The sequence below is a fragment of the Nelumbo lutea genome, chromosome 3 (assembly GCF_056320005.1).
Source record: "Nelumbo lutea isolate HS-2025 chromosome 3, American lotus-T2T, whole genome shotgun sequence".
In the NCBI taxonomy this organism is placed as follows: Eukaryota; Viridiplantae; Streptophyta; class Magnoliopsida; order Proteales; family Nelumbonaceae; genus Nelumbo; species Nelumbo lutea.
The window spans coordinates 102,890,061-103,014,987 of NC_142686.1; the positions used below are offsets into that span (position 1 = coordinate 102,890,061).

At 38.7% G+C, this 124,927-nt stretch overlaps 2 protein-coding genes and 1 pseudogene across 6 annotated transcripts; 1 reads left to right on the top strand and 2 right to left on the bottom strand.

Moving 5' to 3' along the window:
• Positions 1 to 6,077: 6,077 nt before the first annotated feature.
• LOC148867268 (argininosuccinate synthase, chloroplastic-like) lies at positions 6,078 to 8,398 on the bottom strand (annotated as a pseudogene).
• Positions 8,399 to 11,906: 3,508 nt separating this feature from the next.
• On the bottom strand, positions 11,907 to 17,243 carry RPH1 (resistance to phytophthora 1). The gene is made up of 4 exons (XM_088978753.1): positions 16,841 to 17,243; positions 13,562 to 13,772; positions 12,468 to 12,637; positions 11,907 to 12,386 (listed from the first exon to the last, which is right to left on the bottom strand). Exons 1-4 carry the CDS (start codon positions 17,096 to 17,098, stop codon positions 12,360 to 12,362), a joined length of 666 nt encoding a protein of 221 aa, XP_088834879.1. The 5' UTR covers positions 17,099 to 17,243; the 3' UTR covers positions 11,907 to 12,359.
• Positions 17,244 to 25,761: 8,518 nt separating this feature from the next.
• LOC148867270 (piezo-type mechanosensitive ion channel component) lies at positions 25,762 to 121,686 on the top strand. 5 transcript variants are annotated; one of them, XM_088977999.1, is made up of 21 exons: positions 25,762 to 26,435; positions 40,565 to 40,645; positions 40,782 to 40,941; positions 41,115 to 41,272; positions 41,867 to 42,023; positions 42,159 to 42,345; positions 52,539 to 52,654; positions 63,060 to 63,144; positions 64,182 to 64,397; positions 64,491 to 64,668; positions 66,447 to 66,575; positions 66,755 to 66,928; positions 67,114 to 67,350; positions 78,246 to 79,793; positions 81,677 to 84,186; positions 84,656 to 85,051; positions 98,121 to 98,279; positions 118,288 to 118,791; positions 118,951 to 119,092; positions 119,215 to 119,359; positions 121,047 to 121,686. In XM_088977999.1, the coding sequence occupies exons 1-21, from the start codon at positions 26,387 to 26,389 to the stop codon at positions 121,180 to 121,182; spliced, it is 7,467 nt and encodes a 2,488-aa protein (XP_088834125.1). In that variant the 5' UTR covers positions 25,762 to 26,386; the 3' UTR covers positions 121,183 to 121,686. The 5 variants fall into 5 exon arrangements, with proteins under 5 accessions (XP_088834125.1, XP_088834128.1, XP_088834127.1 ...); XM_088978002.1 differs by lacking the exons at positions 25,762 to 26,435; positions 40,565 to 40,645; positions 40,782 to 40,941; ... (1 more) ...; positions 41,867 to 42,023; positions 52,539 to 52,654 and having other exon boundaries at positions 42,226 to 42,345; positions 64,182 to 64,226; positions 64,346 to 64,397; XM_088978001.1 differs by lacking the exons at positions 25,762 to 26,435; positions 40,565 to 40,645; positions 40,782 to 40,941; ... (1 more) ...; positions 41,867 to 42,023; positions 42,159 to 42,345 and having other exon boundaries at positions 52,537 to 52,654; positions 64,182 to 64,226; positions 64,346 to 64,397.
• Positions 121,687 to 124,927: the final 3,241 nt, after the last annotated feature.

Consider the following 124,927-nt stretch of genomic DNA (forward strand, 5'->3'; position numbering starts at 1 on the left):
CCCAATATGGAATTGGAACCGCTTTGGGCCTTTGGCCATCAGTTTTCGGGTTAGTGGTTTGACTATCCGATTTGAATGGACAACTCGTTATGGTAAAAAATTGTTGTCCAAGTCAATGATTTTTTGCCAAGGAACAAAGTAAAGCTGAAACAAAAGCCGTTGCCTAAACCTTGGGCCGAATAGTCTAACAGGCTAGATTAACAACGGTTTGAAAGCACTGCTAAAACTTATGTGATAGCATGCAACTTATATAATATTTAAAATTTCAATTTTACCTTTTTTGGTAAAAAATGCCATTCGATGTTGATCCCTTGCGTTTATGACATGGTATCCCTTTGCAAAGGTGTTGTGGCAGAGAAACTTCCCGAGCTTAGACCTATTCATGGGTTGGTAGCCCGACTGGCTAGCTAGGCTTGACCTGTTATTTTTCGGGCTTTGACAAAATTTCAGGCCCATGGGCTCGGGCTTTAAATACTAGGCCTGGTCATTTTTCGGGTCAGGCTCGAGCTTTCTCAAATAAGCCTGACCCGATATTATTACATATAATAAAAAAACATTTATGTTATATATATATATATATATATATATATATATATATATATATATATATATATATACATGTGTGTGTGTGTTTCTTAAATTATTATTAAATATTAATTTACTATTAGGAAATATAAATTAGTTTATTAATTTATTCAATTATTATTAAATTAATATAATATTAGTTTATAACAGTACATTGAAAATAGGACATATTGCGTACAGATTAGGCTCGGGCTTGAGCTTCGGGCTTTATATAAGAGTCGAGCTCGGGCTCAAGATCTAGGCCCGATGGTCAGGTCAGGCTCGGGCTCGGGCATGCACATTTTCTGTTGATAAAGAGGCAAAGCCCAACCCATGAACAGGTTTACCCGAGCTCTTATTTTCTGAATAGGAAATTATCTAACGATAACATGCTAGTCTTCGCCAAGGAGTCCCACTTTTTTCTTTTCCAATCTCAGTGTTTCTTTTAAAACAAACATCCCTTTTTCGATAACCAAATGGATCGTAAGTGTTTGGTCGGTGTCCTAGTTGGCCGAAGGTGCTATGTGGATGTTTCCATGGCCAAAGTCCTTGGACCATGTCAACATGCATCTACACTCCCACCTCGTCCAAGACCTCGCAAAGAACCGAAGTCACATGGAGACAAGGAGACTTATCCCTGTCGAGGAGGGCGAAGCCTACCGAAAACCTCGGTGAACAATCTCATCACATTAACCCCGTGAAGCCCCTATCCAGCTACAACATGAATACTTGTCTTTAAAGGCATCCCCCCTTGAGGTAAAGGACTTTTTGTTCTCAACTCACTATTGCATCCATAGCATTCACTACATTTCTAACCAATATGTTCTCCTAAGCTCGTCCTAATTGACTACCCATCTCTCTTACTGACTCGAGCATCGGAGTGCCTTCCTAAAAAAAATCTCCTCGAGCCTCTGATATCTCTCTATGCTTCCATACCCTGATGCACATATTCATCCTTCCCCCTTGGCTTCATCCAATTGGTAGGATCTTATCTACTTCATGTTTGACTCAGCACACCTCGAATTGGACAACATCATATTGGCATCGTCTGTGAGATACACACAAAAAGACTATTCCCTATTCTCTTTTTTCATGCACCAAAAGCAACCATACCTAGAAACATATCCGACCGCTCAGGCGCTCAATCCCCATCCTAGGGGACTCACTCATGCCGCATCTCACCACCCCTTGGATCTTAGCCACCTGCCCAAGTTGACCCTAAACAATTCAATGCCTTACAACAAAAGGTAGACTGCCCCATCACGGTGACGAAGGCACTTGGGCAATCAACGCGAGCCCTAAGGGTGCCTATTACTGTTGATCCTCGTCCCGAAGACCCCAAAGGGCAAAAAAACAAACCTAGTTGAACATGCACATTACCTGCCTTTGACAACGAGCAAACCCTTCTTGTCAGGAGTCGGTTGTGTAATCATCTAACTCATTTTGAAAGGCCACCAAGGCCTTGTATTCGGAGACACCCTCTTCCTTTTCCCGAGCCACCCTTGCCTCGGCCTTCTCCACCACCATCACCTGCTTTGACAACGAGCAAACCCTTCTTGTCAGGAGTTTGTTGCGTGATCATCTAATTCATTTTGAAAGGCCACAAAGGCCTTGTACTCAGAGGTACCCTCCTCCTTTGCCTGAGCCACCCTTGCCTCGGCCTCCTCCACAGCTTTCTTTAGTTGTTCATGCACCTCATTGAAATTGTGGACATGACTCCTCAGCTCCAGATGTCATCTTCCCTCTCTATCGCCACCTTCTTCACCTCGGACAACTCGACCTTTAGTAGGGTGTTCTTAACCCTCTCGCCTCAAATAAATGGCAAAGGCAACACATATGGTTAACTAGACCAACAATTGAACACACCGCCTGCAAAAAGGCACAACAACTAAACAAAGACATAAGAAGTCATAAAGGAGAAGAGCGAAGAGAGACTTATCACCACAATCTAGTGCAAGGCCGATCTCTCCAAGAAGCTACTGGTATGCTTGTTGTCCTCCCTCTTAATCTCCGACAACATAATGCCACGGGCTAGCTGCTCAGCCACACCCTCCTTCTCTAGGGTGTTAGTAAGCCGATTTGTCTAAAGCGACACATACGCACCAGTCTCATCTTCCCCTCCCCCAACCAAACCTACTCTGGAACATCTCCCCATGGGGTGGAGGATTGACGGCCATGTTGTAAGGGGGCCTCCTTTGAGTCCACCACCACGACCTCCTCGAATGACCTTAGCCTTTTTTACTATTGAGGTGTGATCTTTGCAAAGTGTTGTTGAGGCCCTTGCCGCCTGATCCTTCCTCGCAGCCACAACCTGCATGCACCTCGCTCAGTCATCGCCACCATCCATGTAGGACTCTACACAAGGCAAAATCATTAGTAAAAAAAAAAAAGAAAGAAAATAGAAAAAGGAAGAAGGCCAAAATCTAATCACAAGACAAACAGATCGGATTGGGACCGATTTGCAGAAGGACGCATTAACCCGGCATGGATTAACATGTTGGGTGAAGCATACACCTTAATGTGCACCCTCACTATCCTCCTAATGGTTGCTACCTCCTCCCTTGACTTTTCAGCCTCAGTAGGGGCCTTTTCCTTTATCCTCGGACAACTAACTTGGAAGGGAATGGCTAGACATCCTGATGTCTCACAAAAAAGCCCTCATTCCAAAGGAGAGGGCTCCAACGAGCACCTTGGTGTTTAGTATATGCAGATAGGTAATAGTAACCCAGTTGGTGCTTCTTCATGTGGAGAAAATACCTAAACATTGACAGGGTGATTTGTATGTCTTGGATTGTGCAATAATAGAGGAACCTGACCAAATACCTAAAATATTTCAGCATTAGTTGGACCGGCTAGATATGATATCACTTCAACATGGTCACAACACCATGGTCCAAAGGAAACCTAGGGCAAGTGATTAGGCTGTGCTCATACATACAAATCTCACTAGGATGGGCTGAGGTGGCCCTCTCACCTATCCTGGGGCACCTTAGCTCAAATTCTTGGGAAATGTTATATGCCTCCCAGATGCAAACCATGTCCTCAGAAGACAAACAGAGTGGAGGCAAAGCAGTCCCCAAATCTCCTCGTGATAACACGTTCTTCCTCCAATCCACCTTGGCTTTGACCTCTCCAGCCCCCTCAACGCCAACCTCCTCATGGACCTCAATCACTCTAACCTCGACCACATTATTCCCACTGAGGAGGGCGAAGCTTTCAAAAAACCTCGACGGGCGACCTCATCACAATAACCCCCAGAAGCCCCTATCTAACTACAACACGGACACTCGTTTATTTAAATGCATCTCCCCCTTGAGGTAAAAGATTTTTGGTTCTTAACTCACAATTGCATCCATAGCATTCACCACGATTCAGACCAATCTGTTCTTCTCAACTCATCCTAACCAACTACCCATCTCTTTGTTGACTTGAGCGTCAAAGTGCCTTATCGGAGAAAATCTCCTTGGGCCTCTGATATCTCTCTATGCTTGTAGACCCCAATACACATCTTCATCCTTCCATCTCGGCCTTGTCCAGTTGGCAGGATCTTATCTGATACGTGTTCGGCTCAACATACTTCAGATCGAACAACATTAGTAAGAATCTAAAGAATGAATCTCTCAACCTTTCTTAGACCTTTTGTACCACACCAATGATGGCTTACCCATCTAGTATCAATAACAACATTATTGCTACTAACATCAAATTTTACAAAAGCCATCATAGCTCCTTCCATCAGCCTCTCATCAACAAAAGTCCCTTGCCTTATGGAGAATCCCACCCGATCAAAACTCCTTGAATTTCGATCAGATTGGGATAGTTTTTTATTGTGAGCAAATCCAAATTGTTTAAGTGCAATCTCTTTATGATAGGAGAACCACTATTCAAACATGCACCATTTATAAAAATCTTGTGATATGAGTAGTAGGAAGATCACTGTGATCACTAATGCTAGTTTGATAGCAATTTCAAACACATATTTGATGATGACTTTCACATCTCATAGTATACAATCATAGATTGAAATATTTTCAAATAATTTATCTTATTTCTTTTTCATTTGAGTATAATAAACCAAAACTAACCACCAGTCAAAAGTCGTCAAGTGGTAACATGCTAGGGCAAAAGTGGTTAATTGACCCCACATCACCTTAGAAGGCCAAACCAACTTGACCAAGCTCTTCTAAGCCTAACTGACAGACTAAACCGACCTAGCCGAGCTCACCTAAGCCTAGATGACCTAGCCAAGCCAAACTAATCACCAAAGTTCAACAACAATTAGTAACCAGTTAACTTGGCTAAGCCAAACTAACTTGATCTTGCCAATGAAGCAACATGTGGACAATCATCAAGGCATCATTGCCATTCTATTCAAAGTAGACGCATTGCCTACCACATGCACATAACATGTCAACCTAGGGTGTGACAAGTGGACTGAGCTCTAATCACGTGTGAGTTATGTACTCATTTTTGAATGAAACTCCTCTCTATATAAATAGGTGAGCCCCTCATTTGTTTCAGGACACTACACTGGATACTGCACACAAGACACACACTAAATACCTTGGCACACTTAATATCATCTCATCTCACCTCACATCGTATCAAACTGAGCTTTCTTCATTTCGACACTACTAATTTAACCATCAGAGTTCATGCCTCTGGGATATCACCCTAGGGCCATGACGTTCCTCTATGATTATAGGTCACCCTCCAATAGTCGAGATCTCCCTAGATGAGGTGACACCCTCTCATTTAAGGTGGCGTTTCGAGGATGAGGTGACAATATAGCTATACGAGACACTATCTTTAGAAACTTTTCAATTTCACCCTTGTTGCAAATTTTGACAACAACAATAAGAAATGCATGAAATTCTTTGTTGTTATCTAAACTTCAAAGCTTCCTCCTAGCATATAATGCATGTCGCTCAAAGAAATCAACTATAGAGAAAGTCGCCATAGTGTCACCTTCATCTCTATGGTCATTTTGATTTAAGATGAATAGAAATAAGATAGTTGCATATAAAGCTATGGAGTATGCCTAATTTGAAATGATTATGGGATTGGGAACCAATTCATTTGCTTGGTTTGCTATGAACCTAATAGGCAAGCTTCTGCAACAAGGGAAGCTTAAGAACATTGTTGGGATACCCACGTTAAAGGAAACCTATGAACAACTCGTTCCTCCATAACCTGTTTGGAAAACAAAGAACTATCTTTACTATCTACCAACTGCTAATAAAAAAATCAACTTTGGATATCGTATGATTGACACAGCGAAGCCTGTGCAAATTGGAAATTAGGAGCTATTGATGACTTGAAATTTGTTTTCCGCTTTAAAAAAAAAGTTGGGTAAATTACAAAGACCCCTCTTACTATGGTCTCAGTGACAAAACCCCCTAAATTTTCTTTGTGATAAAAGACACCCTAAACTTTAGCTGTTAGACAAAACCCCCTCAAGAGATACCGAAAGCGTTAAATTATCAAAATACCTCACTAACCTTTCTTTATTATTATTTTTTTTGCCATTTTCTCTTAAAACATATATCCTCCCTGTACAAGCTATACATGCTTTTTCCAGCGAGTCACTATAACTGACCCTTTAAGAGTTTTAAGAGTCACATACCCGGTGGTGGTCCTTGTAATACTCTCCATGAATGCGTCCATTACCTGCTAGAGTGGACCAAACCATTTACTTGCATATAGTAGCTCACGGAGTGTTGTGAAAAGGATGGTCCCACTAGGAGTTTCATATAGCTCAATGCAAGTGAATCTTTAGTCTACATATCTATACGACCAATGCCATGCCTCCCACCAAAGTCATTGAGCTCTCAAAGAAGCACAGCAGGAGAAAACTCCAAACAGGGAGTCCTCAATCTACGTATTCAGGTTGATTGGGTGCATTTTCCGGATCAACAATCATAATGTAGAGGGTGTTGGGTTTCGTTTACATTTATGGGTGGCCATTTATTTGTGTTTTTTCACTTTAAACGTTTATTTATATTTTTTTACTTTAAACTTTCTTTACTTTAAATGTTTATTGTTTTTGTTGTTTGGTTGGACTTCACTTTAAATGTTTTTTTATTCTCCACCTTAGATTAATACCCATTAAATTGTGATACATCAGCATTTGGTTTCAATAAACGCTGGAGTGTTGGGGGAAACAAGAATTTGGCATTTCCCTAGATTCATCATGTACAAAAATCAAAGTGTTTCAGTTTTTTTATCGTTTATTTGATAAACGGTGAAACCAAACAGTTGTTTCATTTTGCTTCATTTGCAATAAATGCCAATGCTTATGTGGTGCTAGTGTAACGGCGTTTCTTTAATAAACTCCAACAAAACCAAACACATACGTACATATCATTTTTTGACTCATTTGAAGGGTATTCCCAAATGTCTCCCTCATAGCTGAGGTGTCACAGATTTCGGTCTTTGCTGTAAATAGATTTCTTTGCAACTGGGACGGGCACATTATGTTTCTTTGCATACTCAACTACATCTTCTTCTTGCTGTAATATTTCATTCTCTCCATGGAGCCACAACACTGAGTTTAGGATTTGAAGCAAAAAATAGTTAGTTTAAACAGGACTAATCATTTCCCTTCCCTGTGCATCCATATGAAACAGCATCTGCTCCAACCTCTTTTGCAACATTAACCATGCATGTTCTTAGCAATAACAGGTTGGGAAGTTTCAGGCAAGTACTTTCTTTCATAAATTGCTCTATCTCGCAAACAAGGAAATATGTAATCTCTCATAAATTCTTCTTTCAAATCCTTAACAACTAATTGACATGCTCCACTAGCTTTAGCCTTTGCTTCTAAACCCTCTAGTTCCTTGATGCCTTCACCAACATCTGCAGTGAAACAAATTAACAACTTCATGGCCATAATTCTCCCATAGCCATGTGACAATAACTAAGGTATCCGAACCACCACTATGGACCAAAACCACTTTATTCAATGGGATTATAGCTGATAAGGGCAATTTTGGGCCCTATATCAATAAAAATAATTTTTTAATATAATTATTAAAATAAGCTAATTTTTTTTTGAAAAATATTAAATAGGGGTAGAAATACTGTTCATCTCTTTCCTCCTTCAAACCACCAAATAAATCTCCCCAAATATTAATAAATATAGATCACATATTTTACTTTTTTGTTCACCCTTATAGTTGCTAGTTTGGTGCAAAACAAAAATGAAAAAGAAGAAGAAAAAGGGAGAGAGATCCATTTGGTCTGAGGTCACCGTGTCTGGTGATTCGGGCTCCTCTCCCGACATGCAGAGCTAGTAGATAGTATAAGTCTTTGGAGAGGAGCCCTTCATTGTGTCGAGAGGCATCTCCGTCTGCTTAACTGATTTTGCCTTAGAAAAGAAAAAGAAAGGGGAGTGCCCTGCTCTGAGTTTAGAAAAATTCAGATGCAGAGAAGGGAAAGAGAGAGAAAACGGAGGTGGGAAGATTTATTAGATGGTCTGGAGGTAGAAGGAGCATATTGTAAAAATTATGTTATAAAGTTTATTTTTATTGATATTAGGGCCCAAAAGTTGACCTGCTAGAATCCCTTATTCAATTTTCCACACAATCCACCCTTTGGAGATGTAGAAAGATTAGTTTCTTTTTTATTGAATAAAACCGCTTGAATGGCTCGTCCAGTAGAAGATTGAGAAAGATTTCCCCTTTAATGAACAATCAAACTCCCATGAAGTCCACTGGACCTTGCCCTTAACTCTTGAAGTTGAAATTGAGATGAGTTCCTTAGGCAACAAAGTTTGTCTTGAAACGAATTTGATCTCTTGGAGCCAAGGAATACAAGCTTGCTGGTAGGACATGACAACGCGGCCTGCAACTGAGCGCCATTTAACACTCAGATACCAACTGAAGTGCTCAGACCAATGTTAATAGCTACTCTCTAGTTGGGGGCACTACTGGTTGTCGGACTGGTTTCAGTTTGTCCAAAAGAAACTGGTAAGGTCACTGGAGAAGAAAACGTAAAATGAGAAGAACAAAAGAAATGATCACAAAGATCCGAAGCTCTGGTCTTGTTGCATTAGCACCGGAGTTGGGCCTGACTATGAATTCTATCATGGCACCGACAACCAGCTTGACTATGGACTTTTATCGTGAAAGATGAGATGTAATAGGGCCACTACACATTGAATGAGAAGAGAGGATAGTTTGGGTATTTATAAAACTTTAAACAGTCGGATAAGAATCTTTTTTTAAGTTAATTGATAGAAATCTGATGAAGGGAGATCTTTGTCTAACGGCTGAAGTTTAGGGGTAGTTTCTTCCTTGTGTAAGTTTTCTAAATCTCCTATGCATTTATTATCATATTCAAATGATAAAGAAAGAAGATATAGCTGAAAATATTTTAGTTAAGCTAGCTTTATTGATCTTCCTACACCCATGGAATCTTTCATAAGGGTGTCAACGGTATTTGAAAATCTAATTTCGAATTCGAGATTTGACATAATTGAATCGAATTCAAATAATTCGAATATCTAATTGGTCGAATTCGGATATCCTATTCATACCAAATAGTTAATCGGATTTGAATTTGAATATAATCTGATTCGATTAGATAAATATCTGAATTCAACCGATTATTTAATTCTTATATATAATATATAAATTTTTAAATGTTTTATATAATTTATATATATAATAATTAAATTATATAAATAGTTTATATATTTTATATAAATAAAATATGTATTAATTACCTAAAATAATTAATTAGTCGAATTCAAATTGAATTAAATATTTGAATATTTAATCAGATTCAAATTCGAATATTAATTTTCAATATCCATTGAATATCAAATCGAATTTGAATATCAAATTTTTTAATCACATTCGAATTCGGATATTGCCTAGCCCCATTCGAATTCGATCTGTTTACACCCGTAATCTTTCATCGAGACCCCACCCAACCTAATACAAATCCTATTGAAGTGCCACTAGTAGTTTCCACTCTTGAATGCAACCTACACCACAGGGTGAGTGTAATCCTTACCTGCTGCTTGAATTTGCGAAGCCCGAAGGAATTGCAGTGAAATTCAGCTAACCACCTGCCTAAACCAATTTAGTTCTATACCAACTGAGATCATCATTGGCTCATTTTGACACCGTTCACGGTGCACCTATTTTCTCAAATTTGCAATAGCTTGGTTTGAAGTTATAAACAGGGTTACGGGGTGTGGCGTCCGGGGGGGGTTGCCATTTATGGACTTGATTCAACTCTTTTGGCATTGAGCCACGGTAGGAAAGGTTGGGCAGGTGTCAAATGGAAACTTTGGACGATTAGAAATTGCAATGTTAAGGTGTTGCACAGGTGGATTGAACGAAGAACAAGCAAGACTGTTTTACTGTTATTAACATAGGGGCAAGGATTTAGTTGTTCTATCAACTGGGTTCCTAGAAGCAGAGAAGGAAGTGGTGGTGAATGGCGATGGTGGGCGTACAGGGTGATACGTTGGTAGGGTATATCGGCTTGTATTGGTATTGTTTTTATTATTTATTTATTTATTTTTAATATAATTCATAAGGACCAATTTAAGGCCAGTTTACCCCGGAACCATTCGCCGATCTGAAACACCCCCTGCAAGGGCATATTGGGAAGGCCCATATGGACGATACATATCGAAATTTTGAACCTTCTACATAGATGCTCAATATAGGTACTTCATTTTAAAGAATAATGAAGGACAAAATCAACATTTTGTCATTTCCTTCAATGTCTAATGGCCATGTCAATTGTCAGAAAACTTGAGGTATTTCAAGGGATTTTTCAAATAGTGGGGACTAAAACTTAATATAATTTAAATATTTTACCCTATAGGCAATCGTTTGGTAAAATACTTAAAAAAGTGCCCATAGCCATAGGTTTTGTGAGATGGACTAAGTAATACTGATACCCTCTAGTTTCAATAATCTATTCGGGACCCACAAGTTTTTTTTAACAATAAAACAAACAATCTTTCGTCAGCACGCCATTACATTCCCTTCACATGTGATAGCATGCGACTGTTTTATATTTTAAAACCCAATTTTGCCTTCTCCTCTTCACCATCTGTTTTATATGGTGACCATCAAGGAGATTTCTATGATCAGTTCATTTTTGACATTTTCTTTCTAATTTTCCCTGTTCTTTCCTCTTATTCTTTTTCTCCTTCTCATGCCATTTTCTTTACGAAAAAAATCTGTGGTTTAAATTCAACTGTCGGAGTAATATTTTGAAATTTTGAAAAATGGTTAAGGACGGTGAAGAACAATACCATTACAGTGGGCGACTGGGAAAGATGGGTAATTGTGGATTGATTCGGCAGCGGGCTTGGTCAGTTGTGATTGTACCCTGTTTTTGGTGAGGGGGCTTTGGGAGAGGGCCTGGGACTGGCTTCATTACACTGTAGGTTTCAAGAATTGATGGAGAAAGGGGCAGAGAGAGACTGATCTAAGCCACCATCATAAACCAAGAAAAAGGGAGGAAGATGCTTGAAAAGAAACAGGAACTCAGGCGAATTCTCCGTGCATGAAATATAAACCCAAATGGGTTAAGAGTCGATTAATGAAAAATATTAAACCGATTTAACCAAAAGCTAAAAATTAGGGTGTCAAACGGTATTCAAAAATTCTATTTCGAATTCGATATTCAATATAATCGAATCGAATTTGGATAATTTGAGTGTCTAATCAATCGAATTGGGATATCCTATTCATATCAAATAACAAACCGGATTTGAATTCGCATATGACCTTATTCGATTGGATAAATATCTGAATTCGACCGATTATTTAATTTTTATATATAATATATAAAATATTTAAATGTTTTATATAATTTATATATAATAATAATTAAATTATATATTAATACACTTTAAATAAATAAAATATTTATTTTATATATTTATTAATTAACTAAAACAATTAATTGGTCAAATTCAAATCAAATATTTAAATATTTAATCAAATTCAAATATTATTTATCAATATCCATCAGATATCAATTTTCTAATCAAATTCAAATTTAGATATTACCTAATTCGATTTGAATTCGATCCGTTTGCACCCCTACTAAAGATATCCCTTGCGCCGTTTAGGGGTGTATCAATACTTTTAACCTTGTCCCAGACCCGAGATACCCCCTTACTGCTACTATTACTGTTAAAAAGTTAGAAGAGAATAGTGAGATTTCAAAGCACAGAACTGAGATTCTGCCCAATGTGATTGTCAGACATGAGGTTCTCTAACTTGGTTGAAGGGCAGCTAGTTGATGAGATGTGTTTTGGTAATTATGGTTAAAAGTAACTTGTTATTGGTGCCTTACTACAAGTCTACAACCAATTCAACTCAACAAAATCTTATACCAACAATTTGGCATCGGCCATATGAATCCAGTTTTGTCATTCACTTGATCAAGAGCCATATCCTCTATTAAATTGACTCCTCAGAATTTGGCACCCCAGTACATGTTATCCAAAAAGTAATAATATATATAGCTCCGGCGTTCTGGCCAAACCCCCTCAGAATAAGATATGATACAAGATAATAGATATCCACCACTCTGAACAGTGTTTGTTTCTCTTGTCATGACTCCAAAACCATGTTCTTGCAGCTGATCAGGTCATCTGGTTTGATGATTACATGGGCGAAGGCGAATTTCCATGCCTTGTATTGTGATTTATATCCAACTGGAGATGCATCATGGATTTGGAAGTCGGTTTCAATTAACAAACAGGAGCAATTCATTTAACTCCTGAGATGAGCACAAAAGGATGCAACGAGCTCCTATTTTGTTTTTTGTAGCCACCCGAGCTGTAATGAAACGTTTCCAAACACAAACTAAGAACAGGAATAACTAAGCAAATCTATAAAGGACTAAAGAATGGAGTTTACCTTCCATGCATACATTCCAAAAAATGCTATAGTATCTGCAGACCAGACAACTGAAAAGGATTTCCAGAAGAATGGGATTAGAACATTGAGTAAGGGGATGAGAAGAAAGAGATAATTGAGAGCTTCTTTCTCATTCTTTGAGCAGTCTCGGGCCCGAAGGGAAGGGATTGCTGCAAAATCACATAGAATAAATCAGAAATGAGCACAAAAGAAACTTACCAGTCAAGAGCAGCTAAATATCTCTATTTATTTTGATCCACGTTTGATGTTGATGGTCACCTCATGAAGCTTAAAAGGGCATACCACTTAAGGGAAAAGAGGGCTGACTGTCATTCCATTAAGAATTGACCACCAAGAGGGGGTGACCGTGCATATGCATCTTTACATACTATATAGTTCTATACATGTCCCACTACTTTTCTACTATTCCATGAAAATGGACCACCAAAAGAGAGGGTGAATGTGTACATGTCCCCACGCATATCAAGAGATATGCCATTCATTCATGGAAACTGTAGCTGGTTAGAAACACCAAAAGACTGCCAGAACAGGAAAATGAAATGCTTTTAATGCTTCATCAGATTGAAGTACAGAAATCAGGTTCTATGTCTAATTACCTACCTTCTCATTGATAAATGGAAACCTCGTACCTCTACCAACCATCAAGAAAGTGACTAGTCAATACTGTAGAATAAACTACTCTTTAAGTTACGGTTCGTCATTTACAAAGAATGATCAGCAAAGAATAAACCCAACTGGTATTCTTATAAAAAGTTTTTGCTGGGACTTGATAGGATCTCAAGGTAGCAATGAAAAATAGGTTTGACAAGGAGGTCAATAGAAACTACAACAACAATATAACTTGATGTACCAATAAAATGCTTCGACCTATATGAACAATTTGGGTAATGCCCAATCAGGACAGATTTAAAAAGTGAAAAAGAAATAAATAAAATTTTTCTAATAATTAAATGGTCCTCCTGCAGAAAGCAATGTCTTGGAGCACTAGAAAGAGCCAACCAGGTAAGCATATATAAAATATTTATTTGATTTGTAAGTGATATAAAATTGAACCAAGCTGGAGCTTAACTTACTGAACATCCAGATAGACCACATGCCCATTAATCTCCATATGTCAGGTTCATTAGATGGGAATATGAGATTGAAGGAAAGGACCCCACCGAACAGCATTGATGCATAACCTTGAAGTTCAAAAACAGTGTATAAAGTCGTTCCAGGTACTGCAGGGTTCTTGGTGGCAGTGGAAGCCCTTGGTGCAAAGGTGGCAGCAGTCTTTTGAACAACCTGTTGGATGAAACGGTTTATATGTATACACATACCAAGAAGTTGGAAACAGAAAAGTCAATTACACAAATACTTCCACCAAAAGCAAATTTCAGAAATTAAGGAAAGTGTGTAAAGTTGGAATATCAAATTTAAATATCTTTGTGTTCGGAATGCCTCAATGAGTCTCACTTAAGAGAGAGACATGTGTACTGAAGCATTAATTTTACCAAATGTTTTGAGAATGCAAAGGGCCTATTTTTAAATTGCTGAACATGGAATTGCAAACACAAAATTATTAACTGCACTCCTAATTCTTGGGAGCACAGTTTATACATGATTCCACTTCTGCTATTCAGGCAGGAATGGGCACTCCATTATGCTGATTATGGGCATCATGTAAGAGCCAGGAAAAAATATTAATGAAAGGGAAAACAAGACCTTTTACTCAGGGCCTTGAGCGTCAACAGTTAACATAAATTTTGATTGAGTTTAAAATAAAAAGAAACCATGAAACATTAAATTCTTCTTAAAGTTCTGTCACAATAATATAAATTTTAGACAGCTTGGAAAGTGGATATTTAAAACATTAAAACGTTGAATCTTTCAAATTTGCTCAAAAGAAATCCTGAAATGCTTGAAATTTGGTTCAAAACTCCTCATGTTGCTTGTACATAGAATCAAATAGAAAATTGAAATTTGGGTCCAATTAAATTTCTATAGGATGCAATTTTGTTGGCAGATTTTCCATCCAATGTAAAGAAATATTTAATTTTCAATAAATAAATTGATTAACTAAAAAGGTAAAAGAGTTTTTCAACATTTACATATTGAAACTTAACCTATAAGGGAATTAAGCATGAAGAGAGTTGAAATGCATAAAGTTATCGACATTTTCAAAATGGATAAATATATTGATATGTGATCCTTACTTAGAGCTTGCTGGTATGCTTTAGGTTGTGTTTGGTACCATTGCTGTTTCCACCTAAAACGTTTTGGGTGATCAATACGAAATGGTGAGAGAGGTGTTGTCACATCACATGTGAGTTATTTCAACTAGAATGATTAGGCTTCAACTCCCTGAGCAAGAAACACCAATTTTATGTTTCTAGAAACAGCCTCTCTCACAAGCATTTTTAAGGTATGCCTATTTAAACCAATAAATAGCCTCAAATATAATTGTATGCCAATTTATATTGATCAACCCAAAACATTTCAGGTAGAAACAGCAATGGTACCAATCACAACCTTAATAGACATCAACATTATTACAGGAATACAAATATGCATGTTGCCATTGGGTTCCTAGTTGCATAGAAGACATTTGGCACACATTTGTGTACTATATATAAAGAACTTGTTCAGTTGCGCCTTGAATTTCTATATGCGGTCCGCTCCATGACCCACCCCAACCTTTGTGGAGAAGAACTGAAAGGGGAAATTTCATTGAGGTCTGTGTGGGTGGATTACTTGGGTTGTTCAGGGGCAGAGCCCCCCAGAGTACAGACCCAAACCACTATGTATTTAGGTCCAGTATATATATCATGTTTCTAGGTTTTTTCATATAGAACAGAGAGAAAGTTTTGGGGGTGTATTGGGCACTAGGGTTTGCATGAGGCTGAACAACCTTGTACTCCATTGTTTCTGATATAGTGGATTTCTGCTCCTCTTTCGCCCGTGGACACAGGCCAAATGCCAAACCACATTAAATCTTCTGTGTGCTCTTGAGTTGCTATGTTTTCTGATTCTCTATTTGTTAACTGTTTTTAGATCTTTGTTTTTGTCATCATAGAACTTGAAAGACCATAGATGGCTATGAGGTGCATTATGTAGTATTGCATAATAAGGCTATCTATTGAAGTTAACTGGAGCACTGTATTGTATAGAAAGGTCTGACCAGAATGTTCTCACATATTAGATTGATTACATTTGGGTAATTCATAGCCAATCATCGTATACTAGGATGTCCATGTGATGTGAACAGACCATTCATTTGGAAAGTGTGTAGGTTAGCATTAGTAGAATTCGATTTGAAGTGTAATTTTTCCTTTTTTTTCTCATTTTTCTACACAAAGTAGCTATGAACACTGAACGTGGTTATCAGTCAAGTAGGGGTGTCAATGGACCAGTTTTGGATTGGACCCCATCCAAACCAAAATCAATTTGGATGGATTGGATGGACCAACAAGACAGAATTGAACCAGTCCAGACTTAATGGTCCAAAATATTTATTGGATTGGATTGGACCTGGTCCATCCATAATGAATTTATATTGGATTGGGTTGGATTGAGCCAATATCTGGTCCATTAATAGAAGATAAGAATATAGGTGTCAATGGACCAGGCTTGGATTAGAACCAACCTAAGTTAAAACAAATTTGAACAGATTGGACGGTCCAGACATTGGATTGGACCGGTCCAAAAATATTCATCGGGTTGGACCAAATCCAGTCCAGTTGACACCCATACAGTCGAGTAGTCTGCAGAATGTCCTAAGCACAGAGTGTTAACAGGAGTTAGGAGTAGCACTTGGTGATACAGGCAGGCTGGTTCCTATGTCAAGGATGCTAAGCTCAAGTGTCGAATTAGTCTAAAAGCTTCCTTCTATCTTTTCTTGATATTCATAAACACTAAATCAGCGTATACTTGATCCTTGCAGAAACATGAACATACTAGCCCGGTGCCCGGACCATCATTTGGGAAACTTCTTTAGAAAAAGAAACACTGAAACAATTTAATTTGAAATGGCTTGACAAATTTAGAATTAAAGCATCTCATTCCTTTTTCAACTAGGACAATTAAGGAGAATTGGCAAGCCCAATAAATTGTTCAATTAGTGAAACAAGTAAAGCATTAACAAGGATTCTAGCAAAGAAATATCAGTAGAAGAAACCACTTGTTATTTCCACCATTCCATGCATGGGTATGGCACTGCCGTAACATTTTATTCTTTTCAGTTAGGAGAAGGCAGATCGATTTCAATGCTTTGAAGATTCACCCAAAATAAAGAAAACGATAAATATACTAGAGTAAATGATCATATGAACAGGGTATTCTAATGCATGACCAAATTCTAGAAATAAACTGACCTTTTTGATGTCTTTGTCGATTGCAGGAGCTGTAGATGATGGATTAGAATTCCTGCTTTCTTCTTTAGAGTCTGGACTTTCTAGCTCTCCTTCGCGTTCCTCGACCGTCGGTGTATCAACACCATCTGAACTGGCCCTGATTTTTATCGTCGTTCTGCGGAACCTCGTGTCGTAAGAATCGTTTCTGAGAATGGGAAAGGCCGTAGGGAATCTCGAAACGTGGGAGTAACAGGAGACATTTGAGATTAACGCCTGCATTTTCCTGTTTTTCTCTTTTGCCGTTACTCTCTTTATTTCGAAGCGTTGCTCATTCGAAGAGCGGAGAAGGCCAGAGATGAGAAATATAAGGTGTATGATTAGCCAGCGAAGTCGAATTTTGGTACAATATCATCCTCACAGCTCCACGCAGCCGTATATTGAGAATATCTTAAAATTCCTGATAATTACTCTGTACATGGTATCCGAATTTTAAAACGCAATAATCTAGTATTATTTACCGTCAGTTAGAATGTAAAAAGAAATAACTACTCATTTGTATTTTCGATCAATGTATTCCGCAATGACGAAAATGCCCCCTTATTATAACATCCTTGGGAACTACACTATTCACCCACTCGTGTCCTGAAGTTCCGAAGAAACAAGTTTCTCCCACCCATGAGGTGAAGCGGAATACAACGTCATAAAAATTTAAATCGACGAGCAATGATTAAAGTATCCACATTGATTATTGTATCCCACAATTTATATATGGATACGTTTTGAAAATGTATATATACAAATGAAAGATATGAAAAGATATGAATACATTACGAAAATTGATATAAATTTTATAAATATATCAATTGCACTAATTTTAAAGTCAAAATAACCATAAATAAGATATAAATACATAAAATATATATTTTTTAATAGTATATATAAAGGAATATATTATAATTAATATTATGGGATACATAGATATCATACAATTTTATTAATAATACATCAATCAGGAGTCTAAGGCTCATATTATATAGATCTTTACAAATTAATGCATGCATAAAAACAACTATTATGTTATATTCTATTTAATTCCAAGACACAAACAAATGCTATTATATTTTAATTACTATATCAATTATTTTCTATTTTAATATATTTACTTTTCAACATTAATAGAAAAACGTCAACCAAATACTAAATTTTGAAATGTTTGATAAACAATATTTTTTTTGTAAATAATAAATATGTTTTTATAAAATGTAAATCAAAATATCAATTGATAATTTATAAAATATATAATGTTAAATTAAAATATTTCATATCTATATATTAAAATTTTTAAAAGCATATAATATTGTAAATACATAATTTTTAATTACTAAAATGATTATTACATTATTAACACTTTTATTTCAATAATTTTTTTGAAATTATAAATCATTTTATATAAATTTAAATTAGTGTATTTAATAGATTCAATATAATATTATATGGTTGAATATTTTGTAAACAAAATTTTTATTTTTATAAATAATAAATATTTATTATTTAGTGTAAATCAAAATATCAATTAATAATAATAATATATTAAAATTATATAATATATGAATTTTAAGTACTAAAATAATTATTCTATTATTATATTTTTTTTGTATATATTTATTGAGTAAAAAATCAAAATTTTATCGCATCAGACGAAACATTTTTTAGGATAGAAGTTGTGTGCATATTTGTGTATTGCATGTATCGATATGTATTGGTCGATACAGTGCGATACACACCAATACGGTATGTAGCGGTACGCACGATTGGCACAATACAATGCTAGTTGCAGCATATCCCGTATCCGCTACCACCATACTGATATAATGCGCCCCATATCAATATTTTAATCCTTGTCAACAAGTCACACACCAGACAACATCGTATGAAGATCTTCTTCGTGTATTTTGGAAGAAATCGTCAGAACAAATCACAACTGTTGTTGGTACCCCTTGTTTTTAACTCAACTGTTGCCGGAGAAGATGGCCTCTTGTTGTCAGCACCGGAAGAGGCAACCAAGGTATGCTTTTTTTCTATTTTTCCCTATCATTTTCTATGCTTTTTTACTGCCATTATATTACATTGACTTCTGGTTGATTTTGAGAGAGAGAGAGAGAGAGGTGCTCTAATCATATTTTTTATCAGTTTTCAAATAAAATGATCAGAAACAATTGGGGAAGTGAGGGGGATAGAGAGAGTGGGGGAGGGAGAGAGAGAGAGAGAGGAGAACTGATCAGATCTCTCTCTAGTGTACTAAAAGCAACCATTAATATTTTGCACTTCCATATTGAAAGGTAATGTTCAATATATGCTGGTGGTAGTGGTATTGGCAGTGGGGCTATGTGCAACAATCTTGGGTGGGTTGACATTGATCCATACTCATCACCCTACGTTATCTTTGACAAGAGGAAATCCATCGAATACCTTAAAGATCAATCTTCGAAGATCAAAACTCTTCCACTCTTCCCCACACACGGGGAAAACATCGATGAATTCTGCACTGGAAAGGCAGACTCAGGAGGATACATCATAGACTGGCATAGAATCAACGACAAGAAAAATGATACCCCAACATCCCTTGAACTTAGGTTATGTTTGGTTTGAAAGAAAAAGTAGGGAAAGGAAAGGAAAGGTAAGGAAACCTTTACAAACCTTATATAGGTTTTGATATCTTTCCCTTCCTTTCCCTACCTTTTCCTTCAAACCAAACATAGTTAGTCTCAACTCCTGCATGACCACATCATCGGATTCTCCATGACCATGAATTTTCCTGCCAACACAACTTTGTTTAACTATTGGAGCTAATGAACATGGGAGGCTCTACTTCTTACTCCTTAGAGGATGTTCTTTTTTTCTGGATTTTGAGGGAGGGGGGTGCGGGGGGAAGTTGGTCAATGGGATTTTGATTCCCATTAAGCAAAAATCCCATGTTATTTTTTCAGATTTATGTGGGGATCAAGGAAAGTTTATTTTCCTAGGTATCACTTACATGGGTAAGTGATACCCATCTCCTAGGTGGGTAAATAACTTTCCCCCTGGGGGGAAAATTGCCAACACTTGAATTGGACAAAAATGTCATTTTTAATAATGGATTTTTATGGATAAAATGGTCATTGCCTTATTTACATGGGAAATAAAAGGGCATGGGTAAATGCACTTACCCGGGTAAGTCTTTCATGGGAAACAATTACCCGTGTAAGTACATTTACCTGGGTAAGTAACTTACCGAAAAGCGAACGGGGCCTTAGTCTAATGATTTGAATTGACTGTATCTATACCTAACCCAAATTAAAATCTTCAATTCAGTGTGGAGTGGAGTGGCAAGAAATTATTTCTCCATTCTTGTATTTCTCTTCTTTGATTCTTTCATATCTCGTGAGATTCGTGTTTTGGTGCATTCAGATTCAGCACTAGCTTTCAATGCATGTAATTCATACCCTCTGTTATCAAATTAGTCAAAACCTTACATCATAAGTTAAATATCGTCTAAAAAAATGATCAAACAGTAGAGCATTGCTCATGCACAATGTTAAAATGATTTCTTGCAAGCTACCAAATCAAAAGCACGTGACATGGATACTCTCTTGGGGTTTGGATGCATAATAGTTAGTACTCTCCTAAAGGAGAAATTCGGTTGACATGTTGGATGTATAAGCACAGTAAAAGTGGGATATTATTATCATAAATGAGAAAATGGTCCGAATATTATTATAAAGGTTTGCATTATAAAAATATTTAAAACGCACCTGATGTCACGTGATAATGAGTTAACGCCAAGTATTAGATTGTCACAAATTGAAAGTTCGAGTATTAGATTGTTGTGTTTTAAAGTTTGAATATTAGATTGGCACTAAGACTAAGGTACAGGGTACTTATCTAGAATTTTCTCTATGTTTTATTCATGGGGATATATTCCAAATGCATAGTTGTAAGGGGATGTGTGGAATGAGGATGGTTTGTGAGGACTAAATCCAAAATTTTAAAATCTATGAAAAGGATAATTACATAGACCCCCGTACTATGGGGTTTGTGACAAAGACCTCTGTACTTTTTTTTTCGATAAATACCTCCTTGTACTTTGATCATTAGACAAAGACCCCTCGTTAGCGTTGGAAAAGATTCTCATTTGACTGTTTAAAATTTTCTAAATATCTAAATTACCCTTTTCTAATTTATACCGCAAGTTTTTCGAAGACAAGAAACATATCACTGTACTTGATCGACTTTATTAGCTCCTCCTTACTGTGACACCCAAATCTTTCTCGTCTTAAGTCCTTTGTGACTGTTTTTTGATCACCGTGGGATCTCTGTTTCTGGCTCTGAGCAGTCTAGGTAAGTACAAACAATAGACGGAGTCAAACTTGAGGATTGTCACGTTACAAAGTAGGTCACACCATTTGTTGAAAACTCAGGTGGGGAGGATCGGATGTTATCGACCTCTTCTCATTGATGAGAAGAGGCTCGTGGTTTGCCTCGAGATATAGTGAGAGCTCTCACCGCTCTAGAGGATAACGAAGGAAACAAGGACTCAACAAATTCATTCACGTCGAAGAAGGAGGAGAGGATACAAATATACCAGGTTGTTACAACAACCTGCCAGGTGTCCGAATACTCTTTTGTCCTCCTGACATCCCACACGATTACAATTGATATTATTTAAAGAAAATTTTAAAATGAACTAATTCCTCTTGAGTTGTTGGTTTGTGGTGGCATAGGCTTGACGTGTGCTTCTACATGGATCAGTTGGGCTTGCCGCTAACAACCTCATACTGCTTAGTGGACCCCAAGAATGTGGGCTGGGTTGTAGCATCTTTTGGGATATATGTCACTCCAACACTCCCTCCCCCTTGTTCCAAGCCTTGTCCTCAAGGCGAGCACATGGGTATTTGTTCTTTAGTTCATCCCAATCTTCCCAAGTTGCATCAAAAGCAAGGGATCCCTCCCATCGGATTAGTATCTCAACTCCTACTCGATTCCCTTTCTTGATAACTCGTCTGTCCAATATGGCGATAGGGTAAGGTAGTAACATTCTGGCACCATCAAGAGGGGGTAATGAGGTCATGGATTGGCAATGGGCTCCCAGTTTTTTCTTAAGACATGAGAAATGAAAGGTGAGATGCAATTTGCAATCAGGCGGCAATTCTAGTCGATAGGCTACTGGGCCGACTCTTTTTAACACCTTGAAGGGCCCAAAAAAAATGAGCTGCCAACTTCTATGACTTTCTTAGGGCCAAACTACTTTGCTTGTAAGGTTGGAGACGAAGGTAGCAGTAGTCTCCTACTTCAAATTCCCTCTCACTCCTGTGTTTATCTGCCATTATTTTCATTTTGTTTCTTGCATGATTAAGATTCTCCTTGAGCAGAGAGAGGACTTTATCTCTTTCAGCAATTCTTCTTCTACTGACTGAGCCTTAGCTATTCTAGGAACATATGTCAGGGGGTTCGGAGGTGGTATGCCATAGACAACCTGGAATGGGGTCAGCTTGGTAGTTTAGTGGTAGGTGGTGTTATACCTCCATTCCACTAGAGCTAACCATTTGGCTCACTAATGAGGGTGAGTGCCAGCAAAACATCTCAGATAGCTCTCTAGTGTTTGGTTTAATACCTCATTTTGTCCATCCGATTGAGGGTGATAGGCCGAACTCAAACACAACTTTGTACTTTGTAGTTTAAATAACTCCCTAAAAAGTGCTGGTGAAGATGGGATCTCGGTCACTGACAATGTATGTTAGCATTCCGTGTAACCTGAACACCTCCTTGATGAATATCTTAACAATGTCTTGGGATGAGTGGGTGTTGTATGGCTATGAAATGTCCATATTTGGACAGTCTATCGACCACTACAAGTATGGAGGATTTCTTTTGTGAGGGGGGTAGCCCACCTATGAAGTCCATGCTAATGTCTGTCCAAATCCGTTCAGGCAAGGGAAGTGGTTGCAATAGCCCTGGAGTGTGCATATTTTCGGTTTTATTTCTTTGACACACCTTACATTGTTGGACCCATTTTTTAACTTCAGCTTTGTATCCCTTCTAGTAGCAGAACCGTGTGTTGATGTACCCAGAAAATCCTCTAGAAGGGGAATCATGGGCTTCCTCAAATACAGTTCTTCTGATAGCTAAATCTGGGCTTATCACTATTCTTCCCTTTCTCCACAAAAGCCCATTTCGGTATTCAAACTTCTTTGGACTGGACTTTCCTTTCTGTAATTCTGAGATGAGTTGCTTTAGATGACACTCGAAAGGGCATTTGTGTCTTTTTCAAATGCCACTAAACAGTTGGTTAACAGTAAGTTAAAGATAGGCACTGGATTGTCACGCTTTGAAAGTTCGGGTACTTAATTATCGCATTTTAAAGTTTGGGGGACCAAAGTGGCACTAGGCCCAAAGTATAGGGTACTAATCAGGAATTTCCCCCAAAAAAGGAAAAATGGAGAAATGTTAGTAGGGTATTTTGGTAATTTAACATTTTTTTCTGGCTTAACAGTCGAAAGGTCCTTGTTGTAATGTAAAAGTTTAGGGGTGCAAGGTGCTTGTTGCAAAAAAAGTACAGGGGATCTTTGCCATAGACTCATAATACAGGGAGGTTGTGTAATTTACCCAAAAAACCTGAATTCTTAAGCCAGCGACGGACATGCTTTGGAAGTGAAACCATTACAATGACCAATATAACTTTCAACTTAATGTTCTATACTCCTATTCCTAGAATATAACCGGGATAGTGAACCTAAAATGAGAACAAGCTGCATGATCACTTGATCAGGCTTGGGTTAACCCGAGCTAACATTTTACACTGTTTCGGGTTGGGTCTACAAACTAACAAAAGCCACATCTAAACGATACAGTTTGATACGTCACTAGGGTTGTATCTGACTATATTGAGGCTTGCATCCTTTTTTTTTTGTTTTTTTCCAACATTGTTCAGAGTGATCGGTTTAAGGGCTCGTCTATCCCCTAAATAAGGTTAGACCCTAAAACACCCCTATAGGGATGTATCGAAAAGCTCACGATACGATATGTATCAAAATTTTGAACCTTGGTTGCACCCTTTTGACCAATGCATTAAAAAACAAGCCATAGGTTGAACTCTTTTTTTGCCTTTGGATCGTGGGTTGCTGGTTCGACCATCCAGGTCAAACGGGGTATATGTATTATTTTACTTTAACATTTGTTATTTATAGAAATACTAAAACTGAGGCTTGATGCCAAAAAATGGTTTTTTTTTTCAAAAATAGCAGGTCAAGGCATTATTACACACAATCAAGCACAAAATTATGGCCTTCGGAAGTTTATATACACATGTAGACCCTATGATCAAGTTCAATGGATCAATAGTTCAACCACTCAGGTCAAATAGTTTTTAACCAAATCATTGGTTCTAGGAAAATTAGACCCAAAATTGTGACTAGTAATGAACAATGAGTTGACCTAGAAATGGAACCACTTTTTTGTTTAGGTGACAAGTTAGAGGTTCAACCATCTACATGAGATGGGTGACCCGTAATGTCATAATTAATAACAAATATAAAGAAAGAAAATATAAAAAATTACAAAAAATACTCAAATTTTGTAAAAACTTGGACATATCCCTAATATTATATTATTCATCATATTAAACAAAAATGAACATGATAAAGAATACTTATTTTTATTAATGATGGAAAAGGTCAAAATACCCAAAAAATTGAAAAAAAAAGAGAGTCAATATCGAACTCATGACATGTTGTTTGGGTTAAATGGTTTAGAATTTTAATTGGTTGGATCATTGTACACTTGTTCATGGTTCGGACAGCCCCATGGGTCGGGCCGAGCCTGAACCTAAATTGATAATATTTTATATAATAAAAAATATATTTTATATAACAAAAGAAATATTTTTATCTAATAAAAATATATAATATATTTTTTCTTTGTTAATTTTCTATTTTCTCAAGTTGTAGTGAAACTTTTTAGTATTTCTTGGGATTTGAGGTCATTTAATATTAATATAAAATATTAAGTATTCTTCAGGCCTGAATATGTTTTGTTGATCTAGAGTAGGGCTTCAATCAGATTAGACTCAACAAAGTTGGAATTCAATCCGATTATTGAAAATATACGTTCTAATCCAATTAGATTTGAAGACTTCGGATTTGAATCCAAACCCTATTGGACTTAGATCAAATTTAGATTTAATCCAACTTCGCTTTAATATTTAAAAAAACAAAAATAGTTAATTATTTTTCAACTTGTATATATAATAAATTAATATAAATATAATATACTGAACTACTATATATAAATTCATACATAATATAACATATAAAATATATATTTTTATAATTTTAAATATAATTATATAAAATTTATATATTAAAATCAATAAATATTATAATATAATTAGATTCAGATTTTAATAAGATCGAATGGAATCAAATTCATATCTGATCCGATTAGATGCATTTTGCAAATCCAAATACAATCCGATTACATAAATACATCATCATCTTAACCTGAGATAATTGGCTGGATGTCCGATTTTTGAGTATGATTCACAGGCCGGCCCGAACCCATCCTGGCCCGCTCATGAATTGTGAAAAAGATCAGCAATCCTGGCTTTGTGATGGATTAGCCAGTTCAATCATCCGGCAACCGCAGGTACCGGGTATTGCTCAGATCACCTCCACGCTGAATTTGTAGATTGACGTACTCTCCAGCGTTGGATGCTTCAACTTCAAGGGAAGGAATCTGAAGCATATTCTCCACAAAGCAAGGGATGTAAAAAAAAAAAGGATGTAAATGCAAGTAAACCAAAGTAGAAAATACAATACTAATCGAGGGCATACGTGTCAAAACATGAATAGTTTGCCAGCAAGCTTGGTATGGAAAGAATCTGCTTTAAGCCCTTAACAACTGCACCACATTACGCCCCAATAGTTTTAGCGTAAGATACCGTAGTAAGATACGGTTTTCCAAATCTCGAACTCCGAGTTCTTATTTTGTCAACATTTTTCTGTTTCGATGCTAAGTTCTAAGTTCTCTTATACGTTACCTCATTAATTTATACAAAACCCCAATTCTACTTCCCTATTTAGTACCCCATCATTCCCTCTAAATCCAGCTGTGGCCGTGCCTCGGAGTTCTTTATGCGTGCGTATGCAGAGCGCGAAAACCTCTCTTATTCTAGTTCGCGTTGTTTAGTTCAAATTGGTAGTTACGAAGAAAATTTGTGTTCTTTCGAAATGGGTTTTACTCTTGTAATTTAATTTAAAAACCCATCAACAAATTTCTGGTTATTCTTTTTTTTCTCTGGACACTGGAAAGGCATACAAGTCCTTATTGAGAAACAGAGCTTTTAGGGAGAAATTCCAGTCTTGAGTTCTTTTCTTTGCTCGTAGCTCCGAGGAAGGGATGTTTGTTTCCAAAATTGGGTTTCTGTTTCTTTGTTTCTTTAATCATACATGAACAGACCCAACACCGAATGCACTGTAATTCGTGACAATGTTGATGACAGTCAAGTGATTGTATTGGCAAGGCAAGCTCGTCATGGGGAATTTCCTTGGGGGTTTGGTTTTGCCTCTGCTTCTTTTAATAGGTATGACTATTTTGGCTTTATGTAAGGTTATGAGCTCTTCATGACTGCATGCTTGTTTGCTTATTCCTTAAGGTTTTGGTTGATCCATGACTACTGAATGAAAAATGTCAGTAAGATCATTTGAAATATATGATTATGGTCTGCACTAGATTATTTAGATTTCCAGTAGAACTCATATATTTAAAACCTAGTTGAAATGTATCATATTCATAGGAATTCGGTGTGAGCATTGCCTTTTCATTTGGGAACTAAATGTTGATATAAAAAATTAAATATATAGATGAGTATGAGTGTAACTATGACATGATATAAAGAAATAGGTGAGGCAGGAAAACAATTGTACCTAGTGTGAATTCTTTGGATAATCTACTTATAGACTAACGATATGCAATACAATGTGATACCACCCCTTCACCACCTACCCCTACTCCTTTATGTTGTAATTCCTAAGTGTCCTGTCTTCTTGATTGCTATGGATTCTTTGCAACTCATAGCTCCTTTTCTGCTATATTGTTTTGTACTGATATTCCAAAATCTTACTAATAGGCTTTAGCAGTCAAGCATTTGAAAGATGCCATGGACTTTGAGATTTAGGCTTTATTGGAGAATGATACTTGGGACCTTGTTCCCCCACCACAAGATGCTTCCATCATTGGTAGTTGTTGGGTATACTTTGTCAAGCTGAATTCTGATGGCAGTTCAAATAGATATAAAGTCTGACCTGTTGCTTAAGGGTATAAAGTATAAAGAGGAACATGGTAGAGGAGACATTTTCCCCGGTTTAAAAGATGACTATTGTAAGACTTATTCTTGCCATTACTGCTGCTAAGCAATGGACAATGTACAATGTACATGAAACCTCCTCTAGGGTATTGTTATGACCCTAAATTAGTTTGTAAACTCTTTATGAGCTTGGTTTGAGAGATTGAAGCTGAATTTCAACAGAGGTCATTAGATTATTCCTCTTCACTCTCAAGTGTCCTCAGGGCTTGACTCTTCTATTGGTGTATGTTGATACTCGATGATATCCTTGGATTAGTCATTTGAAGCAGCTTCTTAGCCAATCCTTCAAGATGAACAATCTTGGTCCAGTGAATTACTTCCTTAGCCTTGAAGTTACTTGGAGTCCTCAGGGATACTTTGTCATTAAGTAGAAATATGCTAGTGATTTGGCCCAGATGGCCAATCTTACTGACTCTTAAGCAAGTTGATACGCCCTTGGAGCTCAACTTGAAGCTTAGTAAGGATGATGGACAACTACTACATGATGCCACCTTATATTGTTAACTTGTTGGCAGCCTTATTCATCTCACTATGACTTGACCAGACATATCCTATTGTAGTACAAATAATTGGTCAACTTGTATCTGCTCCTCAACAGCCTCATTTTTTAGCAATTCTTTGGATCATCAGCTATGTCAGAGGTACCTTATCTCATGGACTTTTCTTTTCATCTTTCTCATCTACTCAGTTGACTGCCTATGCTGATGCTGAATGGGCAGGATGTTTGAACACCAGAGTATCCACTATTGTTTGGTGTGTTTCCTTGGTGATTCTTTCATTTCTTGGAAGTGCAAGAAGTAGTAAATGATTTCCAAGTCTTCTATTGAGGCCAAGGTTTAAAGTATCGGAAATGCATGCCCTATTTGGTCTCCGTTAAGGAGTGACTACATCAAGCTGAACTTTGATGGGAGTAGTGTAGGTAACCTCGGTCCTTATGGTATTGGAGGGGTGTTTAGAAATTGTGAAGGCAGAATTATTGGACTATTTTCAGGCCCAATTGGAGTAGGCAACTCCTTAAGGGATGAGGTTATGGCTGTCATGGAGGGACTACAAAAGGCAAAGGACATGAATGTAAGGAAGTTGATTTATAGAAGGTGATTCAAAGCTACTAGTGGAGTGCCTGCAAAAGGAAGAAAAGGGATTTTGGGTTTTTAATAATGAAAAGAAGACCGTTGCTTCCTGAAGTACGTTTGAAGTTGCTACGGAATTGGCATTGGTATGTTTGAGGGTACTTGTAGAGTCAAAACTGTGCAACAAGGAAATAGAAGGAGTTGGGAATTTTACAATATGTTCAAAATATGACACACTTTCAAGTAAAACTACATTACGAGAGATCTGAATGAATTGAGCCGAAGGATCATAACAAAGGAACCCCTTATGTTCAGAACTGTACCTCATAAAGGCACACAGAGCCGCTTGTGTAGTTAGCTTTGTGCGTTCATGTGGTGGAAGGTGAACAGAACAAGCACAACAAAAAACCTTGAGCATAGAGAGGTCTGGGGATTTGTGGAAGAGAGATTGGAAATGAGAAGAATTATTTAAGATAGACGAAGGAAGACGATTTATGAGATACACAGCAGTGCTGGCTGCCTCCACCCAAAACCAAGAGGGTACATGGGAGTCTTGTAGAAGTGTTCTAACTACACTGTTCAATCATTCTTTTTGCTACCCCATTTTGTTGTGGGGTTCCTGGACAGGATTTCTGGGATTTAATTCCATGTTGTTTTAAGTAAGTTTTGGAAATCCCTATCAAAATACTCTCCCCCTGAATCCGATCTTAGCACACATATCCGAGCATCAAATTGGGTAGTAACATAAGCATGAAAGTGTTTAAATATAGAGTAAACTTCAGATTTTTTTCGAAGAAAATAAAGCCAAGTGAAATGAGTGCAATCATCAATAAAGGTTACAAAATACGTATACCCTAGCCGTGAAGCAACAGGAGACGACCAAACATCACTATGTATTAAGTATAATGGGATTGTAGCATGCTCAGAGTGAGAAGGAAAAGGTAAAATATGACTCTTACATAAACCGCAAGTGATGCAATTTTTATTAACATTCTTAAAGGAAGTAGCAAAAACAGGTAAACTACCAGAAGCAAATAACTGATCAAGTTTCTTAGAAAACAGACGGCCAAGGTGTTTATGCCACAAATCCCAATCATATTACAATTAAAGGACTCAAAACTAGAGGTAGTAGAAATCAAACAGGAAGTAGAAACTGGTGCAACCTTATTCTTCTCAAACTCCAAAGCAAATAGTCGTCCCAGTCTACGCCACTTTCCCTTCACCTCCCTAGTTTTCTGGTCCTGTATCAAACAACCATCAGAAGTGAATGAGACAGTGTTACCTTCCTCTACAAGTTGGCCAACTAAAATCAAATTGGTGGTGAGCTTGGGTACAAATAAAGTTTTGGATAAATGAAATGGAGATGACTTAGAAGTAGATAAATACAAATCATTACATCCAAGTATATCTAATTTCTCACCATTAGCATTGACAATGTGTTTATTGTTGAGACACAAATAAAGGGAATACAAGTGTACAAGAAAAGGCCACACTAGCCTTTAAAGAATGTAACTAACAGTTAATCACTAGAACAAACTAAATAACAAACTAGACAAGTGGACTGGACAAGTGGAGAAGTTGGTATAATAGAATTGTAACAACAGTATATAAATAAGGAAAGGAAGTTAGGAGGGGATATTCGATTTGGGAATACAATCTCTTTCTCTCTCTCTCATTCAAGAGGCAGGCTCCCTTGAAAGAGTCCCCGAGTTAGGCAGTTCCTAACAAGTTGGTATCAGAGCCAAGATGCCAAGCACATGGTCATCCGCAATGGAGAACAGAATCGACAACAAGGAAGGAGAAATGCAAAGAATATCGGTTGACGTCAAAGAAATCAAAGAAAGCTTTGCATCCTTGCTTGAACGACTGGCACAGGCACCACCTGCGCCGAATCAGGGAGAGCGCGGTGACACCAGTCATCGAAGCGGATCAAGAATAGCAAGAATCGAGTTTCCCATCTTCGCAGGGGGAGATCCCACATCCTAGCTTCTGCGAACAGAAAGATACTTTGATTACTACGACACACAGGGACCTGACCGTGTTCCATTAGCTTCTGCACACCTGGAAGGTGAGGCGATCGTCTGGTACCAGTGGTACCGGCGACAACATCCAAGAGCCACATGGGCAGACTTCAGCGACGCCTTAACCATGCGATTTGGAGTCTCGGCTTTTGAGAACTTTGATGAAAGCCTCGCTAAGCTACGACAGACTGGCTCCGCCCAAGATTATCAGATGGCGTTCGAAAGATTAGCTGTGTGCGTGCAAGGCTGGCCAGAAAACGCGCTTGTCGGCAGTTTTATTGGTGGACTTGGGGAAGAATTGCGGCTGGAGGTAAAAGCCATGTAGCCCACCACCGTTCTTGAAGCAACAACATTAGCTCGACTACATGAAGACAAACTGAATCGGGCAAGAAGGATTAATCGACCTCTGGGAGTTGCGATCAGACTAGGTATACCGAACCCAGAACCAGGTATCTTGGGTAAACCGGAGCCCAGATCAGGAGTAGGAATCACACGGTAGGACGCCAACTCTGGTTGAGGCCCCGACTCAGCCAAGAGGTTAACCTGGGATGAGATGCAAGCCCGACGGGAAAAGGGCCTTTGTTATGCATGTGGAGACAAATTCGGGCCAAGCCATCGTTGTAAGATCCCTCAAGTTTTCTTCCTTCAACCTGAAACCGAATATGTCGAGCAATCAACAGACATTGAAGAGCCAATGGACAACCAAGAATGGGGGCAATGGACAAAGGAATACCCAGAAGTATCTCTGTAAGCCTTGATCGGTCTTGCTTCTTCTCAAACTATGAGAGTAACCGGACTGGTACAAGGGCGCCATGTGTCGGTTCTGATAGACAGTGGCAGCACCCTCAATTTCATTACCCAAACATTGGTCAGACAACTAGGGATTCTAGTCCAACAATGTACAGCCTTCCGGGTGCACATAGCTAATGGGAGCAACCTGGTGTGCGACAGTACGTGCACAAAATTAAAGATGAAGATACAAGGACATGAGTTCGAGGTAGATCTGCACCCCCTGGAAATCAGTGGAGCAGATGTAGTTCTCGGAGTCCAATGGTTAAGGCAACTAGGGCCAGTAATATGCGATTAGGCCCGTCTCACCATGGATTTTCAAGTGGGCAGCTCACGGGTGCATATTCAAGGGCAGTTGTCCAAGGGTCCAGGACCTATTAGTCTCGCCTCCCTAAGGAAACGGGCAGCAGACCCAACCCACATCGTTTTAATGCAGATAGACTCCCACGGGAATGGCCCCATTCTAGCCCAAGGAAGCAGATCCGAAGAAGGCCGCACACAACGACAATAGCTACTTCAAAAGTTCTCAGTGATCTTCCAAGAACCTAAGGAACTACCACCGAAACGTGCCCATGATCATTGCATTCCATTGCTGCCCGGAACTGCACCCACAAATGTAAGGCCCTATTGTTACCCCTATTTTCAGAAACTAGAGATTGAGAGGCAAGTGCAAGATATGCTTGACAGAAAAATTATACAGCCCAGCCAAAGCCCATTCTCCTCACCAGTATTACTTGTGAAAAAGAAGGATGGGACATGGCAGTTTTGTATAGACTATAGGGCTCTGAACAACATTACTATGAAGGATCGATTTCCCATACCGGTAATCGATGAACTACTAGATGAACTCGGCAGGGCCATCATATTCTCTAAAGTAGACCTGAGATCGGGATATCATCAAATTCGGGTCCATGAGGGAGACATCCACAAGATTGCCTTTCGTACACACGAAGGGCATTATGAGTTTCTGGTTATGTCGTTTGGGTTGACCAATGTGCCAGCTACGTTCCAAGCCCTTATGAATGACATATTTCGATCCCATTTGCACAAATTTATACTTGTTTTTTTTTTGATGATATACTTGTATATAGTGCTACATGGGACGAACCTAGTACATCTACAAATCACCTTGGAACTGCTAAGGACTCATAAACTCCTTGCAAAGGAGTCAAAATGCTCATTTGGACAGACACAAGTACACTATTTAGGGCATGTGGTCGAAAACGGCATTGTAGCAGTAGACCCGAAAAAGATCTCAAGCATGATAAATTGGCCCCGACCTCAAAATGTAAAGGAGTTACGAGGCTTCTTGGGTTTAACAGGGTACTACTGGTGATTCATTAGAGGGTATGGATTGATTGCTGCCCCCTTGACAAGTTTACTTAAGAAGAATGGGTTCTGCTGGACTAGGGAGGCCCAACAGGCCTTCGAGACACTCAAAACAACTCTCATCCCCATCGACGCTCGCACTTCCAGACTTCTCAAAGGACTTCATCATTGAATGTGATGCGTCAAGCCAAGGAGTTGGTGCAGTCCTCATGCAAGAAGAAAGGCCACTAGCGTTTTTCAGCAAAGCAATGACAACACAGAAATGAGCCAAATCAGTATACGAACATGAACTGATAGCAATTGTTTTCATAGTTCAGAGGTGGTGGCCCTACCTTCTAGGAAGGAGGTTCATCATACGAACTGACCACCAGAGCCTAAAATTTCAGTTGGAGCAGTTCGTACTCTTCCTGGAACAGCAACGATGGATAGCCAAATTACTTGGCTACAATTATGTCATTAAATACAAGGCAAGGCACACTAACAAGGTGGCGGATGCACTGTCACGCCAGCCACAACTATTTCCATTACTTCTCACGGGCCCAACATGTTCCATCATGGATCAGCTAAGGGAAGAAGCTAAAAGGCACCCACAACTGAGCAAGCTGCGTTGATAGGTCCAAGAGGACCCTACTAGCCACCCAGGGTACACAGTGGAGAATAACTTGCTGCTGTATAAACGCCGAATGGTGATACCACAAGATTCAACCCATATTCAGCAGCTTCTGGAAGTGTTCCACTCATCCCCAGCAGGAGGACACTCAGGGATCCTGCGCACTTACAAGAGACTAGCCACCCAATTCCACTAGAAAGGCATGCGAATTTCGGTCAAAAAATTCATAGCTGAATGCGTCATTTGCCAGAAAAATAAGACAGATACCCAGTCTCCAGCAAGACTGCTACAACCACTCCCAATTCCTACACAAGTGTGGGCAAATATATCCATGGACTTTATAACGGGGCTTCCCCTTTCCTATGGCAAGTTTGCCATTCTTGTAGTGGTTGATAGATTCACCAAATATTGCCATTTTCTCCCTTTGTCCCACCCCTTTACAGCTTCCATGGTGGTTGAGATTTTTACTAAGGAGGTGGCACGACTGCATGGTACCCCTAACTTTATTGTCTTAGACCGCGACCCTATTTTTTTGAGTCGTTTCTGGGCAAAACTTTTTCGACTATAGGGAGTGAAACTCTTAAAATCTACCAGCTACCACCCTCAAACAGATGGGTAGATTGAGGTGGTCAACCGAAGTTTGGAAACCTATTTAAGGTGCTATGCAGGGGATAGGCCACGTCAGTGGCTCAAGTGGCTTCATTGGGCAGAATGGTGGTACAATACCATGTATCAGAGTGCAACAGGAATGACTCCCTTCCGGGCTCTATATGGACGGGACCCACCTCCCCTACTCCCATATGAGAAAGGGTCTTCAGCAGTAGCAGCAGTAGAAGACCAACTCCTCCAGCGAGATAGGGTGTTACAAGATCTCAAATCCCACCTCCATCGAGCCCAACAGTGGATGGCAGACTCCTACAACAGAAGGCATAGGCCTGTCCAGCACCAGATTGGGGAGCAAGTCTTCCTTAAATTACAACCATACAAGCAAGTTTCAGTAGCAGGCCACCGATGGAACAAACTGAGCCCTAGGTACTTCGGCCCATTTTGGATTGTGGAACGCATTGGGTCGGTGGCATACAGGCTTGACCTCTCAGCAACATCAAAATTACACCTTGTATTCCATGTATCCTTATTGAAGAAATGGCCAAAAACAGGAGCAATGACAACAACCACCCTCCCATCATTCTCGGAAGATGGCCAAGTTCAAACTGAGCCCACTCAGATAACAAATTTCAGATGGATACGCAAAGAGAATCACATCGAACTAGAGGCATTGGTGGTATGGTCAGGTTTCCCAATTGAGGATGCAACTTGGGAACCTTACTTGGATTTACATAATAGATTCCCACATCTTGACCTTGAGGGCAAGGTCGCTTTCAAGGGAGGAGGGACTGTTGAGACACAAATAAAGGGAACACAAGTGTACAAGAAAAGGCCACGCACGCCAACCTTTAAAGAATGTAACTAACAACCAACCACTAGAACAAACTAAATAACAAACTAGACAAGTGGACTGGACAAGTGGAGAGGTTGGTATAACAGAATTGTAACAACAATATATAAATAAGGAAAGGAAGTTAGGAGGGGATATTCGATTTGGGAATACAATCTCTCTCTCTCTCTCTCTCATTTAGGAGGCAGGCTCCCTCGAAAGAGTCCTTGAGTTAGGCAGTTCCTAACATTTATTGGGAAGATGGGGTTTGGGACACTGACCAAGTGTGGCCCCTGTCATATGGTTAGAGTTTCCTGAGTCAATATACCAGAGATGATTTGGTGAGGGACAATAGGTTGGTGACTTACCAGGTAGATCAATAGCAGAGAAGGCTGAAGAGATGACCGGGGACATGAGCTATCGAATCCGTTCTTCAGACATGCCACCTGAAGTGTCATTTTGGCCAACCACATAAGTAATGGAGGATGCTGCATCTGATCCATCTACAACAGTTTGATAAGCCTTGTAGCTTCCTTTCTTCTGATTTGATCCATTGCTTTTCTGAGGCCGAGTAGGGCATTCAGTAATAATATGGCCGAACTGCTCATAGTAAGTGCATGTATCTGGAAAATATGGGGTGGAGTGGGGCAATTGGAAATCTAGGGATCCTCCTCCAAGTTGGGGTAACTCCCTTTGGAAAGTTATCATGAAGAATTTCTCTACTTTCTTGGAAGGAATTTCAGTCAAGATTGGCAAAGGGGATAGAACTAAATTTTGGAAGGACCCTTGGTGTATGGATGGCCCACTGGCTGATTCCTTTCCTCTCCTCTTTCAGTGTGCTTCTAATCAAGATTCCTCAGTGGCTGAGAGTTACTGTTTTTCAGGATATTCTTTTATTTGGACCCCCCCTCTTTAGGAGGAACTTATTTGACTGGGAGTTGGAAGAGGTTATGGAGCTGATGGATCTTCTTCAGAAGCAGAAGATAGACCTTTGCTTGGAAGATAGTTGGTGCTGGAAATGGAATCCTGATGTATTTTTCTGTCAAATCTCTAGCTTCCAAATTATGCAGCTCGGGCCCCACAGACTTCCTTGCTACTAAGATCTGGAATCCAACAAGTCCATCTAGATCCAATTTTCTGGTGTGGACAATGGCCCTTGACATTTGCCTTTCCAGATCAAATCTTGAGAGGTGTGGCATTCAAATCTTGGATCTTTCTTGTGGTCTTTGTGGTTCTCTCCTAGAATCTATAGATCATTTGTGTCTTCACTGCTTGGTCTCCTCTCAGGTGTGGGAGCACTTTCTGAAATCCATGTACATCAGCTGGGTTATGCCTAGGTCGGTCAAGGAGCTATTGTACTGCTGGAAAGTAAAAGGCCTAAATAAGAAAGGAAAATTAGTGTGGAGGACCATTCCTGCAGCAGTTTTGTGGTCCATTTGGACTGAAAGGAACAAAAACATTTTCTGTAATAGAGTTAAAAGTCCTGAAGAACTAGTGCAAAGAGCAGTGCACAAGCTGATCTCTTGGGTGTCTGTTACTGAGGAGTTCAGGCACCTGAACTTGCCTTTTTTAGTTCGGTCTCAGTCCTATTGGAGCTTGTAACTTGTGTTGTTCTCAGACTATTTTCCTTGGCCTGAGCTCTGTTTGTATGTTCTCTTTTTTTGAATAAAATTACCTCACCTTTTCCGAAAAAAAATGATGCAATTTTCGCATTATCAATTCTCCACTGATAAGACCCTTAATGTCTGAATCATTAGGTTTAACTACAGATCCATCCAGATATCCCCAGAGACCTTTCGCCTCCACACGAATCTGAAAATTAAATATCCAAAGTGCATAGTTCGTACCATTAAACTTAATAGGGAGAATCTCCATCCTTTCTGATGCCATTGAATCACAAGAGCAAGAAAACCACACTTCTAAACAAAGATTAGGGTTCAAATCAGAAGAAAGAGGTACCTTTCAGGCTTTCAGCTGATGTCCAGAAAAGGAAACTGTAAGGGTCTGTCGAACTCAGAAGTGGCTCAAAACCCTTCTAAATCAAATCTGATCCAAACCAAACCAATTAGAGTCCGTAGATCTGCTCTAGGCGACACTAGATCCGAATTTTCAGCTTGATCCGATGCCTCTAGAAGGAGATCCAACAAAAAAGAGAAATCTGATGGTGCAACAGTGCAGAAAAAGTGTCTGTAGAGTTCTGATCAAATGCAGCCTCAGATAAGGGATTCCAGAGCACTCGAGAGCCTCCCAAATACTATTAGGGAGTACTCTATATAGTAGAAAAGAAAAGGGTTACGAAGAGGTTATATGCAGATCAGATTGTGACCTGCTTTGATACCATGTTAGAGTCAGATCGGTGGGTGTGTCACTAAGTGGCTGTTGACACCCTAAAGGAGATATTTATATTAAAGAAGATAAAATGACAAATCTGCCCTTAGTGTACAAATTAAAGAGTACATAAAATATGTGTACAACAAAAGATGGTAAAAGTACAAAATTAGCGTTGCGGCTATATCTTCTCACTATCTCTACATCATTTTCTTATTTGAACAAAACTCAGTCTATCTTGACAATCCATGCTCTGAAGGTCCATTTAAGAGGTAGACTCCATCATCTTAATGCCCACTTCCAATCATCTTCCCGGTGCTCAGGTCTTGAGAAACACTATGGGTAGGAAAAAAGGTCACTGAGCAATTATGGGATTTTGTAAGAAAACTAACGAACAAATTTTGTGTAACTAGGGCACATGAAGATCGGATCCAAGAGAAAGGTTGTGAGTGAGTTTGACCTCTCCCTGACCTGAAATAGGGGTTTGAGATCCACCAACAACAATAATCTTGCCCTTCCTTGGGGTTAACTTGTATGAGGATAAATGTGAAGGCATACCAGTCATATGGGCACTAGCCCTAGAGTCTACAATCCATGGGTAAAAAGATGTGGAATAAGTAAGTGCAGTACCTGTCTTGGCATATGAACTAGATGGGAGAAATAAATAATAGAAATGTGGTAGCAATAATAGTAAAGCAATAATGTGGATCCTTTGCCCTCTATCTTGGAAGGGGTAGACTGGGTATGGTCCTAACCTTTGGCATTTTTTCTCACGAAGTGGCAACCCTCAGACTTGAACCCATGTTCTCGCACATTCCAGCCTGAGATTTTACCATTACACCAAGTAATGGCCCCTATCATATTTCATTGATTTTGTTTATTAAAATGCCCATGTGTCATCTCATTCATCAATGCCTATATTATAGCCTGCCATCTCATACAGTCTCATGTTAATCTTCATTCCTGAATATTGGAATTACTCTTAAGTATTTGAGGGTGAGCTTGAAATTTTGAACTTTCCTTGGTAAGATTCCATTACGCAAAAAGAAACCAACTTGAAACGATAGAAATTGTTCACAAATTCTCTTTTTCCACTTACTATCCCATGCTCGTATAGTAAAATTAACCTTGTCAATCCCAAATTATTATGAAAAGCCTTCTTTGAGTTAAGCATAAGAGGGCCACAACTCCAAAATACAGAGCGTGTTTGCATGCACATGTCATTTGTATTCTGTTTGTGATTATTTTATTTTGATCAGTAACTGAAATGTTATTGATTTGATGCGAAAGAATAAATAACTACAGAGTCACTTTGGTTGGGAGGTGGATGAGGCAGTGAATCTCCTGACCTGTTTTCAGTTTCAAGAGTTGCTCGTATAGTAAAATTAACCTTGTCAATCCCAAATTATTATGAAAAGCCTTCTTTGAGTTAAGCATAAGATGGCCACAACTCCAAAATACAGAGCGTGTTTGCATGCACATGTCATTTGTATTCTGTTTGTGATTATTTTATTTTGACCAGTAACTGAAATGCTATTGATTTGATGTGAAAGAATAAATAACTACAGAGTCACTTTGATTGGGAGGTGGATGAGGCAGTGAATCTCCTAACCTGTCTTCAGTTTCAAGAGTTGGATTATAGCTCGGAGGATAAGTGGCTTTGGAAGTGAAATTCTGATGGGATGTTTTCAGTTAAATCTTTGGCTGCTATGCTTGGTAGGAGGGTGTTCCTGATTTCCCAGTTCAGCAAGTGTGGAATCCCATTAGTCCGACTAAAGTCAGTTTCCTGATTTGAACTATGGCTCTTAATAAATGCCTTTCCAAGGAGAACCTTGTGAGCAGGGGATTTCAGATTTTGGACCTGTCTTGCAGCTTATGTGGGTGCAGTGCTGAATCTACTGATCATTTGTGTATTCACTGCTCGTTCTCTGCTCAGCTGTGGAACCACTTCCTCAACTTCTTGAAGGTTTGTTGGGTGATGCCGAGGTCGGTAAAAGAGCTGTTATGCTGCTGGCATATCTTGGGCTTGAGCAAGAAAAAGAAGACTTTATGGAAGATGATTCCAAGTGCTGTAATTTGGTGTATCTGGACCAAGAGGAACAGAAGGGTGTTTAGTAACAAGTTTCTAAGTCTGGACGACTTAACCCAGAAGTTAGTGGGCAAGCTGATTTCTTGGTTGTCTGTGGCGGCAGATTTTAGAAATAATGTGTCAGATGTACTTTTTTTCTTTGTCTTGATGGCTTATGTAATTGCTGAATAGATCAGTCAGCCTGTTCTGGGACTGATCTCAGCCTCTTGTGTGTATTTCTTTCTCAATAAATATTACTTTACCCTTTCCAAAAAAAAAAAAAACTACAAAGTCACTTGCTGATCCAGTATTCCAGTTATCGTTTCTTTGGTAGGCTAGCCCCATCCATCCACCCCCCATTTAGCCACTTTTCACAAAGTACCTTCAATCCATGAGCCCGAAATAGCTTGTCCATGAGCCCCTTGCCTAGCTAATGTATCATTCAATCCATTGCTGATCTCTTTACCCATTTGAAACTCCCATTTTTGTAGCCAGCTGCTCCACTACTCACTAAGATGTGTCTGTACATCCAAGGACCTTCATTTTTTGTTTTTGATCCTGATTACCACCTTAGAGTCACCTTCTAACACAAAACTACTATATTTGAGAGATTTTTCCATTCTTAAACCTTGCAATGCTGTTAGTGCCTCAGCCCAAATTGAGTTGCCATAACCAATAGGCCTCAAATAGATTTTAAGTACAGGTATTGTGCCTTGACTATCTCTAAAAAATCTTCAATGCCTGAGTACCTTAGGTTACCTAAACTGCACCCCAAAATTCAACTTTCTCTGATGGGGACAATCACCTGGTTTCATCATATGCTGCCTGGATACGTTGAGATGGTATTAGATATGAAATTTATGCTAAAAATTGATTTATCTGACACAATATGGCACCCTTGTACAGATATCTGGGTTTTATAGCTTTCACGATGATTTTTTCAATGATCTTGTATGTGCTTTATCTTGAAAGATTCTAGAGTTTCTACTCATAGTCTCCAAAACTTTGCTATCCTGGTGCATCTCTACATTATCCAGCCTCTCTTCTTAGGTGGGGAGAAGAATGAATCTTGGAAAAAATGATCCATGCCCATTGAAGGATGCCACCTGCAACTAAAGAGAGAAAAGAAAACTCCCAAATACCAGTTGCAGATGGTCAAGTGGTTAGAAAATGGCATGCGGATTTACAACTTGCTTTACTCTAGGGGTTTTCTATTTAAACTATTTGTGATTGTTGAAACAGTGCAAACAAGAAATATGATAAAATCTGGTAAAGGTTTTACTCTGGCTGTTGATGAAACCCTTTCCGTCCATCCAGAAAACATTGACTTGAATCTTTGTTGGGATTACATCTTCTGTTGTATAATTGCCACTAGGCAAGTAGCTAGATGCCGGAGCTCCGGTTTTCTATTTTTGCAAATACTGGAGGAACCTCATTTTAATGGGTCAACTTGGTAAAGGCCTTGATTGATAATCTGGCAAATTTTCAAAAAATAACTGGATCTGCTACTACCAGTTCTTTCATGGCTAAATGTGTTATTTTTTAGAGTTGGTATAGTGATTTGTAGATTTTCGGTGTTAGATCTTTTAGTGAGACTCCCTCTTTAGAGTCACTATGTGCAATTTGCTTCTGATAAATGCAGATATCTCTTTTCCCCTGTTTTGTGTTTTCAAATTTCTTCTTCCATTTCATGCAGCTGCTTTAGCCAATTGGAGTTTGATCTCTTTGGTTGATTTGGTAGCTTTTCTTGGCATTCAATTTACTACTACGAAAATAGGTAAGCTGCTTCCAGTAGTTGATCACTTGGGCTTGATTAGCAAGACAATTGAAACATATCTGTTTGTCATTTATGGTTGGATTATATTTGTATTCTAAATTCTGAGTGACTACAACTGCCATTTTTCCATGATTAGGATTTGGTTTCCGGAGGCGTTCTCTTGTATCATGGTATATTCTTATCTACTCACTGTTTGCTATACTGTCCCAAGCAATATTTTATATTATTTGGGCTATTGAGGGGGATAAATGGAGTATAGCAGATGCTTGGTGGGCCAAGTTGGTTGGATATGTTAGGTGAAAGCTCTTTCTTATGTTTTCTTTCTTTGTAATTTATTTTCAAGTTACTTTTTAATCAGGAATTGTTTTTTTTTTTCTTCCAGTTGTTGGCAGTATTGCTTTTATTACAAATTTTGCTTCATTTAAAAGAAATGCTCTGGCGCATATTACTTTTTTTTTTTTTTTTGCAGTGTCCAGAACTCAAGATTTTCATCTATAATTAACTTCTTGGTCATACAACTATTAGTGGCTTTTGTTGCTACGGTTGAAATCTATGGAAATAGATTTGGTCTGGTTCCATGGCGAGATTCTTGTTGGGGAAGTTTTTCATCATGTGTTGAAAGTTTAGGTTTGTTAATGTAGCAGTTGCAGTCTTCAATATCTTTTACCTGATTATATTGTCCCCCCCCCCCCCCCCCCCCTCCTCTCTCTTTTTATTGTGCTTATTCATGCAGTTCTTTAGAATTTCTTCACAAACGGACTTGGGAATTTCATCTTTAGACTAAGATGTGGTATTTTCCCATGAGTAGGAATGCAAAAATTATAGTAACAGTTACCTTGGGAACTTATTAAGTTGTCAAAGTGGTAGATCATAAAATGAAAGAAGACATTTCACTGTTGTAGTATTTTAAGTAAAGAGGCTGGTATTGACCACAGTTTGTCTAGCATGTCCTTTATGAAATATCCCATACTGTTATGCAAATGAAGAAATATCCTTGTTAATTGGGAAAAATTTACCAAATGGTTCAGCTTTCCTGAGTTGATATAGGGTCAAGTTGTTTTCACTTGACCATTATTGTGGCATACCAAGATTGGGTTTTTATCCATTGTTAATCTTAATTTGCAGAAACATGTGTCCATTTTTTGAATTTTAATTTTTTTAGTGATTTTGCAGCGACACGTGTCCATTTTTATTTTAATTTCTTCTTTTGTTTCCTTGAAGGTTCTCATCTTAGAGTTGCATGTTGCTTATTTTTGCCTGTTATTCAGCTGGTAGTGGGAATTAGCCGTCCCTCTTGGGCTTCCCTACCATTCTTTATTTGTAGTTGTGTTGGCCTTGTTGATTGGTCTCTAACAAGCAACTTTCTTGGCCTTTTTAGGTAAGTTCTTTGAAATCCCTTCTTTCCTTTTTACCTGCTAGTAGACAATTTTTTTCCTTGTCAGTGTTTGTATTTATTGTTCCAATCTGATTTTGGTCAATTTGATGACTTACACTTACATCTATGGGTTTGAAGGTGGTGGAGGCCTCTTCTATTGTATGCGGGTTTCAACATTGTCTTGCTTTATGTATATCAGCTTCCTGTTGGGTTCCCCAATATGTTCCGAATGGTGGCAGACCTCATTGGGCTTTACAAAATAACTTCAACCTTGGAGTGGCCAGAAATCTGTTCTTGTCTTTCTCTCCTTATTTTTTACTTCATGGTATCCCTTCATGCTCTACTTCCAAATTTAGGACCCAGCTGCACATGCTGAGAAGGCTTTCTTTTAAGTGAGAAGGGTTAATATATATACATCAAATTGCTTTAGTACAGGCTCTAGAATTTAAGTTCTATGCATCCATTATAGTTTAACCTTTCTTAGTGGTGGAAAGCTCATTCCTTGTATGATGTTTTCCACGTCAGGTCTTTGAAGTCTCTATCGGGCATCAAAACTTTGTTGGATATTTTTTATTATTCATGCATTTTTGTTTTGTATATTGGTTGCATCACTTCCCGAAGAAGGTAAATTGGATTGTATTAATTAAAAAGATGGTGGATATTTGAGAGGATGCACACATGTATATAGTATATTGCACTTTCATCTTCAAAAGAGAAAACCTGATAGGTACAGGGCTACCACTTAACCTCCCCATCCCAACAAAAAAAAAAAAAAAACTTTGCATATCTACTTTACACAGATCAGCAGGAATCAAGTCCATCTTACTAGAAATCTAGTGAAAGTGGTTCTGAAGGCGCTTAGGTTATCTCCAATTTCATTTGGTAATGCATCAGTCTCCATGGACCCAACCCAACTTTTTTGTCCTCTTAATGGCATTTACTGAATCCCCAAGAATATTGGTTATAATTCTTTTTTTTTTTTACATTTATTTGCATAAGAAACTAGCTTTCATCTGAACTTTTTTAACTAGCAATGAGAAATTGGAAGAGAGGAGGCTTTTGGCTTTTTTATAGCAATGAGGAGAATGAAGTGGGGTGGTGATATTGGAAGAAAAGGGGGGGAGGCAACTGGCAAGGTGCACATATTAGCAAAAAAGAAGAAAAAGAGGATGTGTAGTAGTCAATAACCATCATGAAAGGTTTGGGAATATGGCAGGTGCAGAGTGCAGGGAAGGGGGAGGGGATGGAGAGCAGAATATAGGTGTTTATCTCGGCCGGGCTTTGGTTGTTTGGAGGGGGGTGGAGGTCTCTCCCTCTGTTGGCCTTTTCTTATTTTGTATTTGTTGGTATCGAGGAGGCCTTAGTGGTATATAAGCACACAACTCCTGGAAAAGCAGACTAAAGAATTCAACCTTGGGATACAACTAAAATTTTCATGGTCTACTGTTTCTTTAGAACACAGAGATCTGCCTAGTGGAAAGATTCTATTTCTGCATGTTTATGACCCTTAACTCCTTCAGAGGTGCCATTTATGGTTTGAAATGTTACTCTAGGCAAATGCCTGCCAAAGGTCAAATTATCAGCAGATATGTCTGTACTAAAGTAAATATAATTCAAAGGTAGCAACACTAACACCTTCATAATCAGTTTACAGGAAACTTCCACATTTAAGAAACTAATGCTGATACAGCACCTTTAACTCAACAAAAAATCATGCCAACTAGTGATTCATACCCAGAAAACATCAAAGCTGCCATAATTGGGCCAAACCAAGTGAAGAAAAATAGATTTTTTGAGAGTGGTTATAATTAGCAGGTATAAAAAATTAAACCAGAAATATTTATCGAAAAAAAACCAGAAATTCTCTCTTAGTAATCTACTGAATGACTTCCCATTAGTCCAAAACTATGAGTAGCATCATGAATTTCAGGTTACCTGCACAAATCATCACTTGTTTGTGTATACATACCAGAATACCCAAATCTGTATTTTCCATTATTATTCAAAGAAAAATAATTGAAAAGTATCCAATCCAATCTGAATCTCTTGATGATAGAGGGAAAAAAATTCATTTAGTGAAGTGGGAGGTGTCTTTGTGAAGGAAAAGGGGTGGATGTTTGTGTTAGAGTGAGAGGCACTTTGGAGAACGATCATCTTAAGCAAGTATGGGGCAGTTTAATTCGAGTGGGTTGCTAGAGAGTTCTTCGTGTCTTACAGAGTGGTTGTGTGGAAAGGAACTGTGAAATTTTATTAGGTGTTCATGAACAATATTTGATTCAAAATGGGGGAGGAGTTAAATTAAAGAATCTCGAAAAGGACAGAGGAGCTTGATCAAAAGGATGCTAGAAAAGAATGTAGTCAGGAGGATAGAACAGAGGTGGAACTTAAAAGTAGAACTAGAAGGGATCCTAAGGAAGGAAGAAATCTCTTGGAGACAAAAATCAAGATGTAAATGGCTCTTGGAAGGAGATGGTAATACAAAATTCTTTAACTCTTTGGCAAATGGAAGAAGGAAAAATCTAATTACCAGCATTAACATTGAAGGTCGGGTGACAAACAGGGAGGAGGAAATTTCTAAGTGTCTTGTGGATCATTTTAAATCAAATTTTTCCGCTGTAAGTGACAGTCACCTAAACTTGGAAGATTTGTATCGCATTAGAGTGCCTGAAACTCGAGCTGCCCTACTTAAAAGGACTTTCATTGTAGAGGAGGTTAATGAAGCAGTTTTCTCAATGGAGAGAGCCAAAACTCCGGGTCTTGATGGCTTTTCTATAGCTTTTTATCAAGATTGTTGGCAGATCCTAGAAGCTGACTTGATGGAGGTGTTTTTTTGAGTTCCACCGTAAAGGGAAAATTTCACCACACACGAATGGTCCCTTCCTTGCTCTAGTACCCAAAAAGAGAGAGGCTAAAACTCCAAAAGACTTTAGGCCCATAAGTCTTATTGGTAGTCTCTATCATAGTTTTAAAGACGCCAAGGCGAGGCTAGGCGACCATGGGGCGCCTAGGCGCCTAGGTGATGGAATTTAAAAATAAGAAGCCGATGAATTTCTACCCCTTCTGAAATAGTTTTTTTGGTTTTATGTATTCTGCACTTACTTTTGTGCTTGTGTTTCTTGTAGTGTTGCTTGATGAGAACAAGTACTAAAATAAAAGAAGAAAATGAAGAAGAAAAGTACCGCTCCTGTTCTAGACCTAGAAAAGCTGGTGAAAAGATATTAAAACAAAAGAAGAAATATGAAGAAGAGAAGAAGGGGCGGAGCCCCTGTTTCAGACACCAATGCTGAGAACAAAAAAAGCTGAAAAAAATGCAAGAAATTAAGAACAAAAGAAGGGGATGGAGACCCTGTTCTAGACCCAGAAAAGTTGGTGAAAAAAGACTAAAATAAAAGAAGAATGTGAAGAATTAAAGAAAGGGCTGAGCCCTCGTTTCAGACACAAATAGTGAGAGAAAAAAAGCTGAAAGCACACAAACAATTTAAGAACAAAAGAAATGATTCAACAAGCTTTGGGAAAAGATACAAAAAGGAAGAGAAAAATGGGGCATAACCACTGTTTTAAACCAGGAACAAGAAGAAGATTATTTTGTCGGTGTGTGTGGGAATGATGGAGGGTTGCTGTTCTCTCCTCTTCCTTGGTTCGATTCTTTCGTCAAAGTGAAACCCTTGAAGATTATTTTGTTTTTACTTTCCTCACAAAAAAAACATGATAACATGCAACAGGCTCTATTAAAAAATCTAAAACCAACCAATTAAATATTATATATTTTATATCTATTTTTATTTAATAAATACTATAATTATATATGTGTTTCAATCCCCTAAGCATGCACTTAACATATATTTTCTTCGTGTTTGGATGAGGCACTTTTTGAAAGGTGTCTAGTTGCCTAGGCGTCGCCTTGACAACTATTGGTCTCTATAAAATCATTGCTAAAGTTTTGGTAGGAAGATTGAAATCTGTGTTACCTTTGGTAATCTCCCAAAATCAAGGAGCTTTTGTAGAGGGGAGACAAATAATAGACCAAATCATTGTGGCAAATGATTGTATGGCTGAAAAGAAAGAACAAGGAGGGAGAGGCCTAATTGGTAAGGTGGATCTACAAAAAGCCTATGATATGGTGGATTCATCCTTTTAGTTCTTATGGAAAAGTTTGGGTTGGGTGAGAGGTGGAGGATTTCTAATAGATGGAGTAGCTAAGGATTTCTTCCTAGCAAAAGAGGATTAAGGCAAGGAAACCCCATTTCTCCCTTCCTTTTTATATTTGTGGCTGAGGTGTTAAGCAAAATGTGTGTAAAGGCTCATCTAAATAATTTGCTTAGAGAATGGAAAGTTGGTAGGGAGGAGGTTGTTGTCACCCACTTACAATTTATAGACAATTTAATCATCTTTTGTGAGGATTGCAATGAATCTAGTGTGAGGAACTTGAATCATTTAGTTAATGGATTCCAAAGGGTATCAATGTTCAAAGTGAATTGAGGGAAGAGTTGTGTGGCAGGAATTAATATGGGAGAACAAGATATTCAGGAGGTGGAAAAAATGCTAGGTTGTGAGATTAGGAGTTGGCCCCTAGAGTATCTTGGTATGCCATTGGGGGGTAACCCTAGGTTAGAAAGTTTTTGAAAACCGGTAATAGGAAGGTTCGCAAAAAAGTTAGTTTTTTGGAAGAGGAGTTACATTTCTATGGGAGGAAGAGTTACTCTAATTAGATCCACCTTAGCCAACTTGCCTACCTACTTCCTTTCCACTTTTAGAATACCAGTTAGAATTGCAAAGAATTTGAAAAAAAATATGAGAGATTTCTTGTGGGATGCGAGGTGTATGCCAACCAATGTTTTAAAACGCAGAGGCGTGATGCGAGGTGTGACGCGAGGCGTTCCACTACCTAGAGGCGTGAGGCGTAATTCAGAACGCAAGTGGCGTAAGCCTCCTGAACACAAGGAGGCATAAGCCTTCTTAAGAGGAGGGGGTTAGGAGGAGGGTGAAGAGGAAGGGGGGATCTCATTTTTTTCTTTATTTTTTAATAAAAATCTTTTATATTAAGAAGAATAAAGATGCATAACAGTAGTTCAAAGGGGCAGGGGGCAAACCATTTTCTTTCCCCTTATCTTTTCTTCCCTTCCCTTTCCTTTTCTTTTGTTTCCTTTTCTCTTTTTTTTTCTTCTCTTTCCTTACCTTTTCTTTCCTTTTCTTTTCTTTTCCTTTCCTTTCTTTTCCTTTTTTTCTTTTTTCTTTTTTTTTTCCCGTATTTTCATATTAGGTGTGCATGAGGCGCAAGAGGTGTACGCCTCTAGCACGCCTCATTAAAAAAGCGCAAGAGGTGTACGCCTCTTGCACCTGAGGCAAACCTAAAGAATTGGGAGGACTTGGAATTCAGAATCTAGAAAAGAGAAATACAACTCTACTAGGAAAATGGCTCTAGAGATTTCCTTTAGAAAGAGATAGATTGTGGCACTAGGTCATCGAAAGCATTCACAATATGACAGAAAATGGCTGGGATGCAAATTTGGCACCTCATACTCATCCAAGATCCCCTTGGAAAGTAATAATAGAGGTATTGCCAACCTTTCTTAGTTTCACATAGTTTGATGTGGGCAATGGGGAGAGGGTCCTATTTTGGGAAGATCTTTGGCTTTGGGATCTACCACTGAAACAACAATTTCCCTTACTCTTTTCTCTTTCCAATTACAAGGTTGAACCCATCTCAAAATTTGGTTTACCATCAGAACTTGGTATAAATTGGGATTTTGGGATAGGAGAGGTCTGAGAGGTTTTGAGCTTAATTCCCTCGTCTTCTTATTGTCAAAGTTCGAAAATGTTTTTTTTTGGACCCTAACTCTCCAGATGGAAGAATTTGGTTCCCTTCGCCTAATGGCCTTTTCTCTTGTGGTTCCTTCTTTAACCTTCTTGTCTAGTCAAAGCCTTTGGGGGAAGTTTTCCCGGTTAAAGAAATTTGGTGCAAACCTATTGCTCCTAAAGTACAAGCTTTGTGTTGGGAAGTGCTCCTTGGGAAGATCAAAACCTGTGACTTTCTATAGACAAGAAGGCCAATAAATGCCTTTCTCCTCATGTGTGTACCCTTTGCAAGGAAATTGGTGAGACCTTTCCTCATTTACTTGTTACCTGCCCTTTTGTGGAGGACAGTTTCTTAAGGCAACAGAAGAGAGGAAGAGTTATGTGAACAGGTTATTAAGCCAAAAGAGCAAGGGGGTCTAGGATTGGGAAACATTGCCCTAAGGAACACCACATTGTTGGGTAAATGGTTATGGAGATTTCCCTTTGAAAGATATAGGTTGTGGCACAAAGTAATTGCGCAAGCATTCATGGTCTAGATTGCAATGGCTGGGATGCTAAATTGGCTCATCACTCCACTTCAGCCTCTCCTTGGAAAGCTATTCACGAAGTCTACCCTACATTCTCTAGTTCCATCTGTTTTGATGTGGGAAAGGGGAATATAATCCGTTTTTGGGAAGACCTTTGGGTTGGGGAATTACCACTTAAATATCAATTCCCTGACCTTTATACCATTTCCGACTTCAAGAATGAAACCATTTCTAATTTGGGTGTGGCTTCCAATTCAGGTATCAACTGGAATCTTGGTTTCAGAAGAGGCCTTAGGGATAGAGAGTGTATCTTGTTGACTGAATTCCTTGGAACCTTGCAATCAGTTTACTTAGACCCTAATTTGGAGGATTCTAGATTCTGGGTAATCTCTTCAGAAGGGCTCTTCTCTTGCTCCTCTTTTTTCAGTCATCTTGCTTATGCTAGGCCCCAAGGGGTAGCTCTCCCAGTGAAAGAAATTTGGAGCAAACCTACTCCAAAAATCCAAGGTTTCTGTTGGACCCTTTTCATTGGTAAGGTAAATACTTGTGACTTGCTGCAGAGAAGGAGGCCATCCACTAGCCTCTCTCCTCATATGTGTTTTCTTTGTAGGAATAGTGGAGATTCCCTCTCCCACTTATTGATCTCTTGCCCATTTGCACGTCGTATTTGGGAATTTTTCTGTTCTCTCTTCGGTTGCAGATGGGACCCTCCCCAAGAGGTGACATACATTTTCAGTCCTAACTTCATGAGGCAACCAAAGAAGAGAGGGAGAATTATGTGGAAAGTTACCAAAAGCGGCTATTGCTTGGGGAGTATGGGAGGAAAGAAATAATAGAATTTTTGTTGGAAAATCTAGAACTCTGGAAGAGGTCATTGACAACATAAAACTGAGGGTTGCATTGTGGATAAAAACCTTGGACAGTTTTCAAGTTTTCTCTGTAACTGACATCTAAAGGACATGGAAAGAGATAGCACAGCCCTCTAGGGGCAAGGAAACTGTAAGAGTTGAGTGGAAACCACCAGAGGTAAACAAAGTGAAACTGAATTTTGATGGAAGCTCTATGGGCAACCCGGGAGTGGCAGGAATTGGGGGAGCAATCGGAAATGAAGAATACAAGATGTTGGCTCTATATTCAGGACCAATTGGTATTACAAACTCAACAAAGGCTGAGTTATTGGCATTATTACAGGGCCTCTGATTGGCAAAGCAATTGGGTTTTAGTCAGGTGGAAGGGGGGGGGGACTCAAAATTTGTAATATCTTGGGCAACATGTAATTTACATGTCCCATGGGCCCTCAACTATACCTTCAGAGAAGCGGAGAGATTAGCAAAGGACATAAATGGTGATTTTAGGTGGATCAGGAGGAGTGCAAATGGGTTAGCAGATACTTTAGCCAAACAAGGGGCTGCAAGGCAGCAACTATATTGGGCCTGATTGTAACTTGGGTTGTAATCCTTGGGGATGACTATTGGGTCATCATTCTGTAATTAACTCCACATTTTAATTTATGAAGCAATCTTTTTGCTGATAAAAAAAAGAGTTAGGTGGAGGACAGCAAGAGCAGCGCTGATCTTGACTGTATGGGAAGAAAGAAATCGGAGAATCTTTAATGAGAAGAGCAAACCAAAGGAGGAACTGTTTGAAGCCGTAATAGTAAGAACAGCACATTGGGTCTCTTTCAATAATTTTCAACAAATGACATAATAAGATCCTGGACTGAAGTGGCACAAACAGTTAGACCTGCAGAAAGTGTAAGAATGGTTTGGAAACCTCCATCTTTTAACAAAGTGCAATAATTTTCAACAAATGACATAATAAGATCCTGGACTGAAGTGGCACAAACAGTTAGACCTGAAGAAAGTGTAAGAATGGTTTGGAAACCTCCATCTTTTAACAAATTGAAGCTTAGCTTGATAGGTGTTTTTAGATACCACGAAGGAGTAGTGGTGGCATTATTTTCAGGACCAATTGGCTTTGGAGATTCAATACAAGCTGAAGTGATGGCTGTCTTATATGGATTAAGGCTTGTTGTACAATTTGGAGTAAGGGAATTGGAAATGGAAGGAGATTCTCAGTTAGTCAAATCTTGGTCCAAGAATCTCAGATCAGCTTCATGGAAATACAGACATGCTTTTAGGTGGTGAACTATATGTGGCAGTACTACTCTTTCCTGTGGCATGCCGGATTTTCAACCTTCCTCACCTGCAGAAATATTTTCCTCTTGGCCAAGGTTTAGAGGAAGCAAGAATGATTTGGAGTTGTATCCCCATCCCAGTGTTCTGGACATTATGGAAGGTTGAAAGAATTATTTGGAGTTGTATCCCCATCCCTGTGTTCTAGACAAAGTGGAACAGCCACCACTTTGACTTTTGGATCTATTCTTTCTCTCTTCCCCTATCCATTCTTTTCTTTCTTTCCACTGGATTTTACTACAATCATCATCATCATCTAAGCCCTGTCCCAATTATATGCTTTCTTCTAAACCCACTTGAGGTGCATAAACACTAATTATGTTAATGGTATCCTCACCTAAAACAAGTCTAATTAATAAGTCTTTTATCTTCAACTCTTTTAACATTTGAAATTTCATTTTTTAGATCTTTGTCTAGTATCCTCTTTACTCCTACTCCATTTCTATTATTTACTTCTTCCATGTGCCATAGTTTGTGGACATCAATTTCTTTAGCTTTTTCCCCTTCCATTTAGTTTCTTTTTTTTGTAAAAGATGCAATATTAATCATTCTCCTTTTCATTGTTAATACTAATTCCATTGTCTTTTCTATTAATGTTCCTACATTCCAATTGGCCAATTGAATTTGTGTTTCTTTGACTAACTTCTTTGACTGCCCTTATCCAAAAGGATGAGGAAACCCTTGCCTATTTCTCTCCAGAACCGGATGTTGTTGTGGTGCATCACTTTTAGGAATGCGTTGGCATGCCTTTGCCCATTTCTCACTACACTTGGGTTAAGGTGTAGCACGTAGCTTCCAGTTAAAGGCCTAGCATAAGCATGAAAAGACAATTTAGGATCCATGACCATAAGAGTTTGGAAAAAGGTTCCAATAATGACTGCCAACTTGGTACAACCCTCATTTATCTGGGTTTGCGACCAGCAATGCAAGACAAGCTCACAGTGGCGGTGTTATCACTAATTTTTTTGATCAATAATCAATCATTTTGTTATATTAATTAAATAAAGGGAAAATACAATCAGTGCAAAGAACATGCCTATAATGTTTCCTTGTTCATTTCTGAAAGCACCTCCAATGTGTGAGGGTCCAAGAATTTCAATGCTACTCCCATTAAAGTTGAGTTTTATATACCCCCTCTTTGGTGTGGGAATTTGAGCGTTTCTCATTGTGAATGGCCTACGGATGACATCTGCAGCTTTCTATTTATTTGTATTTCATATTTCTACTTCTTTTGATGAATATCTGTCGATTAAAAATGTGAGAAGGCTAAAATGATCATTAGAAGATGAACTGCCAATTTACATAGAACACTTGTCTACAGCACTTGCTAAGGAAATCATGATAGACTAGTGTCTCTGCTATTACAGAAACAGGGGCCACAATTAGTAAGGTTTGCTGGGTTAACTCCTGGATGAGGATGAAAGCTCATTATCCATCTGCTAATGACTAACCACTTAACTTCTTTCGCACCTATTAAAATAAGAAAGGAAGCAAGAAAAAATCAAGGTTATACAATGGAATCTTTGCAATTTTTCTTCTCCTTGAACAGTGCCACTATTGACAATTAATACTGCTGCTGGAATCTTCTGCAGCCAGATCATTTCCCTCTACTCAGCTGATGTTGACCATTTTGACTTTGTGTTTTGTGCCCATGGTGCACTTGGATTCTGATCTGACAAATGAGGACTCCAGTTCAACAAATACACTATTTATACAGCTTTAGAAGGCCCACATAGAAGCAAATGCTGTATGATTCCTTAGGAGAGCATTTACCTTAATTATGAAGTCCAACTCTTTTATAAAAAAATATGCATGTCCATGCATTCCTTCTTTTGTTCAGTTTCTCTAGGGATAACTAATGGGGGTGTTTTATTAAAAAAGAAAGAAACAAAGTGGAGTACTTTTCTCTCTGTATTGATTTATTTTTATGTGTTGATCTATGCACTAACATGGTTTATGCTGTTGGTGTCCACACATTTTCATTGTTCTTTTCTCATCAGTTATCCTGTGTCAAAGGCGATCTGGAGGAAATGGATTTTATCTTGTCCATGCAAGAAAGAAACTTGACAGAGCAACTTCTTCCCTCAAGGCATTCATTTTTCATTCGTGAATCCAGGTAATTAACAACAAAATGTTTGTTTATGTTATACTGCCAAGGAAAAAAAAGGTTATTACCCAGTGCATGGTTCTGGGCCTCCTGGCATCCTAGGTCTTGGGAGGAGTGGACTGGTTATGGACTTAACCTTAATCATATTGGCATGAAATGGCTGTTTTCAGAGTTGAACCTGTGTTCGTGCTTGTCAACTAATGGTTTTACCATTGCATAGGAATGGCCCCTTATACCATTGAGGGTCTCCTTCCATAATGCTAACAAAGTAATATCCAGTTATCCAAAAACATCTATAGTCATCAACTCCATAATGGTTGATTCAACATTACCTTTGGTCTGATTCAGCTAAGGAGATTTGGGATAGTGTCACAGAAACTTATTTCCAAAAATTGAATGTTGCTAGGGCCTATAAATTGAAGAATGATGTCAATAGTTTAAGTCACTATGGCAGGAGATTGATGTATTGGAAGTGGTTGTTTGAGAAAGTACTAAGGATGCTGAGATTTATAGAAAGTTGAAGGAAAGGAACAAGGCTTTTGAATTTCTCACTAGACTCAACCCTGAGTTTGATGTAACCAAACAGAATATTTTGGCAAAGGACGAAGTGACTCTTGCTCAGGCATACACCATGGACATTAATGAAGAGAGCAGGCAGTAGGTACAATTACAGCTCCACCATTTTCAGCACATTTTGCACATGCAGGGATGAAGTCTAAGGGCATTAATGAAAAGAAATAAGTGATATGTGATCATTGTAAGAAGCTGAAGCATATTAAAGATACTTGTTGGAAACTACACCTAGAGCTTCTACCACAATGGTTCCGGAATAACAATAATAATAATGAGAAGATTGGGAAGACTGGAAATGCAAACATGGCTACTATTTCAAAGGGTGAAAGAGGGTGTGGTGGTGAGAAATTAACCGAGTAATTGGCTGTTGCAAAGGCAGAATATGAAAAATATGGAGGCTGATAAACCACTTGGAGACCATAGTTGCAGGTTCCAACTCTTTAGGCAACACTTCTCATCCGCCTTTGCATACTTAGGTATTTGTGCTCTTGCAAATCATGCCACTATGTCAGGTAATTGTAGAATCCCTTAGATTATAGATTCTAGTGCTTCTGATCATATGACTATCATGTTCAATCTTTTTAGCTTGTACCAATTCCTTTTTGGCCGTGAAAAGATATCCCTTGCTCCTATTTCAGGTAAGGGGGAGTGGGGGACATAAGTACCTCAGTCTCTCTTGTTTTATCTTCTGTTCTTCATGTTCCTAAACTTAATACTAATCTTTTGTCGGTTAGTAGTTTAGCAAAGTCTTTAGGAACTGAATCTCGGAAGATGATTGGGAGTTGCCATGAGGTGAATGGGATATACTAGCTGTATATACCTGACAAGAGTCTAGTACCACCTCAAGGAATTGTTTTGGAGTCTATTTGATTAGAGTCTATTAATCGAGTCATTCTATGTCATTTACATTTTGGTCATCTTTCCTTTTTTTCTTCGAGTCATTTGCTTCCAGACTTTTAAAGCAAACTGGAGGAATAAAATAACCCCATTCAGCTTGAAGAGCAAACATATTGAGGCAAATATACATTTTATATGGGTGAGAGTAGCATTTGGATATGTCTGTCTACCATTTGTTGTTTTAGAAGAACAGTTGGCAAATATTCTCACCAAGAGAGTTCCTAAGGCTAAGTTGCAACACTATATAAGGAAGCTACGCATGATCGATATCCATGTTCAGCTTGAGGGGGAGATATTGAGTTAGGCAGCTCCCTTGTTGTCCCTTTCTTTATTTCTTTGTTTTTCTTTTATTGTTGTGGGTTTTAGTTATTATGGGCCTTAGGCCCCTTTTGTTGTGTTTATTTCTTTTCTTTCTCTTATTCTTATTAACAACCACCCTACTAGGGGCATTTATATAACCTCCTTTTTAATTATGATTGATTGAGCTAAAAGTGAAGGGGGACTGGGGCTGGGGAACTTGAAGAAGAAGAATGAAGCTCTGTTAGGGAAATGGTTATGGAGATGGTCCAAAGAAAAGGAGAATCTGTGGGCTAAAATAATCCTAAGTATTCATGGGCAAGAGGCAGCTAGCTGGGATCCGGGACTATCATCTTGGGCTTCAAGAGCTTCTCCTTGGAAGTCCATTCATGCCATCCTTCAGTCTTTTCTTCCCTTCATCAGGTATGATCTTGGTTTTGGTTTGTTGGTAAATTTTTGGGAACACACTTGGGTGGGGGATTTTCCTTTGAAAGAGCAGTTCCTCTCCTTGTATGCTCTGTCTAGGTTTAAAAATGAACCAGTAGCAACCTTTGCTACCCTATCTAATTCTGCTATTGGTTGGAAATTGGGTCTTAGAAGGGCTCTCAGAGATTCTGAGTTGGAACCCATTTTGAATTTGCTTAAAATCTTGGATGAGGTAGCTCTTGAACCTTCTAGTGTGGACTCTAGGGTTTGGTCTCTTGTCCCTTCGGTTATCTTCTCCTGCTGCTCTTTTTTCAAAGCATTGACACAACCTAGTCCGGTACCTGGGTGTTCTTTTCTGGTCTGGAAAGTTTGGGGTAGCCCTATCCCTCCTAGGGTAAGTGCTTTTTGCTGGGAAGCAATCCTAGAAAAGTGTAACATTTGTGACATACTTAAAAAGAAAAGGCCTAATTGGTGTTTATCTCCGCATTGGTGCATCTTATGTAAGAAGAATGGTGAAAGCTATTATCACTTGCTTGTTTCTTACCCTTTTGTTTCAGAGATTTGGTGTTGGTTCTTTTCTTTATTTGGTTGTAGGTGGCCCTCCCCTTCAAGCGTGCAAAGCTTGTTCAGTTCCACTCCAGTGAGGGGTTTAAAGAAAAGTAAAATTTTGTGGAGATGTGCTAGAGCTGCTATTTGTTGGACGGTCTGGGAAGAAAGACATCAAAGATTATTTCATGACAAAGAGAAAAGCAAGGAAGCCCTCATAGAAATTGTTTATGTTAGGGTGGCACACTGGGTCAAGTCTTTGAAGCTTTTTGAAGCCTATTCAGTAGGAGACATCATTAGAAATTGGGAAGAAGTGGCTCGGTCAGCTCCTATGTCTAGTGCTATTGGACCTGTTTGGACTCCAACAGATTTGGGTTTCATCAAATTGAACTTCGATGGTAGCAGTGAAGGTAATCCAGGCCCTTCAGGCATAGGTGGGGTCCATAGTTGCATCTCAGGGTGTCACATGAATACTCTCAATGTGGGGTCCATAGTTTCCTACACCCAACATGTATCTCTGGTGTGTCTTGTCTTCTGATAGTGAGTGCACCAAAGTTTACTCTTGTCGTCCATTCTCTTTTGAGAATCACCCTTCTTAAAGGGGCCTCCGACATTTGAATCTGTACATCCTCGGATAACTAGGGCAACCGGCTCCCCCTCTGCACAATTCATCACACTTTTTCTACTTTCTTCTGACTGGACTAAGGTGTAAACCTCTTGAACTGATGGCAAGTCTTTATTTCCCAAGATCTGAACTCTAATAGATTCATATGAAGGGTTCAATCCCAAAAGAAAAGCAAATACCTGTTGCAGAGAAACAAGTGACTTGTATGCCTTTGCATCTTCATCACATTTTCAATTCACATTCTGATAGTGATCCAGTTCTTTCCAGATTGATGTCAGATATGAGTAGTACACTGAGAGACTCCTCTCCCCCTGCTTGCAAGTAGGGGATTCAGCTTGCAGTTGGTATATCTTGGCATAGTGGCTTTGCTCTGAATAAGTAAATTTGGCTTGTTCCCATATTTCACAAGCTGTTTCAGCCCACATGAATGTCTTCCTTACTTGTGGCAGCATGGAAACCAAGAGCCATGACATCACCATACTATTTCTTGGTTTCACCTATCATATTTAGCACTTTCATTCTTCGGTTCCTTCACTTTTCCATTAATGTATCCCATTTTCCCCCTAGCAGTGATGTAGAGTTTTATTCCCCTAGACCATTCAAGGTAGTTTAGTCCAGCAAAGAGAATTACAGCCATGGGAAAATTAATATCCATTCCCCCACTCACTCCATTTTGACTTCCTAAAACCCCCGAAGTAGCAGAATTCTTAGAGGACATGGTCAAAAAAGAATTTCGGTCTCAACACTCAACTTAGGATCCCTCCTTACACAAAAAAAAAAAAAAAAACTTAGCTCCACACAAGTAAGCAGCTCACACACACACACACACACACACACACACACTTTGGTTTGGACTCAAACTAAGCACAAAACAGCACCAATTTCCAGAAAAAAAAGGCAAGATCAGACTGTTTTCAGACCTGTACAGGTTAACAGTCCCAACCTACCAATCTTCCAGAATGTCTAAGTACATTAACCATCAGGAGAGATCCTTAAAAACTTGTAATCATACCAAAAACTGGGGATAACAGGTCATCCGTGACCTATAGTCACCTTTTCACAGGTACAGGAGCACACAATCCAAGAAAAAAGAGGTATAAACCTCACAAAGGTCTGACAACATTCAGCAGCCCAGATTCATTTGATTTTTCTCTTGGTACACGATCAAGAATGATAAAAGAGAAAAAAAAGGAAGGACTGTACCAGTCATAGATCAGTTTTGTTCAGCCCAGATTCAGTTTTTTGTTCCGCCCAGATTCAGCAAGTCGAATTAAAAAAAAGTCTTGTTCGATCAGCTCTCAGAATCAGTAATCCTGCTCTGATACCATCTTGACAGTATAAAGTCGACTGGAAATAAGAGAAGGGAAGAGAGGAAGTAGAGAGAAGGTAGAAGAGAAGAAGAGAGATTGGCGACAATGGAATAGTTCTGGCGGTGCCAGATTATATTAGTATTTATAGGGCGACTAAAAGAAAGGGAAAAAGATCCTTGTGTCCCTTCTGTAAGTAAAGTAATATTACAGCAAATAAAAAAGACTTTAAACCGACCAAACAGACCCTAACAAGACAGAAAATAATAAACAAGAAATAAAATAAACTATTTCAACAGTCACCACACACCCAAAAAAATATCCAAGTACGATAAATAAAGTCACCCTTTAATATTCAGCACTACACCACATGCCACAATAAAGTACTGTTATGACGACATTGCTGCTGTCATGGGTTCAGCACCAGAACACCCTACTATTATCATGCATATTTAGGCATAAACAGAGAAAAAAAGTTCATATGCATACCTACCAATCAACACTGCCACATGGATGAAATCCAGTCCGAAAAAAAAGAGAACACACTTCACTATTAGCCGGCTAGAGATTTCTGTTCACACCTGTCTGCAGCCAGCCCTCTTCGTGTCATCGATTAGAGGGTTTCTAGAAAACCACCACAGTGACCACCACCAGAGCAACTGGAGGCATATTTACCTCCAAGAAGGAAAAATGACCACTTCTTTTTGGTCCATTATCGATCCTCGAATTCGTTTAGGAGTTACTTCAAAGAGAAGTTCTGATATGGCGATCTCAAGAGGACGAAGGGAGAGAAAAAAACTGAGTCTTAAACTGATTTTCTTGAGCTTTGGTACTATGTGAATTATTCGATTAATCCTTGTTCAGTTCTAGGTCTGAAGTAAGTAAGAAGAGAAGAAGAAGAAGAAGAGGAAGAAGAAGAGGAAGAAGAAGAGAAGAGAAGGAGAAAGGGTTTGGTTTGAGAAGAAGAAAAGTCACTCTCTCTCAGCCGACCCACTTTATATTTATACTCTTTGTATTAGATTATGAAAGATAGATTTGTCCCTCATTAAGTATGGGACACACAACTTAAACCCAGACAAAATAGACAAAAGACTTAATTACCCTTGTAGTGTCGATTCTAACACCCCACAAGCCTTTGAAACACTCCCCTATTGGCTAATAGCTCCCCATCTGTGATAGATAACTTATGATTTGCATCAATAGGTGTTGGAGCAGGTTTGGCACCAAGTTTACCTATCTCAGTTAATAAATCCAGCACATATTTTCTTTGCCAAATAAAGATCCCATCATTCGACCTTGCCACTTCAATAACCAAGAAATAACGTAGTGCACCAAGGTCCTTAATTTCAATTTCAGTATTAGGAAATGCCTAAGTTTCCCAATCTCCTCCACATCATCTCTAGTAACAACAATATCATCATCATAAACAATGAAGATAGTAACTAAAGCATCTCTCCTCTTCACAAAGGTGTGATTAGATTGGGTCTGAACATACCCAACCCCAACAAGAGCATTATGAAACATCTCAATCCAAGCTTGTGGAGATTGAGCCCATAGAGAGATTTCCTCAGTCGATAAACCTTCCCTGCTAACACCTTACCATACATGTCAGGAGGGAGAGACATATATACCTCTTCATGAAGGTCACCATTTAGAAATGTATTTTTCACATCAAATTGATATAAAGGGCAAGACAAAGAAGCTGCTAAAGATAAGAGAACTCGAATAGAATTCATTTTGGCAACGAGAGCAAAGGTTTCTAGGTAATCAACCTTCAACCCCATAGTCTTGAGTATAACCCTTAGCAACTGGCCTTGCTTTATACCTCTTATTTGATCCATCAACATGGTATTTAATAGTGTACACCCACTTACAACCTATTGGCTCTTTCCCTTTAGGCAAATCAACAACCTCCCATGTGTTATTCTTACAAAGTGCTTCCACTTTGGCTCTTATTGCATCCCTCCGTTCTGGTTTCGATAATGCTTTCAACACATTTTTGGGTATGGATGAGAAGAAACAAAGGCTAAAAAGGAACAATAAGAGGGAGATAACAAGCCATAAGAAAGGTAGTTAGAAATGGGAAGGTTAATGTCTGGTATAGTGGGTGAATGCAAGTTAGAAAGTGTTGGATCCGTTGCCTCGGCTATGATGGGATCATGAGAGGTCCAAGAGGTTATTTTCGATGGTGGGAGAACAACCTATCCATGCGTTTACCTAAGATAAACCGTCATTAGCTGGGCCTGGGGGGTAGACAAAGGAAGACTAGTAGGGGAGAAGAAAGAACATTAGAGGAACATGAACTAGAGATGGAGGTACTGTAGAACTAGGAATAATTGGTGACTCACCAAAAATGTCACTAGGGATGGGAGCTGGAAGTGGAATATCAAAAAAAGGACTCTCCTCCTGAGAAGGAACTAGATAAAAAGATGACTCATCAAATGTGACATCCATGGAAACAGACCAGGTGCCACTAAGAGGATCATAACGGTGGTAAACCTTCTGTGTGGAGGCATACCCAAGAAAGATAAATTTCCTGGCCTTAGGTTCATGTTTGTGTCTTTGTGAAGTAGGAATATGTACATAGCAAGTACAGTCAAATACTTTCAGAGGGATAGAGATCATATCCTCATTAGGGAAAAGAAGACTAGAAGGAAAATTGTACCCAAGGACCTGTAAAGGCAAATGGTTAATCAAATAAGTTTTTAAGAGCAACATCTCCCCAATATTTTATAGGAAAATGGAAGGCAAGAAAAATGCTTTTGGAAATTTCAACAACATGTTGATTTTTTCTTTTTAGCTACCCCATTTTGTTGAGGACTGCGAGGACAAGAGCTTTGATGAATAACTCCAAAGTCAGCAAGATAGGTAGAGAGATCCTTTTCAAAGTACTCCTTAGAATTATCAGATTGGAATACTTTGATACGGGTTTTAAATTGAGTGAGAAGAAGTTCATGAAACTGTTTTATTAACTTTGGGACCTCATCATGTGAACACATCAAATAAATCCATGTATATCTGGAAAAATCATCAATGAACAAAATGAAGTATTTATAAGCCCCCATAGAAGGTATATGGTATGGCCCCCACAAATCAGAGTGCATAATATCAAAAGGAAATTTGGATCTTTTATTACTTAAGGGATAAGAATTTCTAGAATGTTTTGACAATTGACATGACTCAATGCAGACTAGAAAGACTAACACTTTTAAACAACTAAGGAAATAAATGGCACAAAGAAGAAAATGACAAATGATCCAAACAAAAATGACATAACATAATTTTATGAAAAGACTCAAGCATAGTTGACTCGAAAGCCACTCCTAATCACCTTCTGAGACTTTAGGTCATTGGTATTAAGTTTACGTACATGGAGGACAGAAGGTAGGGTAAGGGTCTTGGTGGCTCCAATGTCTCTATTTCCAGAAATAGGAGCAAGAGAGCCATCGACAAGGGAAATCTTATCCCGACCAGGTAAAAGCTGATAGGAACAGAAAAGATTAGGTATACCCCTGATTATTTCTTCAAAGTAACAAGATTTGGAAAACGGAAGTGTCCATATGTGTATTAGATCTTATCATAATAAACAGGGGCATTTTTGTCTTTTAAGGGGGATTCACTAAGTTTATGGAAGATGGGATGTGGCCAAAACAGTGACCTTGTTTACTTGTTCCATATGGGAATTAGGATCTGCTCTTCACAGAGTGCTCTTCACATTGACCTCACAGCCACATCCCACTGTTTATGGGGAACATCTCCCATGGGTAATAATATAGGAGCATAGTTGTCAAGGTGATGCCTTGGTGACAAGGCGCCCTTGGAGGCTCGCCTTACCCAGTCACCAAGCAGTTTTGCATACTGTGTAATAAAATACTTTTATATTGTTATTTTTTTGAGATTATAATTATAAAGTAGACATTATTAAAGAAAAATATTCATTTTTTGTGTTTATAAACTAATTTCTTTTTATTATTTTCGTATTTGTTAGGGTTTAATCAACACAAACATTGCTAACTGCTGTATTGAACCCTAAATGACTTTAAAATCTGAACCAATAAGGGAAGAACTTAAAATTTTGTCTAATCAACACATTTCTTCTTCCACATCATCATCATCATCATCGTCTTCTTCTTCTTCTTCTCCTTCTTCTTCTTCTCCTTCTTCTTCCACATTTTCTTTTCTTCTTTTCTTATAACAGAAATAGGGGTTCAGTCCCTATATTTTTTGAATTTTCTTTCCTTTCTTCTTTTCTTCTCATAAATATGTTGGTTTTCTAGACTTAAACATGAAGTTTATAATTTCTTATGAAAATTATGGATAGCTATTAAAGAAAGTTTGTTATGGAACCTAGGGAACTACCCTAGGATTTGTGATTTTTACTTAAAAAAATCCATGCCTAGGCGACAAGGCGCCCACTATCGCCCAGCCTTGCCTTGGCACCTTGAAAACTATGTATAGGAGTACAGGAGATGTTCCCGATATGCGGCTGGTACATGCTGTGAGGTCGGTATGAGGGAGCGCTCTGTGAGGAGCAGATCCAGACTCACCATATGGTCCATTACCCTGTTAAACCTGGTTGATTATTCATATATTATAGACATGTCATTAAATATCTATGAATTGTGGCATCCTTTTTACTTTTTTGCATGCTTAGTTGTTACCATTTTCACATGTTAATTGTAAAGTTTCAGTTGTTTGATCAGAAACTCATTGTTTTATTAACTTTATATAGAGTTTCTGTCATACTGTATGATCTTTCTGTAGTTTTGCTTGCAGTGGGTTTATGGGGGATCGGTGTTTTAAAAGCGCAAGGCGCAGGGGTCAATTTGCACATGAGGTGCAAGGCGAGGTGCGCGCCTTTTTAAGTAAGGCACAAAAAATAAAAAAAATCTAAAAAATAAAAAAAAGCCAAAAAATAAAGAATTATTAAACATAATATTAATAAAAATATAAACTTAAATTTTAAAATATTTTTTTTTTAAAACCTATTATCTAAAATTAAAATACATAAATATAACATGTAAAGCATATTCAAATGATAATTTAAAAATAAAATCAAACATATAAAACCAACAATCTCTTTTTCTCACAATTGCATTACTTCGAGTAGCTAATATGATGTAAAACATATTCCATTCCTGATTCTACGATCCTCCTTTGTGCCACGCCCCTCGAGGCAAACTCAAACAAGTCCACGTTATGTCTTAAATTCTTAGTTCTCACACAATAAAATAGTGATTTTATAGTTTTAATTGCTTTTTAAGAAAATACTTTATTAGGATGAATGAATGAACAACATTACCAGCCGCTAGACACAAAAAAAAGCAAAAAAGTTTCAAATTTTCAAAAGGCGCATGGCTGGGCTGAGGCGCAAGGCGCACACCTAGGACCTGGGCGAGGCGCCTACCCAAGAATGCGCCTTGCCTGTGCACGTAGGCGTGCCTTTTAAATCACTGTGGGGGATACACTTCTCTAAAGGGAGATAATTTTAAGTCTTTTCCTGCCTTCTTAAGTGGATGATCATTTTTCTTATTGATTAAATGGATTATCATGTTGTCTGAAAGATATGTTCTCAGCGAGCTAATCCATTAATTAATACCACATACTGATCTCTGGACCACTCCTAAATTCTTTCATTGAAAGCTTCTCTTCCGTAATTTTTGAATTGGCTGTTATTTGGCTGCTCTGAGTCTCAGATATTATTTTTTGCTAGCAATGTTAATCATTTGTTTAATGATCATAGGTCTGGCGTGAGACACACCAATGTTTTATTGCAGAGAGCAGTTTTTCGGACATTCAGTATCAACTTTTTCACCTACGGTTTCCCGGTAGGCGTTCTATACTAATTGGAAACTGAGCTTTTATCCTGAACATTTTACTAATTTTAATATGGTGATACTAGCAGAACCATCTTATCAGTCAAAATATGAAAAAAAGGAATTACTAGCATGGCCATCCTATTAGATTGTTTATGAATTTTAGTTGTTTAGGGGTTGGCGTGTTGGATTATTGGAGTCAGAGAAGAAGTGCTCTTTTGCTGTTTTGTACAGTGAGAGGGATGTTTTCTGCCAATGGCTGGGCTGTTTCCATCTTTGTATCTGGCTTGGTGGTGGTGGGGGTCCTTTTTGCTGGCTGGGGAAGGGGTAGGTATAGGTTGGTGGATATATGCTTATTTCTAGTTCTTTTTTTTTTTTGATAAGCAACACAGGGAGAAAATTCATTGAAATCAAGGAGCACACAAAGGTACAGCCAAAGAAGCGTACAAAGCTGGGCCTCCTAAGAGGCCATCCACATCTGACAACAGAGAAAAAGAAACACAATAAAGCAGAAACATCAGAAACAGAACTGATTAGAAATTACACATTAGTAGCTGGTCCTGGGCATCCCCGACCTAAGTGAGATTTCCCAACCCCAGCCTTAGCCACAGAGTTTGCCAAAAATATTGGCTGCTTTTCATTTTCCATGGGTCTTATGGCTGCTTCTTGTATCTTCCTCTATGATATGTGATGAACTCTTTTGTTACTGATGCATACACATTAGAAACTAGCAAAAAGGAAGCTGCAACTCAGAATCCTTTATCTGAAGCTTTGTAGAAATCATTCTGAAACTTATGAAAAAGATTTTTTGGTCTTTTTTCATGATTGTGTTTGTATTTCTTTCTTTCTTTCTTTTTGTGTGTTTTATATGCGGATATGTATGTGGAAGGGGCAAATTATATGCTTCTATTTCCTGTTTGTTCTTCCCCTCAGGCAGAGATGTCATTTATTCTTATCTGTGATTTCAGAGTTTAATTTATATTAGAATTTTAGCTGGATCATTTATGTTTTAGCTTATGTGTAAGACTTTTCAGTGGTAAATGTGACAGGTTTCCCTATTTGCTCTTTCATTTTGGAGTTTCAATTTTGCAAGTGTATGTGCATTTGGATTACTTGCCTATGTTGGCTACATTCTATATGCCTTCCCTTCCTTGTTCCACCTGCACCGGTTAAATGGTTTGCTTCTTGTTTTCATTCTGTTATGGGCTGCTAGCACATATATCTTCAATGTGGCGTTCACACTCCTGACCAAGAAACTGCGGAAAGTAATTATCTATTCATTCAGGTGTGTGTTTTCTTTTTAAATTGATAGGTGAAATCTAAGAAGTTAATGGGATCATTCTACAATGTACTTGTAGGACATGAAGATTTGGGAAACCATTGGCTTGTGGCATTACCCCATTCCTGGATTCTTTCTACTTGCACAGTTTTGTCTTGGAATTCTTGTTGCCTTGGGTAATCTTGTAAATAACTCTGTTTTTCTGTACTTGTCTGATGAATATGGGCTATCCTCAAGTGATGATTCTGCTGTTGAAGGTGAGTAGATTGCAGGTTTTAAGTTTCAATATTTGTAGTGCCATTTGTACTCTTATTTTTTTTCATGTTTTTATTTGATAGAAGCTCTCCTTGTTATTTTATATATGTATTTTGTGTAGTTCATTCTTTTTTTTTTCTGATGAATAACTTAATCGATTTTATTGAAGAAATTTCAGAAAGTACAACAGACAGGCAGCCCAGAGATTGAGATGGCCTGATCACAGAAATTGTACATCAAAGGGTACTACCATCCCTCCAAAAAACATTCCCTCTCTCTACCCCCTGTTTGACAAATCTGCCAAACCATTTCTGGACCTGTAAACCCGGTGCGCTGAGATCACTCTATTTCTCTGATTCTCTGTCTCCCTCATTAAATTCTTGTACTGCCAAGGACATCTTTCTCCATCTTTGCATCCAGCCCACAACCAATTGGAATCCCTCTGCATTATCACATTGACATAGTATGTCCTTTTTGCCAATCTTAACCCCTGTAGTACTGCCAACATTACATAAGAAATTGATAAAGTTGAGCCGAGTTATTTTATGTCTGGATATATGATTCTTCAAAGTGTATGTCGTTGTTGTTGCCTGATCTGCTACTTGATGACTGATCTTTCTGATTCTCTATCTCTGACCTCATGTGACTTCTGCATATGGCTAATATATTTAATATTTTCTGTTTTCATCCACAGGAATGAAATTGTGTGTTTGAGACTTTATTTTTCTCTTGTTTTTATGTTTCTTTTTCTAGCTTTTAGATCATCATCCTAATCATTGTTGTCATTAGGGCTGTAAATTGATTGGATTTAATCTGATTTAAATTCGAATTTGATTTGTTTGAGTCAGACTCGGATATCCATTTTGCCATAATAGGATCTGAAAGATGCATCTGTTTATGAATCTGATCAAATCTGGATATTGCTTGATTCTATCTGCTAAAATATATACATACATATATAAAATACCATTTTTTTAGTATTAAAATTTTGTAGAATTAAGTGGGGTTTTCTTAAACATAAAAAATGAAATTTTATTAATATAAGAAAAGGTTACAAACAGGAAACGTGATGAGAAGTCACCAACCAAGAACACAAAAAGATAAAGATCCAAGCAGCTGCAAAATATTATCAAATACATCAGTTCTCCCATACAACATTTTGTCAAATGCATCAGTGATATTAAATCAGGGTTTGGGGGTATAGGGCTGCATGGGCAGTATTGTAAATCCCTGTGTGCAGTGCCTTAGTATACATGTTTTTTGCTCTATTTCAATGATATTATACTTTACCTGTTTCAAAAAAAAAAAAAAAAGATTCTATGAACTCCTACAAAGTCAGGAAGGAAGATTAATATCCATTCAATGATTCTTCTTTCAATAAGAGAACATAATTCCTCCATTGATTTTTTCCTTGTCATTGATGATTCTTGTGCTCCTGTCCTTCGAAATCTCCCAGTAGATTGCAAATGGTACGCGTGGCCGCACAATTTTTTGCTTTCTTGCTTCCTCCCAGAATCTGCCGGCAAGCAAAAATTTCATTTGGACATCTAAGAGCCCACCTGGCCAAATTCGGATTGGATAACTGGATATCTAAGCAAATCAAATTTGAATCTATGTTTTATGTATCAGATATACCCCAATCTGAGATCATTATGATCCATTTGCAATCCTACCAGTTGTTGTCATTGTCATCATCATCATCATTATCAACAAGCTTCTCCTTATTCTTAGGCTTCATGTAATTTTGAAGTCACTAACTTAGCTCATCTTCAAATTGCAGAGAAAGAAGAGACGAAAGTACTAATTGTGGCTACAATAGCGTGGGGGCTACGTAAAAGCTCCCGTGGTATCACACTAGCACTGATATTTCTTCTTGCCATGAAACCTGGGTTCATCCATGCTATATATAGTAAGTAAAATAAAAAAATTTATATATTCATTTTTCATGGGAAGCCTCCAGTTTTCTGATTGTGGTTGTATGACCTTCAATTGGCTTTGAAATTTATGGTATATCAACCTCTTTCAACACAACAAAAAGTACTGTATAGAAATTAACTGATTGGTTCCAAATTCTTCTCTTTGCTTCAGTGTTTTTCTTTTTGACATATTTGTTAAGTCACACTGTGAGCCGAAAGATACGCCAATCCCTGATTCTTCTATGTGAAGCACATTTTGCATTGCTGTACATCCTTCAACTTAATCTGGTCCATGAGGCTTTGGTGCAAAAAGGCTCTTTGACCATGGAAATTCTGTCACAGTTAGGTAGGTGTTAGTACAGTTGTTATGCTAAAGTTATCTATTGTTTTCGAAAATATGATGTGATTTTTCCTTGTCGACTGGATTTTGTTTCTGCTTTGAAGGTCAGCAATTATATACATGTATTAAATTTTTTTGATTATCTGGCTGTGTTTTGTTTTGTTTATTGATTCCCTCTTTTGTATATGCAGGTCTCCTTGAACATGCTAGTTCCTGGGATTTCCTGGAAATTGCTATGCTTGTATGCTTGTGTGCAGTTCATAATCATGGCTTTGAAATGCTCTTTTCATTCTCGGCCATTGTGCAGCATACTCCCTCCCCTCCACTCGGGTTTAGCATTTTGAAAGCTGGTTTGAACAAATCAGTTCTGCTATCAGTTTATGCCTCTCCAACTGCCAGAGATAGTCAGTCTAGCATCTCTTCCCATGGTATAAAATATAAATGCGTCCAGGGTTAACCACAACCTGGAATGGTTTATTCAATATTTTCATTTACTCCTTTAAGAAGTCGAGAGAAATTATTGGACTCTTTTAATTTCCTAAAGATGAAATAAGAAATCTTTTTCCTCCATATATTAATGTATGTATGCATGTGTATATATATATATCTTTGCTCTCTCTTTCTCTCTCTCCAGCCATTCTGTGGTATGCATCTTGAGTGAAGCCTTAAAGGTTGAGCTAACACATTTTTCCTTATTGAACATGGGTTGTTTTATGGTTTCTATTAGTAGTCATCAATTTGTACTAAATCACTTATTCCCATTGTTACAGTTTTTGGTATTCTTTTTAACATGCCCAAACCATCTGAATCTTATTCTATATTATTGCAAATTGGTGGTACTCTTGACTTCTCAAATGCACTGTGTTCCTAATTTTATCCCTTCACTTACACCATTTAGCCATCTTAACATCTTAATCTCCCATTATGCTCATGGCCAATTATATGGCCATTTTTTACAACTCCCCTTAGTTCTAATTCCATGTTTGACATCTATATTTTTTTTTTGTTGACAAAAGTTGGAGAGATTTTTTTTGATAGGAAACTGTAACTGTGATTAAATTTTAATGAAAGGTACAGAGGCTCCAGCCCTGGAATCAGGGAACCTTAACCCCAGCAAGAACAAAATTACAAGTCAGCCTAAAATAAAACTTCCCTGTTGATCCCTTGTTTGGCTAGAGTGTCAGCCAAACCATTTTCTGTCCTCCTCACCCACTTAAGAGACACTAATCTTTCTTGTAAGTCTTCTAATTTCTCTCAAAGTCTGCTTGTGAATCCATATCCCCACTCTGCTTGTTTGTAACCACCCTATCACAACCTTCGAGTCACCCTCTACTTCCACATTTTGAAGGCTCAACTGCTTTGCCAATCTCAGTCCCTGAACAAGTGCTAAAATTTCAGCTCTTAGAGAGCCACCCACCCCTACAAGCCTAGAGAATAATGCCACTACCTTTCGTTCCCTATCTCTTATCACTCCACCTATGCATGAGGGACCTAGATTGCCATAAGAACTTCCATTAAAATTCATCTTAAAATTATGACTTATTGGTGGGGCCCAACTCCCATGAACCAAAGCCTTCAGGGAAGAAGAGTCCACAACTGCCTTCCAACTTCTCATAGTATCATCAAAGGAAAAGTTCTTGAACATGTCTGATGTTTTTAATCAATGCGCAACCTTAAAAGTGATACCCTCTATTAGCTCTTCCTTTGATTTTGCCTTGAAAGAGTCAGTTATTTCTCTCTTCCCAAAGTGTCCAATCTACTTGCCCTTGTATCTCTCTACATTGTCTTCCCTCTTTTCTTTGGCTGCCTCATGAAATTCATCTCAAAATACCTGCAACACAAGAAGGGGGTGTCCTCTTACAAGCGAAGCGAGAAGCAAACCACATCCAAATGCAAGAAGAAGCAAATCAACACGAGATTACTAAGTGGGAAGTAGTTACCACAGTCAAAATAGAGGAAACAAATATTAGGGGAGAGACACCGATTTGGCCTCCTTTTCTGTAGCAAGTCACAAGTGTTTATCTTATTGAGAACCGCTTCCATCAAAAGGCCCTCACTCTTGGAGGTACTGGGCTACACCAAACCTCTTTAGCTGGAAAAGACATTGGTTGAGTTGAGAATGAAAGAGGGCATCAAAGGAGGAACACGAGAGAACACTGAAGGAGAGTTAGACCACACACAACTATTTAACAAGGAGGGATCCAAAAAAAAACATTACTCAAGACAGAAAGCAACTCATCAAGAGCCCCCATTAATTGATCTTGCCCCACCAGCATCATTGTACATGTCCACCTTCAACTTCAAGTATCCTTGCTTAGTGAATAAAATGCCTCTTCCAAGGTGCTTCTTCAAGTAATCACGAACTTTGCATTGACAAGATGTTGGGAGCATGCATGTTTTGGCTAAGAACACCCACTACATATGTGATTTCAGGTCTTGTCATAGACGTGTATAACAATTTCTCCACTAATCTCTGAAACTTTTTAACAACAACAAGTACCTCTTTATCTGCCCCAAGTTTGTGATTGAACTCAATAGGAGTGTTTGCTAGTTTGGTCCCCGACTCTAGAGTATCTTGAAGAAGGTCTAAGTTGTATTTCCTTTGGGAAATGAAGATACCCTTCTTGGAGCAAGTAACTTCAATCCCAAAGAAATATTGAAGAGGGCCTAGATTCTTAACTTCAAATTTAGATGTCAAGAATTTATCAGTTTTTTTTTTTCTTTTTATCTTTTTGAGAAAGTGTAGAGTAATTTGTTATAAGTGTTAAGCATATGTAATATAACATTGCTTGACGATACTGAGTGAAGGACTTGTACATCCTTTGTATGTTCTAGATACAAAAAGTATACTATAATAAAAAAATAAATTGTATGGTATATCCTTGAAACATCGTTGAGAAGTAGACCAAGAAACTACTCTACCCCAAGAATTGCTTCAATTTCACCACTTTTGACTCCTAATTTCCAGTAATGACTATATCATTCACATACACAATTAGGGTGACAATCTTGTCCTGACTTCTCTTGACAAATAGTGTATGATTTGTCTAACACTGTCTAAGTCTCACATGTTGTTACCTTTTTGAACTTGCTAAACCATACCTTAGTTGATTGTTTCAATCCATACAAGGACCTTTTCAACCAACATATTTTCTGCTCACAGCCCTTGACATGAAAGCTTGAGGGTTGGATGTTGTGCACCTTTTCCTCAAAATCCCATTAAGGAATGCTTTGTTAATGCCAAATTGATGGAGATTCTACTCCAAGTTAGTAGCTAGCGATAGGACTCCTATAGAGTGTCAGTTCCAGTTGAAGAAGAGAAGAGACAAGAGAGTCACATGAAAATGGATGGGTGTGTCCTGTGTTCACACGCCCAGAAAAAGTTGTCCTTACAAAAGTAAAATATGTAAAGTACAAAGAGATATACAAAAGAGCCAAATAAAAGAAAGTAAAGTTACAAAGTTACCCCTCATCCTCTCTACATAGAGTTCATCTTAGCAACTGGGTCAAAGGTCTCAGTATAATCAACCATTACATCTGAGAAACCTTTTTCAACTAACCTTGTTTTGTATCTCTCCACAGATCCATCTGCCCTATGCTTCACTGAGAACACCTGCACCTTATGGCTCTTTCTCTTTAGGAAGATCAACTAGTTCCCACATAATCTTGTGTAGGGCACTTATTTCCTTCACAGCATCTATCCACTCAGGTAGAGCCAGGGCTTTTGTGATATTTTTTGGGATAGAAACACAGCTGATATGGCAAATAAGCAAGTATGACAGGAAGGGGATAAGGATAAACAAAAGGTGAAATGAACAATAGACATTTAACGGTACATGATTTAACACCTCTACGCACAACAATGGGGGTATTAAGATAATTATAAGCAATAGAACTAGAGATACCTTATTTCAATGTGTTGACAAGCCAACATATAATATATCGCTTTTTAGTTATTGGGGGAACCTGCTGACTCCTAGAGTAGAGGCTTTTTCTTGGCTGGTAGTCATGGACAAGATCCTAACTTCCAACACTTGAAGAACATGGGCTTCAGCCTGGAAAGCTATTGCTATCTGTGTTGCTTAGAAGAGGAATCAGTTGACGTTTTTACTCTTGTAAGATTGCAAAACTTACTGTGGAATTATAAAGAAGATAGACTAGTTGGAGACCTTGGAGTGGAAGTATAAAGATGTAATAACTCATAGGAAGTTTGTGGAGAGGAGCAGGATCTTTGAGTTTCTAGTAGGGCTAAATTAGGAGTATGACATTACTAGACAACATATACTCACACATAGTGACTTGACTCTCTCCTAGGTCTACTCCTTGGTGTATATTGAGGAGAGTAGGAGGAGAGTTATGCTTTAGGCACCTACCATTGACTATTCGACACTAACTATACCCAGAGCTAAGGTTCCGCAAGATAAAGTTGGTAGTTCTGAAAGAGGACAACTTTGTGATTATTATAGGAGTAAGATAATGGATTTGGGGCTCATGGTCTCACTTGGAAGGTCCAAGGAAGATGGCCATGGGAGCGTGTTAGTGAGGCACCTAAGTTGGGCAATAACCCAACAATTTGCTGTCAAATTTACCTCCACCGACTTTGCCCATGGTACGTAATTGGTACCATTAAGTTTAACCGAAGTCATTTGTACAGCCATGAAATCAGGTTGTACCATCACACTTGTTTTGTATTCACTGCCAGAGGTAGCCATCAGTTACTTCTGCAACACTCTCCCAAGACGAACACCTTCCCGACTCAACAACAGCATTCAACTGACTTAACTATTGTTTTTGAAACTTCAACAGCATAGCCGCAACCCCTAAACCTGGAACATCAGCATAAAAACTTCTACGAGTCAACCAACCTCCTGATTCCTAGAAAATAACCCACCAAACACATCAGCCATAACCAACAATCTTCCGAACTTCACATTCACAGTCCCTCTTCGAACTGCCGAGTAGAGGGAGTCTAAACCACCATCAAACAGTTGATCAACGATGCAGCTTGAGGCATAGAAGCCTCTTAACCTTCTGGACGATCAGTCCTTTTAGGGTCTTTCCCTTCCTCTCTTCTTGTATTGGTATAAAAACTCAGCTGAACGTTACAGGCGTCCTTCACTGATGCAGTCAGGAAACTTGATCAACCAGGCTCTGATACCATGTTATCAGGCCTGTATTTAATTAAATAAATAAAAAAGAAGCTTCTGATATGAGCCTAGGCGGGGAAGAGATGGAGAAGAAGTTGAACAGAATAGGGCTTCATAGTCTCAATTGAAAGAAAGAACTGCCGCCCAGTATGTTTAATTCATAATAAAAGGTAAAATTACAATACTGCCCCTGTATACAAATGCTTGAGAATAGAGACAAAAAAACACTGATTTAAAGAAGAGAAAAGACTAAAATAACCCTAGAACAAAGCTGTATTTTAAAATTCTTGTTTCAGGAGGAATAAATTCTGATGGCACAATTCTGATCTGCCTAGATGAGAGAGAATCTTAAGTGGGTCTGGTGGCTTCCCACTCTATTATTACATTAGGTGACTTAATAATAGGTAGAATGATATACAGTTCATTAATGATGTATTTACCAAAAGAGTCATAAAGTCCAAGTTAGGTCATAATATAGGCAAGTTAGGCATGCTAGCTACCTATGCTCAGCTACCAATAAAAAAATATCTCTGCTCTACTTGAGGAGAGTGTTGGGATATTGCATTCTTTTTGTTTCTGTTTTTATTTCTTATTGTTTAGTTATGGTTGGTTGGGAGTAAATGTAATTTTGAGATTAATATATGGGTGGGGGAGGGGGGCTGCACACCTATAAGTGATTCTTCTCTGTAGCACCTCTATATTCCATCTATTCTCTCTTCCCCCTCTCTATTAACTCTTTTTTCTCATACTTCTTTTTTTACTCAGTTTAAACAAAGACAACTGAAATACCTAAAGAAAAGCAGAATAATCAAAGGAGCAGCTAGTGAACCTCCTCTGAAAAAGCATTATACATCAATAGTTTGCCTCATGGTTCTTTGACCATCTACCATTAAAATTTTATCATGGTAGACTGCCATAAGAAAGTGGCAATCTTACGACTTGAAAAGATTATTGTAAGTCATAGTCATATTCAAGATTTGTCGGTCATCCAAATATAAGAGATATGTCGGAAATATCGGATGGAAATATTGTAAAAATTATAAACATGGTGGAAACATTGTAAAATATGCAAAATATAGAATGATATTTTATGAAATGGTAAAAGAAGCATAGGCACACCTTTCTAAATTATTATCTTGATCTAAATCTTTAAACAAGGCTAAGAAACTAAGGTTATTAGACAAGAGAATATGTTTTGAAGTTTCCCTGTAAACCTTAAGATTAAGAGTTTCATAATAGAATGAGTGAAAGCAAAATTTAAACTCAGAAAATGTAAATAGTTGTAATAGATCAAGCATACAATCTATTATACAAACAAAAAACTATTAATTAACTTCATGTTTGAAATGAATATTGAGCTAGCTCCAAGTGGTAATCATGTAAGTTAGGCATACAATAACATCGTTACTTCACATACTACAATATTGTCACCGACTTATGTTATAATACTATCTCTTGGACTCTACATAGTACTGGTAGTGTTCACTAGGATATATGTTGATTCTAATAAAATTTCATGTCGCTACCCATGGAAGTGGAAACTATCTCTTGTACTCCACATAGTGCTGGTAGTGTTCATCGGGGAAATGCTGGTTTCGGTAGAATTCCATGTCGCTACCCATGGAAATGGAAACATGTCGTGGAAATATTAAAGGAAAATAGGGACATTTTAAACCATGGTCATATTATGTGTTTCTAGTAAGTTGGGCACTTGATTTTAATACTGTTAAATTGTTAATTTGACACTTGTTGTAAAACTGCAATATTTGTGTGCTTATCAGTTGTAAATAACACATTCAATAATCTACATTAAAAGAAAAGAAATAGGAGAAAAGAAAGAGATTGAAGAGAGAAGCGATGGAGGAAGAAGATGAAAGAAAAGGAAGAAGAAGAGAGAGTTGTTCTGAAACCTCTCTTCATCCCCCAATGATCTCTTTTATTCTTTTGTTGTAAAAAATAAGGACAATTACATGAGTGCCCTTTGTAGGGCGTCCATCACTAAAGACAACAATAAATACCAAGAAAACAGGCCCATAACTAAGGCCCACTATCTACTAACACAAGTCGTAAACACAACTTCAAGAAAAACAAAGAAACTAAGGCCCATTCAACTCATTATCTCTACACTCCCCCACAACCTGCGCATAGATATTAGTCATGCCTAGCTTGCTTACACAATGTTGTAACTTTGCCTTGGGGACACCCTTGGTCAAAACATATGCTAACTGTTGCTCTAAGGTAATAAAAGGAAGGCAAACTTCTTTGGAAGCTACCCTTTCTCTTATAAAATGTTGGTCAACTTCAATATACTTTGTCCTGTCATGTTGGACTGGGTTGTGAGCTATGTTGATTGCAACTTGATTATCATAGTAAAGCATTAAGAGCTTGCCAGGTGTAATACCCATCTCCACTAGAAGTGACTTGAGCCATAACAACTTTGAAACTCTATGTGCCATTGCCCTGTACTCTGCCTCAGTCAAAGACTTGGCTACTACTAACTGTTTCTTACCCTTCTAGGAGACAATGTTCTCTACAACCAGGGTATCGAATGTAGATTTCCTATCATTAATACAACCAGCCCAATCGGCATTTGTGTAGGCCTCTAGCTTTATGTGTCCATGCCTAAAGAAGAGGATACCCTTTCTTGGAGTTACTTTCAAGTAACATAGAACTCATTCTACAACATCCATATGAATGTCTATAGGGGCATGCATAAACTGACTGATCACACTAACAACATATGAAATACCTGGTCATGTCATGCAAAGGTATAGCAACTTCCCCAAAAGTCTCTGGAACACTCTCTTGTGTGCTATCAGCTGAGAGTTTATTGTTACCATCAATAGGTGTAGAAATAGGTTTGGCACCAAGTTTCCCAGTCTCCATGAGAAGATCTAACACATACATCCGTTTGGAGATGAAGATGCCATTTTTAGACCTAGTAACTTTGATTACCAGGAAATATCTCAATTCCCTTAAATCCTTAATTTCAAATTCTTAGTTTAGGAATGTCTTGAGTGCCTGAACTTCCTCTATACCATTCCTTGTAATGACAACCTGTGTGCCTCTCCTCTTCACAAACAAGGTATGGTCGAACTGTGCTGTACTCAACAAATGCAGCTCTGAATCTAGCAAACCAAGCTCCTGGGGATTGCTTGAGGCCATAAAGAGATTTCTTCAACTTGCATACCTTGCCCTGTATTTTTTTACCATACATACCCGGTGAAAGTGACATATAAACCACTTAGTTAAGTCTCCATTTGGGAAAGCATTCTTCACATCAAGTTGATATAAGGGCCAATCATAACTCACTGCCAAGGATAACATAACTCTCATTGTGGTCATTTTTGCAACTGGTGAGAAAGTTTTTATATAATCAACTCCATATACCTGAGTGTAACCCTTGGATACTAGCCGAGCCTTATACCTCTCAATGGTGCCATCAACATGATACTTTATAGTGAACACCCACTTACACCCACAATATCCCACAATATTTCAATTCTCATAGCCTCCCTCCATCCTGACTTAGACAAGGCCTCTATAACTAACTTGCGTATAGGTTGAGAAGAAATTGAGGCTAACATAGAATGATAAGATGGGGATAACAAGCTATAACACACGTGTTTAGAAATACAATGTGCTGTGCATTTCCTCTTACCTTTTCTCATAGAAATTGGTAGGTCCAAGTCTGGGAAGGGAGGATCTAGAGCAGGCGGTGGAGGACATGTCCTCTCTTCATGGGTTGATAGTGTCTGAGGCTCAACTGTAGACGAGGGAACAACCTGATCATGCTGTAGCCTTTGTCTCTGGTACCACCTCAGAACGATAGGATGAGTAATAAAAATTGGAGGATTAGTAGGAGGAGGAAGAGTATGAATGGTAGAACTAGGAGGAGGAGGAGGAGTAATAAAAACTGGAGAATGGACGTTCTGCCACTGGAACAAAAAGAACCACAGGAGACTCAACCTCAGGATCAACTATAGAAGGCAGAGGAAGTGGTGAAGAAAACATTTCAACGGAATGCTCCCCCTTAGAAGAATGACCATTAAATGGAAGTGAGTTTGTAAAGGTAACATCCATGGAGACAAAACAAGTTCCAATAGTGGGATCAAAACAGCAATAGGCCTTTTGTGTGGAGGCATACCCTAAGAAAATGCACTTTCGGGCCTTGGCTTTAAACTTATGTCTCTGAGAAGTAGGGACATGAACATAACATGTGCACCCGAAGATGCAAGGGAATAGGAAACATTTCATTCTCAAGAAACAAGGCAGTTAAGGGAGATTTGAACCCCAAGACTCGAGAAGGCAGGTGGTTAATAAGGTAGGTAGTTGTCATCACCATAGTTGTCAAGGTGACACCTAGGCGGGCGCCTAGGTGACAAGGCGCCCTTTGAGGCTCGCCTCGCCTAATTGCCAAGCAGTTCTGGACTATGTATTATAAAATACCTTTTTGTTCTTTATTTTTTGACATTAAAATTATAAAATAGGCACCATTAAACTAAAATATTCATTTTGTGTGTTTATATACTAATTTCTTTTTATTATTTTCTTATTTGTTAGGGTTTAATCAATACAAACATTGCTAAATGCTATATTGAACCCTCAAAGATTTTAAAACCTGAACCAACTTAAAATTTTGTCTATTCAACACATTTTCTACTACTACTACTACTACTACTACTACTAATACTACTACTAATACTACTACTTTTTCTTTTCTTCTTTTCCTATAACAAAAATAAGGGTTCAGCCCCTATATTTTTTGAATTTTCTTTTCCTTCTTTTCCTCTCATGAATATGTTGATTTTCTATATTCAACATGAACTCTATACTTTTCTTATGAAAATTATGAATGACTATTAAGGAAATATGGTTATGGTACCTAGGGAACTACCCTAGGATCTATGTTTTCTACATAAAAAAAATCTATCACCTAGGCGACTAGGTGACCAGGCATCCCCTTGTCACCTAGCCTTGCCTTGGCACCTTGAAAACTATGGTCATCACTGCATAACACGAAAATCTCATTGGAACATGGGTGGCAAAAAGGATGCTTCTGGCTACTTCAACAACTTGTTCGTTCTTTCTCTCTGCTACTCCATTTTGTTTTGGAGTACGGAGACAAGAACTTTGATGTGTAACCCCAAACTTCTCAAAGTATTTAACAAGATCCTTCTCAAAATATTCCTTAGCATTATCGGATAGAAATATCTTGATGTGGGTATCAAATTGGGTAAGCATAAATTCATGAAATGTTTTACAAGTTTGGGTACTTCAACACAGGAACACATAAGATAAATCCAGGTATAATGAGAAAAATCATCAATAAACAGAAAAAACTATTTATAACGACCCATGCAAGGTCAATGGTATGACCCCCACACATCAGAGTGAACAATATGAAAAGGAACTGTAGGTCTTTTATTACTTGCATAATAAGAGTTTCGTGCTTTGACAACTCCCATGACTCACAATGTTGACTTGACAACTTAGTTTCTTTAAACAATGTTGGAAGCCTGGAAACAAAACGATGATGACCCAAACACAGTAAATAACACATGCAATAATCTGAATTAGAAGAAAAGAAACAGGAGAAAAGGAGATTGAAGAGAGAGAAGTGGAGGAAGAAGATGGAAGAAAAGGAAGAAGAGAGAATAGTTCAAAATGTAGACAATTACATGAGTCACAATGTATACAATTACATGAGTGTCCTTAGTGGGGTGTCCATCACTAAAGACAGCAATAAAAAACAATAACAAAAGAGAAAACAGGCCCATAACTAAGGCCCCTTACCTACTAACACAAGTCATAAACATAAAGAAAAATAAAAGCCCATTCGACTTATTATCTTCATATTATCATCTGGTTTTGTTGCTCCTTGGTCAGTTAACCTTTGGAGGTGTCTGATATGCTATGTTCTGACTTCTGTGTGAACATAATGACATGAACATGTGGCAATGTGCACCTATTCACAGGTTAGGGACTCTGTATCAATAGTCCCATCTAACAATGTGTACCTATTCTTTGAGCCATGTCTTGATATTACGTTTGTTGGTAACTATATGCTTAGTTTTTGTGAATTTAGTCTTATGTCATTAGCATTGTACTTGACCAATAACCAACTTTTGTGACAGTAAGGAACTATACTTATTTTTTGTTTGATCATCTTTTAGAGAGAAGAATAGCAACATATCTCACTGCAATGGGACAGAAGTTTCTTTCTGCATATCGCTCATTTGGAACGTACATTTCTTTCCTGACTATTCTACTCACTGTGTACCTGGTTTCTCCTAATTATATATCATTTGGGTATCTTTTCTTCCTTCTTGTCTGGATTATAGGAAGACAACTTGCGGAGAAGACAAAAAGGCGCTTATGGTTTCCTTTGAAAGTTTATGCAGTTACTGTCTTTATTTTCATTTATAGCTTGAACATTTTCTCAACTTTCAAGACATGGTTGTCCAGGATGATAAATTTGTATCCTGACTTGGGATACAACCCAGAAGCCTCATTGTTGGAAAATGTTTGGGAATCACTAGCTGTTTTGATTGTGATGCAACTTTTTAGCTATGAAAGGAGACAGAACAAGTTTAATACATCAGATGATCCAGACCCATCAGAATTTGGAGCGCTTGGCTTTATCAGACGGGTTCTGATTTGGCACAGTGATAAGATCTTATATTTAGCAGTATTTTATGCATCCTTATCTCCAATTAGTGCTTTTGGACTTTTGTATCTTGTTGGCCTCATCATCTGTTTACTTTTGCCTAAAGCTTCTCGGGTCCCATCCAAAATATTCTTAGTTTATACAGGATTTCTGGTGACAAGTGAGTATCTGTTTCAAATGTGGGGTAAACAAGCAGAGATGTTTCCTGGTCAACGGCATTCTACTTTGTCCCTCTTTCTGGGTTTCCAGTTATTTAAACCTGGATTTTGGGGTCTAGAATTGGGCTTGAGGGGGGAAGTTCTTGTGATAGTAGCATGTACTCTTCAGTACAATGTCTTCCATTGGTTGGAAACAATGCCTCGTATTCTTGTTAATGCAGGAAAATGGGAAGAGCCTTGCCCATTGTTTATTTCAAGAGAAGACATCTTGGCTGGTGTTTCCATTTGTGCTGAAGAACCTAAACCATTAACAGATTCAAGCCTATTGTCTGCTAAACGAACAAGTGTGACGACCAACTCATGGCCATCTCTCAGATCTGCTATGTATCAAGGAACTGATTCTGTTTCTTCTGAAATGGGTACACAGAATAATAGCACCAGTAGATATTCATTTGGGTATTTCTGGGGAAGTTCTAAAGAGAGTCATAAGTGGAATAAGAAGCGAATTATTGCCTTAAGGAAGGAAAGATTTGACATGCAGAAGGCTACCTTGAAGATATATTTGAAGTTTTGGATAGAGAATATATTCAAACTCCTGGGCCTTCAGATTAACATGATTGCATTACTTCTTGCAAGCTTTGCCATATTAAATGCAATCTCAATGTTATATATTGCATCACTTGCTGCCTGTATTCTTTTGGATCAGCGTGTTATACGCAAATTGTGGCCTATTTTTGTATTCTTATTTGCTTCTGTTCTCACTGTTGAGTACTTGGCCATCTGGAACAATTTGATCCCCTGGATTCATCATGTGCCCAGTGAGACAAAAGTGCAATGTCATGATTGTTGGAGAAGCTCAAATGTTTATTTCAGCTATTGCAAAAACTGTTGGCTGGGTACTTTACTCTTAACATTCTAATGTGACAATATGTATTGAGTACTCTACTTTTTTGTTTACTAGCAGGATGGATGAGAAAAACCGACTTCCAATATGATGATAAAAGGGATTAAAAGGAATTGAAAACCATACATCATTTGTCTTTGGAATAAAATAATGGAGGAAATCATAAATTAATCTAAGTCAACAATAATGTATTTCAAATTATTGTAAGGCAAAGTATATTATATTGCTCTTGGAAAAAAGATAATGTATTTTAAATTCATATTATTTTTTGTTATTTATGATTTTCGTTATTTGGTTTTTACTTTTTATTATTTTTTGTTTTATTATTTTTATTTTATAAATAATTATTTTTATTTTTATATTATGTAAATAATATTTCTATTTTTATGATTTATTATTTTAAATAATTTATTATTTTTAATTATTTATTTGTTATTACTTGTTATTATTTAATAAGTTAATCATATATAAAAATGAAGTTAGATAATAATTATTTTTAGTGGTTATTTTTTACCACGTACAAATTTTTATTTTTATTTTGTATTTATAAATAAAGCGTTTATATTTATGTTTATTACTTGTTTTTAGTATTCACTATTAATTAGTAATTATTATTTATTATTTAGTAAGAATATTTTTGAATAACACTTTATTTTTATTATCTAAATTATATTTATTTACTAAATACTATTAATATATATTAATTTTTATTTATAATTTAAATAGAAAAAGGGATTGTCATTTTGGCTCGGCCCAAAAAATTTGCGAGCTGGGTTAGGTTGGATCATAAATGATCATCCCTAAGAAGAAGGAGCCTTATGACAATTCCAATTGAGTCATTGTTACTTTTATAAAAAAGGGCAGCCCAATGTACATAACCTTACCCCTACGCATACGAAGAGGCCATTTCCAAGATTTTTGTTTTTTTATATGGATTACAAATGGTTTATTTTTATTACTTTTAATAATTTTTACTTTTTATAATTTTTTTAGCTAATTTGAATGGTTGTAGGAATATTTGCAATCAAATCCCACCTTAAACACAAAAATAGGCTAATGATGGAGGGATTGGGGCAGGTTTTAGAGTATGATTTTAAATTTTCTCTCTCTCTCATATTTTAATGTAGGCTAATAATGGAAGGGGTGGAGGTCTTTCTTTCTCTTTCTCTCTCTCTCTCTCTCTCGTTAATGATGGAAAGGGGGATGAGCATTGGGCATTGAGAAACAAAATGGCTTAAGGAGTATTTTCACTCTTCCCTATAACCAATACATGTGTACAATCAATTCATGTGTCTGATCTATGTGGTTTTTATTCTTAGAAAAAACAAAAAAAATGCAACAATTGGAGAAAAAAGATAAGCCATTTAGCTGCAAGGAGAGTCCATGCTAACATGGAACACTTATTGTTATTATCATTATTCCTGTCTCCTATTATTATTGGTATTGTTATTATTATTTTCCTGTCTCCTATTATTGTTATTGTTGTTATTGTTATCGTTATTGTCATTATTATTACTATTATTATCGTTATCTTTATCATCAATTCATCGTTAGACTTGAGAGTCTGCCCATCCACTTGGGTGGGGTTTTCATTGGTTAGTTATAGGAAAAGGAAAACTTCGAATCAAGGTTTTGACTTGACAAGTTTTGAAAAATAGAAATCTGACTGTTTTTAAAACAAGATATCTTGGTTCATTTCACTTGTTTGTAGCTATCTCATTGACTCATTAACTTGACCTGTTATTTTGATAAAGTCACATCAAAGTCTTGAACATTGATATAGGCCAATATGCAATCTTCTTTTTCCTTGTATATACTGCAGATTTAATTCTCACACTAGTTGCTAAGTTGAGCTTTTCTGCTACTTTTCTGTAGGAATTATAGTTGACGATCCCAGAATGCTTATCAGCTACTTTTTGGTTTTGATGTTTTCATGCTTTAAACTCCGCGCTGATCATCTGTCTGGTTTCTCTAGATCACGTACATACAGCCAAATGATGTCTCAACGTAAAAATGCAGTGGTTTGGAGAGATCTCTCTTTTGAAACTAAAAGCCTGTGGACATGCCTCGACTACCTGAGGGTTTACTGTTATTGTCATTTGTTGGATCTTGTGCTTGCTTTAATTCTAATTACCGGAACCCTTGAGTATGACATACTACATCTGGGCTATCTTGGTTTTGCTTTGGTTTTCTTCCGAATGAGACTTGAAATACTAAAGAAGAAGAACAGAATTTTCAAGTTTTTGCGCATGTATAATTTTGCTCTTATTGTTCTTTCCCTAGCCTATCAATCTCCTTTCTTGGGGGATTTTAATGCAGAAAAGTGTGATACCATAGATTATGTCTATGAGGTGATTGGATTTTATAAATATGATTATGGGTTTCGGATTACATCGAGATCTGCATTGGTTGAGATCATCATATTTACACTGGTATCACTGCAATCCTATATGTTTTCTTCCCAGGAATTTCATTATGTGTCAGGATATCTTGAGGCAGAGCAAATTGGTGCCATTGTGCGTGAACAAGAAAGAAAAGCTGCATGGAAGACTGCGCAGTTGCAGCATATTCGTAAATGTGAGGAGCAGAAATGCCAGCGTAACTTGCAGGTGGAGAAGATGAAATCTGAGATGCTCAACCTACAAATCCAGCTTTACAGCATGAACTCTACTGCAAATTGTGGTAATGCTTCTCCTGAAAGTGAGGGCCTAAGACGGAGACGAACTTCTTCACTAAATTTAAGAGAGACCAAGACCAGGACCATGGATAAAGAGGAAAACATTCTGAGGAAACATGACCTGGTTAACAGCACAGAGTCAGTGTTCCCTTTTGAAATGCATAATTCTCCTACAAGTATAAAAAGTGGAATTCAATCACCATTGCCGTCCCCTATGCATTCAACAGATTCTCTTTTTCATGAGATCACTGAACTTGAAGAAAATGATGCTCACAGTACATTTGTGGATTCGAGCAGAAGTGAGAATGAAAAGGTCCGATCAAAGGAAAATCCATTAATTTCAGCAGTTCAGATAATAGGTGATGGTGTTTCTCAAGTACAATCTCTTGGAAATCAAGCAGTTACCAACCTTGTAAGCTTCTTGAACATAGCACATGAAGAATCAGATTCCAATGACTATGCCTCTGCAGAGGATGGCATGTATGATGAGATAGAGAGTCAGACTATTAGATATGAGCGGTTGGATAGGGCACTTTCTCTTCAATCAGAGAGTGAAAGGACCATGTCTGATGCTGCAAGCCTGCAAATTGGAAGGATCTTTTGTTACATATGGTTGAAGATGCGATCCAATAATGACATTGTGTGTTACTGTTGCTTTGTTCTTGTATTCCTTTGGAACTTCAGTTTACTTTCTATGGTCTATCTTGTGGCTCTCTTCTTATATGCTCTCTGTGTAAATACTGGCCCAAGCTACATTTTCTGGGTCATTATGCTGATTTACACAGAAGTCTATATTTTACTTCAGTATCTGTATCAGATTATCATCCAACACTGTGGGTTGAGCATCAATTGGAGCCTACTGCAAGAATTAGGGTTTCCTTCACATAAAATTATGTCATCCTTTGTTATCAGCACATTGCCTCTATTTTTGGTATATCTGTTTACCCTACTACAGAGTTCTATAACAGTTAAAGATAGCGAATGGGCAACTTTTACAGAATTCAGTTCTTTCAAGGGGAGAACATTTAATCCAGAGAAGGTTCTTTTGAATTCTTATTGGAAGAAGGCACAGTGGCTGGTCCGATCAGTGACAAATTCCATGAAAATGACAATTAGGGGCTTCTCTAGGTACTGGAAATCACTGACACAAGGAGCAGAATCTCCTCCTTATTTTGTGCAGCTCTCAATGGAAGTTAACTTGTGGCCAGAGGATGGAATTCAGCCAGAGAGGATTGAGTCACGGATAAACAAGTTGCTGAAGTATGTTCATGATGAGAGATGCAAGGAAAAAAATCCTAGTTCTTGCCCTTGTGGAAGTAGAGTTCGAGTTCAAAGCATTGAGAGGAGTCAAGAAAATCCAAATGTGGCACTTGCTGTCTTTGAGGTGGTATATGCGTCCCCTTTGATGGAGTGCCCCCCAACTGAATGGTACAGGTCACTAACTCCAGCTGCTGATGTAGCAAAGGAGATTCTCAAAGCACAACGTGCAGGGTTTGTTGATGAGATAGGATTCCCATATCCTATACTCTCTGTAATTGGGGGAGGTAAAAGAGAAATTGATTTATATGCCTACATATTTGGTGCTGATTTGGCTGTTTTCTTTTTGGTTGCCATTTTCTATCAATCGGTCATAAAAAACAACAGTCAATTTCTTGAGGTGTATCAGCTTGAAGATCAATTCCCAAAGGAGTTTGTATTTATCTTAATGGTATGTTTTTCTTCTGTTTTATTATCAAGTCAAACCATTTTTCTTGTCTAACATTACATGGTCAGAGAGATAAATAAGCAAAATCTAGAAGATTTTTTCAGAATCCCAGAACTTCAATTAACACAGAAGTTTCCATCAATTCCACATTTTAGTAGAATTTGATCTACTCTCGGTGCTAGTCATTTATTTTCTGCATAGTTAAGGCAGACTCAAAATTCAAATACATTCCACTCCTGCTATCCAAATACCGGCTCTATGTGGCTAAAGAAGGGAGCATGAAGACTTTGGATGACTTCTTGTGCGATATACTCTCTTTAAACTCATTTAAGTCACAGAGTGCTTAACTGTGCCAATATGCAATAACTGCTTTAGTCAATTCTTTTCCACCTTAAATAGAACATTAAGCAACCATCTAACCTCTTGAGTTATGTTCTTAACTGGATCATCTGTTCATTTTTTTTATGTGCAGATAATCTTTTTCTTGATCGTGCTTGATCGCATTATTTACCTCTGTTCATTTGCCACTGGAAAAGTTATATTTTATCTTTCCAACCTTGTCCTCTTTACATACTCTGTGACAGAGTATGCTTGGCATATGGAGCCTTCACACCGACATGCCGGAGGATTAGCGCTTCGTGCAATCTATCTCACAAAGGCGATTTCCCTAGCACTGCAGGCTATCCAAATCCGATATGGCATTCCCAATAAAAGCACATTGTATCGTCAGTTTTTGACAAGTAAAATTTCACAGGTTAATTATTTGGGATTCCGTCTCTACCGTGCCTTGCCATTCCTATATGAACTGCGATGTGTGCTTGATTGGTCATGCACAACCACATCTTTGACAATGTATGACTGGCTGAAGGTAAGACCATTTCAATTAGTTTTTGTTCGTGATCTTTTTATTATTTTTTTTTCAAGGGGAGGGGAGTGGGAGGGGATACATTTTTTATTCTTAAAAGAAATTCTTTATGTTCTGTTCGACTGTATAGATCAGTTTCCTCAAAATACTTCCCTTTTGTCTCTTTCGGCAATTGTTTCTTATCATGTAATTGTTAACCACTTCACAGCAGATGGGCAAGTTAGGTTCATCTTATCAGGTGGACTGTTGATCCAAAAATTCTCTGCAGATCCATTGAATGATGAATCCCAATTCTTGTAGATGTACACATGACCTATTTTTATTATCATTCCTGATGTAGCTATTCCTCACTCATTGTCTATCTACATATCCATTGCATTTGGACCATGCTCATAATGTTCAAAATCTTTACATTCAATTTTAATGTCTGAATGCATCTATGAAAACATGTATTCTAATTGTAGATGTTCAAGACTGCTATCAGTCTTGAGCACTAATAAATTTCAGGTTCGAAAAGGAGAGAAAGTATAGAGGAAAGAGGAGAAAGAGTAGTGAGAGAGCAGTAGAACACAAACTTTGAAAGGAAGGACAGAATCTCCATATTCTGCCGCCGCCACTTCTATTTAATATTTATAGGTTATTCTAGTTACATGAAAGGACACATCTGCCCTTGGTATTTACATAACACATAACAATATAAGACTGAAAAATAAATAACTAGAATAACAGATTGACCATCAGCTAACCCTAGGATGATTAGATACATTCTACCCTACAGACAGAGTGGGACCACGGCTGTGGGGCCCACATCAGTGTTCTCTACACTCCCCCTCAAGTTGGGAGTAAATGTTTATCATTCCCAACTTGGATAGATCCTCCTCTAGCTTCTTTCTTGATACGGCTTTAGTGAGGATATCTGCTAATTGCATATTGGATGTGATGTAAGGGAGGCATACTTCTTGAGATGAGACCCTCTCTCGTACAAAATGTCTGTCAACTTCAATGTGTTTGGTTCTGTCATGCTACACTGGATTATGTGCTATATTAATAGCTACTTGATTATCACAATACAACATCAGGGGTTTCTCATACTCAATACCCAACTCCTCAAGTAGAGATCTTAGCGATAGGATTTCAGCCACTCTATTAGCCATGGACCTGTATTCTACTTCAGCATTAGACCGGGAGACAACACTTTGTTTCTTACTTCTCCAGGAGACAAGGTTACCTCCCACAAGGGCACAATATCCTGAGGTAGACCTTCTGTCATCAACACTCCCAGCCCAATCGGCATCCGTATAGACCTCCACCTTCATGTGGTTATTGTTCTTGAACAGTATACCCCTACCTGGGCATCTCTTCAAGTAGGCTAAAATTCTTTTTACCGCAAGAAGATGTGTGGTTCTAGGAGAATGCATGTACTGGCTGACAACACTAACAACATAAGTTATCTGGCCGAGTGAGGCAGAGATATAGGAGCTTTCCTACCAATTGCTGGAACATAACCTTGTCTTCAAGAAGCTCCCCACTCTCTGTACTAATCCTGTGGTTCTGTTCAATGGGTGTATCCGCAGGCTTGACACCTAACTTTCCAGTTTCTGCCAACAGGTCTAGGACATATTTCCTCTGAGAGATAAAGATCCTTTGGGCGGATCAACTACCTCCCAGGTGTTATTTTTCAACAGGGCATCCATCTCAACCTGCATTGCATCTTTCCATTCCGGGACAGATAGGGCTTCTTGCACTGTTCTTGGAATAGGGACATTAGAAATGGAACTAAGGTAGGACCTGTAGGTAGGAGATAGGCAATCATAGGACAAAAACTGGGAAATACAGTGGGTTGTAGATGTGGTACAATGTTGTTTCCCTTTACGGACGACAATCGGAAGGTCAAGGTCATCTGTAGGAGGTGAAATGGCAACAATAGAGGAAGTCTCTATGGGCCCTGGGACTGTAATACCTAGACTTGGAGTTGTAGATGAGATTGGAGCTGGCCTGGACTGCTGATGATCGGGATCAACCTGCCTGCACCACTTGTGATAGACCCTCAACTCCTGTTCCCTCTGACCACCCTCACCATTGCAGCTCTCCCTCAACTCCTGATCCCTCTGACCGCCTTCACCATTGCATCTCTCATCACCCAATGGAATAGGTAAAGGAACTGCCCCACTCTCACTGCTCACCCCCTGAAGACAAGGACTCAAACCCCCACTCTCACTGCTCTCCCCCTGAGGAGAAACCCGAGGATAATAGGGTGTCTCCTCAAAGAAAGTGACATCCATGGAGATAAACTTCCTCCCTGAGACAGGATCATAGTAGCAATAACCCTTTTGAGTTTGTGCATAACCAAGGAAGATGCATTTGGAGGCCTTGGGTTCAAACTTGGAGTGATGGGGTCCGAGAAGTTGAACAAAGCAGGTACAACCGAATGTTTTAAGGGGAATAGAAAACAACTCCTCACTTGGGTATAGAAGGGAAAAAGGAGATCTCGTATCAAGAACCCAGGAAGGAACCCGATTAATAAGATATACCGCCGTGAGGATAGAATCACCCCAGAAGCGAATAGGAACATTGGAAGTAAACATGAGACTTCTAGCCACTTCCAAGATGTGCCTATTCTTCCTTTCTGCAACTCCATTCTGCGGAGGTGTATGAGGGTAAGAGCTCTGGTGGATAACCCCATGATTAAGAAGGTAAGATGTCAATGGTTTAGCAAAGTATTCCTTTGCGTTATCAGATCTGAGAACTTTGATCTTGGCATCAAATTGGGTTAGGATCATTTGGTGAAAGTTTTGGGTCAGGGCAGGTACCTCATCTTGTGAACGCATGAGATAAACCCAAGAAAAACGGGTATGGTCATCAACAAATAACAAGAAATATCTGTACCCACCCATGGAAGGGATGTGATAAGGCCCCCAAACATCAGTATGCACAATATCAAAAAAAATTACTCCTTTTATTGCTCAATAAATAAGGCTTTCTATAATGCTTAGTGATGATGCGCGATCCAGTTGGTCCTAGCTGCCGGTTACCTCGCTTCTGACGAGATCGGAGGTGCCTGAAACAAGGAAGAAAATGGAGACTTCCGGGGAGGAACCCGGTTGGAACACTCCGAAGCTCAAGTTAGTGCTCTTTCAGAAGGCAAGGGAAATGAGGAATTCTAAGACCAGAAAACGCAAGAATCACATACCCTCTTTGTGAGATGGGGGCCTTTTATAATCACCCTGTGTGCTCACTTCCATGCCTTTGCCAGTTCGGGCATCATTATCTCTGCCAGATCGGGTCACTTCTTTCTGTCAACTGCCAGTTCGGGTGTCATAACCTCCACTGCCAGTTGTCAGGGCCGCCTCTGTCTGTCTGGGATGGCGGTGGCAGGTGGCCGTTGGATGGCGGTTGTCATGTGTTAGTCCTCTGATCGGTCAGGTGCGCCGCCTTTGTGTACGGTCTCCAAGGCGTTAGGTACCGTTGCTCAGTTAGGCGATTTGGAGCCGAAGTGGTATTTTAATGTGAAGTCTCGAGTTCGGATAGGAGTATGGCCCGAATTGCCCCTAGGTGGGCAGTTCGGGTTTTTTGCCTTTGGTGCTCCTTGTAAGGCTCAGGACCTCGAAGGGAGAGCTTGGGACTCTTTAGTTCAGAGCTCGGTTTGCAGGTTCCTTCAAGGGAGCTCGACTCCCTTTAGTTCGGAGCTCGGGTTGGAGGTTCCTCCTCGAGCTCGACTCTTTAGTTCGGAGCTCGGGTTGTGGGCCTACTGCCGTGCCGAGCTGGCGCTTCAGCCAGGTCACTCTCGGTTGCTTCCACGTGTCGCATTGCCGAGGGGTCGGGTCAAATCTTCCTCCATCACTTAGCAAACTCACAACTTTCACACTGCAACTGAGACAACTCAATAGACTCAAATAAAGCTGGAAACAAACTCTTTAGAGACTGAAAGGACAAATGACCTAATCGGTTATGCCAAAGTAAAGAAGAAACAGAAAGATATGAAGAATGGGATATCTCATTATGCTTCTGTACATCGAAATTTATAGCTCTCTCTAGGAAACAAACTAGGTAAAAAATCTCCCTAATTAAAGGATACAAACTAGGTAACAAATCTCCCTAATTAAAGGATACAAACTAGGTAACATATCTCCCTAATTAAAGGGAAGATAAAGCTGATTCCTAAAAAATTTGTACAACTCACAAATCTCTCAACTACTTAAAATAGCACAAAATCAAATATAATACATAATTACAGAAATCTTCCAACACTCCCCCTCAAGCTGGCATGAATATATCACTCATGGCAAGCTTGCTAACTAAGTTCTCATACAGTGCCCTAGGAAGCCCTTTGGTGAGAATGTCTGCTACTTGGCTCGTGGTGGGTATGTAGGACATGCATATCACACCACTATCTATCTTCTCCTTGATGAAATGTTTATCCACTTCTACATGCTTTGTTCTATCATGTAGAACTGGATTATGAGCTATGGAAAATAGCTGCCTTGTTATCACAATAGACTTTAATAGGTGTTGGTGTAGGAACCTTCAATTCTTCTAGGAGCCTTTTGATCCATAACACTTCACAAAAGCCATGTGCAACAGAGCGGAATTCTGCCTCTACACTACTCCTTGCTACAACACTCTGTTTTTTGCTTCTCCAGGTGACCAAATTCCCACCTACCAAAGTGCAGTAACCTGAAGTAGATCTTCTATCATTTATATCACCTGCCCAATCTGCATCTGTATAGGCTTCGACTTGGAGATGACCCCTATTTTTGAACAAGAGTCCTTTCCCCGGAGTTCCTTTTAGATATCTCAAAATCCTGAACACAACTTCAAAGTGAGTAGGTCCAGGTGAATGCATAAACTGACTTACTACACTTACTGCAAAGGCTATGTCAGGTCTTGTGTGCGACAAATAGATTAGTCTTCCAACTAATCTTTGATAACGTTCTCGGTCAACCACCTCATTTACTATTACTGCTTTTAACTTCATATTTGGGTCCATTGGAGTTTCTGCGGCTTTACAACTTGTCATCCCTGTCTCCTTAAGCAAATCAAGAATGTATTTGCGTTGGTTGATAAAGATTCCCTCCTTGGACCTTGCAAACTCCATTCCGAGAAAATATTTAAGTTTTCCCAGGTCTTTAATTTCAAATTCAGCCTCAAGCTTATTCTTCAACTTGTTGATTTCAAATAAATCATCCCCAGTCATGATAATATCGTCTACATACACTATCAAAATAGCTATTTTACCTTCGGTGGAGTGCTTGAAAAATAAAGTATGATCAGCTTGACTTTGTGAGAAGCTGTGCCGCCTTATTGCATTCCCAAATCATTCAAACCAAGCTCTTGGTGATTGCTTTAGCCCATATAGGGATTTTTTTAACCTGCAAACTTTGCCTCTTCCAAGACTTTCTTCAAAACCTGGTGGTAGGTCCATATATACTTCTTCCTTTAGGTCTCCATTCAAGAATGCATTCTTGACATCGAACTGACAAAGTGGCCAGTTAAAATTAACTGGAAGGGAAAGAAGTATTCTGATAGAGTTAATTTTAGCAACAGGAGCAAAAGTCTCTTGGTAGTCTTTACCATGAGTTTGGGTAAATCCTTTAGCTACGAGTCTTGCTTTGTATCTCTCCACACTTCCATCAGCCTTGCACTTTACTGTAAACACCCATTTGCATCCAACTGTCTTCTTGTCATGGGGTAGATCAGTAATACTCCATGTATTACTCTTTCTAAGAGCATTCATCTCTTCCGTCACAGCTAACCTCCATTTCGGATCATCTAATGCTTCCTGAACAGTTCTTGGCACATACAGATTAGAAATCCTAGACACAAATGCTTTATGAGTATGTGATAATTTCTCATATGACAAGTATTTTGCAATAGGATGTTTTGTGCAAGTTCGGGTACTTTTTCTTAATGCAATTGGAATGTCAAGATCTGAAGAAGACAGATTAGGCAAATCATTAGATAAAGTCGGAATAGGGGTAGAAGAAGGATTACTCTGAGTTGTAGGATCTTCACTCGGCAAATTGGATTGGACTTTTGTTGTAGGAACAACTGGAACAGTAGTACTTTTGTGAAACTTCTTCCTGGTATAAAACTGAAGCTCAGGATGAGGATTGTGATCCGTTTGAAGTACTTCTCCCCCTGTCTCTGATAACGTAGTATCTGGCAAATTTGGATTAAGAGTACCATCACTAGGTTCCATTCTTTCAACAATTGTTTCCGAACCTTGCTTATCAGAATTAATCAAAGGTATAAATTCTTCTAGAATAGGTAAAGTTTCCCAAAAATTATCTTCCTTATGTTCTCCCCCTTATGAGAATTTTTTTGAAAGAAAGGTTGGTCCTCAACAAAGTGTACATCCATACTCTCACAAAATTTCTTTGTAACTGGATTAAAGCATTTGTACCCTTTTTTATTAGATGCATAACCAAGAAACACACATTTTTCAGCTTTTGGATCCAGTTTTGATCGAAAAACATTTGGTATATACACATAACAGACACAACCAAACACTTAAAGGAAGATCCGTAGTTATTCGAGATGTGGGAAAACAATTTTTTAGATTCTGTAAAGGAGTTTCATATTTTAAAACTCGAGATGGCATTCTATTTATCAGATAACATGCAGTTAGGAGAGCATTTCCCCAGAGATATTTAGGTACATTCATAGAAAACATGATGGCTCTAGCTACCTCAAGAAGGTGCCTATTTTTTCTTTCAGCAATTCCATTCTGTTGTGGTGTGTCATGACAAGTTGATTGATGGATAATACCTTTTTCGGTTAGAAATGCTCCTAAGTATTTGATAAAGTATTCAGTCCCATTATCTGATCTTAGAATACCAATTTTGGTTTGAAATTGATTTTCAATCATTAGGAAAAATTCTTTAAATCTTTGTTCAACCTCTGATTTCCTTTCCAACAAGTAAACCCAACATACCCTTGTATGGTCATCAATAAAAGTCACAAACCATTTTTTTCCAGAAAGTGTGTTAACCTTAGATGGGCCCCAAACATCACTATGTAACAAATAAAATGGTTTTGAAGCAGAATAAGGTTTTACTGGAAATAAAGCACGATGATCTTTAGCCAAATGACAAGACTCACAATGAAGTTTTGACCAATCAATTCCTTTAAACACTTTAGGAAATAAATATTTGAGATATGGAAAACTAGGATGTCCTAATCTTCAATGCCATAATATAACTTGATCACAGGTAGGGATTGAACTCGTACTACTTAAACCATGAACTTTTTTATTACCAGTAGAGGTTTCATCAAAGTAGTAGAGTCCATTTATCTCTCTAGCAGTTCCAATCGTCTTCCCCGAGTTTTGGTCCTGAAAAACACAAGTGGAAGGAAGAAAAAGAATGGAGCAGTTAGTATCTTTCGACAATCTGCTGACAGAAAGAAGATTGCAGGCAAGTTTTGGAAAATGTAAAACAGATTTCAGAGTAATTTTTCTGAAATTTTAATGTTTCCTTTGCCTGCAATAGATGAAAGACTACCATAAGCTATTCTCACTTTTTCAAAACCAGAACAAGGATAGTAGGAACTAAATAGGTTAAAGCAACTTGTCATATGACCGGATGTCCCTGAATCTATGATCCAAGGGCCGGATTTTCCTAGCATTGAGAATGCCAAAGAATTGCTACCTATTTGTGCCATAGACCCGACAGGAATATTAGGTGACGAATAAGATTTTAGAAGTTTAAGTAGATGATCTATTTGCTCTTTGCTGAATGGGGATGATTCAGCCTCGTTTGCTGTAGGTATATTCTGTCCACCAGGTTTGTTCACCCTCCAATTGGGTGGTCTCCCGTGCAGTTTGTAGCAATTTTCTCGGGTATGGCGAGGTTTCCCACAGTAGTCACAGCGTAGGTTATTCTTGTCTCCAACCCGCTGATTTTGGGCTGACTTTCAACTGACTTGGGCCTCGGAAATAATCAGGGCTGACTCTTCCACAGGTCTGGTTGTACCTACAACCTTCTTTCCAAGCATCACTTGTCTCTAGCTTTCTTCTCTACGTACTTCTGCAAATACTTCACCAATTGGGGGCAGAGGGTTTCTTCCAATAATTAGGCCACGAACCTCATCGAATTCAACGTTTAAACCTGCAAGAAACTTGAAAACTCGGCCAACATTCACCATCTTCTTGTGATAATTGCAGTCATCGGGTGACTTCCACTCGTAATCGTTGAATAAGTCCAGATCCTGCCAAATTCTCTTAAGAGAATTAAAATATTTAGTCACAGAATTCTCACCTTGGCGAATATCTCCGAGTTGTAGAGATAATTCGTACACTTGGGATTGATTCTCCAAATCAGAGTACATCTGTAAGACATTGTCCCATAATTCCTTGGCTGTAGAATAGCAGAGATAATTTGCACCTATCTCTTCAATCATGGAGTTAACCAACCAAGTCATCACCATGGAAATTTCAGTATCCCAAACAGCATAGGCTGGATCCTTCACATCAGGCTTCTTCGTGTCTCCTGTGATATAGCCAATTTTTCCTCTCCCTCTGAGATACATGCGAACAGATTGTGACCACCGGAGAAAGTTGTCACCATTTAGTCGGATTGTAGTGATCTGAATAGAGTGATTTTCAGGCAGATTCCGGACAATCTGGGGCTCAGGCTGAGAAGGCTGAGAACTGGACGTGACTTCAAACATTTTTAGGGACAGAAATGCAGAAACAAACCCTAGGTCTTTTCTGCTCTGATACCATAAAGAAGAGACAGAAAGATATGAAGAATGGGATATCTCATTATGCTTCTGTACATCGAAATTTATAGCCCTCTCTAGGAAACAAACTAGGTAACAAATCTCTCTAATTAAAGGATACAAACTAGGTAACAAATCTCCCTAATTAAAGGATACAAACTAGGTAACAAATCTCCCTAATTAAAGGATACAAACTAGGTAACATATCTCCCTAATTAAAGGGAAGATAAAGCTGATTCCTAAAATATTTGTACAGCTCACAAATCTCTCAACTACTTAAAATAGCACAAAATCAAATATAATACATAATTACAGAAATCTTCCAACACAAAGCATAATCGGACTTACACTCTGAGAAACAAAAGACATCTTTTCTACTGACTCTTCTTGACGGAACCTCTCCCCGAGCAGATAGATCCCATTCGTCTCACGACCAGTCCCAATCACCTTCTTCGTCTCCAAGTCCTGAAAAACATATCGGTTAGGGAAGAAGGTTACTGAGCAATTCATATGCTTGGTAATACTACTGACCGAAAGAAGGTTAGTATCAAGCTTAGGAACATGCAAAACTGATGACAGGGAGATAGTATCTAATAACTTGATGTCACCCTTCCCAGAAATAGGAACTAGGGAGCCATCAACAATAGATACTTTATCCCTACCAGAAGACAAATGGTAAGTGGTAAACAGTGAAGGCAAGCTAGTCATGTGGTTGGATGCACTTGAATCTATTACCCAACAAGGTTTAGTAGTACCTGGAGCTGAGGCATGGTAGGCTGAAGCTCGAGTACCTGAATGTGCGAAGGCCGATGTGGCAGGAGCTGATGGTGACTGTGGTGGCTGAGCTGAATTTCCAACTTCCTTTTCTAACTGTATTAGGGCAGCCTGAATTGCAGCTAAGGTCTCTAAAGGTGTTCCTCTTGTGCCAGATGAGGATGCTGAATCAGTGTTCACGGCCACATGAGCAGTGCCCTTCTTGCTTCTCAACTCTGAATTAAGGCTCGCCAGAAACTCAAACACCCGGTTTGTCTCGATCTGCTTTCTATATATCTGTGCATCTTTGGGACTCTCCCACTCAAGAGTCTCTAAGTGATCAATCTCACGCCACAGGGACTGCAAGGTAGAGAAGTATACTGAAACCTGTTTCTCTCCTTGTTTGAGATTTTTCACTTCACATTTCAATTCATATGCTCTAGCAACATTAAGGGGTTGGGAATAAGTTTCTTTCATAACATCTCATATCTCCTTAGCTGTCTTTGCCCACAAGTAATTTCGGCTAATATGAGGTTGCATAGAATTACACAACCATGTCATAACCAAGTAGTTTTCTTGGATCCACTTGGTATATGTAGGGTCTCCCTTGGGAGGTTTTTTCACATCTCCTAAGAGGTACCCTATGTTACCTCTTCCCCCAATAGCCATCATGGTTGATTGGGCCCATTCCAAATAGTTTGATCCATCAAACTTTACGGTTGTAATCTGACCACCCATCTCCGAAACACTACCATAACTGATGTTCCCAAAGCTGCATTCTGCCTGATTTTTAAACTCCATCTCGGTCAAGTCTCAAAAACAGCACTTGGACTACCAATCACAATCAAAACAGTGTAGGACCGATTTGTATTCACAGTGCATGTGCACAAAACTGGGATAACTCTGATCTGAAACCAACTAGCAAACACAACAGCAGTTGTCCGTAGAGTTCTCACCCCTTAAGAGAGTTCGAAAGCCCCAAAAGACTCTGAAAAAACAGCTTAGAAGAAGGTCTGATATGCTTGGCAGAATTAGGGTTTTAATCAGTCCTTAAAGTGAACAGTTCAGTTGCATAATCCAATCAGTACCGTATAGATAGACTTGCTGTAGGGTTAATATGAAACCCTAGAATCTGATCAATGCTAACTACAAACTTGAGGACAACTTCAGGTAGATCGCAAGGTTCAGTCTAACAATAGGGCTTGCCGCAAGATCACTTTCAAACCCTAGAGCAGAGAGAAACAAAGCTAAGGCAGTTCGGCCCAACAATAGGGTTTGCTGTAAAACCCTAGAGAATCTAAGGGAGAAAACCCTAGAATGGTTCGGCCACCCTCTCCAGATAGGTCCAACCTATCTTCTCTGATAGAACTTCTCTTAGAAAATAAATAACTTACAAGGAAAAAATGTTCGCTGCCTTCCAAGGTTACCCGAACCCTAGTCTTCTCTGATCCTTCCTGACCACCAACACTTTGCAACCGTGACAAGCCTTCAACAGCTGCTAGCCCTTCTGGCGATCTCCAAGAATCAGTCTGCGAACTCCACCTTTTCAGCTTCCAGTCCTAGGAGATTCTCATGTGGTCGGTTGGTACTAGACTCACATGAGAAACCCTAACTTGGCTCTGATACCATGTAGATGTTCAAGACTGCTATCAGTCTTGAGCACTAATAAATTTCAGGTTCGAAAAGGAGAGAAAGTATAGAGGAAAGAGGAGAAAGAGTAGTGAGAGAGCAGTAGAACACAAACTTTGAAAGGAAGGACAGAATCTCCATATTCTGCCGCCGCTACTTCTATTTAATATTTATAGGTTATGCTAGTTACATGAAAAGACACATCTGCCCTTGGTATTTACATAACACATAACAATATAAAACTGAAAGATAAATAACAACTAGAATAACAGATTGACCATCAGCTAACCCTAGGATGATTAGGTGCATTCTACCCTACGGACAGAGTGGGACCACAGCTGTGGGGCCCACATCAGTGTTCTCTACACTAATGTGAAATTTATGTTTGGAAAATGCATAAACTCAAAACCATAAATTAACAATCTCTCCATAATGTCATAAAATCAGGGTGCTCCCCAATTTTCCCAACCAACAAAAAGAAGTACTAGTAGCCATTATAAGGTGGAATGGCAAACCACGGTTCATGTAAGTAACAAGAACGGTGCTTTGTTGAATCATGAATAAAGTTAATTTCTGTAGAAATGTCAATCACTTAAAATTAGAGAACATGAAAAAAATAGTATTGCAACATTGCCAATTTTGTAAAGTTTTGTTGATATTTATAGGGCAATGGCCCATGGGGTGTCAGTGCTATTGTAGCTGAGATAACTCCTTGGAGAGTTGGGGCCTGGGGAGGGGGGGGGGTCATGACAAACCTATGATGTTATATTGTGATAATCAGATTGCCATCAATGTAACTCATAATCCAGTTCAAATGATAGGGCAAAATATATTTAAGTGGATAGGCAATTCATAAGGGAGAGGGTTGCTTCTGGAGAGGTGTGTTTTCCTTTTGTAGCTTCAAAAGAACAATTGACAGATGTGTTTACTAAAGGGGTTCCTAGGCATAAATTGGAGCAATATGTAAGCAAGTTCAACGTGATTGATGTCTATGTTTAGCTTGAAGGGGAGTATTGAGATCGTGAGTTAGTGGTTATGGCCCTGTTTTATTTTATTTCTAGTTGGCCTTAGTTTGATGGGCCTGTTAGATCTTTACTTTCTTATTATTCTTTACAGCCTCCCCATGAGGGGTTTCTTTGCACTTTTAGTAATTTTTTTTCTAATCAATCAAATAAATCAGTTTAAGGGTCTGGGAGACAGATTAGTTTTCTACTCTCCTAAACCCTTTTTTCTTCCTCCTCTCTTTTAATCTGAACCTTTCTCTCTCAGATGGTGTTTGGTTCTGTGGTTGTTTTTTTGAAAAACGGTGCCAGCTCATTGCAACATAGGCATTTATTCCAAAATGCTATTTGTTAAGACGTTTATTAGATAAACGTTTATCTCAGTTTGTGTGTGAGCAAACCATTTGGGGAAACACCATTTTTAGTGTTTCCCCCAACACCCAGCCGTTTATTTACTGTTCAGCTTATGTGGCATCTAATGGCATCTAATGGTACCTACTTGTCAAACAACAGCAATAAACATTTATTCTCGTTTTTCAAGACAAATCCCGTACCAAACGTTTCTTCAATAAATGGCCATAGTACCAAACAACCTCTCAATTTCTACCATTAAATCCTAGTTAAATCTCACTTTTTTGAGACCTGTTTTACTTTTCTATTTCCAAATGGATTGAATGAGAAAGGAAGTAGTGATGTGATTTCCTTCCTCAATATTCTCAAAGACATTTATCTTAATCTTTTTTCTTTTCAAAGCTCAAACTTTTCTAGCAAATTAATATCAGTAAAAGGGGTGGACATTTAAATGCTTTACTAAAATACAGACATTATTGAATTGATGAAATTGTAGTCTTTCTCTTGTATACTTCAGTGAATATTCAGTTATTTATTTAATTATCCTTCTGATCTAACTAATTTTTTTAGTTCCCGGGTTGTCTATATTCAGACCTGACACTTTTCTTTCTTCTTAGTTGGAGGACATTCATGCAAGCTTGTATCTCGTTAAGTGTGATGCTGATTTGAACAGAGCCAAACATCAACAAGGACAGAAGCAGACAAAAATGACGAAATTCTGCAATGGGTTATGCCTATTCTTCATACTAATCTGTGTTATTTGGGCCCCAATGCTGGTAAGGAAATTTAGAGCAAAATTCATTTGTCTATCATTGTGGAGGTGGCTTAATATGCACTATAAGAAATAGTTGGAGATAGAAGAGCTTATCTCTAGGATTGTTTAAAACTATGGGAAACGATGGACATAGAAGATTTTCAAAAATGTGGCCCTATGCTATCTTATCAGATAATATTTTTTTTTGATAAAGTATTTTATCAGATAATAAATCTAAAAAAGTTGAAAATCTTTTCTATATAAGAATCTGCATACATTAAATGGGCCTCTCACTTATGTGCCTGTTAGCATCTTTTTATTTGTTATTCTTAAACAGCTGCACTCTTAAGGGTATACTTGTAATTATACTAGAAGTTCTACTTAGTGCTAATAAAAGCTAATTAGGGGCTGGGATGAGAAGTTGAGAACTAATCTTCTTTCTCATCTCTTCCCTTTTCTTTCTATTCTTCTTCTCCTTCTCTTCCATTCTGTTTTCTTTGATTATTCTAATGCTGGTTTTCTACTTGGTATCAAAGTGGTACAGCCTCTTTGTCTCTTTTTCTTTAATCCCATACACAATGTGTATTGAGAACTGGTAAATAGCTTGTATAAGATCTTAGCAAAGGTTTTGTCTTTGAGGATGAAGGAAGTATTGCCAGTAATAATCTCTCCAAATCAAGGAGCTTTTGTGAGTGGAAGACAAATTACTGATCAAATCCTGATTGCTAATGAAAGTGTGGAGAATTTTAGGAAGGACAAGAAGAAGGGAGTGGTTTGTAAGCTGGATTTGGGAAAGGCTTACGACTTGGTGAAATGGTCGTTCTTGATGAAAGTTATGACCAAATTTGGGTTTGGGACTAGATGGTGTAAACGGATCATGGGGTGTGTTTGGAACTGTCATTATTCTGTGCTAGTGAGTGGGACAATGGTGTGTTTCTTTCCATCCGTTAGGGGAATAAGACAGGGGGACCCCTTATCTCCCTTTCTGTTCACTCTGATTGCTGATGTCCTGGGGAGACTGATTATTAGAGCAGATTCTAGGGGCCTCTTAAGAAGTTGGAGACTTGGGAGGGAGGAAATTCCCCTTACCCATTTACAGTTTATAGGTAACACAATTATGTTCTATGAAGGAGGGAACTTGAGGTACATCAGGAACATGAAATTGGTGATACATTTCTTTGAACAAATGTCCAACCTAAAGGTGAATTTTGAGAAAAGTTGTGTAGTGGGTGTGAATTTGGAGGAGGGAGAGATCAGGGAAAGTGCAGAATTGCTGGATTTTGAAGTTTCAAGATGGCCATTGAATTACCTAGGGATGTCTTTGGGTGATAACCCAAAGAAAGAGAGTTTCTAGAATCCGGTGGTGGAATGTTTTGAAAAAAGACTTGCCTATTGGAAGAAGAATTACCTTTCCCTTGGAGGGAGGATTACACTGGTTAAGGCAACTTTAGCCAACTTACCCATTTATTTCCTTTTAGTGTTCAAAATCCCAGCAAAGGTATCTAACAGATTGGAAAAAATGATGGGAGATTTCTTATGGGAGCCGGGAGAGGAAAAAGGGACCATAGGGTGAGTTGGGAGGTGGTGACTAGGAGCAAAAACCTAGGTGGCTTGGGGCTTGGGAACATTAGGAAAAAGAATTTGGCTCTTCTGGGGAAATGGTTGTGGAGACTTCCAATAGAAAAGGAGAGACTATGGGCTAAAGTAGTGATAGGCATACATGGGCTGGAGCAAAATGGATGGGATGTTGGGATCCGAGCTAGGACTACAAGTGTGCCACCTTGGAAAGCCATGCATGATCTGCTTCCAACTTTCTCCCCTCTCATCAGGTATAATTTGAACTTAGGTAACTCCATAAAATTCTAGGAACAAACATGGGTGGGGAATGCCCCTCTTAAGGACCTGTTTCCTTCCTCGTATGCTCTTTCTGACTTAAAAAATGAGCCAGTTTCTTCCTTCATAACCCCCCTCATCTTCCTTTTCTGGGTTTGGGTGGAATTTGGGCTTGAAAAGGGCTGTGAGAGATTTAGACTTGGATAGTATTTCGAGCCTCCTTGGTATCCTTGATAATGTTTTCTTGGACCCTGCTAAGTTGGATTCTAGAATCTAGACCCCCACCCCCACTGGCTCATTTTCCTATGCCTCTTTTTTCAAAGTCTTAAGTCAGTATCTCAATCTTGTTGCCCCTCCCTTCCCGGTTAATGAGGTTTGATACAGACCAATTCCCCCTAGGGTTGGTAGGTTTTGCTGGGAAGCTTTTCTGGAAAGAATCAATACTGGTGATCTGCTCCAAAAGAAGAGATCCAAGACTGGTTTTCACCTATTAGTGTCTTGCCAGTTTGCTAAGTCCATTTGGGTGTGGGGTTTATCCCTCTTTGGGTGTAGGTGGAATCCTCCATGAAACTTGCAAAGTCTTTTTTCCCCTTCCTTGTTCAGGTGCCGAATGAAAAGGGGAAGGACCATGTGGAGATGTTTGAGGGCTGTAGTATGCTGGGCTCTGTGGTAGGAAAGAAATTCCAGGATCTTCTCTGAATTAGAGAGAGGCAATGAAGAACTGAGAGAATTGATCCATATAAGGGTAGTACAATGGCTGAAATCTTCAGAGCTGTTTACAGACTTCATAGTGGATGATTTGTTGAGGAAGTGGGGTGAGATTGCTAATTGCACCCAGACCAAAACAGTATTGAGCGTGTCTTGGACCCAGCCCCCCCTCCGCCCACCTAGACACTTGGGGATTGGGGGTGTGTTTAGGGATGAGAATGGGTTTGCTTCAGCCTTGTTCTCAGCCCCAATTGGAGTGGGTGACTCTCTCAGGGCTGAGATCTTTGCAGTTTTGGAAGGTTTCCAAAGAGCAAAGGAGATGAATATAAGAAAACTCATAATTGAAGGGGACTCAGAGGTGGTGGTAGGGTGGCTGAATAAAGAAAATAGCAGGTTATGGATGTATAGTAATGAGAGGAGGAAATTTAGGTGTCTGGTTCAAGAGATGGAAGTCAAGATCAGCTGGGTGAAAAGATCAGCTAACTCTTTTGCTGATGGGTTAGCTAAGCAAGGGGTTGAGAGGGAGTCAATGTTTTGGGCACAAGTGTAATTTTTTCCTTTTTCTGTTCTTGGGAGCTCAAGCTCCAGCTGATGTAATTACTTCTGTGATTAATTAATGAAATGTTGTTATTGATAAAAAAAATGTGTATTGAGAACTGAGTTGGTGATTCTTTGAAGACTCATGCAGCCTAGTTGGCAGTTTTTTTGGAGAAAATAAGCTTTCAGATTAGTGACCAAAACACTTTGGGCTTGAAAGGAAGATTTTTCGTCATCTTGGAGATCGATCCAAGTTGCACTAAAATCCAATGAGACAAGGAGCAGTTGTAGTTTTCAGTTTTCTCGTGTTCCAGGTTCTGCGCAGCTCTAGTTCTAGGGTCCTATTTAAGGTCAGTTCTTGGTTGTTTTACCTTCCAGTCATTATTGTTAGTTATTTGAAAACCTTTTCTTGAAGTTTTAGATTAATGGAAAACTCCAAAGTGGAGATTAAGCAAACCTCAAAGTCTAGACTGGGTCCGGGGGCTTCTATAAACCTCTTTTTGGCTGTGACCACTGAGATACTTGATGGAACTAATCGTCTAGCATGATCACAGCCAGTGAGAATACATGTCTACATCTGAGGGAAGTGGGGTTTCATCTCTGGTAGTAAGAAACAGCTTAAGGAGGATGTTCCCTCCTATGAGAAGTGGATGTAGGAGAATTAAACTGTCATAAATTGGCTTGTGAATTCTATGCAGCTCCATATCAACCAACATTAGTTGTGGATGAACTTTGCCAGGGCATATAAATTGAGGAATGATGTAAACAATCTTCAGTGGAAAGAAACCATTAGCAGTTTACTACTCTGTGCTAAAATCTATTTGTTAAGAGATTGACTTGATGGAGATAGTGGTTTGGGAAATTACAAAAGATGCTAAAACATATAGAAAGTGGAGAGGACTGGGGTGTTCGAATTTTTGATAGGGCTAAATCCAGAGTATGACATTACCAAGCATAACATCTTGGCAAAGGATGATGTGTCTTTGTTACAAGCTTATGCTATGGTAAGTAGTGAGGGAAGGAAAAGACAATTCAGGTTCAGGGAACTCTTCCGATTAATTGTTTTGCTAATGTTGGGGTGAAGCCTAAGGCTTCAACAGGTAAGGATAAGAAAGACATCATTTGTAAGTATTGCAAGAAACCGAAGCATACAAAGGACACTTGCTGAAGGTTACACCCACATCTCTTACCTGCCCGATTCAGAAATTCCAACAATAATAAGGTTGGAAATGGGAAAAGTGGGAATGCTAGTGCAGCCATGGTTCCAGACAGTGGAAAGGGCTCTAGTGATGAGAATACTACTATTAAGTAGCTGGCTAGCTGCCAGCAGTGAAGGCTGAATTTGAGAAGTACATGAGGTTGATTAATCATCTTGAGAATACAGTCATAGCTTCTAGCTCTTTAGGCAATACCACTTCCTCTGCTTTTGCACATTCAGGTATTCGTGCTGTTTGCTGAAATAGGGCTGTCGAATGAGAGAAGAAGAGGAAGAAGAAGAAGAAAAGAAATGAAATGGGCGGCAGAATAATGCTCAGCCAGCCCTAATCTATTATATATAAGGACATTACATAATGTTACATAAATAGACAAGAATGCCCCTGATTAGTGATGGGACACCTAGTCAAAATAAACACTAAATAAGATTAGGCCCAGTAACTAAGGCCCAATAACTAATGACTTAAGACCCAACAAAGATAAACATACAAATTAAGACAGCCGAACCAAAACGTGCTACTACTTGTAAGTTGATGGGTGAGGAAAGGTCTGTGTTGTTAGAGTTTCTTGTTTCTTTTTATATGTTAGAGTGTGCAGCCAGGGGAACTTATGTAATTCTGCTTTTTATTATGTCATCTTATTATAAATAGAAAAGAGGGTGCCACCAGCCCAACTTTTTATCTCTCAAGTTCTTCTTCTCTCACTTCTCCTGACTTGAAAGAAGAAGAAGAAGAACTATTTACTGATTAGGGAAGTAATACAGGTTCGAAGAGAAGAGAAGAGAGAGAGAGGGAAGAAGAGTGAAGAGAGGAGAAAAGAAAGAAGAGGTTTGGTGGTTAATGATTTGCCTCCCCATACACATCTTTATTTATAGCTTTAGGTTCCTTACAAGAGTAGGAAATAAACAAAAATTAGAAACAATAAGGCCAGTCAGCCCAACTCAAAAGAAATTAGAAGCTACTAATAAAAGAAATTAGAAGCAACTAGGTGTGGGTGGGTATGAAACCACACACATTAGAGCTTGAGTGTGGGTATGGAACCCCACACTCATGGCTAACCAACTATTTCTTCACTCCCCCTCAAGTTGGGAGTAGATATTTGTCATGCCCTACTTGCGTAGATCTGTCTCCAATTTGCTTTTTGTGACTGCTTTGGTGAAGAGATCAGCTAACTGCATGTCTGAGGCAATGTAAGGAAGGCATGCTTCTTGAGATACGACTCGCTCTCAAATAAAATGCCTGTCAACCTCGATATGCTTAGTCCTATCATGTTGTATTGGGTTGTGGGCAATATTAATTGCAGCTTGATTATCACAATACAACATCAGAGGCTTCTCATAATCTACCTCCAACTCATTAAGCAAGGACCTCAACCATAACACTTTTGCAACACCATTGGCCATGGATCTATATTCTGCTTTTGCACTGGAGCGAGCAACGACTCTTTGTTTCTTGCTTCTCCAAGAAACAAGATTTCCCCCCACAAATGCACAATATCCAGAGGTGGACCTCCTATCATCAACACATCCAGCCCAATCCGCATCTGTATACACTTCTATTTTCATATGACCATTATTCTTGAAGAGTATACCTCTCCCTAGACATCTCTTTAAGTAGGCAAGGATCCTTTCTACTGCAAGGAGATGGGTGGTCCTAGGAGAATGCATGTATTGACTGACAACACTGACGGCATAAGAAATATCTGTTCGGGTTAGATAGAGATACAGAAGTTTCCCAACCAGCCTTTGGTACATAGCCCTATCCTTAAGGAGTTCTCCACTTTCTGCACTTATCTTATGGTTAGGCTCAATGGGAGTATTAGCAGGTTTCACTCCTAACTTGCCAGTTTCTTCCAATAAGTCCAGAACATACTTCTTTTGGGAGATGAAAATGCCATGCATAGGTCGAGCTACCTCAATTCTTAGGAAATAGTGTAACTTTCCTAGGTCTTTCACTTCAAATTCCTTGTGAAGGTGCTGTTTAAGGGTTTCAATTTCATTAGTGTCACTTCCTGTTATCACAATGTCATCTACATAGACTGCAAGTAGAGTTAGGGAATGACCTGTCTTCTTAAAGAAGAGAGTGAGATCTGATTGAGCTTGTATGTATCCGAATTTGTCCAAAGTCTGTCTAAACCTATCAAACAAAGCTCTCGGGGATTGTTTCAGCCTGTACAAGGCCTTCTTCAAAAGCGTATGGGAACATTGGAGTTGAGCATGATGCTTCTGGCTACCTCTAAAATATGCCTGTTTTTTCTCTCAGCAACCTCGTTTGTTGAGGTGTGTGAGGACAGGTGCTTTGATGAATGATCCCATGATCAAGGAGATAGGATACCAAGGGTTTTGCAAAGTATTCCTTGGAATTATTAGATCTAAGAATCTTGACCTTGGTTTCAAATTGAGTTAGGATCATCTGATGGAAAGCTTGGGTCAAAGAGGGGGACCTCATCTCGAGAGTGCATAAGATAGACCCATGAAAAATGGGTATAGTCATCAACAAATAATAAGAAATATCTGTACTCTCCCCTAGTAGGAGTATGGTAGGGCCCCCAAACATCAGTATGCACAATCTCAAAAGGAAGGTTGCTTCTTTTATTACTTGAAGGATAAAATGATCTAATATGTTTTGCAAGTTCACAACTTTCACATTTTAACCCAGACACTTCTATTGACTCAAACAAGTTTGGAAAATGACTCTTTAAAGACCCAAAAGATAAATGACCTAAGCTAAGCTGTTGTGCCAAAGCATATTCTTACTACAAGACTGAGAAACAAACAATTTCTCTGCTTCACTTTGCTCCCCCTGTGAATGTTCCAGAAGGTAGAGTCCATTCGTCTCACGGCCAATCCCAATCACCTTCTTCGTTTCCAGATCCTGAAAAATACACCGATCAGGGAAAAAAGTTACCGAACAGTTTTGATTTTTAGTAATACTACTAACTGAAAGTAAGTTAGCACTAAGCTTGGGAACATGCAAAACTGAGGATAGGTTGATGGTATATGATAATCTGATGTCTCCCTTGCCACAAATTCGTACAAGAGAGCCATTAACAATAGAAATTTTGTCTCTCCCAGAGGATAAACAATAGGTGCTAAATAGAGTAGATATGCTGGTCATATGATCTGAAGCACCTAACTCTATTACCCAGGAAGGTTTAGTATTACCTGGGACAGAAGCATGGCAAGCAGTAGCTCTTGTACCTATATGAGCAAGGGCTGAAGTATGTTGTGGAACTGATGTAGGCTAAGCTGAATTACTAAATTCATTTTCTAGCTGAGTCAGAGCAGCTCGGACTGCAGCTAGGGTATCTAGAGGGGTGCCTCTTGTGCCTGGTGAAGTTGTATTATCAGTGTTGACAACCATATTAGCATTCCCTTTCTTATTTCTGATCTTGGAACGAGATGAGGGTGTAGCTTCCAACAGGTGTCCTTAGTATGTTTAGGTTTCTTGCAGTGTTCACATACTAAGTCCTTCTTAGCTTCCTTCTTCTCCTTATGCCCCCCCAGATTTAGGTCTAACTGCTGCCAAAGCTGATTCGGAGGGCTGTTGCTGCAACATAACCTTTCTCCTAGTTTCTTCACTATGCACTAGGGAATAGGCTAGTGATAAAGTCACATTATCTCTTGTCAACAACTGCTGTCTCACAATGTCATATTCAGGGTTCAGACTAGCTAGGAACTCAAAAACTCTGTTAGTTTCAACTTGCTTTCTATATGTTTGTGCATCTTTCTGACTTTCCCACTCAATTGTTTCAAGATGGTCAATTTCATGCCACAGGGATTTTAAGGTTGAAAAGTAAACATTGACCTTCTTCTCTCCTTGCCTTAGATTTTTAATTTCACATTTTAGCTCATAAGCCCTAGCAACATTAAGGGGTTGAGAGTAGGTTTCCTTCATAACATCCCATATTTCCTTAGCTGTTTTGGCCCACAAGTAGTTTCGGCTGATGTGTGGCTGCATAGAATTGCACAACCATGTCATTACTAAAAAATTCTCTTGGACCCACCTAGCATGAGTAGGGTCCTCCTTGGAGGGTTCCTTCACATCCCCTAGCAAGAAGTTCAATTTTCCTCTACCCCCAATAGCCATCATGGCTGATTGGGCCCATTCCAAGTAGTTTGATCTATTAAACGTAACAATTGTAATCTAAAAGGTGTTTTCAGTCATGTTACTTGAACCACCAGTCCCAAAAGCACCTTCCCCTTGGTTCTTGTACTCCATTCTAAGTTAAGAAGAGGCTTTAAACTACTGTGACAAGAAAAAACTGTATTTCAAGGCTGATAACAGCTGACCTAGGACAATGATTTTTCTGTTAGATAACAGTCAACTATTGTCCTGGGATTGATACCAGTCTTGGACTGATTGATATCAGTCCTGAGATTTTCTATCCGTACCTCTCTGAATGAATAACAAAGTCCTTTTGAGTATCAATCTCAAGTAAATGTACTTACTTTATGAAGAAAAAAGCCCAGAAAACTAATTGCTACCTTCAGTCTTCAAACTTGATCAAACCAAGAAAAAGCTGATCGGCACCTCCAATCTTGATCAAGAATCGATCTTGATCACTCAATTCCTGCCTGATTCTTCTTGATTACGAGAAGCTCTCTCCAATCTTAGGACAGCTGCAAAGCCTTCTTGCAACCTCCAAGAATCAGCCGAAGTAAGGATCTTTCTGAACTTTCAACACTAAAAAATTCTCATGTGGTCAGCTGAATTAAATCCACATGAGAAACCCTAGATCTAAGGCTCTGATACCAACTTGAAAGAAGAAGAAGAAGAAGAAGAACTGTTTACTGTATTAGAGAAGTAATACAGGTTTGAAGAGAAGAAAAGAGAGAGAGAGAGAGAGAGAGAGAGAGAGAGAGAGAGAGAGAGAGAGAGAGAGAGAGAGAGATGGTTAATGATTTGCTGCCCCATACACATCTTTATTTATAGCTTTAGGTTCCTTACAAGAATAGGAAATAAGCAAAAATTAGAAACAACAAGGCCAGTCGGCCCAGCTTAAAAGAAATTAGAAACAACTAGGTGTGGGTATGAAACCACACACACTAGAGACTGAGTGTGGGTATGGAACCCCACCCTCATGGCTAACCAACTATTTCTTCATCCTGTCTTCTTCCTCTTCTCTAACTTCCTGCAGAATTTGGTGGAAAGCATCGTATTAGAGAAGGTTCCTGGGCGGTAGAAACTTTTGAACTTCTTTTCTTACCCAAAATTTCCTTTTTTCTTGGACTGTGGAAAGATCTTTTGATTGGCTGATTGGATCAACAATTTTTTCTTTTCTTTTGTATTTTCTCTTGGCTGTAACACCAAGGAGAACCTTTGGTGACGATTCGATGGTGTAAATATGAAGCTTTTTGGGTGTATGCCATCGTACGTGGACTGTAAAGGGGTTGTGTGACTCGTTCGTGGCTGAGTGTGTGCAGTCATCTATTGCCACTGAAATGTGTGGGCTGTGTTGTAACATGTGTCGTACTAGTAGGGGTATTTTTGGTTTTTTCTCTGTTATTTGTTATAAGCTGTTGCCCCAAGTATAAATATTGACTTAGGTGCTGCCAGCCATACTACAGAATAGAGTGTATCTTTCTTCTTCTCTCTTCCTTCTCTTATTCTCTCTTTTATCACTGCTGAACTACATGGTATCCGAGCTCTGATCTGGGCGCAACCTTCTCAGATCTGTTCTTCATCTGAAACTGTAATTTTTTGATTGGAAGAGGAAGTGAAGGTTCCATCCGACTGATCTAGCCCTTCAGTCTTCGTTTTTTTTCTCTCTTCTCTCTTGGTCGCTGTACCAAGAAGAGGTTCGTGGTGGCAGCTGAATGCAGTAAGGTGTTTTTCTAGCCTTTTTTTATGGACTGTAGGTCATGGAATTAATTCTGTACCCTGGGTATGTACTGTTACATTCATATTTAAGTGTATGACTACTGTGAATGTCACAGTTTTGGGGTTGTGGGCTGGTTGTTTCCTTCTTTTATAAACTGAAGTGTTTCGGCTAGGGTATGTACTGTTACATTCATATTTTTTGGAGCCTTCTTAAACTACAGAAGTACAAAATTTTTATCTCAGTCCTTTTTGATAAAAATGGCTACTGAGGATTCAGCAACCTCTGGTATTACTTCCCATCAAGGAAACCTAAATGGGGAATGGACAGCATGAATTTCTCTATGTCTATTACCCCCTCTGATGGCCTAAATTATCTGGAATGGTCCTAAGGCATCAAACTTGTAGAGGAGATGGGCCGAATGGCCCATAGACTGTCACTTCATGTTATGTTATGTTTCTCTCTGTTATGGGCCTTATTCTGGGCCCATACTTTGTAGTGTTCTGTTTTTTTGTATTTTTCTGCCCACTCAAGGGCTTCTCTGTAATTTATCAAAGATTAACTTAAATAAAAGGTATTAGAGTGTTAGAGGGAGGATTAAGTTCGAACTCCTCATCCTCTAACCCTTCTTGCCGCAGTTCTCTCTCTCTCTTCTTCTCTAATCTTCTCTTGTTAGTTTTTTCTGGTTTTCTAGCACAGTCCCTACTTCTAGGACTGTTTTTCAACTTGGTATCAGAGCGGGTCGTCACTTGGCGTGTCCCTCATGTGGTTCTAGTTCAGCCAACTGCATGAGGAGGTTCTAGGGCTGAATGTTTACAGTCATTCGCCTGGTTCTTGGAGGTCATTGGAGGGTGCCCAAGTTTTCTATACACTTGGACAAGGGTTCGGTGACCAGGAGGAATCAGAGAGCATGTTTTTTAGCCTGATTTGAAATCAGAGAAAAGGGTTTTCGAAACTAGCTCAAAGAGCAAAGAGTTGGGCCTGGTTTGAATTTCAAACCAGAGATATTGTAAGTTGTTTTCTCAAGATCTTTGCTGAGTTATTTTCGGTATTTGGGAGGACTGTTAAAGCATTCGAAGCACACCTCCATTCGGCCCACTATTGCTGGACTGATTTCTGGGTTATTCTAGAAGTGTTGTTCGACTGTTTTTTGGGCTTCCAAACTGCTGAAAACTGATTTAAATTAAGTAGTACAAGCCTCTACTTTAGTTCAGCTGTTTCTTGGACCTAGACAAAGTGTTCTTGAAGTGATTTGTGCTTGTTAACAGTGAAGTGTTGACTGTTGCATGCATAGTGTTTGTAAAAGGTCCTCTTAGGTACTGTGACTGTTTTCTTTGTTCTCCTTGGAAAATTATTGTTGGGAACCAAGAATACATATTGTTTGGAGGCTTACTGATTGTTCCTTGAAGGCTGAATCAGGGTTTCTTCTCTTTGAAAGTGCTGCCACAGAACTTGGTTCTCACGGCTGTCAGTTTTGAACTGAATTTGTGGGTTGCTGTGTTTGCTATTATTTCAACACAATATGAGTTCCTTGAAGTTTGATCACTTTTAAAGACTTGCCGAAACCCTAATTGAAACTGTTACATAATGGACTACTCAGAAATTGAGAACAAGAGCACTGCTGAATATGGACATAATTCTGGAACTACAACTGATTCCTTGTGCTGTAACTATAGTTAAATTGTATGGAACCAATTATTTGGCCTGGTCACAATCTGTGAAAATTCATATTTGCAGTAGAGGAAAGTGGGGGTTTATCTCTGGGAGCAAGAAAGCTCCCCTGGAGGAGGATCCCTCCTATGAGAAATGGGTGCAGGAGAATTATACAGTGATTGGGTGGCTTGTGAACTCAATGCAGCCACAGATTAGCCAACATTACCTGTGGATGAACTCGGCTAAAGAAATCTGGGATAGTGTTGCAGAAACTTACTCCCAGAAGTTGAATGTTGCCAGAGCCTACAAATGGAGAAGTGATGTGAAGAATCTAAGGCAGGGGGAGAAGTCACTTGCAGCATACTTCTCAACCCTGAAATCTCTATGGCAAGAGATTGATTTGATAGAGGCTGTGACATGGGATACCCCCAAGGATGCTGAAACCTACAGAAAATTGGTTGAAAGGAATAGGGTCTTTGAATTCTTGACAGGGCTGAACTCTGAATACGACATTACAAAACAAAACATCTTGTCCAAGGAAGATGTTTCCTTGTCACAAGCATTTACTTTGGTCAGCAGTGAAGAAAGTAGGAGGCAAGTGCAGGTTCAAGGAGTCGATATCAATGATCATTTTGCAAATATGGGAATTAAACCCAAAGGGGTTACAGAAGCTCACAGTGGCACATGAAGGAAGGAGGTGGTGTGTGAATATTGTAAGAAGCCGAAACACACAAAGGACAAGTGTTGGAAATTGCATCCCAATCTTGTACCTATCAGATTCCAAAAGAAGAATGATAGTAGAAAGACAGGAAGTGCATATGCAGCCACAAGCACAGATGCAGAGGTTGAGTCTACCAGTGCACAGTTGGCAGCCATGAAAGCTGAATATGAGAAGTTTGGAAAGATGATCAGTCAGCTTGAAGGTGTATCTTCATCATCCATCCCTTCTGGAAGTCCAGCCATCATTGCATTTGCTGTGAAAGCCATACTTTCAACGTAGTGAACATTCTTACATCATTCCCAATGAGTAGAATGTCATATACATACAAAACCAAGAAGGTAACCTTATCTCCACTGTACTTCCTATAGACACAGGGTTCATCCGGATTCTGCTCGAAGTCAAACGATTTGACAGCAGAGTCAAAATGGATGTTCCAACTTCTAGAAGCTTGCTTAAGTCCATAAATGGATCTATTAAGTTTACATACCATGTTTTCCTGACCTGCAACAATGAAGCCTTGTGGCTGCTGCATATAGATATCTTCAGTAAGATCTCCATTCAGGAATGTAGTTTTGACATCCATCTGCCAAATCTCATAATCATGGTATGCTGCTACAGCTAGCAGGATCCTAATGGATTTAAGCATGGCCACACGCGAAAAGGTTTCCTCATAATCAATGCCCTCTTTTTGAGTGTACCCTTTCGCCACCAGACGAGCTTTGAAGGTCTCAACCCTACCATCGCGGCCCTTCTTCCTCTTGTAAATCCATTTGCAACCGATTGCTTTTACCCCGGAGGGTGGATCTACTAGAGTCCAAACTCCATTGGTCTCCATTGAGTCCATCTCTGCTCTCATGGTCTCCACCCACTTCTGAGAATCTATGTCCAACATAGCTTCCGAGTAAGTCACGGGATCCTCCTCACTAGTCAAGGTTTCCACCAGGTAACTATCCTGGTCATAACCATAACGGACCGGTGGCCTGGATACCCGAGTGGATCTTCTAGGTTGGTCACTACCTGGAACTTGTGGGACATCTCCCACTGCTCCTGAGCTCTCCTCATCAAGAACAACTTCCTGACGATGGGTGTCCAGGATGAAATCGGTTTCCAAGAATTGTGCATTTCGACTACAGAACACTTTCTGCTCACTTGGGTCATAGAATAGGTAACCTACAAAGCCTTTTGGGTAGCCTACAAATAGGCAACAGCTGGTCTTGGATTCTAACTTGTCTGCACTCGTTCTTTTAACGTGTGTTGGACAACCCCAAATCTTCAAGTGTCTGACACTTGGTTTCTTTCTGGTCCAAAGTTCATATGGAGTATTCAGAACCGATTTGGTTGGAACCCGATTCAGCACGTAAATCGCAGTCTCTAATGCGTAACCCAGAAAGGATGTGGGTAACTCTGAGTGTATGAGAAGCGACCGGACCATATCAAATAAGGTCTTATTCCTTCTCTTTGAAACACCGTTAAGTTGTGGCATAGCAGGAGGAGCTAATTGTGATACTATCCCATTGTCCTTTAAGTAGTCCCTGAATTCGTCAGAGAGATACTCACCACCTCGATCTGATCGTTGGGCTTTGATTTCTCTCCCTAACTGTTTCTCGACCTCTTGTTTAAACTCTTTGAACTTTTCAAAGGATTCAGACTTGTGTCTCATTAGGTACACGCAACCATATCGTGAAAAATCATCTGTGAAGGTGATGAAATACACGTGTTGATTTCGTGTGTTAACACTCAGGGGACCACATACATTAGTATGTATTAGGTCAAGTGTGCCTGTACATCTTTCAGACTTACCATTAAATTTTCGTTTCGTCATCTTGCCTTGTAGGCAAGGCTCACAGGTGGGAAGATCTTCTACAGTTAGAAAATCCAAAGGACCATCCTTTACCAACCTTGTGATTCGGTCAACACCGATGTGGCCAAGTCGGTAATGCCACAGACACGTGGGATTAACTGTATCACGGGCTCTCTTCTAGGGGATTTTCAGCCGACGTAGTTTCGGTTATGTTAGTTTCTAGAGAAGGATGTAGAACATAGAGACCGTTCTCCAGTTCCCCGTATGCGATGAATCTGTTATTTCTTTTAATAGTAACCGTATTACTAAAGAAGACAGAATAACCATCTGCACACAGTTTCGAGACAGAAATTAAATTTTGTACATAAAGACAATCTTTTAGTACAATTGTTCATTTTCTAAACAATAATTCCACGGTTCCTATGGCCGCGGCTACAACAGTTGCAGTAGTCCCCAAGTAGAGTGTGACTTCTCCTTCACTCAGCCTTCTGCTTACCTTGAACCCCTGCAGTGAGTTACACGCATGAGTTGAAGCCCCGGAGTCAATACACCAGGACACAAAATCTACTAATAAATTGGTTTCTATAACACAAGTTTCGAAATTACCTTTCTTGGATTCCAGGTGGCAGGACAGTTCCTTTTCCAGTGGCCGGTCTTCTTGCAGAAGTGATAGGTATCCGATGCTTTGTCTTTCTTCTGCTTCTTAAGTTTGGCAGCCTTCTTCTGGGGCTTTCTCTTTGCCTTCCTTTTCTCGCCTGATTTGCCTGTTTCAACAAGCATGGCAATGGGCTCATCCTTTTTAATCAAATCTTCGGCCCTTTGCAACATATTGTTGAGTTTTTGCAAGCTGACATTCAGCTTGTTCATGTTGTAGTTCATGATGAATGGATTAAAGGATGGAGGCAGAGAGTTGAGAATAGCATCGATCTGTGTTACCAGATCCAGCCCGGATTCAAGAGCCTCCAGTTCGTTGATATAACCCATCATCCGGAGACAATGGTCGTGAATTTGTTGGCTCTTGGACATTTGCACGGTCATGAACTGTTTCAAGACCTTTTGCCGAGTAGAACGATTATGCTCTTCGTACATTGTCTTGAGACTATCCAATACGTCCTTGGCAAGTTCGATCTGATTGAACTGCCTCTGAATTGGATTGTCCAAGGAGGTAATGATATAGCAGCGGGCAAGGGAGTTTTTCTCCTCCCATTCTTGGTATTTTCTTCTACGGGCCTCAGAAGCCCTGTCTCCCAGACGATCCGGGGCAGGATTCTTGGCTACTTTATCCAACTTTTCAGAGGTTAAGATTCCTGTACCAGTCGACATAGTTTGGGCCCTTAAGCTTGTTGTCGTCAAGAAGCTTTGCAAATGATCCGTTTGCCATTTTCTGATAAAAGAGCAAACATCAGTCCACAACCTAATTTGATTCATGTTCATTTCATAGATATGGATTTTAATCTACGATCCTTTTCCATTTATTCATCTCTAAGATTTCCCTCCTTTCTCAGTGATGGAGACTACGGGTTGTCTTTGGAAATGTGGGAAATCACATAGGGTGCATGGAGCCAACTGTTTCAGCTACATAACCCCACCACCTTTCTGTGAAGGATCATATCCACTCATCATATGAGTTTTCCCTTTGGCCTCTGTCAGACAAGGTTCAGAGCCGTTTTCAAGTAAACCTTTCTGTCCAGTGTGTGCTTACCATCATATTCGTGAACGCCAAGGTACCGTGAGAGAGTTCCCATTTTCTGGTGAAGCCCCTCCCACATCGGTCTATGACGCCCCTATCATCTTATGAAACACTTAGACGAGCCCAACAGCAAATGGATAGCCCATTTTCTGGTGCGTTTCCTCATTACTGAAGGACCCATCCTCATGCTAATGATGGAAGGCCTTTAGAGAGTTCATCATATGAATTTCCCTATCACATGCACTCATATTAGCTGGAGGGAACAGTTATTATGCCCTAGTTTGATTTAGGTCAAACCAAAGTGGCTCCCACTGACTTTCATAAAGTCAGATTTCGGTGGGCCTTAATCGGCTAGGGTTACGCACATAACCTCTTGATGAGGTGTGGGGCCCACCACTGAGGGAGGTCATTCAATGACCAAAAGGGACACCATGGCAATGATGTGCATTAAGCCATGGTGTGCGCAAGAGCCACTATCGATTGAGCATTGGCCAAGCACTTATGGCCCGTGTACGTAGCACATCACACATCCATACATCTCATGTAGGGATAAATTGATCCAATCAATTAATCATCTGTAAGGCCCATTGGAAGCCCGTTTTAAATCCATTAATATTATCTAGGTATATGGGCTGAAATGGGGTTACCCAGTTCGGCCCATATAGCTTTATACTTTGAAGTGGGCTTTTGGCAGTTTTAACTATTTAAAATTGGGCCTTTACAGGTTGGGCCGAATTAACCATTTAATTAAATATCAATCCTTAGGCCCATTAGTGGGAAAATTAGGGCTGACTTTCAGCCTTGATTAAACCCTAGATTTGGTCCAAACAGTTTGAACCAATCTTGGTTCGAATGGGTCTAGGATTTGATCCTTAATTAAATCTTTAATTCAAGAAAATAATCTAAAATTAAAGAACTGATAAAACTAAATCAAGAATCAGTCAAATAGGGCTGTTTGCACAATCCATCTTACAAAACAGTGGTTAGATCACAGATTGCAGTTTCACAAACTACAAATCGCAGGTAGCGAATGTCCCATCTGCGAAATCTCCTTCCATGCGCCGCCATCTTCGATCCAAAATTAAATAGAAAATAGAAAACCTAATTTCTATTATAATTACATCAGATTGAATGCCTAATACATTGAGTCTAAAAAATAAAAAAAGAATTATTTATAGACCAAATGTAATAAATAAATCAAGAAACTGTAAGTCTTGCAGTTTTCCCTGCGCAAACCAAGAACTCGATCTCCTCTTGTACGAACAGCCCATAAATCAAGAAAATCATAAAGAACCATTCTAAACAATAGTCAGATTTATATAAAATTAATTTCAGATTATTTGCCCATCAATTTTGGGAACAAGTTTCCCAAAACCCATATCTGTGCAAATCGGGTAGAACGCTTTTTGCCCATTTGCGCAGGTTCAGATCTGAAACAAATTGGTTCAAGATTTGAACCATGGCCCTGATACCACTGAAGGGATAGGATATCCATCACATGGACACCCAAAGATTACGGAATAAGAGGGCAAATTTCAAAATTTTTTCTCTTCCATCAACTGGGAATCGCATTCCCTATTTAGAAAATCATATTTTTAAGGATCATTCTTGAACCATAAACTGAACCAGATCTGAACCAAAAGGAGTAGGGAGGGATTATACTTGATACGGAGAAGCAATATCTCCTAATGGAAGAGTTCACGCCCAAGGAGGGATCCAAAATCTGCTCCCACTGAAGATGGCGCAGTGCAGGGCGGAGCAGAATCAGCAGTGTTCTTCCAAAAGAACTTGACCCTTCGCAAGAATCAACTGGATGGCTTGTGAATACAGCTCCAACCAATCTTTTCTCCAAAAGATTGGTATCAAGATCGAATCTTGATTATTCCTGTAGAGAGGAGGAGATCGAACTACTGGAGGCGACGGCTGCAGGAAGGAGGCGGCAAGAGAGTATTCGTAGGGTGCAGAATTCTCTCTTCTTGTGATTTCAATTCTGAAGACAGGAGTTGTGTATTGCATGTCCAAAGGCTGCCGCCCCCTCCTTTTATAATCTTAAAGGGATCAGCTCCTAATCCCATTAGGAGTTGCTAATCCAAATCATATTTGGATAAGAAGTCCCTTTAAGTGATAAGGGATAACCCTTATCTTATCTACAGATTAGATCAGTCATCTCCTAATCTAATTAGGAGGCTTCCAAGATCTAAATCGGATAGGGTCTGGGCCCAATCCTATCAATTGATCCATCTTAGAATTCGCCCCTTTAAGTGACTAATCAAATCAGCCCAGTTCGAAATGGGCTTAAGGCCCATTTAAGGTTATGTATTCACTTAGCCTTCCAAACTGCTGCCCAGTTGGGCTTCCTTGTATGGCGTGGGACCCAAACATTGATCTACACATCAGCCACATGGGTTCGGCCCAGCCTTTGTTACAAGGCCTGGCCGAATACACTGTTATGGACAGTGCACCCCCTGAAACCCATCTCATGGGCTCTATGGGCCCAACACTTACCCTAAGTGGTCCCTGGGCCAAGCCAAAACGCTTTTGGCTTGAGGTTGTCCTTTGTGCTACCTACCTCATCAACCGTATGCCCTCTCGTTGGTTAGAGTGCAAAGCCCCACATCAAATATGTCCTAGATTTACTCCAGGATACACGAAAAATGGGAGTGGAGCCAGTTGATTCCCCCATTGATCCTAACCATAAATTAGGTGATAGCCAAGGTGAACCTATCAAGGATGTGAAACAGTTTCAGAGACTTATAGGGAGATTGTTATATCTTTCTATGACCCACCCAGACATTGCTTATGCAGTTGGTGTCCTTAGCCAGTTCATGCATGCCCCTATGACCACTCATCTTGAAGCAGCAGAAAGAATCCTCTGATACCTTAAAAGGTTTCCTAGTGCTGGCTTGTTGTTTCAAAGGCATGGACATTTGGAAGTTGAAGTGTATACTGATGCAAATTGGGCAGGATCCCTAAATGACAGAAAGTCAACTAGTGGCTACTTTACCTTCATAGGAGGAAATCTAGTTACCTGGAGAAGCAAAAAGCAAAGTGTGGTGGCTAGATCCAGTGCTGAAGCTGAATATCGAGCAATGGCTCATGGAGTGGCTGGAATTATGTGGATAAAGAATCTGTTGAGTGAGTTGGGTTTTCTAGTGGACAGACCTATGACCCTATAGAACTAAACACATCGAAGTCGACAAGCATTTTATCAGAGAGAAAGTTATCACAGGGAAGTGTGTACTCCCTATGTCAGCTCTAAGGATCAACTTGCAGACATCTTTACAAAAGGACTACACCACTCAAGGCATCATGATTTACTTTTGCTCCTTTTTATTTTAGTTGTCGCCCTAGTATATATATTAAAAAGCTGCGCCGCCAGCAGTAATCTTTGAGCTCTCAGTTCTCTCTTCTTTCTTCTCTCTCTTTTCTCTCTTCTTTCATTCTTCTCTCTTGCATAACAAATCTCTTATTTAAGCAGTTGGTATTTATATGATTAATGGTTATTACTGCCAAAAACCGGGTGGGGATTTGTACTTGAGGTTTTATGATAAGTGGTTTCTCGATCACATTCAAAACTTGATTAAAGATCCTAGATAGTAGGTTGGTCCTAATTCTATAAGTACTGCCAATGTTTAAATGGAAAATTTGTTTAATTACATATCAATGGGAAATATTTGAATCAATTAGTTTAAACATAATTTCTGATTTACCTTTTTCTTTGCTTTGCTTGGCTGCAAAGCTCATATACTTTTTTATACTTATTAGTGTAATGGCATGTGCTATGCACGTGTTGGAGTTATGACATGGGAATTTGTCAAATTTTCAATAGGCCCAACCCAAAGCCCAAGCCCGAAACGGTGTAAACTATTGACTCGGGCCAACCCAACTTGCAGCCCTAACTGACACAGGTTTCTTTGTCCTATTGAGCTTATATACCTCTTCATAATATGGAATAGTACTTTCTTTCTTTGAGGGCAATGGGCTCTTTCTTTTGCCTTCTGACATCAGTGTTAATGTTTGCATGGAAATTTATTGGTGTTCTCTTTTGACAGATGTATAGCAGTGGTAACCCAACAAACATTGCAAATCCTATTAAAGATGCTAGTGTTCAGATTGATGTTAAGACAGCTGGTGGAAGACTGACATTATACCATACCACTCTGTGTGAAAGGCTTCCATGGGATCAGTTGGATGTTGATGTTAATCTGGACCCTCATGGTTTTCTAGATACATATAATAAGAATGATATCCAATTAATATGCTGCCAATCTGATGCTAGCACCTTGTGGCTTGTTCCCCCTGTGGTTCAGGCTAGATTCATTCAATCTCTCAACAAGAACATGAAAATTATTTTTTCTTGGGTATTTACGAGGGATAGGCCAAAAGGGAAGGAAGTTGTCAAATATGATCCACCTATTCAGAAGCAGGATCTTCCAGAGCCATCAGAAGTGAAGGCAGTGCTTAATGGTACTGCCAACAGTTTTAGGATATACAATATTTACCCAAGATACTTCCGGGTTACTGGTTCTGGTGATGTACGCCTTCTTGAGCAGGAGGTATGCCTTGCTCAATACCTTTCCATCTTTCTCTTGTTTGCTTGATATGGATATAACTGTTTCTTTTCTTTTACTTTTACTGTTGTTAACTAATCATATGAAATTATTATGGATTTGCTATTCATACATCACTTACTAGTTACTATTAATGGTATACAGGTTAATCTTGTCAGTGGGGACCTTACAATAAATCATGGAAGTCCTGACTGGTGGTCTTTCTATGATGTCAATGCATCAGATGTGGGTGGCTGTGGAGGATTGACAGGACCTGTGGCCATCATTGTATCTGAAGAAACACCACGTAAGTTGAATGAAAAACCACAACCATTATAGTTTTTTCTCTATTTCAATTAAGAAAGACTTATAAAATTGTTATTGATTTCTTCTCGTGGATTCACATCCAAATCCTTCATACTTGTCCAGAGGGTATTCTTGGTGAAACTCTTAGCAAGTTCAGCATCTGGGGTCTCTATATTACCTTTGTATTGGCAGTTGGTCGGTTTATCAGACTCCAATGCTCGGACCTTCGAATGAGAATACCCTATGAGAACCTTCCATCTTGTGACAGGTATACTAGCTTTATTTATGGCTTTATGTTTTTTCTTTCAATTAATTTTAAACTGTTACAACTAATAAATTTAGGAGCAATTTAAAATAAGTCTTAATCAATGAGATGTTATAATCTGTTGTATCCTTGAGCTTAAGCTAATAACAAGAGCGATATTTAGGTTCAAAAACTTTCTCTCAACCTACATCCTAAAGGTATTCATATATCTGAGATAAACTATTTACAATTATAAGTGTTCCCTAAGAGGGACTTGAAGAAAAATAGCAAAAGAGAGAATCCTGAAAAGGAAATGTGTACAGTTATGATACTATACATGACAATACCATAATATGATACACCATCATACTCCCTTATTCCTGTTATTATACTTATTGCCTATTTTACACTTCCCCTCAAACCAAGGCTGTGAAAGCACAGTTTGTCAACTGGGAAATCATGTTGAACTTAAGTCAGCCTTAGTGAAGATGCCTACAAATTGAGAGTCAGTGGTTATGTAATGGGGAGTAATAGTCCCAGTCAAATACTGGTTAGTCTGCTCATGTAAAACTGGATTAGAGGTAATATTTATGGCACTAGTGTTGTCTGCATAAAGAAGAGTTACTGACAAAGTAAATTGGCAGACAAATCATGGAGAAGACGGAAAAGCAAGATGATGCCTGTCCTCTGTACCGATAAACTCCCAACCCTGGTGGCAATGGGATTTGATCCCAAGTCTACTACAACTACTAGCCAGAGAAGTTACCAACTGAGCCACCATCAGTTGGTAAAACTCAATATTGAGTTTGATGGGTGTAGTAACTCACTAATCATCTGTAAGATTGGCCACTTTACAACATTAATCCCAAGAAAAATGAGCCTCTAGTCCTAAAAATAAGTCAATGGACCCAAATCCATCTTAAATGTTGACATGGAATCAACTTTAGTTGCTCAATGCCCTCAGTGCCATCTCTTGTCAATGTATCATCAAGATATAATAGTGAGAAAGTCATACCTTAGGATCTTGAATAAACAAGCAATTGATAGTCATTACAGCTGTGTGTATCTGACCTTAATTATTACATCCCTAAAGCATTCAAACCATGCCCTTGGAGCTTCCTTTAATTCATGCAATGTTTTCTTTAACTTGAAATCCAAGGACTGATTATGAAATTTCCCTAGAGTTGCTAATATAAATTGTTTCTTTCAAATGGCCATGAAGAAATGCATTCTTTACATCCATCTGAAAGATAGTCCAATGATTAATTGCAGAAAGAGCTAGGACAACCCTAATAGTTGTCATTTTAGCATAGGAGTAAGGGTTTCTTCATAGTCAACCCAAGGTTCAAAGTATCGATGCGTATCGGCTAATACATCTCGTGCCAATGGCTTCCCGATACGCCCCTCCAGGGGTTGTATCGGGTCAGACCCTGGCTCAGAGGGTAGCCGGGCCTTAAACCGACCCCTCTGAACCGTTTTTGAAAAAAAGATAAATAAAACCGAAAAAAAAAGTACCAATACAGGCCAATACGCCCTACCAGCATATCAGCCTTTGTCGATACTTTGAACCTTGAGTCAACGTCATATTCCCATTTGCACCCTTGAGCTACAAGATGAGCCTTATATTGATTAATTGGAGATCTTGAACTTTAATAGTGCAATGTTACTATGCTTCTTGGTCTAAAGGGTTTATTAACTGTTAATTGGATAGATTGATAGCAATCTGTGAGGATATCTATGCTGCAAGAGCAGAGGGTGAGCTTGAAGTTGAAGAAGTCTTGTATTGGACTCTGGTGAAGATTTACAGATCGCCACATGTGCTTCTTGAGTACACTAAACCCGACTAGATAATTGCATTTTGTTCTCACGTCAGAAATTTCCACATGGTGCTTGAGCTATCGATTGTGATTAATACTAACCCACTTACATTCTGAAAGCATATTGTTGTTCTGACAGTAGCCCTATGGTTTTCTAGCTTACAGTTTTCATTGATACCAAGGCAGGATGAGAAAATGTTTCTGAAAGTGCAGAATTCATGGAGAGATTTTCTAGGCTGATTTGGTTCTTGTGATGGATCTTTAGCTTTCTGGTCTAGTTTGGGGCTTCCTCAACTCTTCCAAGTTAAAGAATAGTGAGGATAACAGATGAAAGTGACCACAAATGCAAGTTCATCTATAGTTTGCAGTAGGGTCTTCCTGCTCGGGCTAGGTTGCCTGTTCAGCAGCTGATTGTCATGTACATATTTTGACATTTGATTAGGTTGTTGGCCCCTAGCTTCTGCCAAGGATAGGCCCAAATATTTATAATCTCTTACAAGCTAATTTATAATGAGATGTATAATTTATTTCTCACATCATGTTTATTCTCTCGCATTCAATTGTCAAATTACAGCATCAAATTTTGTTAGAAACGTTTATGCATAAACGTGAATCCCCTCCTCTTTCCTCTGAGGGGATTGGCAATCAAATTAATGATGTCTACACCAGGAAAAATGTGATCCAGGGTATTTGCTCTTGCTATTGTTTTCTCCCATTTAAGTCTTTCAACACTTTGCCTAAAAGAGACTGCATGCTTCCAGGTTGCTTTATTTTCTGATATGCGACTTTTCAATTAGAAATTTTAAATTTCTGTTTATGTTTTCATCTGGGGTTTCTAGCGCTTTTGGTTTCCTTCCTCCCCCAGCAGGCGGACGGTTATCTTCAGGAATCAGGACATGCTTAACCTGCCTTCTAAATAAAAAGATTCACTCAAAGTAGAAGGAATATAAAGCCTAGTGTTAAAGGATTATCAACCATCGATGTCAGTTGGGCACAGAGTGGATTGGAAGCTCAAAGCAAACATCTGATTCTGGTCCATTTCGACAATATGACATTCCAAATAATACGAGATTTAAGATATGTATCTTAAACGGTCAAGATGTGATTTCTCAATTCTTATTATATGTCTATACATGTGGCAATATCTATTTCAGTGGCTTTTATGACAATGAGTCTGCCCCCATCTTGGTATGCAGTGTTCCCCAGGTGTCAGTGCCTCAAATCAAAGAACATCATGTGTGGAAGCATGTGGCAGTGTGAAACTGTGTAGATGCTGCTATTGCCGGTGGCTGGTGTAATCCCTTGTATAAGCAACTCATATACTGTATTATTTGGTAGGGATTCGGTGCCTCTAATCTCTTAACGCTGAAGTGGTTTCGTACCACTTTCAGCACTAAAGAGGTCTTCGGGCCTTTTTAACTCTGAAGCCCCATGATGGCTGAAGTAATTATTCTTATAATTTTTCCCATATTGTCCCTATAATGTTCAATTAACCTATAATATCTCATATGAAGACCCATCGGACCCACCACCGATCTTTTATTTTCCCCATAATATTATTAATCATATTATTATAATATACAAAATATTCATATTATACTACTATTATAATAGTTAATTAACTATATTATTAATTGTTGTCTTACAGTTCTATTAATAATTACTTATATTAATTACTATAATTAATTATTTAGAATATTATTTACCAATCATAATATTATAATGAAACCAATAATTATTTATATTAAATAATGTTATTAAATAAAATAGTAACCACTTAATTATTAAATAGTATTATAAACTATGAATAGTAATAATAATATTAATATAATATTCATAATACTATAATATTATAATATGTTACAATAATATTCTAATTAGTAATTAATAATTATTCATTAATAATAATACTAATACTCATTCATTACTTAATTAATTATGAATTATGAATAATTAATTAATCAATTATTATTAATTAATTACTATTAATAATTATTAATTAATCATAATAATTAAGTAATTATTATTATTAATTAGTATTAAGTATTAATTATTATAATAAATTTTAATATTGCTTTTATTGAACTATATAAAAAACAAAAATTCTCTTATATGGGGTTAAATTGGAAATTTGACATTTTTTAGAATTCAAAATTTAAGACAACATTCTCTGCATTCAAAGTTCAGAGAAAATAAAAGTTCACCAATATCAATATACCTCTTAATGTAATTATTGCACTTTCAGATGTCGGGCATCAGAGAATATGAACGAACCCTAATACTAGTCTTGTAAAGTTGTTGCAACTTGCAATGAACCAAAGCTTGGTTTGAGGAGTGCAAATACAAGGTTTAAAAATACTACATACAAGGTTTTGTATTGAACATTTTTATTTGCAGAGTTTGGAAATAATACAAATACAAATATGTGCCGTGTAAGACATTATATTTGCACTGAACATCTATATTTACACTCTTCCCAATTCAAACTTGACATAGCTCATTAACAACTTTGGAGCAGATTGTGCAAATCGCCAAGTTCATGCAAAGCTCAGTTTTCTCTCTCTCTCTCTCTCTCTCTCTCTCTCTCTCTCTCTCTTCATTTTTAGGGTTTACCTGTTAGTGAGTTTGGGCAGTTAATTGTGATTGTTTTTGTGCTTGCTTGGTTATGAAATAGTGGCTTTGAGAGAATATATTACAATCTTTCCTGTAACTTATTTGTTTCTCTTATTTTCTATAAAACCAAACATAGCATTAGTGTAGGGTGATCTTTTGGTAGAAAAGTTAATGAGCATAGATGTATCATACAAAAAAAGTTAATAAGCATAGGAGTAGAGTTGTTTCTCCCTCTCATGGTGGGGTAATAGTAGGGATCTCTGGTAAATTATGTTTCCGATGGTCCCAATTTTTTTAATCCAGGATTAAAATATCAATACAATATCGGGGTTTATCATATCCATATCTGTGTATCCAGATATGTTTGGACACTAGGGTTCAAAATTTTGATACATATCAACTAATATGGGCCGATATGTATCATCTCAGGGCCTTCTTGATACGCCCCTATAGGGGCTTCTCCAGGTCAGCGATTGGTTCAGGGGGTAAACCAGCCTTAAACCAGCCCTTTGGAACCAGATTCAGAAAAAAAAAATACTGATACAGGCCGATACACCCTACTGGCGTATCACCCTGTATCGATATGTTAAACCTTGGGATACACTGATACAAAAGTCCTCTATAAAATTTAAAAATTCAGAGATGTGAGTCCCAACCTTCTAATCATTATAAGATTAAAAAAGTATCGCTGGATTTAATATGCATCAATAGGCAGCTTTGAGTATTGTGCATATCAATATTTCAATCCATACTTAAAGACCTTACATGCTTGCTGAAAGAGTTCATAGATTAATAAAATAAGGAGGGCTTCTGGTTCTTTTTTTTTTTTTTTTTTCTTTCTGTCACTGATAAAAAGACCATAACTGTAATCACTTCATACAATCACTCTTTTAACCCCAAACTTTACTCCCGGTGGAGGGGGCACTGTAAATTTATTATATCAACAAAAGGAACCTAGGAGGGAGGAGGTAGAAGCCTTACCCCTCAAAACTATAAACAAGGGTAAATCTTTGCCATTATATCCGACCAGATACTGAATATTGGCGAGGAAGCTCCTCTCTAGAATGAGAAAAACAATCCGTGCCGGTGTTACAAGCCTCATTGGCAAGAGCATTGGCCACTTGATTGCCTTCTCAGTAGTTATTAAAGAAACATGTCGGAG

What these genes read in the sequence shown, in the direction of transcription:
- RPH1 (XM_088978753.1), bottom strand. Translation starts at nt 17,098, where the DNA reads ATGCAGGCGTTAATCTCAAATGTCTCCTGTTACTCCCACGTTTCGAGA. An exon ending in TCGACAAAGACATCAAAAAG is followed by an intron (nt 13,773 to 16,840) that starts GTCAGTTTATTT and finishes TTCATCCAACAG; the next exon opens with GTTGTTCAAAAGACTGCTGC. An exon ending in GTGGTCTATCTGGATGTTCA is followed by an intron (nt 12,638 to 13,561) that starts GTAAGTTAAGCT and finishes GTGATTTTGCAG; the next exon opens with CAATCCCTTCCCTTCGGGCC.
- LOC148867270 (XM_088977999.1), top strand. Translation starts at nt 26,387, where the DNA reads ATGGGGAATTTCCTTGGGGGTTTGGTTTTGCCTCTGCTTCTTTTAATA. An exon ending in GTTCATCCATGCTATATATA is followed by an intron (nt 66,576 to 66,754) that starts GTAAGTAAAATA and finishes TCTTTGCTTCAG; the next exon opens with TGTTTTTCTTTTTGACATAT. An exon ending in GGAAATTCTGTCACAGTTAG is followed by an intron (nt 66,929 to 67,113) that starts GTAGGTGTTAGT and finishes TTGTATATGCAG; the next exon opens with GTCTCCTTGAACATGCTAGT.